This window comes from Leiobunum rupestre, chromosome 5 (genome assembly GCF_980474605.1).
Source record: "Leiobunum rupestre chromosome 5, qqLeiRupe1.1.hap1, whole genome shotgun sequence".
Classification (NCBI taxonomy): Eukaryota; Metazoa; Arthropoda; class Arachnida; order Opiliones; family Sclerosomatidae; genus Leiobunum; species Leiobunum rupestre.
Window position 1 is genome coordinate 20,597,839 of NC_143388.1, and position 144,179 is coordinate 20,742,017.

The 144,179-nt window shown below is 36.5% G+C and overlaps 6 protein-coding genes across 7 annotated transcripts; 3 read left to right on the forward strand and 3 right to left on the reverse strand.

The window, feature by feature from the left end:
- Window positions 1-37,754: 37,754 nt before the first annotated feature.
- LOC149943760 (uncharacterized) lies at window positions 37,755-38,465 on the forward strand. Its single transcript, XM_090176184.1, has one exon. The coding sequence runs from the start codon at window positions 37,755-37,757 to the stop codon at window positions 38,463-38,465; it is 711 nt and encodes a 236-aa protein (XP_090032310.1).
- Window positions 38,466-51,237: 12,772 nt separating this feature from the next.
- LOC149943761 (E3 ubiquitin-protein ligase RNF216-like) lies at window positions 51,238-81,999 on the reverse strand. 2 transcript variants are annotated; one of them, XM_090175016.1, is made up of 11 exons: window positions 81,780-81,999; window positions 54,115-54,477; window positions 53,889-54,038; window positions 53,550-53,598; window positions 53,210-53,309; window positions 53,015-53,093; window positions 52,747-52,844; window positions 52,412-52,547; window positions 52,192-52,321; window positions 51,806-52,132; window positions 51,238-51,391 (listed from the first exon to the last, which is right to left on the reverse strand). In XM_090175016.1, exons 1-10 carry the CDS (start codon window positions 81,861-81,863, stop codon window positions 51,876-51,878), a joined length of 1,446 nt encoding a protein of 481 aa, XP_090031142.1. In that variant the 5' UTR covers window positions 81,864-81,999; the 3' UTR covers window positions 51,238-51,391; window positions 51,806-51,875. The 2 variants fall into 2 exon arrangements, with proteins under 2 accessions (XP_090031142.1, XP_090031140.1); XM_090175014.1 differs by having other exon boundaries at window positions 52,192-52,345.
- A 26,099-nt stretch (window positions 82,000-108,098) lies between these two features.
- On the reverse strand, window positions 108,099-109,393 carry LOC149943762 (uncharacterized protein F54H12.2-like). The gene is made up of 2 exons (XM_090176185.1): window positions 108,341-109,393; window positions 108,099-108,233 (listed from the first exon to the last, which is right to left on the reverse strand). Exons 1-2 carry the CDS (start codon window positions 109,391-109,393, stop codon window positions 108,099-108,101), a joined length of 1,188 nt encoding a protein of 395 aa, XP_090032311.1.
- A 1,511-nt stretch (window positions 109,394-110,904) lies between these two features.
- On the reverse strand, window positions 110,905-111,972 carry LOC149943763 (uncharacterized). Its single transcript, XM_090176186.1, has one exon. The coding sequence runs from the start codon at window positions 111,970-111,972 to the stop codon at window positions 110,905-110,907; it is 1,068 nt and encodes a 355-aa protein (XP_090032312.1).
- A 17,443-nt stretch (window positions 111,973-129,415) lies between these two features.
- Window positions 129,416-130,148, forward strand: LOC149943764 (uncharacterized). Its single transcript, XM_090176187.1, has 2 exons — window positions 129,416-129,608; window positions 129,688-130,148. Exons 1-2 carry the CDS (start codon window positions 129,416-129,418, stop codon window positions 130,146-130,148), a joined length of 654 nt encoding a protein of 217 aa, XP_090032313.1.
- Window positions 130,149-130,186: 38 nt separating this feature from the next.
- On the forward strand, window positions 130,187-130,498 carry LOC149943765 (uncharacterized). The gene has a single exon (XM_090176189.1). The coding sequence runs from the start codon at window positions 130,187-130,189 to the stop codon at window positions 130,496-130,498; it is 312 nt and encodes a 103-aa protein (XP_090032315.1).
- Window positions 130,499-144,179: the final 13,681 nt, after the last annotated feature.

The window sequence follows — 144,179 nt, forward strand, 5'->3', positions numbered from 1 at the left end:
ATCGGAAACAAGCTAACCAATGAATTCCAACTTTTAAACTACATAATTTCGAGCCGCCACCGTATGTTGACCTAATCCTTATCCGAAAATTCGGGCCAAATTGGGTCAAATGCAATCACTAGTAACTTAGTTTTAAATTACAATTGCGGCATGCTGTAAATACTGACTGTCTTTTTAATTTACGAGATTAAAGAAAGTATAAATTAATTAATCTAGATTGAAAATCAACTTTCAGGGTCAGAATATGGTAACGGCCTTGTGTAGGGGTTTGCAAAATATTTGGTCAGACCAAATAATTCGATCGAATACCAAATCGAATATTCGATTCGTCGAATCGAATAGCGCTTGGAAAAGTTCGCGAATAATCGAATTTTTTTATCAAATAGTCGAATATTTGAAAAGATAGGGAAAAAGTATTTGGTGTTTTCAAATAGTTTGCAAACTGGTCGAATAACCGCGGGTCTTTTTCTAATTTGTTGAAGTTCAAGGCCATCCCAGGAGAGCGTAGTGAAATTTCCGAACTAATCCTTATTTCTGGCACCTCTCTTTAGGCCGCAGCGCCAAGGACCATATAAAGAGTAGCTTGCATGTCCGTTATCCATACCGTTTGTATTAAAATTTCTTAGCGAAAGGCAGATTCTGTGTATTCTAGCGCCTATTGGCTAGATTACTCGCGTGTTCTCTTTTGCTATGGAATTTTCTAGAACAGCAAAGTAAAACTAAATTTGAGTCTAAAACGTAAACCAAGTCCAAAACGAAACTAAAAACCGGGAGGAAAGTTGAAGTAAGTAACTTTATGGATGATTTTTCTGTTTAGAATTTTTGAATTAACTAAATTAATAATTATTGATTTAAAATTAATATAAATGCAATATTTTTTAATTTGTAACGAAAGATCTGCTCCCTCGCGTTTTACATATTTAAAAACTTGAAATTTTAATTAAGTGTTTGCCAACTATGAAGTATGTAGCCTGTCCTTTGATTTTAATTGTAGTTAGTAGTTACTAAAGGTTAAAAGTCGCTAGAAGACTTGGTCCGGGAGTGGTACCTAGGGTATCAGCCTAGTTAATTATTATTATTATTATTATTTTGCCATGGTACCCAATTAAAATATGTATGATAATTGATAAGTTGATATGCACTATATTTTTGTAGGTTACGATTAACGCATTTTGATCAAATCGAAAAAATTGTTCGAAGGAAGGTTGGAAATAAAGACATTTTGTACAACAATTAGAATTAATTTGAATGGTAAGTTAGAGTTTACCACAGTGGCGTAATATAAAATTCTGGGCCCGCCTGCAGCCTGAGACAATGGACCTCTTCAGTGTTTTTTATTAAGAGTCTTAGAGAAGGCTAAGTAAAATTAAAAATTTAAAAGACCATCTTTTAGGACGGGCCCGTTTTTATACCACTGATTTACCAAGTTCGCCCAGGGAACTTTGTTTTAGGCTATACAGTATTTGTTTTAATATTTTACTATTTTCAAGTAAAACGAAGTGATTTCAATTACTTTTTTTTGACAAATATGCAAACTATTTGGCTATTTGAAAACCAAATACGTCGAATAATTTGTTATTCGAAATACTATTTGGTATTTGATCAGTTAACTGGTCTAAATTTTTGCCCTAAAAATATTCGACCAAATTATTTGACGTTATAAATATTCGATTTGGTATTTGCCGTGTTTTGAAAAAAATATTTGATATTCGATTCGATCCCCAAAAAATGGTATTTGCACACCTCTAGCCTTGTGTAAAAGACCTCATTCCCTAATTTCTCATCTACAGTTACAATGTTTTCCTCTAAACTAGCAGTGCCGGTCTCGGTCTGAGTATGTAACCTACTTATTTATAGAGTTTGAATGCTCTATCCGAAATGGTGCGCGTCTCAAATTGGCACCTTCAGGCGCGTTTCAGGTTTAACATTCAAATGGAGGTTGCGCAAAAACGATTGCCTTAAATTTATTGTTTTAATAGATTGTCTAACTCGATACGAAAGTAGATATTTGAGGCCAGGTGATATTCGAAACCGGTTTAAGCATTCAAAAATGGAGCTTACTCTTCGAGCATGAGAACCAACGTAAAGCATTTGTCTCGAAATAGTGAGTTTCCCTAGCTATAACTACTACACTTTTAAAAGAACAGTTTTTGAGACTGAGTAGAGTTAGAAGTTGAGACTGAGTAGACCCAACTCCAAGTTATACTTTTTTCAGATTTAACTTAGTTTTATTTATTTTATGTACGGTTCCTTTTTGAATTGTTTTATTTTACTTTGTTACTTTGTTAATTCATATTGTATTAGTTAGACAAAAAATGTATTATCTAATAATGTAAGAGGGCTATAACTCACAAGTTGATTTGGCCCTCTAACGAAAAATACTAAAAACTTAAAAAAATAAAATATATTTGAATTTGAATAATTACGCATATTCTTGATAGTTCCGTAGTGTAAGTAATAACGAAAGTTTGGCACTATCAAATTTGGCCAAATAAATGACTTACATTAAGTTGATAGCTTCTACTGCGTAAGGACAGAGCTTGAGTTTATGACTCATCGGGAAAACGTAGATGATCGTGTGAATCTCCTTTTTACTGAAGTACAGACTAAAATCGAAGCTTCTTTTGTCTTCTTTTACAAGAAAGCCCAACAGGACGTAAATGAAGAAGATCGGCAAAATTAGAGCGTGTTTTCCCTCCGAAGCTTCTCGGTAAAACTGTGTGTCAATTAAATCGTAGGTGTCGCAATAATCAATCCTCGATTTTATCGAGTATGACGGGTTATTCTTGGCTATGGTATCTTCCTTCAAATATCAAGCAAAATATTTTTAAAAATTCTACAACCTAAAATTCAACCCAAAAATAAGCCTAAATTAAAAATAATTTTGAAAATAAGTAAAGGTTTCTGAATTATACCAATAACGCGAATGCTGTAACGGGAACAAAGTGTCAAGTACCTGCAAAATTTATGAATTTTATCATATATAATATTTCATTTTGTCTAATTTTAAATTACACCCACTACCCGATAAAATTGAAATTGTATATGAATTTTTACGAAATCGTAACAAATTGAGAATGAAGCGCAAATCAAATTTATTAATAATTTCAAGCTTAACTGTAGTCACTGTACTATATTATTTCTTGGCGCATTATACGCAAACATCTTCCGATTGCTTTTATTATTATGTAGGTTTTGAGTAGTATGTATCGAAAAATAACTTATATTTTAAATGTAATTAAATTACCCAAAATAAAAGGCACGAATCTCCGCTCGTGTGTTGCAGTAGTTTTATAGGCATAGTACTTTTAGTACTAAATATGTACAAATCATCAAGTTCTATGTAATCCTCCGAACAAACTTCCGAGTTGAAAAAGCTGCCGAGGTATGTTGTGAGAAACACGTTCGCTAGAAGCCAACATCCGACAATCATTCGGCCAGGCGCGGCGTTAGTAATCTCTAGTATCGCTACAAAGATCATTATAAATACATCAATCATACACTTATTATTTAAATGCTACTAATTTAAGAATAATATTATTACGCTCAAAGAAGAAAATGAAGAGGAAATCCCAAACCAGTCGTAAATACGAATGGAAATTATTCTTCATAAATTTAGCGCAAGTTATTTTGTTTTTCCAATCACTGGTATAATATTCCAGGAATTTCAATATAAAAGGCAACACAAATATGAAAAAGGTAAGCCCAAATATCACCTAAAAATAACATTAATATCATTACTTTGTGCTTGTGAGCAATATTCGAACAACAACCCAGATATCGACGATTTTTTAAAGAAACTGTCAGCTCTATTATTGCCACCTGTATTATGATAAGGTCCTTGTTGTTAGAGATGGCAATTAATCTATACGATTCTTAGAAAAACGATTTTACTGGAGAACGTGGGCCATCAATTAATGGCAAAGGAAGCTAAAATTCCAAATGGGTCATTCCACGGAGGTTCGAACACTCATGTTACCATGGGTGAGCCGATCATAATGAAATTTTACACACTACAAATAGTGATCAAGGCAAATACGAAATATAAGCTGAAATTTCCATTTCTAGGTTCCCTATAATTATTTCGGTAAATTTTAATATCAACTTTTGGGCTCCCTTTCAAATTCCAAGGCTGGCAATCCCCCTTCACCACACCCCACGTCAAACGTTAAAAATTAAAATTCTTGATATTTAAGTTTATGTTTAAGGTTATAATTTTGTAAAGAATAATTCATGTACGTACGTGTAATTTGTTTTATAAAATCAATGACATACAGTATAGTTAATGTTGTATTTAAAACGGTTTTTCTTAAAATTTTCACCGTTAAATGAGTAGAGTTTAAATTAAAATTCACTATTTAACCAGAGCAAGTTTGCCAGGTAGTACTTTTCGAGCCTCCCTGGTTGAACAGAAATCTGGCTAAACCCTCGTCCTTTCATACTAAAAAGGGGGAAAGCACTCGCAGACGAATTTATAGAATGGTATATTAAGGTTATGTTTTGGGGTATTTAAACACTTACTCAATTTTAATAAAAGGCGTTTGTAACCTTTTGCCAAATAGCAGCCGAATTGCCTACACGCCTACTTCCTAGCGCCGCCACTGAACATTAAGAAATTATAATGTTTGGGAACCGTTTTTTTCAAGTTTTATCCTCTAGTTTTATATTCTAAATCACGTAATAAATTTTGGATAATTCGCACCAGTAGATATACAGAAAAATGGCGAAATGATCTTTTTAGCTATTAGACCGAACGTTTCGATGATTTGTGAAATGTTCTTTATTTTCTGAATTATTATTCTTTTAAAAATGTGAACATAGAATATATATAACTATATAAAATATTGTGAATTTTGAGGTGTTTTTTTAAACTTGAAAGTTTTTAGTTAAGTCTAAACCCTGCAAAAACGGCTTGGAAATAATCCATTTCAAAATCGATTGAATTAAGGTAGTTGTTTTGTTTTCTGAAACATGCACTAAAATATGGTCCTCAGGTTTCAGAGTAGTCTGACTTTTGTTCAACCAATTAGGTATTATAAAAAAATGCAAAAAAGGTGTGCAGCGCTCAAAAACGACATTTTTGCCAATTTTACGGACAGCTTTGAGAAAACGTTATAAGATAGAAGGATGCGGTTTGTATGTTTTGGAGTGAAAAATTATTAATTTACCTCTGGTTGCACAACTATTTCAGTAGGGTTTCAGTCATGAAGCTAAGGGAAATTTAATTTCCTAATTTAAACGCTGTTTCCATCTAATAATTTTATTCGTTACTAAGTATTTCGTTTAAATTAATTTTTGCATTTCTATCCTCTTCTACACATATAGGTCCGCTCTCTCTCTTTTACACAAAAATAATTTATATTTTGATAATAATGTGTACAAGTAAGTCTTATACTTTTAGGGAAAATAACAATATTGACAAATCATATCAGATTATGTTTTATGATATAGGTTTCATTTTTTATGACGTCATAGGTTGAGAGAAGCGAATACCCACCATTCATTTCGTGAGCTCGTGTAAGAGCATTGCTTAAACACAACGCGACTATTCCAACACAAATTTAATTAACCAGTTGATTAATATCCCTAATATTACAGTTAAGTAAATACATTTTAAGTATTTGTACCACAAACTTTAAATTTAGTAACGGCGTATCTGGCTAGATGACCCCAGGTGGTTCACGGGCTAGATATATTGTAACTAAAGACAAGGCGGTGCTAGCACACAAGTATAAGATTTTCCTTAGAGAAAAATATCTGCGGTAACCCATGACGTTCAACAAAGTTCTAATTTAAATAACGATTATATTCTACGTCAAACCCACTATCCATTGGATCAGGTTCACATAATTTATCAATTCGCCTTTTCTTGATTATTGGTTCACTTATTGGTTCAGTTGGTGTCAAAGAACTTGCTGGACCTTGTAATTTTTCAAACTCAGTCCGCAGAAATGTTCGTCATTGCTCACGTTCATCATATGAGCAGAACCACAATTTCCGAAACCTTGAATTTAAAAGTGTATTAATACTTTCCGATTTAATTAACGAATCCAAACTCCCTTACTTTGGATGCAAAATAGAAGTGGCGTAATGTATTGGAGCAGGTACCATATATTCTATCAGGCATAGATGAAGCTGCTGTTTCAACTATTTTAGTTCTGAAGAGTCCTCCATATTATCCGTCAAGTGTTCCTTCAAAATGTGTCTATATGGAACCACTAATTATATTCTTGGACGTTTATCTGCTGATAAATCATCACTGCATTCCTTAAAAGGCTTAGGTAACTCGATTAGTTGGTCAACTATCGCGTCGCTGATTCCGCGAAGTTTGTCCATTCTCCCGTTCTCAACAAGAATTGAATGCAATTTTCTGAAGCGGCTTTGTATGACTCGGGCATGATTAAGTGACTATTCCATCTTGTAGGAACGTACTGTTTCAGGGTTGTTTGTTGTCAACTTTTTATTGTTACCAGATTTCTTAAAATAGGTCACTATGTCTTGTATAGCACTAAGGGACCCTTTGAATGCTGGGCATTTTTCAGAAAGTAAGAACTGTTTCTTCTTTGACAGAGTTTCGTTTTTAGCTAAGGCTTTGTTTCTTTGGTCAAATTTTTCCTTCTCTTTTTCAAATGTCCACTCCAAAATGAAATTAATACGATGACAAAAGCAAGGATATCGATTTTTAATTTCGCCTGTGACATTTGAACCCCATCGGTCACTGCAATTAAATTAATCGTTACGAAGTCCGCCGCAGTTGGAAAATATTCTTGGATAATTAAATTCTGATTCTGATTCTGAATTAATCGTGACGTTTCACGTAAATTTACTGTAGTATTTGGCAATGACAGCTCTCGTACAGCTAACAGATATCGCTTCAGTTAAAAATTACTGTTTATATAGCTTCTTTGTTTAAAAAGGTCACTCCAAATATCAAAGTTTTCGAAATGATATTTACTTCACTGACAAAATTGTGAGTTCCTTCACTACTAAATTTTTCTTCTCTTTAACTAAGTCTTGGAGATGCTTTTGCTTAAGCGTCGTGCTTGTATGCAAAATATTATTTACACTCTGTTGTCCATATGTAGCCCCAATATTAATCAGTGTTTGACCAATTTAGCGAATCCCCCATTCCTCTACCGTACTGAGAGGTTTAACGTCTTTGGCTAGACCCACAACAATGGTTTTATTCAAACTATCTACTACCTCTTTTGGAATGGTCTTATTGGATGCGGCACTAATCATTTGCTTTTTCAGAGCAATTGATGTCTTGAAAATATCATTCGTACCGGTACTTTTAGATAAACTTGAATTTCCTTTACATTTTGTGGTGTTAAGTTAAAGTTGTGGTTCCACCAGCAAAGGTCCATTGATAAAACAATGAACAATAATTGCACTTTACGTAATTGATTTCTTTTCCCTTGTAGTGCACAAGTTTAAAATTTTCCCAACACTTAGAAGGCCGCCGGCTTCCATTGGCTTGCTTCTGAGTAAATTCAAAATCACTTAATGACTGCGAGAAACGTTTTTCCAGAATATTTTTATTTAATGCGAGTGAATTTTCTGATTGTCTATCCAACATTTCCTCTTCAGGATCTCGCGATTTACTTCCCGTATCCATAGTTGAAAACGGGGACCTCAAAACGAGGAATCTAGATCACAATTTTTTTATCAGGAAGAAATAAAATGTGAATACACGACACACTCAAGTTGTATTTTATTTATGCATCGGTATTTTCAATTTCATATGAGGTATTTTTTAGAGATGTTTCCCCAAGTGTGAAAATCTTTCTAAAAACCAGTGTTTGCATCAATTCTCATTTCAAAGGATGATCGCTTAGTTGCCCCCTTGAGGAAAAGATGTTCTGAAATATTTCCCCATAGTTATACTTAGTGGTATTATGTTACTGATGTAATTACACATCGCAATGACTAATGACCATCACCAATTTAGCAAATAGCAAAAAAAACAATAACAAAAATCGAAAATTTGATCTAAAAAAAGGGTCTACTTCCTAACAATGTGTTTTTTAAGCCCTTAATGTTGATTCTTGCAAAGAATATAGGCATGTAATATCTCATTTAAAAGCATTTTACTACCCCTAAGTCATTAGTTAATATCTGCCACTAGGGGGCGCTGTGATAATTTTCAAGCCCTTAACGCTGATTTTTACAAACAATACTTAGGCTATTAGTATCTTATTTAAATGGAAGCTTCAAAGAAATCGGTAAAAATTGGGGACCGACAACTTTACGATATGGAAAGGATCGGACCACGAATCACAGTTACGGGCTTAAAATTATCGCAGCGCCCCCTAGTGGCAGTTATGAATAATTTATTAATTTAACAGAATCGAAATGACTTAGCGGTCGTGAAATGCTTTTAAATGAGATATTACAAGCCTATATTATTTGCAAAAATCAACCTTAAGGGATTAAAAAAATATCACACTGCCCCTGGTGATAGATATTGGTAATTCATCACGACTATGATATTAAAAAGTCCAATATCTATCAAATGACCCCTTAAACGTAATATTCGGACAAGGCGTTCTGGGGGTAAATCCCGTTTAATGTTATGGTACCGGCGGCTATCTTGATGACGTCATAACTTAAAATGCCCAACATTATCGCTCTGGCACCTGGCAGATTCGTGATCAGCACCCTCGAAAATACCAGAATCATTCAAAATACCTTTGCCGGACCCAATCCGACGGTTCACCCCTCTGTCTCCTGGACCATAATACTACGGAATAGATTTTTTTACAAACTGTATTATATTAATTGTGCGATTAGACGGTTCGGATTAAATTTCTTACGGTTTGAACGCTTACGGATTATATCCGAAGAGAACGGGTCACGGACGGATTGTATCCAAAGTGTACGGATCACAGACGGATTGGGTTTTGAAAATCCGAATCCGTTTAGGATCAGATTAATCGAAGCAAAATCTATTATGTTAAATTTTAAGATGTAAAAATCCATAACCGACCAATTTGTCCATTGTTATGGATTACTAACCCATAACCGTACGGATTGGACGCATCGGATTTTTCATGGAGTATCCGCAATCCGTTCAGGCTCTACCCTACACTAACTATTACCGTTAACCTCGACAAGTTTTTATGGAAGGGGAAACCGAAGAGCTCGAGGTAAGACCCCTTAAACCAGTGGGGAGAGAACTTGAAAACTCAACGCGGAAGGAGTTGTTCCGAGTTTTCCAACAGTGCTACAAGCTGGGATCGAACCCGCCTCCTTTTGCTGCGAGGCGAAAATGCTAACCATTCAGCCACCCCACCTTTAAGTTTCGAGTTTGCCAGCAAAAAAGGAATAAATAACTGTACATATTGGTGGTTAAAAAATTCCCAAACAAAAACGATTTATACTATCCAATGTCAGTGACGTGTATTTACAATTTAAAGAAGCAAATGTTAAAATTGGTTTTTAAAAGTTTTGTTCGTAGCGACTGGATTAGTGCATTCCCGTTACTTGCAGGGGTATGCACAATGTTTGTATTCGCTAAATACATCAGAACCTAATACTTATGTCATTGGTGCTACCATCGAAAAAAGACTATAAAAGAATTATGCAGGAGTTCGTATGCTTGACAGAAAATCGACAATGTATGTTATACTGCTGTGATCAGAGTCCATTAGAATTTAATTTCAAAAATGACGTTAACTCTTAATTTGATGAAATGGCCATTGATCTTGATGATAGCGTTCGATACAAACCATGGATTCATTAGGAAGGTCGAACGAGATTACTTGATGTACACGAATCTGTTTCGGACTTTATGTCGAATTTAGAGAATATAATGGAAATAGTGGTACAACACCATTTCATGGCGAAATCACAAGAGGCATACCTTAGGGAGTTAAAGGAATCCGTATCACCAACCAATTTCATTATTCTTCTGGACTTAGCCGAGAATTACTCCTTCATTGTCCAAGATGCCCTTCTTAATTTATTCGAAAAATTATGAAATTTGGACCCATAGCTACTGAATAGTCCGCGATGAAATGAACCACATTGCCGAACGGTTCACGGTTTTATGAAGTCAATGATTTCGTACGTTAAGGATATATTACCACACGTCACATATTTGCACTACTTTACCGACTGCGCTGCTTCACAATATAAAAATTGTAAAAAAAACTCTTAAATATATGTCATCACAATTTGCACTTTGGTCTGACGGCAGAGTGGAATTTTTTCGCCACTTCGCATGGTAAGAGTAACGTTTGGTTCCTCGACCATATTTTAACTCCTTGGCAATTTTACCTAGCCCAGTAAAATAAAATGTACAAGTCTTTCTCACGACGCACAACTAACATTCTGAAAATTCCCAAAATATGTCTAGACAATACTCAAACAATATTCAAAACCAAATAATTTTTTTTAATTACTTGTTTATGTTGATAAACGACTTTTAACGTAGTTTTTCCCTAAAACCAAAATACTCCAGTTAAACCAAAAATCACTTTTGGTAGTGTGTAAAATTGCCTTATGATCTGTTGACCCATGGTAACATGAGTGTTTGAATCTGCGTGGAATGACCTGTATTAAAATAAGATAAACTAGGCTATGTAAGTAAAGGTGAAATGTTTCAAGCGTGACTTAAAACGCCTATTTTCAATATTTTTCAAAACTTAATTAGGGACCAAAATTTTTATAATGAGTATTGATCTGGGCGAAGTTGAAAATTTCCGTGGAAATGTGCTTATTGAAGATTAGTATTTTTAAAATAATTTAGATTTGATTTAAAAACATGTCCGCTTCGACTAGGATAGATTTTAAAAAAAGTCAACAATGTTACCCTAAACCAAATTTATAGATGCGAAAGGTGTCAAAAATGACAAAAATGTACCCATAATAATTAAGTCGGAAATAAATTCGAAAATAACTTACTTCAGAATCCATATTCAAAAAATTAATGGAATATTTAGTTTCTGTTCTCGGAGGTTCGGTTATCAGTATAATGGCATTTGATTTAAAAATGCTGGTGTAGTACCAATCATTACTCAGCGCGAGTAGTTTCAGTTCAACTGGGTACAATAGACCATTTACATTCTGCAAGAAAGATAATAAGGCAATATTAGAGCTTTTTAACAATGTTCGTATATTAGAAATGATGAAATATGGAATCCAATCTAATAGAATTGATTCCACTAAAACCGTATATTAAGGGAATTCGGATACTGTGTTCGCTAGAAAGAATTTAGTTAAATTATTTTCTTTATCTATCGTCTTGTACATAAATATAACTGAGCTAAAAGATTTTCAAGGTTTGTTCCCAGTACTATTTAATTTTAATATTAAACTGAAATCGGTCCGGGATCGTTTGGGGGTGAGCAAGTCGGCGGAGGCGGACTGAACAACCGTTGCGAGAACACATTATTTCTACTACACTCAACTATAACCCTATTTGGAACTATTTAGGTTTTACTATAACTGGAGTTAAGTGCGTTTAGATTGGAACTGAGAAAGAAATACTTTTCTTTTTATAAAATTTTCCCCTTTTTAGGGGTCAAGATTGGGGGCGCGAGAACCAAGCGAAGAGAGTGGGGTAAGAGCTGAGTTACATATTAATACCCGTGCTGACTACAAAGGAGTGAAAAAATTCCATCACTCTCTCTACGCTGAATTATCGCTCCCTTTACAATGTACAGGAAATTTACCTATATCCAGAAATATATGGCTCTTTAAGCGATTATACGTTTTAGGTTTTAACATTTCTAGAAACTACAGCTAGACAGTTGTTAAGTTTTACAGTCATAGATTAGTTAGTTTGAGCTAGGAGCAACAAACACAAGGAGAACGCAGCTAGCCTTTAAACACGCTAACGCAGAGTTGTGTACAAATTTCATTGGACGAGCCTTTAAGCTGCACGTTTTACGGAAAGGGGGAAGACAATTTCCGAATTTTCCCCTTCCGACGGCAGCAGGTGCTAAAGCCTCTAAACAATGAAAATTGTACACAAGAGAATCCACGACTTTTGACGGGTTGTGTTCTCCTTGTGTGGGGTGGTGTTTATTGCTCCTAGGTTAGAGCGAATTTAACTAAATTTTAACAATACTAAAAAAAATTGATTTACACTTAAATAATACAAAACTCGATAATAATAAAACGTTAAGGTTATAAAAAATAATACTTATACAAATGAAATTTGAAACTACATAAATAATTGTGTTGCGGGCACAATTTGCTCTTGAGATTTTAACAATAAGCTAAGATAAAGGAAGAAATTACTGTATGCGACAAGTAGAACATTTATTATTGACAGGGTATTAGTCCTGAGGAATGTGTATTAATGGCTTTTGCTTTCTTTAGTTCTAGTTCTAGTAGAATACAACAATTCTATTAGTTACACTAGTCAAACTCTTTTTCGTGTACAGAGAACAGTCTGATTGTGTTATCTATACAGGGTGTTTCAATTTGATTTGACCATCTATTTAATCTAAACTTTGGAACTTTTCAGTGATTGTTAATTAGTATAGAAAATCTTATTTCTAAGTTACAGATAAATCGAAAAATAAATATTGGTTTTGGAATTTTTTTTTTAGCTGTAGACAGAAAACCAAAATCTTCTTCAGAGTATACATTTTTATTCCCTAATTCTAACTGAGATGTAAAATAAAAAACACAACAACCCAAGATAACGTTTAAGGGAGTGAGGATAAAAAATATTTAAAAACTACGTCTGTTTTTTTTGAATTTCACTATACATTACTGAGGACCCCCAAAAAATGTTGATGTTCTGATGCACAGTCATGTCCGAACCAAAGACACCTTTAATATCGGACAATATATTCCGGTTTGGAAGAAAGAATGGACCAACAAGACGAGTGAACCTGCTCAGACATTTAGTTTAAATTTATCTTGATGATTTTGGGTAAAAGCGAAGTGCGGGAGTAAAATTGTTTTAATTCAATTGTGTGTCCCTCCACGAAACCAAAGTTCTGGTTTCGAAACTGCCTCATTAGTGTATCAACTAAAAATCAGATTTAGAGTAGTGTTTCAGATAAAAATTGAAAAATAGTTATTGTATGACAGAAAATCTGTCTACTGCAGTATAGTTCTATTAAAACCTGCGATAGGTGCTTCATTGGTTCTTCTTAACTTCGAACAAATTTAGACATGGGTGTTTTCGTCTTCTGGTTCCCACTCTTACCAAATCCAATATTTATCCATAAATATACATTTTTAACTTACGTCTACGCCCATGATAGCACTTCCATTGCCTTTGAGGCTTTCGAAAGGTACCATTTTATAGTGAAATCTGATTTAAAAAAATTTCATTTCATTTGAGTATAAGATACAAGATAAGATATAAGTTACGATACAAAATACGATACAAGATAAGATACGATACAAGATAAGATACGATACAAGTTAAGATACGATACAAGGTAAGATATGATACAAGATAAAATACGGTACAAGAGAAGATACGATACAAGAAAATATACGATACAAGTAAGATGGTTTGAGTCTATTTGATCGATTCCCAAATGATCGAACGGGTCCCATTTGATCGAATTTCCATTTGATCGAATTGCATTTGATCGAATGGCATTTGATCGAACGAAATTTGATCGAAAGCTACTGTAGGGTAAAACTACTAGTTTTTTGGAGTAAATCGAAAAGGCAAAATCTAGTCAGAATGAGATACAGTAGACTCTATGAATAATAATTATTTCTTTAAACTGTACTAAAGAAAAATAATATACAGAAAAAAACCTGAGCGCAGTGACGTAGAAAACAAAATATTCTCTCGGACATAATTAATAGAAAGACCTATTAAAAAAACGAACTCTCTACCTAATTTTTAGCAATAGAAGGGCCGTGAACGTGGTCAGACCCCTCGTATACAACGGTGCATACGCGCCTACGGCGCGCGTACATCAACCTAACCTAACCTAACCTAACCTAACCTGACCCTATTTATATATATCAAAAACAACGGGCCGTTATCGTCGATGTCATAAAAAATTCCATCATATAGTGTATAAAGTAAAAATCTCTTCATCTTTGTGGCTTAATACAGTTAAAGCAATGAATTATTCCATCATTATTCCTTCTGCACTTCATATTGACATTCGGTAAAATAAAAACATACCAACTGGTACTATAAATACTTTTGAATTCGATCAAATAGTATTCGATCATTTGAAGGTTCGATCTTATGAAACAAATGACAAATGGGATTCTTTCAAATGGGATTTCGATCAATTGCAACGTATAATGATCGACTGTCGATCACATATTTTTCGATCAAATGGACCAACACCGATAAGATACGATACAAGTTAAGAGAATATTCGATACAAGGTAAGATACGATACAAGTTAATATACGATACAAGTTACTATACGATACAAGTAAAATACGATACAAGTTAATATAAGATACAAATAAAATACGATACAAGATAAGATACGATACAAGCTAAGATACGATACGAGATAAGATACGATAGAAGTTACGATACGATACAAGATATGATAAGATCAGATAAGATATTTTAAAATATAATTATTTTAATATCATATAAAAATTATATTTTAATATCATATAAAAATTATATTTTAATATCATATAAAATTATATTTTAATATCATATAAAATTATATTTTAATATCATATAAAAATTATATTTTAATATATTAATTTCTTTAATATTAAATATTTTATTTAAAAAATTATATTAAATACTTTATTTAAAAAATTATATTAAATATTTTATTTAAAAAATTATATTAAATATTTTATTTAAAAAATTATATTAAATATTTTATTTAAAAAATTATATTAAATATTTTATTTAAAAAATTATATTAAATATTTTATTTAAAAAATTATATTAAATATTTTATTTAAAAAATTATATTAAATATTTTATTTAAAAAATTATATTAAATATTTTATTTAAAAAATTATATTAAATATTTTATTTAAAAAATTATATTAAATATTTTATTTAAAAAATTATATTAAATATTTTATTTTAATAAATTAGTTTCTATATTATTAAATATTATATTTTAATATATTAATTTCTATAATATTAAATATTATATTTTAATAAACAAATTTTATATCATGTTATACAGGGTGTCTTCATTTGATCGGCCCAGGCATTTTTCTCAAAAACTATACATTCTAGAAATATGAAATTTGTCAGTATGTACTCGGTGGAGCTCGTTGTTATTGTTAATTTCAGAAAAATCGTTAAATTTGTCACGGTTTTATAATTTGCAGTTTTTGAACGCTAGGTGGTAGACGAAAAGTTTCAATGAGTAAGTTGTAGAGCATACTCGAAAACATATAATGGAGTTATTATTATTATTATTATTATTGAGTGGGGGTGGCAAGCCAAACACTTCGACCTGAGGTCCATTGTGCACCCCCAAACTGGGTGACTTAAATAAGTCCTATTGCCGACATAAAGCTTAAAATCTGCCCGGCTGTGATGTTAGAGACGTCATACGTCTCCAACCGATGCATACCCAAATGCTCAAACCTCTGGGCTGCATAGTCATCGCAGCTACAGAGTACATGTGAGGCAGTTTCCTCCTCAACTAGACAAGCTCTGCAAATTGGGTCATCACTGACCCCAATGAGAGTTAAATGTCTGTTCAGATGGCAGTGGCCTGTAAGTAGGCCAATAACAATCCTAATACTAGCCCTAGAGAGCGAGAGTAATTCTCTGGCTCTCTCCCTAGAAGGGCCAAGAGTAAACTCTTTGACCTGCCTTTGACCCTCAATCTCAGACCATTGTCTGAGTTGACGATCTGACATAAACTTGGAGATCAAGCCGCGCATAAGTCCCCGGGAGATGGGGAGAGTAGGTTCTGGTCCAATGAACCCAGCCCTCGGACCCTCCTTGGCCAAGGCGTCGGCCCTTTCGTTCCCAAGATGCCCCTTATGCCCAGGTACCCAACAAAGTTGAACTTTATTGTGCAACCCAAGAGTGCAGAGGAAATCTAAGCAGCTAAAAACCAGTTTAAAAAGAATACTATAATGGCTGAGAGCTCTAAGAGCAGCCTGGCTATCTGAATAAATCTGGATAACCTTCCCATGATACCCCTGATGTAAACAGTAAGCAACACAGGAGCAAATGGCAAAAATTTCAGCCTGGAATACACTAGTGTGCATCCCTAGGCTTTCATAAAAGCCAAAATTATTAGTAAGGCAATACATCCCCGCACCAGTGCCATAGTGGGTCTTAGACACATCAGTGAACCAGACGATCTCTCCTCTGGTACCGAGGGTCAAGTGACTCCACTCCGCACGGCTAGGGAAGTTGACCTCAAAAGGTTTACTAAAGTGGAGTTTAGTAACCATCAGATCAGAACCCATTGTTAAAATCGGCATCTGATTGGAAGTATCTCGGAAGAGCTTGGTGTGGCTATGCTCCCAATTATAAGCCTTCCACCAGCCATTTTGGTTAAGCCTATAGGCACCTAAAAGGGCAGCTTCCTCAATAAAAAGCTGGAGAGGAAGCATATTCAGGAGTATTTCCAGAGAAGCGCTTGGGGCTGTTCTCATGGCACCTGTAATGCCGACACAAGCCAGCCTTTGCAGAGTGCGCAGATCAAACTGCATAGTCCTTACAGTAACCCTTGGCCACCAGACCACAGCTGCATAAGACAGGATAGGTCTGATGATCATGGTGTACAGCCAGTACACAGCCCTGGGGCTTAAGCTCCAGGTCTTGCTAACTGCACTTCTAGTTCTCCAAAATAACATTTTGCCCCTCTTGACTATGTAGTCAAGGTGTGGTTTCCATGTTAGTTTGCTATCCAGGATGACCCCGAGGTACTTCACCTCGGTGCTCTCCACTAGGTCCATTCCAAATAAGGAAATACCCTCAAACATGCCTTTTATCCTTCTACGAGTAAAAGGAACCAAGACAGTTTTACTAGGATTAACCATGAGGTTGACCTCCCTGCACCAGCTCTCAACTGATGCTAGGGCCCTCCTCATTACGTCCTTCACTGTTACCGGGAATTTCCCAGTAATGATGATAGCAATATCATCGGCGTAACCGAAACAGCGGCATCCTCCCCTGTTCAACCTCCGAACGAGTTCATCCACCACCAGGCACCACAGAAGGGGAGAAAGAACGGCCCCATGTGGGCAACCACGACTGGTGGAGACCATAAGGAAGTCACCCAGCAAGGAGGATGTCACTTTCCGGTCAGTTAACATAGATTTGATCCAAAGGCACAATGTGTCATTGATACCAAACCTTTTCGCAGCCTTAAGTATAACTGAAATAAAAGGTCATGAAAAATAACAAGTTGGTACTACCTCATGTTATTGTAATGATTGTCTGTGAAAAATCAACATGTTTTGAGCGAAATCATTGTTTTACTTTTACAAAAATGTTTTAAATAATTTTTTTTTATATAATAATCAGCTAGGCTAATACCCAAGGCACCACCTTAGGCCTAAGTCATCATGCGACTTTTGAAGCCCTTACTTCAGGTGGCCGGGTTACAATGCGTAGGAGGGTGGTGGCAAGCCCTGCATGCCACGAGATCGAGCCAACAGCTCCCTACACTAACTATTACCGTTAACCTAGACAAGGTTTTATGGAAGGGGAAACCGAAGAACTCGGGGGAAAACCCCTTAAACCAGTGGGGAGAGAACTTGCAAACTCAACGCAGAAGGAGTTGTTTCGAGTTTTCACCCAGTGCCACAACGGACCATAACTGGAGTAATTAAATTATTCTCTGGCGCAAGTCGCGTTCGCTAGTGACTGGTGTCTTTTTTACTTCCTCGTTGACGAATCCCTACAGGTAAAAGTCCAGCGGTGTCAAATCTGGGGACCAAGGAGGCCATCGCACTGGACCATTCTTCCCAATCCAACGCTCAGGGAACTCGGTTTTGAGGTTTTGCACCACATGTCGCTCCTGATGAGGAGGTGCACCGTCATGCAACAACCAAAGGCGTGGCAAATTAACAAATTTCTGACTTTCATAAAGTTACACTACTCTCCCAATGGAATTAAATACAAATTATTTTAGCTTGCCCAACTTGTCACTTTTTCAAGTCGTATTTTGTCAGTGAAAAATACTTCTATTTTTTTCGCGCCAACGCTATTTTTACGTTTTCGGTGACGATCTACAATTTTATCATTGACAATTTTCTTATAGCACCTAGCGGTTAAAATTTAAATTTTCAAAAAAAGTGAAAAAAGTTTTCGATTTAGATGCAATTTTGGTAGAAAGTGTCTCCCGGCACGTATAATGTATGTGTTCAACTTTCTAGAAAACGTTTTCGAGCAAAAAAAACACCCTGCATACTAGACTACACTTACTTTAGTGTCTACGGGAATTGTCAACGCATGAATTCCCGAAAGATACCCGGCCAATCTTTCCCAAAGCAAATGAACTATTTTTTTTGACACGAAACAACCTTTTAAAAGAGTCGAGTTCGAAAGCGCGAGATTCACCTCTAATATTTCTTTGGCGCCTCAAATCTCGTCTAATAATTTCATCCGCATCGGCTCTAGCAGATAATCGCAAAATTTCAACCTCAATCAAGGCGGCCATCTTTAAAAATACGGCAAAAAAGGATAATTCTTGATAAGGATCAAGATTGAAGAATTTTCCTTTTTTGCCGTATTAAGGAGAGGGTAAACCATCTCTTTATCTTAAGGACCTTTTCTGCCCTTTAATAAGGACAAATTTTCTTAAGGATCGGAGTAGAATACGAAAAATCGAGTTTAAGGATAATATAAAATTTTAAGGACAATTTTTGATCCTTACGAATCATAAGGAGAGTTGTAGAATCGGACCCCAGGTCTAGTCAAAAGGGGGAAGGCACTTCATACCTTTATCAGTGGATTTATAGCTCATAAAAGTTGCGTTTTCTCCTCCCCCTGCTGGCACGCATGTCCATGTATGCACCAGGCTTTTGTACATTTTGACTCGCTTCCTCTTAAAAATTATTTTTTAATTTAAACAAATTGTTCTTTAAAAATTAAAAAATTAAAATGAATTGGTAAAACGCTTTAGTAATAACGCTTTAATTTGATTTTGAAATTGATTGGGAAAAATAAGATGGTGTTAAAGCGTGATAATAGGCGATTTTAGGGATGTTAATTTTCCGGAAAAATAAAATGTGGAAAATTTTTCAGAAAAGTTTCCGGAAAATATTCTGAATTGCGGAAAATTTTCCGCAAATCGGAAAAATAAAAATTGGAAACATAAATTACCTTTTAAGGGTTTTTAATGTTTTTAACTTTTTATCGATATAAAATGTCTAATATCAGTAAACATACTACAAAACATTAATAGCGTTACATTGTTAATCAGTTTAAACTAGTCTAGAGGTTTAGTTTTACTTTCAGATTCGAAAAAATGAGGCGAAAATACCGCTTTATTTCAATTTGCAAACAATATATTAGACTAATCATGGAATGAAAACTTTTTTTTATTTTTTTCGGAAAAATACGGAAAATGTTCCGGAAAAAAGGACTCGGTCATTTTCCGCGGAATATTTTCCGACTTACAACACTAGGCGATTTTCTATTTGACCTTAACATCCGAGATATTTCAGATATTTGTAGTTGGAGATCACTCGATAAAGAATATACTGGAAATCGCATTTATAGTTTGCCATTATTTCTCGCGTCAGAGGTCCAATTCCATGATTTCATTTCTTTTAATATTGGCTATCGACAGGGCCATGCAGATACATTTTGGTAAGTTGTGTCGCCGCCGCCCGTCCTTACTTAATTTTCCAAGGAGGGGTGCTGGTGAAGGTCAAGGTGATGGCCACCTATCGTAGCGGGCCCTGAAAAAGCATGTTTGTGGGCCTCCCGCCCCCCTATTTTCAAAGGGGCAGAGTGTTATCTATCCCCCCCCCCTGCACGACCATTAGCAAATGTCATGCCAACTGGACGAAGATCAAGTTACGTTCGGGTATTTTTTTAGGAATGCAAGCGCCTATTCAGTTGAGGGGTGTTTACCCGCATTCTTTTAATATTCCTATAAGCAAACAATATAATTTACAAAATTATATTGAAATCCTTACGGTAAAATTAGAAGCCTCATTTGGATTTATCATATTTCACTTTTGATTTATACGATATCCAAATGGATTTATATTTACTATTATTTACTACTTAAAATACAATTTGAATTGCATAAATTAGTAAAAAAGCATGAATTCACCAACCTCGCATTTACCGCGCGAAAAAATATTTCCTTTATCATCTCCATCTGTTGTACTTGGGATTTTTGTATCATTGACTCCTGAAATGGAAGTGACATTTTAAATTAAAGTGACATTTCAAATTAAAGTGGCATTTCAAATTAAAGTGACATTTCAAATTAAAGTGACATTTCAAATTAAAGTGACATTTCAAATTAAAGTGGCATTTCAAATTAAAGTGACATTTCAAATTAAAGTGACATTTCAAATTAAAGTGACATTTCAAATTAAAGTGGTATTTCAAATTATAGTGACATTTCAAATTAAAGTGGCATTTCAAATTAAAGTGGCATTTCAAATTAAAGTGACATTTCAAATTAGAGTGACATTTCGAATTAAATCTAATAACGTTTAATTTGTAAATAATTGCACTTAGTTTAGAGTTTTGTTAATATCATAAGTAACGTAATTAATATATGTATGGCAATTCCTATTTTTTTTATAAAAAAAGGTGGTTAAATTTCGGTATGTACATTTAAATTGGGTAAGTTCATGTAAAATAGGTAAATTTGGAAAAATTCGCGAAATTTTCAGAAATTGACAAAATGTATGTAAATTACATACATTCCGGATAAAATAACTAGGGCAAATTTACTTGAAATATCTTAAATTAAATTTATATTAATTGTCTAAATTAGGGTAGAATTAAAGAATATATAGGCTAAATAATGTAAATTTGGTAATTTTTTGGGAAGATTATATAAATTCAATTTTTTTTGGAAAATGTATGCAGATTTGTGAGTAATTTATAAATTTCTATGAATTTGCTTAAATAACTTGTTTGTAATTTATTAATAAAGCAAAAGTAGTAGACACACGATTTATATTCAATAATATTCTGACGAATAAAAGAAGCTAATATCTTTCTCGGGCTTAGTGTGTGAGAGGGGCGAAGTTGAACTCATGAACAAAAATTATTGGACCCAAAAAACAATAAAATTGATGCATTGAAATAGATACTCGAAAAATATTAATTGAAAATACTACTTATTCTTTCACATACATTTTGTCAATACATTTCAAATTTACTTGCATTTACCCATTTTAGATAAATTTTCCCGATTTATTTATGTATAAATAAATTTAACCACCTTTTGTTTTTTATAAAAAATAGTCTTTAAATATTTGAAATATTTCATAGTTCTAAACTTCAATTTTTCCATCTTAATTTACATAGAGAAATGTTCTTTTTTAGTTATCAGAAAAACCAACACCAAAACCAACACCGGAACAATATTTCCTTTTAAGGTTTTTTAAATTACTTGAAAGTCTACTTAAATTCCGAGTTTAAACAAAATCGCCGAGTTACAACTCGGGTAGTCTTCATGTGAGTATTTTAATATCGTCCTTGGCTTAAGTATATTTTTATTTTCGCCTGTTTAAGACACTATAGGGTCTCTGTGCTGAAAGAAACCGGTATTGTGCAATAACTCTGAAAATCAGCTCGTTGATTATCTAGGGTAATGGTCCTACTTATAGTTATTATGTTAGTTTCGATAATATTCATATATAATAAGTTGGTATTAAATAAAAATTATTTATATACTGCATAGTCTTGTTTAAAAAATCTCTTCGCGATTTTGTACTACAAACCGAAGGCCAACGAACAAAAATAAAAGCATTTTTCCGATTAACAAATAGAATACATTTTCCTTTATTTAAGTTATTGACGCGTACTTGTGGTTCTGTTATCACAAATATATGATCTTTTACTTACTTCTACTACAGCAACGTCAAATCTAGTTTCATTTTCAAACCTGAAAATGAGATATTGTTAAAGGATGCGCATCTGATAAATTATCAGATATTTATGAACCTCATTAGTGTTTAATCGTTTAAAAAGCAAACCGTCGCTTACCTGTATTTGAAAAAGCTTTTATCAGGATAGACCTTCAACTCCGCAGGAAGTTCACACATAATTCTCGCACAAGCCTGTTAGAAATAGTTTATCATTAATTTTATAAAATAAATCAAACTAATATTCATAGTTTTGAAATTTAGAATTAAATACCTGATTATTAAATAATAGAAACAGCAATAAAATAAATTTACAGAAGATGGAAATGCATAAAGGACTGTATGAATGGGCGTTATTTCTATTTCCCTCAAGCGGCGGTGTTTGGAAGCTTGCGTGTGGAACATGGTGAAGCAGACGCTATATTAACAGGGTTGCCATACATTTTTAATTCTAAATTATTTATTTCACATCAAAAATACTTCGCAACCCTGTTAACAAGTAGCTGAAAATCAGGGTTGCCATACCAGACATTCCCGAGAGAAGAAAGCCAAAACCAACGGAACCTATGCCCCTCGACAGCGTGTAACAAGTTAGTCAAGAGAAATAGAATAAAGAGTTATAAGAAGAAGCCCTGGTATCTTGCGTGAACCGAAGACCGTGAAATCCCGTAAGCGGAGAAATGACCACAAAGCGGATTACATCGAAGAGAATCGAGTGATAGGTTGAAATTTTTCTCCGCCCCCCCCCCCCCTCCTCGGTCTTGTAGATGCCGGAGTTTCTGAATAGTGGGACTAATCCCATAGAAAATCGTAAGAAATATTTTGTTTAATGAATCTATGATCGAATAGAATATTATGGTTATGTTTAAAATTCCCCGCTCATAGTATTTGAAAGACTATAAAGAAAGGCAATAATAATTATCTCCCATTATTTGTGTTATGTTTTTATATTGTGTGAAAGGAAGATTTTGTGATTGATTATAGACCAAGGGTTTTCATTCTGAATTCGACTCGCTCCTCTTTCCCTTTCCCTTTTATGAAACCACCGCTCTCTGATTTGATTTACCTCACGAAAGGTCACGACTCGCATTACCAGTAAACATACTACAAAACATTAATAGTGTTACATTGTTAATCAGTTTAAACTAGTCTAGAAGTTTAGTTTTACTTTAAGATTCGGAAAAATTAGGCGAAAATGCCGCTTTATTTAAATTTGCCAACAATATATTAAACTAATCATGGAATGAAAACTTTTTATATTTTTCGGAAAATTTTCCCAAAAAAAAAGGCCTCTGTTATTTTCCGGACAATTTTCCGACTTACAACACTAATCAGTGGCGTAAATAACGCCCCCGCAGACCCCTCTGCGCGGGGGGGGGGCGAGAACTAGGGGGCCCCCAAACGTTTATGATTAAAATCGGTGCTATTTAAAAGGGCCCCGAGTCGTTTTTCGGCGGGGGGCCCCGGAGTTCTTAGTTACGCCACTGACACTAATTATATCGAATATTAAACAGGTTAACCCATCGTTCAAAATGTTTAAAGGGAACTTATAGGAGAGTAGTTTATATACCATCTTAGCTTCACAGAAACAGAAAGGGTGGCCACTAAGAGAAGAGTTTCGGAATTTATTTTCCCACACTCGACGTGTGTCAGTTAACAACAATAGAATACGGCCCTGTTGCTGACCAAGAAATATGTTATCAATAATGGGCTAGTTTGGACCATAATACGTAACCGACTTGATTATGAATAGGCGGAAATTTGTTTTAAAACTAACATTCATCTCAACATTCAATATAAATATTCCAAAACGGGTGCAACTTAAATATTTTTAAACTGTTTTAAAATATCTTAACTAAACTAGTTTGCTCTTTGTATATTAGCGATACAGTCTCTGCAATATCGTACCACGGACTACTGTTTTCATATCCCAATCGACGATTTATCTATAACAGTCTGCAATAAAAATCCAAAGGTGGACCGACTGCGGCCTTTTTTTGCTCATGAATCCTGGGAAGGATTTCTGCCTTTACTAATATTTATAATATAGGGCAATCTATAAATTTTAAAACTTTGAACCATGGTTAATTATGAATTACTATTATTTTTTAAAAAAGCTGCTACTTCATGGCTTTAATAAAACTTTTATTTAAATCGGAGCTTTCGGATCATGGTCCTTCTTCAGCGAACGACTATTAATTGTAATAGTCGTTCACTGAAGTAGGACCACGGTAAAGGTAGACATCCTTTACCAGACTGATGAGCCCCAGTGGCGTAGCTAGCATGGGTGACACCCGGGGCGGACATCATGGTGTGCTTCTCACTAGTCTCTAGTTTGTGTAAGTTTTCATTTTTTTCACGGTCGGGTGTCACCCCAAATCACGCCCAAACGGGTGGCACCCCGGTGAGCCCAAGCTACACCACTGATGAGCCCCAAAAGGGCGAAAGCGGTCTACTCTTTTAAGATTTTAAAATATCTGGATGTTTAAGGTGGATTCTTTTAAGTGCGTTTATCTGGATTGGATAGTTTTCTGCCAATCCTGGCTCAGGCATTCCTTTGATGTGAGAAGTACCTAAAAGTTATTTTTAAAACCAATAGATGGCGGTGCGATTATAAAAACGGACATATTGTGAAAACATTTGTATTTTATTACAGAAATTCAAATTATTCTGTGTTAATTTAATATGGAACTTCCTCTTCGATGAATTTGGTGAAATTTGCTCTTTTCCTAGTTAAAATTAGTTTCGGAAAATTTCGATTTCGGTCTCAACTTATTTTTTAAAACTTTAAAAAAGTTAATTTCACAATTGCTAAGACAAATTGTTCGTCGTTAGAAAAAACCTACTTTCCGAATATACTTTTCAATTTACTTGTAAAGCGAAAGGAACTTATCAATATAAAAGTTCAGTCAGTAACTTACCTATTCAAGGCCTATTATATTAATGATTTTACGTCTTTTCTTTTCAAATGTCGAAAGAAAAGTCAGCGAATTCCTGCGCTTAAACATTCATTGACAATGATTGAATGAGTGCGCACGGGCGACCGTCCTTACCGTAGTTGAGGGACCCTGAAAAAACCACAGCTCATATAAAACGTGTGTCTGGTATTGATAAAAAGCGCGCTCTATCGAAAAATGGAGAGAAATCAACAATTCTCCAGTTTAATTACAAGTCATTATTTTACGAAATAACTATGTGCCCCAATTTTACTCTGGGAAAATATTAGTAAGAATCATAAGTTTGTTGTATAACTCATATTATCAATGGCATTATTACGTTTTTTCATAATTTTGTATTTAATCGCGTAGTTAGTATGGTGTTAAATCAGCCGAACAAAGATCGCGTGAGAAAATAACTCCTACGATGTTTATAGTTCGGAGCATCGTAGATAGCGCCAGAATTATACTCTGATAAAGGAATAAATTTATTTTTGGTTGACAAAGTAGAGCCGCCTGGCTCTCGGGTATTGAGGGAAAGTATATACAGGGCTTTCTGGTTCACTTGGTCGCTGTCTGCTTTGGGAACAAGAAGCCCTCTATATAGTGGGTCTGGTGTTTAAGCACACAAGTTAGTTCCTAGAAACTATTGAGATTATTTTTTGAAAATATGAAGATTATTCTTAGAAATTATTAAGATAATTCATAGAAATTATTAAGAGAATTCATAGAAATTATTAAGATAATTCATAGAAATTATTAAGATAATTCATAGAAATTATTTAGATTATTCATAGAAATATATTATGTGTATTCTTTTTTTTTATTCTTTTTTTATTATTAAACCCTATATAGAATTCAATAATATTTCATAAATAATCTTCATAATTGTTTGTAAGGGTTCGTTTAACAACTATTAAAATAAATTGATATTAGATCAAAAAGAAAGATGTAAGTTAAAATTAAAATAAATGAATATTCAAATATAACGGCTGTACACTTATCTCCTAATGGTCGTTTTCCCGAGCGTAGATGACGACTTAAGCGCCGAACTGTATTTTTCCATTTGTAAATTTGTTATGCCCAATAGCAAACAAAGCAAGTTTCTAATTTTATTTCGTGCACCTTGACTATTACCATTAAGAGGGTTCAGTGAAATATTCGAGAAAAGGGTACAACTATGTTTTATTTCGTTTGTTTATTCAAAATAGACGCGTTCAGACTCCAGAGCTAGTACGATATATAATTATGCTTAAAGACCGAAACCAGAGAGAATCACAAATATAACCAAGGCTTATCCACATTTTAATTATCTTTAAATTTAAATGTTGCTTGGTTTATCGATATGTTTTCTAAAATTTCATTATAATAGTCAGTGGTGGACTAGGTCTAATATTTTTTGGTTGCTAGGAGAGGAGACTAAGGGTCCCAGCTTTAACAACTATACGGTACCATGTTTACGGTGGCCCACTTCATGAACGATCCATGGGATCCACGCCATCGGGCAGGTTACCTCTATGGCCAATCCGAGACTGATAATAATTTTTTACTTTAAATTCAATAAATGAAGCATTTGATATACTGCATTTTAGACGTCCAATACTTTTATAAAATCACATCATATAATAATACCTTAAATTATATCTAAATGGAAAATAACATATCACAATAGCAATATGCATGTTCACCGTGCGATGATAACCTTCGGCAGAAAAAATGATATTATTCGTAACTCGGATTTATTTCTGATTGGAAGGCTCAGAGCGTCAGTGGCGTAGAAAGTTAATACTAAGAGGGGTGTCGAGAAGGGGGTGTCAATTTAGTATAGTCAAGGTAGGCCCAGGGGGTTGACATTGAACCCGCCTGGTCTACGCCACTGCAGAGCGTTATCGTGGAGCACGACCAAAAAAAATAAAAAGCCAATATCGAGCCTTCAACCGAATTTCGACCCGGCATAACTGCGAATAATTTAGGTTGTCGTTTGACGTCAGGCCACTGGCGAACCTCGGAAGGACCATGGACTAATTAATGTACTTCGCACATTAAAACATTAAAACAAACGTTTTACAAATTGAGCCAGTCCCACGTGTTTTTCAGATGCTGAGCTACATTCGTATTATCCCTCCCCTCACCAGAGCGCACATTTAACAATCACCCGAAGCAAATATTCGGGAACGGGGCGTCCCTGTGCGAAGTACATTAATTAGTCCATGGAAGGACTAGTACGAGTTGGTATTTGCCCTTGCCCTTCTGGTCGCGTGTTTTTTAAACCGTCGCTACAAGAAATAGCTCTAGATAAAGTTTATACAAATGCCGGCGTACGCCGCCGCCGCCGGTCATTTTGGCCACGCCGAAGACGCCGCCGCCGTAGGCCTAAACGCCGGCGTAAGCCGCCGCCGCCGGTATATTTTGGGTCAAACGCCGCCGCCGACCCATATCAGATCGACGCAGGCCTCTAGGTCTAAATTCGCGCAAGATAAAATGGACTCAATTTCAGCGGTTTTGTAATTTTTGAGATAACTTTTAAGTTTAATTATTTTCAAAGGTGAGCGAAACAGGAAATAACAGAAGCGCCAATTTCTTTACTCAAATAAGTAAAAAAGAGGAGTGGCAATCTCGTTTATCAAATGAGCAATAAAAGACAGGAGACCTAATTTCGTTACTCAAATTTATGAAAAAGAAAGGAGGGGCAATTAATCTCGTTTCTCAACTGAGCGTCCAAAGAAAAGGGAGCAAATTTCGTTACTCAAATTAGTGAAAAAAGAGAGGAGTTGCAATCTCATTTCTCAAATGAGCATCAAAAGAGAGGAAAACTAAATTCGTAACTCAAATTACACAGATTCACGCTTCGCAATTTTTATCCACTTAGGCTTCAGGTCAGTGACGTAGCTAGCATGGGTGACACCCGGGGCGGATATCATGGTGTGCTACTAACAAGTCTCTAGTTTCGGTAAGTTTTTATTTTTTTCACGGTCGGGTATCACCTCCCAATCACGCCCAAACGGGTGGCACCCGGGGCGGACCGCCCCCCCCCCCTAGCTACGCCACTGCTTCAGGTTAAATAGTCAACGTGTCACGTGTAGGCTAGCTCAGTAGTATAAGCAGTGACATGTCGTCCTGAGAGTATAAGCGAGGAACCACTCATGTGACGTTTCTCAAACTTTCCTGAGGATTGCAACATTTTCTATTAAGGGGAGTTTGAACTTCCATGTTTATGGTTGATCAACAAATTTCACATTTCTAGCTTACACTTTGTTATTTGCTCTAACAAAAAATGTGATGGTAAATTTGGTAAGAAGTTACTTTCTTCGCTACTAAAAATTATATTGCTAAATAATTTAGCAATTTAAATCACAGATCGGTAAACCAGGGCCGAATTTTGCTATTCGTAGTACCTAGGAACATTTTCCTGGTCTTTTTGTGAAAATGTGCTGATATTTAATTTAATTTTAATACTTGGTTAACTGCATATAATGTTAATTCACACATACTAAAATTTCGATAAATTTAGCGGAATAATCACTCGTACGTTTTCTACATGTATGAAACCTTTTTTTAACTCGAAAGGAAATGAAAGTCATATTCATTGTGGTTCCTTTTCTTAATCAAAATACTGATAGAAAATCGAAATCACATTGTTTAATTCAAACTGCAAACGGATTTTTTAAATATTCCTTATGTTATTGAAAATATGACAATAGAAACAGACTAGATGTCATAAAGGATGACCTTTTTAGGAATTGGCAAAAACTAGTTAAGTTGTTGAAGACGAAATTTAAACCACCTTTCTGAAATTGGGTAATGTTCCTCCATACTCTATGAAACATGGTCCCAATTTTCTCACATACCACAATTTTCGCTCTAAGGTTTCCTTTAGTCTCTCCTAAGATTAATTATCTCTTAATTGATGTAATAGTAAGTTCATACCTACTAGGAACATTTTTTGTCCTTTTTAAATGATCATTAGAAATTGCAGAAGTCTAAACTATAACTGATAAAATCAGCCAATGATTAATTTCTTTGTAACGGTCGTTTTGGAAATGTCTCATCAAATATAGTTTTATCGGAAATATGTAGATTTTTTATTATACTGGTATATTTCTCACTTCTGTACAAATATTTAAAGTTTGTTCAGTGAAACGCGAGTCCAGTGTTGTTCATAATATGAGTACAAAGTACATTATTTTACACGACACTGAATTCCTAAAAATCGGCTATAGGGATTTATTTGAATTGTAATGTGGCTGAAGTGGAGCAATCAACAATCTCTTATATGTAATGTTTTATTTAAAAAATGTTTGCTTGCAAACACCATTACGATAACTTATTATTAGAAAATATTTATTTAAAAATAATTATGTAAAAACCCGAAACTATAGGTGGTCTCTGATTTCAAAAATAAATAAATATTCTGCAGAGTAAATACCGTTGGTTTTATAAAAAAAAATTATTATAATTTATGAAATATAACAAAAAAATTATTATACTTATTTTTTAACGGTTTACATTATTTGATGTAGGCTGGAATCAAATGCAGTTAAATAAAATCACTTTAAATACATTTGGAAACAAAATGATTGGGATCAAATTGCATGTTTTTAAAAAACCGGAGTCGGCTGTTGTTGAAAACATTCATCCAATTATAATATATGTAATTTAGTTTTATTCAATCCAACCTGGTAGTGCCTTGATTAAAAATTTAATGTTTTGTTCTTATTTGAGTTCAGATCGTTTTTAATTGATTACTTACTTTAGGCAAATTACCCATCGTTGACAACTGTTTTTTTTAATTGGAATAACCTTAATTAGGCCATACGTTAATTGTAGTTTATCTGTTCAATATATCTTTCCTTTAAATGCATTCATATCTCTATATAAACTGTGATAAAAATGCATTTCCAGATGGAGCATTGATCTATCGCGTCAAATGCATCTCTAGTGTGAACCAGACTTCCACGAGCTATGAAGCATTTTCTACGTTTCAGAACATTTTCAGATATACGCGATCCAGGTCTACAGGCGTTGTTTCTGAAACTACGGGTGGCTGGCTAAAGACGAATTTGATACTGCCATGTATTTATTCTAGTCCATAAGAGAAGCGCCACAAGTGCGTACGTGGCTTCCTCACCTTGTAGACGCAAAAATATACAGACACGTAGTTTCGTTGTTTATTTAGGTAATGTCAGTCAGCTTAAAAAAAGGATTCGTAAACTGCGTGTTTAGTTGAAATTATGGAATGTTACATTAGAAACTAAAGTTACCAGCCAAGGTTACTCAAATACTATAAAAGTAGGGGAAACTTATAGACACTTAGTACAAGTTTCCCCTATTACCTTTGCGAGGAGTCTTAACCTGTTTATTTTGCATTCTCGTTTTAACCACGCCCTGGTAATTTAGATCCAGATCAATTTAAAAAAATACGTCCCATACATAAACTGCACACTTTTCAAATATTGGTGGGGTAACTAAAATCAAGAAGACTTAATTACAAATAAAACTACATTTTATGAAGAGATCGAATGCTAATAGACATTTTTAAACACGCTTATGTTTATAAAGCGATGTTTTAAAAGTTAAAAACTAATAGCAGGGTTCTTATGAAATTTTCGGGTTTCAAATCCTTGACTTATCCTGGTTATCCCTGACCATTTTTTTTGGCAATATCCCTGACCCTTTTGGTAATATTCCTGGTAATTTTCATGTTTTCATAGGTAAAAGTACAAAATGAATTTTCTTTTTAAATATCACAAACTGAATTATATTTTATAACAACATACTGAGAGCGTCTATATCCTCTCTTGGGAAAAGGTGCCAGACATGAGCGCCCAAGAGAAGATACCTAATTTTTCTTTGCGATGCAAAGTTTGTTGATTAATAAAATCCCTTACTTATCCCTGACTTTTTTTTTACAATATTATTTAAATAACTGACGTTTTCCCCAATTTGAAAATTTCAGACTTCTCCAGGTTATCCAGTTTCCGTACGAACCCCGAATATAGTACCTCTTCTCGTACGAATGCGAGTTCATCAAACGGAAAATTATCTCGGGCTCCATTTAAGTACACGCATCATCTACTAGATTCGGTTTTATGTGAGCTTTTTCTAAAACATCTGCAAGTTTATTTTCACTTATATTTAATTCGTTCTAATGCCAATAAATTTCTTAATATGAAGCGAGGTGGCGCTGGCTCTGTTGTCATACACTTGCATATCAATGGAAAGACCCAGGAACGCTTCTCAGCCGACTCATTGCGATGTTCTTTTTTATGCGATTGTAAAGTGTGGGACAGTTCAGTCCGCTTGTCCATCTGATTAATCAGGGCGACATATGTTTAACGGCCATGACAACGAGGGGATACGTGGGGACAGGGATAGGGACAACCGCCGCGGAAGTATTCCGACCACCCGTTGGGGGATTGGTGGTCGTCCTCACACGGCCATTCACAAACTCTGCCTCCCAGACGCTTGGGATTACAGGAGTACGCCACTATTGCCAGTCCATTGCGGTCTAATATAAAAAATTTGAATTTATTTTTCGACTATACTACATGCGCTCCTATTCGTGAAATTATTGTACAATGGCGAAGCGTCGGTGGCTCAGTCGTAAAATAGTTTAATAAAATCGGGTTCAATTGCAGACCGAAACGGATGTTGTCTTTTCCACCCAATACTAAATTCGGTGATTTTGTGGAAGGGCTAGTGTACTAACAAGAGGAAGTATGTCCATATAAAAAAGTTTGTCATAATTCTAATTCGGTGATTTTGTAGAAGGGCTAGTGTACTAACAAGAGGAAGTATGTCCATATAAAAAAGTTTGTCATAATTCTAATTCGGTGATTTTGTAGAAGGGCTAGTGTACTAACAAGAGGAAGTATGTCCATATAAAAAAGTTTGTCATAATTTTAATTCGGTGATTTTGTAGAAGGGCTAGTGTACTAACAAGAGGAAGTATGTCCATATAAAAAAGTTTGTCATAATTCTAATTCGGTGATTTTGTAGAAGGGCTAGTGTACTAACAAGAGGAAGTATGTCCATATAAAAAAGTTTGTCATAATTCTAATGTACACAACAAAGTTAATAATAATAATAAAAAATGGTTGAACACGTGCCTACTATGCAGCTGACCCGGGTTCAAATCCTAACCAAAGCTATTGGCTTGATACTAAGACGTTTACCTTAAACAATTGGTGGAAGCCCTGCCATTTGGATATAGAAACGTTTTTCGTAACCCTCAGCACTCTTTAACGTCAAAAAAAAGAAACTATCAAAAGCACAAAACAAACACAACACACGAATACACCCAAGGGGACTGCGACACCACTTCTCGTGTCTAAGATAAAGTAATTGGTGTGGTAATAAAAGTTGCATTTTCTACGTCTCTGGAAACTGAGAACACAATGATAACAATTTGCCTAAGGTTGCCTCCTGCTAACACTTTGCCCCGTGACGTCAACTGCGAACAACGTGGCACACCCACACACACATAGCGAAGTCAATACCGTTATCCCGAAGAGGTAAAAGCTAGACCGGTGGAGAGATTACACAGGATTTAATTTTTACCTCTCCAAGGGGACTATGTTCCCTAGGAAAGGTTTTACAATCACCATGTCTGTTTGGGGGTGAGTGGGTGTGTGTGTGTGTGTGTGTGAGCTAGTAACGGAGTGACGTCATCACAAGAAGAAAATCTCCCCCTATCGAGGCGCTAGAAGCATTAGCAAGCGGACGAAAAACGGCGACGAAGCCCATAATGCAGTCTGCAAAAGTAAAACTTACGCGTGTGAAGAATAGGAAGTGTCACACTTATGTAACAATATTATACATTTATGGTTAAACGTCTTAGCATTCAATTAGCCATGTTTCCACCAAATGTTCATGGTATATGGCATATTATCAATTTGCGTAAGCGTCGGGTGGGCCATCCTACTTGGCAGACGAGTGTTCTACCACAGAAACACCGAAAAATATTAATCATAATTGAAAATTAGAAATTCAGCTGAAGCAGACGCGTATATAAATAGTTAAAAGAATTTTACATTTCGGTTTTTATTTAAATATAACGGGATTTCGTCTCCGATTTAAATTATTTCGTAGATGATTTCAAATGTTGCCACTTGTCTATTGAATAAAAACAAATACGGCTACCGAGATTTGAACTCGGGCCCTTCTGCTTATCAAGCGAGTGCTCTACCCCCGTTGTATAACAACGCTATACTGTTTTGAATTGATCTGACTGTGCATTTTTTTCAGGAACGGCAAGAGATAGAGTTGCGAAATTTTCAGATTATTATTTTTAGTGTGGGGTCGCTTTAAATCCTAAATTGCAGAAAAATCAGAAATAATTTCGGGTTTTTGTAAAAAATATTTTTACTGGTAGGTGCTAGAAAAAACGTTTCAATGAAAAAGTTGTAGAGTGCTGTCGAAAATACATGTAGTTGTTTATTCTAGGCCTACAGTTAGTCATATTCGCAACCTATTTTATAGTTTTATTTTAAATTAAAATGCTTAAGGTGACAAAGGTCTAAGGTACCGTACATACTTAGCGCTCATGGGATAATGGCCAATTTTAATAAATGTTGTAGAAATGGAAAATTATCGAGGAAAAAAAATACCATAGTGCAATTACAACAAAAATAATAAAAAATAAAGAAATAAACATTTTGCTAGCCCAACTGGTCACTTTTTCAAGTCGTGTTTTTCAGTGAAAAATTTGTTTAATTTTTTCGAACCAACGATATTCTTTTGTTTTGGGTGACGCTCTACAAATTTCCCTTTGACAAATTAATTCCAGCACCTTGCGGTGAAAAATTAAGTTTTGGAAATACGTGAAAATAAATTCTGAATTCGATGAAATTTTGTCCGCGATTGTCCCCCGGCATGTATATAGTCCCATAAAAATTTCAACTTTCTATAAAACATAGTTTAAAAAAAAACTTGTTGGAGCAAAAAAACCCTGTATATATAATTAGAGCTTCAAAAGACTTATGTTTTGTACAATGTCTCTTTCTTGTTAATAGGTCCAGCAATCACTAAACCAGCAACAATTCAGTTATAATTCACCGTAATTCACCACGGTCCGCCGAGATTGGCAGTAGTCAACTCTGCAAGATGTAATTCCTCAACATTTTAATCCGTCGAGCTGGATTTTAAGCACATTGATAGGGAAGCGAGACTCTAGAAAGAGAGGGTTTACAATAGACCCCGACGCCGCCGAAGTACGCGCCGGCGCGCCGCCGCCGCCGCCGCCGCCGATTATTTCCCGGCGCGACGCCTATTAACTGTGTAAAAAGTGCTGCCACATGGTTTTTGTCGTTTTCAACGAAAATCTTGTGCTTTCTCTAACCCATTTGTGTGTCTTTCGCGCGCTTGTCTCGCAGCCTCCTAGCTATTCGTCAAAGGTCGGCCTGCGAGTCTGCGACCTTGGTATTTTAGTGCGTTCAGAGATAATGTGCACTATTTAGTTAGGGTCAAGGCTTAATATTTGAATCCACGTGGTGAGATAGTTCTTAAACGTTAGATTTTTTTAACTTCATTAAAAGGTTAATGAGTCATATAATTAGAGATGATGATTTGGAGCGTGGCAAGTGTAAAGTTAACTTGCATTAAAAAAGTTCTGCAATCAGCAGTAGTGAAGCGTGGAATTATTTTGGGCAGTTGCAACGTTATGGAGATGGGATATGGCAAACGATTGATTCAAAATTTGTAATTACAATTTAAATATTTTTTAGGTTAAAAAGTAGAATGGAGTACTTGTATCCATCAGATTTCATGTACAGAGCCTGTTGATAGGTTAACTAGAGATGGCGCTAGTGGAGCGCAGAGGTGAGGGGGCGTGTGAGCTTTGGGAAGTTAGGCACTTTTTTGTAGACACGGCTCTGAGAGCAGCCACGATTAGTTATGTCATTAAAATACTTGTTTTTAATTGTATACTGAAGTCTTTATTGAACTTACAACATGGTGTCAGACAGTAAAGGTACCCAAGTTTAACCGTCCCGTAGCTTATATTGCTCGTTGAACATTTTCGCACCCAGGATTGGTCCTATTGACGGAATTTAACCCTTGGCAATCAAGATGGCGTCGTACAGTGTGCCGATCCCTAAGCCTATGTGCTGTTCCGGCGATACCGAAGAACATTTTGCCATATTTAGGGATGCATTCGAAGATTATTACCTCGCAACTAAAATGGATAAAACCGAAAACGTCCGGCAGTGTGCCTCGCTACGCAGCATTATGGGTGATGAATGTAAACGAATATGGAGGAATCTGCTACAACCGCCACTGGGTGAGAATGAAGAATTAAATACAAAATTAATATTAGACACCCTCCAAGAGCATTTTAAATCAAGGAATAACGTCCTATTTGAAAGAGACAGGTTCCATAAAGCAAAGCAGCAGCCTAATGAAACCGTCGACCAATTTTACGTGCGTCTGCGAGAACTAATCAAACCGTGCAAATACCCCAAGTTACAAGGCCTGGAAGATGAGCTGATCAGAGATAGGTTGGTACTTACCACCACGGATACGGAGGCCAGGGCAGCACTATTTAATGCCACTGACATTTCACTGACTCACGTGATCCAGACACTGAAGGTGAGCGCCACTTCACGGGCTCAGTTGAAGACTATTAATGAAACTACAGATAGCGCGCAGACTATACTACATACGGAAGATTCATTGGCAACGGACACGAGTGATATCGACTATTTAGGAGTAACTAGGCAGCGATCCGGTTTCCGGAATAACCTTGAGAACAGAATAAGCAGGAGAAACGACCGGTTGAACAGTAGACCGATGAGAAGCCGTAGACTATATGGGCGGACACGAAGTAGTGAGACCGTGGACTGTCATTTCTGTGGTCGCAGGTATGCGCGGAGTAGGGAAGAATGCCCAGCATATGGGCGAGCGTGCACGAACTGTAATAGACTAAACCATTTTGCTGCCTGCTGTCCAGATGACAATCAATTTCGAAATCAGCAGGGCCGATTACGTCATACACGAATCCAGGGACCACCAAGAGAACAGCATAACAACCGCAGAGGTCGAAACGCACATATACATCAATTGGATGACGAGTATCGTGACATCACAGAGGATGAGCATAATGACTTCTTCTTTGTGGAAGATGTCGCAGCGCTCAATGCAAGGAATAGGAAGAAAATTTATAAACTATTAACAGTATACGATAACCACGGACCAGCAACCAAGATTAAATGCCAGCTGGACACCGGGGCCACCTGCAACGTTATTTCCATTTTTGACTTGGAAGCACTAAGATTGGCGGAAGGTGTTCACTTACAGCCGACAGATACCCAGTTGAGACTGTATGGCGGACATATACTCGACCCAGTTGGTCAGACAACGTTGGAGTGCTCCTACGGAAAGCGACGGGTAACTCTAACCTTCATCGTGGTAGAGGGCGCGCATATGAACTTGCTGTCAGCCGAAACATGTATGGAACTAGGACTAATCACCGTAAACGAGGAGGATGAAATCAATCAGGTTGCCACCGGTATAAAGAGCGACAAAATAGAAGTAGCGCTGACTGGCAGCACTAAGGCCGAGCGAACAAGGCCTATACCAGCACACTTCAAGGATACAGCAATCAAAATTCTAAATAAATACCCGGAGGTCTTTAAAGGAGTAAGGGGGCTACCAGGCGAATACCACATCGACGTCGACCCATCTTTTCCTCCAGTACAACACACACCGAGAAGGGTGCCGGTGGCGATGATGGACACTCTTAAAAAGAAACTGGGGGAGCTAGCGGACATGGGTATCATCAAAAAAGTGACAAAACGACTGACTGGATAAGTAGTCTCATGATATTGGACCAAAAGGGCAAGTTACGACTGTGTATTGATCCAAAGGATCTAAACAAAGCAATACGGAGACCTCGATACCCATTGCCAGTCTTAGACAGTATTCTTCACAAACTCAGTAAGGCTAAAGTATTTACGGTACTGGACGCAAAGCAGGGTTTTTACCAAATTAAATTATCAGATAAAAGCTCTTACCTCACTACATTTTGGACACCCTTTGGACGGTACAGGTATTGTCAGATGCCGTTTGGAATATAGTCGGCCCCGGAGGAATTTCAAAGAAGGCTCTTGGAGGTGTTGGATGGGCTCGAAGGAATAGTAGACATAGCAGACGATATACTTGTATTCGGCTGCGGCGATACGATAGAGGAAGCAATGAAGACCACAACCGAAACCTGGAAGCACTGCTAAAAAGAGCTAAAGGTATAAATTTGAAGTTCAATAGAGAGAAGGTGCGAGTTGCGCAGTCAGAAGTTTCGTACATGGGTCATATCATCTTAGCGGATGGCCTTCGCCCAGACCCAGATAAGGTAAAAGCCATATTGGAGATGTCGGAACCCCAGGACAAGAAGGGGGTGCAAAGTTTTCTAGGAACTGTAAACTATTTAGCAAAATTCATACCTGACATGTCAACGATCACTGCCCCCTTGAGGAGTCTTATGGAGAAAGAAAGTCTTTTCACATGGCAGTCAGCACAAAATCAGGCGTTCAAGCAACTGAAAGTAGCTCTTTCAAAGACACCGGTACTGGTATACTTCAATCCAAAAGAGGACATTGTAGTCCAGTGTGACGCATCGGAAGGAGGACTGGGAGCGGTGCTTCTGCAAGGAGGACAACCAGTTGCTTACGCTTCTCGAGCACTAACATCGACCGAACGTTACTACGCTCAAATCGAAAAGGAATGTCTAGCAATAGTGTTCGGTTGACAGAAATTCGAACAATATCTAGTGGGTCACTCCGAAGTCCTAATAATCACAAACCCCTTATACCCATCTTTGGAAAGTCACTGCGATCAGCCCCAAAGCGTCTCCAAAGAATGTTACTCCGTCTGCAGGCATTTGACCTCAAAATCCAAAACCAGCCAGGATCTTTACTTCACGTCGCGGACATGCTCAGTAGAGCCTACGTACAAAATACACCACCGAACTATGACGCAGCAAGCATGGAGGTAGAACAAGTACACCAAGTAGAAGAGACGCTGTACGCAGAAATAGCGGAAATAGTAGAAGAGAGATACCTTCCAGTGAGCTCGAAAACGCTTGAGATAATTAAAGAAAAATCAAAGAGCGATCTCTTCAGTCAAAATCTCATAAAGACTATAAATAATGGCTGGCCGAACATGAAAAAGGATCTCCCCTACGAACTACGACAATATCACAATGAAGCCCACTCATTTACAACAGAAAATGATTTAATCATTAAGGATCAGCGTCTGTATATTCCGACCACATGCCGCCAAGAAATGCTCTCGAAGTTGCACTACTCACACTTAGGACCGGATGCCACCGTAAGGAAGGCAAGAGACACTATATTTTGGCCAGGAATCAAGAAAGAAATCAGGGATTATATAGCCAAAAGCGATGCTTGCAACGCATTTTTGACAAAACACAAAAGAGAAACCCTGATGTCATTTGAAATACCGACTAGACCTTGGCAAATGATAGCGCAAGACGTGTTTACCCTCAAAGGAGAAGACTTTGTAGTCACCGTTGATTACTACAGCCACTACTGGGAAATGGATAAGTAACCAAACCTAACATCGAATGCCATTATATCATGTGCGAAAGCGCATTTTGCTCGACACGGAATACCACAAATACTGGTGACAGACAATGCTAGAAACTTCGTGAGTGAAGAGTTCGCCAAGTTTGCCGATCAATGGGGGTTTGTACACATCACGTCGTCACCATATTATAGCCAAGCTAACGGCAAATCCGAATCCGCTGTAAAGGTGGTGGAAAAACTAATAAACAAAGCAATATATTCGAAACAAGATATCCAGTTGGCAATCCTGGACTGGAGAAACACTCCTCAATGCGATGGCTCGAGTCCAGCCCAAAAGCTGTTTTCAAGGAGAACACGAACACTGTTACCACTACCTGGAGATAAGTTAAAGCCTGAAGTAATAAAAGGGGTCCCACAGGGGATAGCAAGGAGGAACAGAGTTGTGTGCAAATACTACAATAGAGGAGCACAAGACCTCCCCGAACTCTACACAGGTCAAGTCCTCAGGATGGACCCTCGGAAATCACATACACCATGGATCCCAGTAACGTGTTCTAAGAAAGTTGGTATACGGTCATACCTGGTAAAGGCAGAGAATGGTCGTACCTATAGAAGGAATCAGTGGCATCTCCGCCCCGTTAACAACAGAGAGACAACTACTATCAAACGCGAAATATGGGACCAAGCCAAGCCAACAGACAGGAGAAACCGAGCACCAAATTGTTCAGACAGGGGTAGGACGAAATGGAAACAGCCGGATCTTGTAACACATGACGCTCCCAGTTTATATGCACGAGTACATCACGAAGAGGGCGACGAAGATCACCTACACGAAACAACAAATAACAACGAGAGGGATAAAGAGCACCAGTCGGAGTGGCCTCATCAGAATGTTGAGAGGGAAGAAGAGTCAATGAGTGATAATAGACCTATACAAGGAAAGAGTAAAGCCAGATAAAAACAATTCGTCAGGATTCGTATCCAAAGTCCCACAAGGAGCGCCAACAATTCCCAGGTGGCCCAGAATATCACAGCTCTACCAGGCTGGAATATCCACAGGCAGCAGCGAATGGACGACCCAGCAGAACTTCTACGACGCAGAAGGTCACTACATGGAACAGACGGAAGCACTCCAGCAAAGGGATTGTCAAAGCGAACCTAGTCAGGGTCAACCCCTAGAACAATTGGACCCTCACCACCACCAGCTACAGGACCGTTCCAAAATAGCCCAGCCAAGTCGTTATACATAAATGTAGACTATATATGCAATGTAACTAAATATTTAATCTCTGTACAAGTTCAACTTATGAAGAGGGGGAGATGTTGATAGGTTAACTAGAGATGTCGCTAGTGGAGCGCAGAGGTGAGGGGCCGTGTGAGCTTTGGGAAGTTAGGCACTTTTTTGTAGACACAGCTCTGAGAGCAGCCACGATTAGTTATGTCATTAAAATACTGGTTTTTAATTGTATACTGAAGTCTTTATTGAACTTACAACAGAGCCAGTGAAGTGTTATTAAGGAATCTGGATAAGCGTATACCTTATAATGATGAAAACTTATGTGCATCTTTACTTGACCCTGGAACTATAAACTTGCCCCTAATTCAGAAAGTTTTAGTAGATAAATTTGAGACCAAAGACTCTTTTCTAAAACGCTTGCTGGAAAAATACTCGATAAATATTTCCACAGATGAAATTGACTTAACTTCAGAAACAAATGTGAGGAAAAGCCTAAAAAGTAATGGAAACTGGGAATATTAATCTTAATTGTTTTTTTTCCTTTTCAGAATCTGGATAAAAGTAATTTACATGTAGAAAAGGAACCTTCGTGGAAGCGAACCAGAAGTGGATTATTAAAAAAGCACATAAGAACGATTGAACCAACGAATATTGAAAATGAAATAAGGAAGTACTTGGAAACGAAAGACGAAGTAGAAGATCCAGTTCTGTGGTGGAAAATTCATGGAAAAATGTATCCTAATTTAGCTAAACTAGCTTCTTTCATATTAAGTGTTCCTGCAACAAGTTCTCCTTCGGAAAGGGCTTTTTCAGCAGCAGGAATTTTAGTCAGTGCAAAGCGATCTAGTCTGAACCCCTCAAAAGTTCATAAAACGTTATTTATACACAGTAACTTTCATATTGTAAAGGCCTTTCTTATCAGTTGAGACTGTGATATATTTTGTATAATATACGTGATGTACCTGATATTTTGTATTAACTACTAAGATAGTAGTATTTAGTTACACGATGTTTCAGATATGGTATATTTATTGAAATAATTTCAATAAATATTTGTTTTAATCATAATTTGCTGTTAATTTTATTTCAAACTAGCGCAATCAAAATATGCTAGGAATAAATTAAACGAGGAGCAGTAGGTTGTTTTTTAGTATTAAAAAAATGTATATATATAAACGCCGGGTCACGCCGCCGCCGCCGATGTATTTGAAGTAAACGCCGCCGCCGCCAAAAAAATCGGCGTACGCCGTTCGCGCCGCCGCCGACGCCGAAAATAACGCGGCGTCGGGGTCTAGTTTACAAGAATACAATCGTCACCAGCTGAACCTCATCCGCATACGAAAAAGTTTTTTTTTATCGAGGGCGAGTGTTGAAGTTAGTAGATTACGATCAAATACTTTTATATGTATACAGGGTGGTACGGATAAACATGTCAAAAATTATGTAATTGGTTCTCTAAAATCAGCCTCCAAACATCGAAAAACGGGCAAATGTGCAGTTTCTATTATTCCTTGCACCCAATTGTTTCGTTATACGAAACATTTGTTTTTTTTTATCGAAAAAGATAAGAAAACGATCACTAGTATTACAAGTGCGATATTACATTAGAATAAGTAGGATAAATGCGTAAATTACATTTAACGTAAAACGAAGGTGTTTCAAAGGGTCACCGTTTATTATTGCCACCCCAAAAAGTTATGCAATTTTTTGGTACTCGATAATCGACGAGTATTTTCCAATTACTTATTTGAGGTCGAGTTCGAGTACTCGACCTCAATCAATTCCGAGTAATCCATGATGTTCGAGTACTCGCACAGCCCTATCTCCCTATCTTACGACTTTTATCTTTGGGGACACATTAAAGACTTGGTTTACAAGACTAAAGTTCGCGACATTGATGACCTACGACAACGAATAATTGATGACTGTGAAATTATCCGTAACACGCCTGGAATCTTCCAACGGGTTCAAGAATCCTTTGTACGACGGGTGCATGCGTGTCATTTTGAAAATAAAATGTAATTAAATTAAAAATGAATAAAAAGATCCCAATTCAATTAGAAACGTTCATTTGAACAACGGCGACACTTTGAAACACCTTCGTTTTACGTAAAATGTAATATACACACTAATCCTACTTATCCTAATTTAATATCGCACTTTTGATAATAGTTATAATTTTCTTATCTTTTTCGACAAAAAAACAAATGCTTAGTAAAAGAAAACAATTGGTCCAAGGAATAATAGAAACTGCACATTTGCCCGTTTTCCGACGTTTTAGAAGCCGAATTTTGAGGGCCAATTACTCGGAAGCAATGCATTTTGGGACCCATGTTCATTAGACATTTTCGACTAAATATGACCCAAAGAACACGTCACTTAATTTTTGACATGCTTATCCGTAACAAACTGTATATATATTGAATTGATTAGTGTTTATTGAGACATAAAACAGTTTAGAAATTTCTGATTAAAAAAGGTGGTACAGATAATGTTGAAAAATCGATACAAAACATAATTTAAATTAAATTGAAGTGTTTTGTAGCATCGTTATTAGAAAAAGAAAAATTAAAAGCCAATACATAAAAAATTGTAAATTTCCACATTAGCGATCTCGATACTTTTTTAGGTTATTTTTCAAAAGTTAAATAACTCAATGGATTCGCCGAAAGAATTACAGTTTTTCATCATACGCGTCATTGAGATGGGACAATCAGGCAGAGGATAAAAAGTATTTATTTTTTGTGGTTTTTCTCAGAACAGTTTAAAGCTAGAAAATTAATATTTCCGGGCAAATAATTCGTGAAGTTATAACTCGATGAACAAATTTGATGTCAGTTTTTATAAAAGTGCAACTTATGCTATTGAGATTGATATATTGCAACGCTTCTAGGTAATTTCGAGTGAGGTATGGTTTAAAATATGTTCTCATTAAATAAATAAATTTCATTAGTATTGTTTCTAGTTCCATTAAATTAGATGAACATGTATATATTTTAAAGCTACCTCTGACACTATGAAAAGCCTACAACCGACCGCTAACTCTGACCATAAAATATTATCAATTTAATATGGAAGACAGACTTAATATTTTTTCATCAATTTGATATTCGGATAGAACATTTGGAAATCTATTAATGTCTATAATTTCTAAGGGACCCTCTGGGACCTGAACCAAGGCATGTAGATTCTTAGCTTGATTTTCTTACTTGGAACATTCTCCTTTTCTAATTGAAATTAAATGGTTTTGGTTAATAATAGCGCCTCGCACTAAATTTTCAAATAATGATAATCTATCAACACTTTCCCTACGACGTGACGAGTGCTCTTGAAAAACATAATTGATACGTATTTCTGACGACGATGAATGTATAACCTTGATTTATAAACTTATCTAACACTCGATACGCATTTAAGGTTGGCATCCAGATAAATAGTTTTAACCAATTACCCTACCTTTTCGATTCCTGTTAAAATTATCTCAGCGGTTAGTGCGTTATTGTTCATAAATTGGAAATTAATGGGTTCGTTTAGATTGTTGGAAGATACGACAATAATAATAATAATAATCAGGTAGGCTAACAACTCGCACGCGACTGTACCTTAAATTTTCTGCCGTTAGTCTATCCAATAACGATTGAAAAATCAGCGTCCACTGATTTGATATATCCGCGTGTTTTAAAACATATAATTTTTTAAATTGGCACTCGAATAACATTGTTTTGCATTTATATTTTCTGGAAGAACGGCACGCGATTTTATAAATATAGGTTTATTGGGCGAAAGCGCGTGCTAAGATCGAGAGGCTCTTGTTGTGACATTTTAATTATACGTCAGACAATTACACGCAACGTTTCTATATTGTTTCTACAGTAACCCCTTTTTTACGTCTCCGAGGAGACTATAGCCTCGGAGGGGTATTACAATCACCGTGTCTATCTGTCTGTCTGGGCGTTCGCAGTTTATGGGCAAAGTGCACTCACCGCGTTAGCAGTTTCTGGGATTTGGTGAAACGTTTTTATTTCCAAAACCACGTAGTTTTTTTGCGATTTGTGTACATAGTTGTGCGATTACGTGGTTTTGGCAATATGGAAGCCCTTTTTACCTCTCCGAGGGAACAAAGTCCCCTAGGAGGGGTTATACAATCACCGTGTCTGTGTGTGGGTGTGTGGGTGTGTCTGTCGTGCGAACGCGTACGCATTTGTGTAGCAAAGTGTAATCATTGCGTACGCAGTTTCTCGAAATCTCTGCGTTCGCAGTTTCTCGAAGGGTTGGCAAAACCACCGTGTGACGGTGAGCGCTAACGGATTCATTTGCGGTTTGGTTTGGATGGTGTTTTTTCGCTCACCGTCGTGACGGTTCGGAGTTTTACGTAGTTGTAATGTTTATGCGTAGGTTACGAATGTTGTGTTCGTGTTATGATGGTTGTGAGTGTTGAGTTTGTTGTGTTTGTGTTTTGATGGATGTGCATGTTGAGTTCGGGTTATGTCGGTTGTGGGTGTAGATATTGTGGTGCGTCTGTGTTATGATGGTGGTAAATGTTGAGTATGTTGTGTTTGTACGGGCGTTTTCTCTCCAGCTTCTACTTAATGACTTTAGGCCGGACCGAATGCTGAGTGTTATGCAACCTCTTAACGCCCAATGGCAGGGTTTCCACCAATTGCTCACGGTATTCGTCTTAGTAACAATTTGCGATTTATTGGCGCCGGCCGGGAATCGAACCCGGGTCTGCCTCGTGCAAGAGATTTGCTCTAACCACTCAGCCACCAACGCTTGTTAAGTTACGGTGTTTTTCTAAAAAACAGCTTTGGCGAATGTCATTTACAAAGCTATAATTTTAGGTACTATAATTTATTTTACATCATTTTAAATATTTATAAATTATATTAATCTTATATTTAATTAAATATTTATAAATTATATTAATCTTATATTTAATTAAATATTTATAAATTATATTAATCTTATATTTAATAAAATATTTATAAATTATATTAATCTTATATTTAATTCAATATTAATAAATTTTATTAATCTTATATTTAATTCAATATTTATAAATTATATTAATATTATATTTAATTAAATATCTGAGTATTTTAATTTATTTGATCGCGTTCAAGAATTGAACTCGGGTCTCATCGTTACAATGCAGATAGTTTACCGCCGAGCCATTGCCTTCCTTTAGGAATATAAAAAGTAAAGAAACCATTATGATAAGGCGGGTTTTTTACCTTTTAATAACGCTTAGAAAAAGGATAATTATTCAAAACTCCCGCGGAAACTATATAAAAGTAATAATATAGCGCCACCGCGTGGAGAACTATCAATCAAACCGGGTAAAAATATAATCTCTTCAATTTTTCTAACTTAAGTCAAATCTCGAGGGGTCAAAAAATAACACGAAATAAAGGTATATAAGATTTAGTCTTTCTTAGTTCTTGGCTGTCAGACGAACTACTACAGGACGCGGTCCTGGTGTCGGTCAAAAGTTATGAGGTAACTTTGCGGTTTTAATTAGTATGTTCGGTCTTCAGTCTTCGGTCAAGAAAAGAGTTAAATTGTGTTTCGCGTTTGGAACGTGAGTGAATGGACTTAAGTGTATGAACAGTGCGTGCTTAAGACTGAAAGTGTTAAAGTAATTGTGAACTAACTCAAGTCAGCTGTAAGATAAAATTGATTGTTATTTTTTTTTAATTGGAATAACCTAATTATACCCTTGAAATTGTCAACTCAACCTGTGAGGCTAATTAAGAAGATTGGAAGTAATTAGTAGCGAACAGCTCTCAGCTGTTAATTAAGACGGAGTTTATAGTTAGGTAGTTTGAATTTAGTTAAAATTACTCAGTATAATTTATAATATTTACTTAAGTGTAAGTGTGTTTTGGTTTATGTTTCAATCACGATGAACAAAGACAAATCTAGTCTTAGACACTTAAGTACCAGTTCTGTACAATTACGTAGAAGGGATATATATTGTTGGGTTATTGATGAAAGTTAAATCTAGAACGTTCCATAGACTGTTCTGAATAAAAATAAACATTTATAATTTTGTTTAATTCTGGTTGCCGTTTTATTTTCTAATCACTCGCCCACAACATTACAGTTCTGGCAATCCCGAATCCAATAAATTTTCGATATAACGGCGACGGGAAATTATTCTCGTAAATTTATCGCGCGGCCTTAGGGAATATTATTTGAACAAAATGTCGATAAACTATCGTTTAATTAAAATCAGCCCGATTCCGTTAAAATTATAAACCAAAAAGCGAACGGTCATTATAACTAGGAATATGAATGACCAGTATCCTGGAATGGAAAACTGTATTCCCCCAATTCGGGCTCCCCGTCGCACCTACGGTAACGTAGCTCGAGCTAAAACTTTAACCTAAGCCTATAGCGCCATCTTACGGCAGGCAGCGTTACTAGATTAAAATATCTGCGAGTACATATAATTTCGTCTGCTAGACGTATGAAATAAGAAAGAGTAACGGGTTTTTCTTTGGTTTAATAGTGGAAACTGATTTTAATTAGTGGAGGAAGCTAAATGTTTGGTTTTTGTGGCAAAATATTGTGATATCTAATTAAACAATATATATTTACCAATATTTGTCTCTTTTTTTACTTTGGTAAAAACAGTATAGTTGTGTTTTTGGAAAATTAAATTGAACGTTTTTCCTTGTTTCATTGTAAAAACTATAAAAACACGTGGCGTGCCAACAACTAGCAGAGTATAATATTTTCTTAAGTTCAAAGTATTTCCACTAGATGTCTATATTCTATTCAGTTCAATGGTTTAACGTTGCTCAGCCTACCTACCCAGTCTACCTCATAATTTCCTCTCCATAATTTACATCCTCCTAGATTATAATACCCTCTGTAGATATTTATTTCATTAAAATTTGCTTCGTATTATACATGTATTCAACTTATAAACTTGTACTGTAAAAAAGGGTTAAATTCAATTGTGCAGTGTTATAGTACGTCTAACTCACTGTTGTAACAACTAACTTATGATATTCTGAATAAATTAAAATTGGTCATTTCGTCTCAATTATTTTAATTATAATTCAAATTTTATACCGGGCGGGATAGAACTGGGATAACATTTTTAACAAATAACTCTAAATTGCGGAGATATACCTTAAAGTGTTATTTCAAGAAATTAGTACCACTAGGGACTATTCTTCCGAGGAGAGGTATATTTTGGCTTGCCAACTTGTTTCATTGTGTACGATATCCATTCGTGTGTATTGTGTCGTGTGTTAGCTCGTGTAGTGGTTTTGTTCGTATCGTGTTGTTGAATGATATGTGTGTTTGCGTATTGTATGTACTGCGTAACTTATCTCCAACTTCTACTGGTAATTGACTTTTGGGACGGACCGAGTGCTGAGGGTGACGGTAAACGTCTCAACGTCCAAATGGCCGGATTTCCACCAAATATTTACGGTATACGTCTTGCTATAGTTTAGCGATAGTATCAAGCGGGATTCGAACCTGAGCTCTCCTGCATGACAAGTGAGCGTTCTACCACAGAATCATCGATACATGTTACGCTATACTGAAAATTAGAAACTCAGCTTAAGAGTTTATTGTTGCCTCTTGGGAGAGCTGGTAGTTTTAATAATTGGAACGAAATTTTAACTAACGACAACTTTATTTAACAAATGATAATTTTAACGCTTTCGCGGGAGATCCTTTTGGATCAGCGGGCTATCATATCATCAATGGTACAAGTACTATCATATCATCAATGGTACAAGTACTATCATATCATCAATGGTACAAGTACTATCATATCATCAATGGTACAAGTACTATCATATCATCAATGGTACAAGTACTATCATATCATCAATGGTACAAGTACTATCATATCATCAACGTTACAAGTATTATCATATCATCAACGTTACCAGTACTATATAGCTGTCTCATTGGCTCGTCGTTGTAGGAAGGTATTTTATGATATGATACCTAAATTAATAAATTAGAATGCATTTAATTTATAAACACAGAAAATGAGAACAAGTTATTGTCTTTACATTGGCTGATACTCCTTTCTCCTTGCAATTCAGGACACAACATTTTGCCATAGTTTTGTTACTGCATAAAAATAAGTTATTAAAGACTATACTAGGTAAAAAAGGCACCCTTTAAGAAGATACTCATATATATATATATATGGAAAAAGGTTATTAAACTTTATATTTAGTAATCTTTGAAATAAAAATATAAAGTTAAACTCTCAACTGAAATAAATTTGGCAGTGTCAAACACTACCGTTACACCAAAGTTTTTTTCGCGATTTTTAGCCAATAAAAAGACTTTTAAATTTTCGACTGGTAGTGCCATCTAGTAACGCTTGGCGTATTTACTAAATCGGCCAAACATGTCCGTTACCCCTGTAAAAGCGTCTTTCCTGTTTTATATGTGTATCGGTCTATTCGATATTATAAATTACACTATATTATTTATATATACTTTTCTTATCATGACGAGGCTCGAACATTCAATACGCAGGCTGCAAACTTCACAGACAACGACCGTAACCCCTCGGCCACACTAGCCTACCTCGCTGGTGCTGATTATTTATTTTACCATAACTATACATTTGTCCAAGGCTTAACTGAATACGAGCTTGTGCATCAATAACGGCCATTTTATTTTTCGCGATGGCGCAAAGACACCGTATAATAATCGGTGTGTTCAATACTGATAACTTTTTTGGACATAGTAGCGCTATCGCCATCTGGTTCTAATAATACGCAATAACTTTCTTTAAAATTAATTTAAAATATCTTAAATTCATTTAAAATTAAAAAAAATTAAAAATGTCCTTAGACAATTCAATAAAGAACGTTGGTTTAAAATTTGAACCTTAACGGACCAACCGTTTTTCCTCTAGCCCTGGCTAAATAATTTAACGTTAAGTGACGTCACAGAGCTCTTAACTCTCCAAAATCTCGCCCCAAAAATTTTAATTTTCTCCCATAGCGTGAAGGTTTCGATCTAATGTTAAAAATCTTGTTAGCTATATATATAAATTATTCAATGACGTTGTTAAACTCTTTAATTGCCAGTAGGTTTATTTTTTCGGATACGCTTTTTTTTAATATAACATGTATCTGGGTTTTAGGCAAAGGAAGGGTCGTATGTTTTTTTTACTGATCGAGATGTTTGATTTTGGCTATTCTTTGATCTTATATTTTTATCTAAATATTTTTAGTTTTTTTTCACGAAAACGTCCAGTTTTGGAGGACATTTTATAATGTGCCGGGAGTAGTGGCGTACTCCTGTAATCCCAAGCGTCTGGGAGGCAGAGTTTGTTTATGGCCGTGTGAGCACGACCACCAATCCCCCAACGGGTGGTCGGAATACTTCCGACACGGGTATCCCCACCCGTATCACCCCGTTGGCGTGGCCGTTACACATATCTCGCCCTGATTAATCAACTGGACGAGAGGACTGAATTGTCCCACACGTCACAATCGACTAAAAAAAAACTTTATAGTGTGCACGTCGTATGCTTTAGCTTATCCGGTTTCATTATAGTAACGTTGAAAATTCCTGTTTGTTAATGGTAAGGTGTCGCACTTCTTGCTATAATTACATTTTCTATTGTTTGGATATTTGGATATCTACGATTCCTAATGCAGTCATTGATTTCCTGGGTGTGCGAGTCATTATATGATATTGGAAATTGGACGGCATTGGTCTTTTTCATGCGGTATGTGTCACAACGTCAACAGGAAGTCTACGAGTCGTCCACTATCAGATGTCGAATTTAGCTATTCTACGGTATCTTCATGAAGGGCGAGTGTTGAAATAAAATGAGCGTTAATGATGCGGCAAGTATTTCGTAAGCGAGAAAAATAGAAATAGCCCCTGTAGATATTTCTTTCATTAAAATTTGCTTCGTATTATATTTAACTGATAAACTTGTTCCGTAAATAGGGTTAAATTCAATTGTGCATTGTTTTAGTACGTCTAACTCGCTGTTGTAACTACTTAATTTATATTATTCTGAATAAATTAAACTCGGTTGTTTCGTCTCAATTATTTTAATTATAATTAAAATTTTATACCGGGCGGGATTGAACCGGGATTACGTTTTTAGTAAATAAATCTGAATTGCGGATATATCTTTAAGGGTCATCTCGAGAGATTAATACCACTAGGAACAATTCTTCCGAGGATAGGTATATTTTGGCTTGCCAACTTGTTATGAAATTCATTCGTTGAATATTTATTACAGTTGTAACATACAAGATCAAAAATATAGCAAAATATAATTTTTTTGGATTTGTCGTATACAAATTTAATGATGCGTTTACTTTTTTTAAGTACTGTACAATTTCCATACACCAATTTACGTTGGTATAAATATAATGTCGCTTTTTTCAAAAGAAAAGAACTAAGGAAACACGCTAATACATTAGCCAAGGGCATATACATATTTTTTAATCGATGAAATGGAAGCGATAATTCGTTAATTTTATTAAAGTTAATATTGTTTTCGTTTAGAAATTTTAAAAGGTTGGCAAAAAATCAGATTTTTTCGGGAAAAAAATCCCGATTTAAATTATCGGATTTTTTAAAAATTATCCGATCATTTGATAATTATCCGATTATTTGGATAATTATCGGATTATTTGGATTAATATCGGATTTTTTTGATAATTATGAATATTTGGAATTTAAGTTGTAAAATTTAACGATGATTCCGATGATTTAACAACATTGCCTTTTCAAGTTTGAAAACAATTTCAAATTTTAAAGTTTAAAATTCGATAAAATTCATTTTGGATAGTTGTAAACATTACATAAATGCGAGCATAAATGTCATAAATACTTAATACTGCTGTATATTGCTTTCAAAATTATTTAAACCACTCGCATACATAGAGTGGAAGGATATCAGCGAAACTTGTTAACACTTTTCGTACGTAACGTCTTGTTTTCGAGGCGCGAAATAAACAAGTTGGCCTAAAGGTCATGTACAATATCTGGATAAAAAAGCAAGTTTATAATCTAAAAAATGGGAAAACAACACCATCGCTCCTCGGACTATATTTATTCACGCCTCGAAAACAAGTTGGCTCGTTAGGATAAATGTTTCATCTTTGCAAAACGTAAAACTATCAGTCAAAGCAAATAAGACCAATACCGAAGAACAATCGTTGTAGCCTGTTTTCGTAATGAGCGTCAGACGCGTTAATTAAACTCAAGTTTAGGATTAAAGGCCCTTTAAAAGAGCAAACGGAACATAAAATCGTGCTAATCAAAATTGGTTAAATCCATTGGTTAACTATTTGTAAACTACTAGATTTTATACAAATCCGAGTATATCGGCCCCCCTTGCACTAAATTTGGCGTTGATGACCGCTTCGAGTAAATGAATGTGTCAGATGACCCTTATTCCTTAACGTTGCCCACGTTACGAATACCAATCAAAGTACCCCCGATTTATTTATCATTATTTTTGTATTTAACTTTAAATTATCAAAACTGTAACTCTATTAAAATATCAATACACTTTTTATTAGAACTTTTTATCATTGTACGTAATACAAAAATTAAGATAAATGAATTTTTCTAAAAATATTGGACGCATTAAGAGAAAAATATTAAAACATTTGCTAAGTTCAAACAAAAGATAGTTAAAATTCAAATAAAATAAGGTTCTGCCACTTTGTAGAAATAAGATGCTGAAAAAAAAAGATTTACATATTGAATTCTTCATAAAATTATCATAAGTTGCTTGTAAAAATAAAGTAAGCGATAACATAAATTGAAAGTTATACTGGGTAAAATATCTTTCGGGGAAACATTTAAGCGCCATCAAACGATAAAAACTTTTAACAAATTAGTTAAGACCAAAATAATTTATGCTATCGCCTTTTTCAGTTACACGAGAGTTCAAAACCTACAAATCAACTATCTAAATAGTTTTTAACCTATTGGTGTAAAGGGGTTTATCACAAAAACGATTGTCAAGAACCGCGCCTGAATCGCGTTGGAACTTGCTTTGATATTAGGCTCGAATAAGATACAGTGTGTCTTTTCGAAATTCTTCTCTTTAACTATTTTGCAATATGAAAAAAATAAACTTTGATACTTACAGAACGAACACTTATTATTTTGAATGCGAGGAGCTACAACTTGCTGTGGTCCAGGATAAAGGGCTCTAGGTTAAATGTGAGGAAAATTGTGACCTACACCCGGATAATGTGGCGGATTAAGAGCGTTAAAGGCGAAAGGGGCTGGATATAGAACTCTCGCTTGAAGATAAGCCGGATTCGGAGCTCCAATCCCATGATGTTGTTGTGGAAAAATCCAATTCCCAACTTCCTGTACTTGGGGAAGTGCAATGTTTATCGCCGGGAGTTGCAGAAGGTGCTCGTTCATTCGGTCTTTCGGAGCTCCGATTGACTTACTTTCATTAAAACCTGAAATGAAAACAGTGCTATAAAAAGGATCCGTAACAAGCCAAAAGTTAAAAATTTACCTTTATCGGTTCTCGCTTTTAGAGCTTCATTCTTGATCTCGTTGATGGCCAACTCGTCGTCTTCGTCGGCTTGTGACCATAAAAAGCACTTGTTGCATTTCCTGCACGGTAAGCCGGGATCTCTTAGATCCTGGCAAAAATGTTGGTAATCGATCTGGAAAGAATACAGCCAAACGGAAATCAGATGTGTTGAAATACGGGAACACCTAAAAATACTCACATCTGGTGTTCGACACATGTAACACATAGTACGTTGACATCTGCAAGTGATCTTATTGCACGTGTTCGGTTCTTTGGTGTATTTGGACTTACAAGCGTGGCAAGTTCGGATCTTGGCCTCCGACATCTTCTCCTCGCTGATAAGATAAAAACCGTTATTCCGTTATTCAGTTATTTCGCAACCTACTACGATCGTGAGAATTTTAAAAACCGTATGGTAAACTCAATGTTTAGAAACAAGCACGTAGAAATCTCATAGAAGATTTAAAAATACCATTTTAACTAGAAATTAAATTGTTTGTAGGAAAATCTGAAGGAAATGTAATTTTAACTCACAAGTTTTTCCTGATATCGGTTTCCTCTTCTTTCTCAATTTCATTGCACGCAAGTTGAAGATGGTCTTTGTAATCCACCTCGCACAACTTACAGAAGATCTGCGAGTGAATCGAATAACAAATTATGAAATACGAAAACATTGATTACTTTCAGACCAAGTACGCTATCGAAGCGGCAATAATTTTTCAACAATACGATTTTGAATCAGAATGGAAGGCATTATAGGAATCTACTCCGGTGGAGGTGAAATAGACTTCGAAGAACGTACCTTTTGACACTCTGTATTTGGGCAATGGAAGTACTTCACTTCGGGGTCTAATGTCGCTCCTGTGTGGCATTCTTTGCACCTAAACAAACAAAAACCCATAATTCAAACTAGCCCTTAGCCCTTTCATTATAAAGCATTGTTTGGAAAAACCGAATGCGCTTCTGTTATCACAGAATTCCATTTAATTTTATTAACTTGTAAAAATCAGTCAGTCCGGCCATATTGATAGCCTCTTCTTGAACTCTTTCGTCAAATTTAGCAATTAGATCGTCTGGCAAAGCATGCTCAATCTGACCTTAAAATTAAAACAGTGTGACACTTTTTTAAATTAATTTAACATCATCTTAGGCATGGGTAAAACGTTTTGTAGAAGTTGTTCGCGAATCTTTTTCAAATTAGAAATTACCCACAGACTTAATGGCTTACTAGTTTCAATACCTCTATCGTTCTTAATTATGGTAAAGACCTACTCAAGTATAAGTAGAACCAAATAATCGGTTCTTATGAAATATGTCACCATAATGAAGGAAATTACTTCTTAAAAACGTAGCACCGCAGTTGGAAGTCATGCAAACAAGATCCACCTACAAGAAAAAGATTAAAATTAATTAAAAAAACTCAATGCAACGATACAGTTCAGTAGCGTAGCCAGGATTTTGTTTCGGGGGGGGGGCACACCATAGAAAAAAAAGTAAAAAAATAAAAATATTTGTACGTACGACCATACGTTTCGGGGGGGCATGTGCCCCCTGTGCCCCCCTAGCTACGCCACTGATACAGTTTCAATATCTTTTGATGCAGTGATCAAGATAAGCACTGCTTACGCGTGTATATTTATAATATTAAGAATATTTTCGATAATTTTCAACGAGACCTTTCCTTGACCATAGACCGATTCCTTGGCGTATCTCTCGAGGCAATGGCAGCAAAACAGATGCCCACTCAGACACTGAACCATGTACTCGAAATCATAAGGGCAGAAGCAGCACTCGCATTCTAAAGCACAATCCAGCGTCGTCTCACCCTTACAAGACAGCGATTTCGTTTAGTGAACTTTTCTAGAAACAATTTGGCAAGACCAAGAGGTTAAATCAACTTACCACAGTAGGCGAAGTAAGCTCTTTAGAGGTTGAAGCTACATCTGCGTTATCTAACTTGGCACGGTCAACCACAGATTGATTTTTAGGTTTGTGGTTAACTACCTTTTTAGGTTTCGCCTTTGTAGAAAAATCCATTTTCGCGGAATCAAGTCCGTTTGTATCTCTCACTGCTCTTTCGCCGGTTGCAAACGCAAGGACATTTTTCTTACTTTTCCTAGGTCGTCCTTTCGGCTTCAAATTAGTTTCGTCATCAGGAGCTTGTGTTTCGACCATTTTGGCTTTCCTACGAGAACGCCTTACCGTTTTGTCAACCTGCGCAGCATTGGTCGCTTCTTCTACCTTCTGCCTTTTGGCTCTTCCAACCTGTTAAATTATAAAGCTAAATAAATAGAACCAAGTGAGCTTTATTCAGAAAAGCCATATCGGACACACAATTTGAAAATGTAGCCTTTGCAGAAAACATCTATAGATTTCAATGAAATCTTAACTTATCAAGAGCACATACAATCGTAGGTCGTGCCGTACTCTTAATTTTAGATGAAAGTCAAGGTTGTAAAAATATATTTTTATGAAATTAAAAGATTATATAAAAGATTATAACCGCATATTTTTAGCTGTATCTGGATTTTTGTATATCAAGCCTATTTGATTATGTAACGCCAGCGGACACCACTAAATTGTCCAGTATTTGTCTCAGTAGAGTGTCACCCGCTGCTTTTAGTATTAATGGCGGCTATGAAAGAAAGTCGAAATATTGTCGTGCTAAATGCAAGTTTTTTATTATTGCTACCAAAAAGGAAAATTGCTAATTTTAAAAAAGATAAATTAAATAAAAAAGGCGAGAAATCCACGAAGGTCATAGAAAGGGTTGCCTTATTATTGGTTAAATACGACCACGTGATTTCAAAGGAGAGCCGAGACCCCAGAAAAACACGCCAGAATATCAAACGGAGTTTGATCATTTGATGCCGCACGCGTCGGAATTCGGCGTAAGCTGTCTGCTATAGCAAGTAGGAAATCGGCTCTCGCTTCTTTGTAAACGCTTACGCGAGAGCCGACGCCGACGAAAAAGTTTGTTTCTACAAAAAGCTTCGGCTTTTCGCTCGCTTATAAACCTGCCTTAGAAAAAAAAAACCTTGTTCAAATTGTATCTCTCGAGATAATAATCATCAGCTAAGCTAATACTCAAGGCACCACCGTAAGCCCAAGTCATCTTGTGACTTTTATTGCCTTTAATTCAAGTGGCCTGGTTAGATTGAGTAGGAAGATGGTGGCAAGCCTTTCATGCCATAAGAGTCCAGAGCTCCCCACAATTACTATTACCGTTAACCTCTACAAGCTTTTATGGAGGAGAGAACTTGCAAACTCTACGCAGAAGCAGTTGCTCCGAGCTTTCGCCCAGTGCCACAAGCTGGGATCAAACGCGGCTCCTTTTGCTGAGAGGCGGAAGTGCTAACCACTCCGCCACTCCATTTCACACCTTTTCGTACAAGTAAAAAAAATGGCTTAGGTGGTTCACCGAACTTCGTCTATGAGAATTTTGTACCGCACATCCGACAAACTTCGACAGCCAACAGTCTTTTTCGTTTTGGAAATGTAGCTCTATGGTGCAAATATTTATTAAGCGGGGGAAATCTTTGTAATATTGTAAGTGCCGCACAGGGTCCAGAACCCAAGGTGGCTCATTTTAGAGTTTAAAAATAAAAATCATTTTATATTTTGCCACAGCGATCAACTCTGCGGCTGAGACGATGCAACCACAACTATTTTATCGATATACACTATGAAATTGTAAAAAATTTAATATTTTAAAATCAACTCTTAAGGATTTCCAATTTAATATTCGTCATCACACATATTAAATTTCAGTCCCATTTCTTTCCCCCGGGATATTTTACATACACAGATTCATCCTTGAATATTTTATGACTGCGCTACTGATGCATATTGGGTGCCTACTGCCGAGCTACTTTAAAGTTGAAATTTCCAAAGGGCGGGCCAGCCTTGCATTACCCGTCCGTTTTGAAAAACATGGTAAAACGTAATCTGTATGGTGCATATTTTAAAAAAGGTGGTGCGTAACGGTGCCTAATGGATGCTTATTGATAGGATACTTTTTGATAATGGTGGCCCGCCCATTTTGAAAATAAGTCTCTTTAAAACGACAATGGTACAAATTTTGAAAATGGTGGTGCATAATATTTAGTGCGTATTGACTGCCTTATTATGGGATATGCAATTTAAGTTTGGGTGAATTGGGCTGGTTAGGTTAACTGAGCCCCACGCGGTTCGCTTGCTCGTGCACGTACTTGGTTTTTGAAACGACGCCAAATGGCTTGAGAGCTTCATGTGTGCATCCGGCTTTAGTGGTTATTGATCGAAGCGGGGTGATCTTCCGTATATTACGGCGACGAGCACTCTGTCCACGAAGGTGGCGGTCGACCCAGGTGCAAAGGAAAATTCCACTGTCAACACTGTGAAGCGGTACCCCCGGGGGAGAGAGAGGCTAAAGAGTTGGCGTCGAAGTCCAAAACTTCGCGGGGTTGGAGAGGGCCGAGTTAAACTGGCCGGGTGGATACGGATAATTTACAGGAGAGCGAATGACGCCGAAGGGAGGGGAAGAGGAATTCGCTGGGCCGGGAAATTGCACGAGAGCGGAAGAGAGGTCGTCGGTTGAGTCACATTCAGACTGGTTTGAAGGGGTATGATTTTTGCTTTTAGCGAGAGTCGCATGGTTGGCCGGTGACGTGAGCAAACATCTTAAGCCAGAAAAAACGTCGTCGAATAGATCCTAGGTACGTTGGAGGCCAAAGTGATCGGAGGTGACGTCGTCATGGAGAGCGAATAGGGGCAACAAGGACCAGATTAATTTCATAGCTCTTTCTGACCTTACGCTACAGCAGACCGTCTATTACTCGAAGCAATGGGTAACGTGGAGAAGTTCCACACCGTCAGACTCAATAACAAATTTTTGGTTTTCAGGCTAGATTTGACGTGGCTGTAGTAGAAAAATGAAAGGGAATATAACCTAAGGTATTTGGTGGGGAACACTAACGTTTGCAGCTCTGGCCTTTGGCTAATTGGCTTTAGAAATTTTTGGCGCCACTGTACAGGGTAATATGAAAAATTGAAGGGTCTTCCATAAAAATTGCCTTGCAGGTTAAATTCCCTTTAATATGTTTATGTAATGAAAGATAATACTATTATATTTGTAATTTTGGGGCTGTCTCCGAGAGGGTTTCCAAGGAGTCGATTGTGTCTGCCGAGTATTGGTCCTTGCGCTGTAGTGCAGGAATGTAAAACTTGCTGAGTTTCAAATCATCGCTGGTCGTTGCAGAGCCGGTTAGAAAGGCGTCGTGAATGTGTGGAGCTGGCTAGAACGGCGCTCGCGATAGGGCGTCAGCATCGAGATGCTTTCACCCGTCTTTGTATTTGATGAAGGGATTAAATTCCTCTAGCGTGAGCGACCAGCGGGACTAGGGGTCATTCGGGTTTTTTGAGAGAAGTAAGCCAACAAAGCCCGTGGTAAACAGAAACGAAGAAAAGTGAACGCCCATAAACGTACGGGCGGAAATTTTGAGCCTCAAAGACAATTTGCATGACATTCTTTCTCGGTTAAACTGTAATTTCGCTCAGAGGAGTTAAGAAGACGGCTGGCGTAGGCAATGACCCTTTCGTGTCCTTGTATCCGTGGTTTAAGGATGGCAGAAGCCCCATAGCCTGAGGCATCAGTGTGGATTTCAAAAGGTTTCCCAGCAAGGGTGTTTTAAAGAAGACCAGTTGATCACGGAGCTGTTTGAAGACGTTGTTTTCAGCGGTACCCCACGTGAAAGGAGTTTTTTTTTAAGTTCAGTGAGTAGTCTAGTGATCCGGGCAGAGTTCTTGATGATATGAGTAGGAGTGTCCACAATCTTTGCCAGTTTTCCATGTAGAGGTAGAAAGGGGGTCGGCACCGGAAATCCCCGCTTCCTTCCCCCCCTCCCTAAACTAGGTCACAGGTGGCGCGGGGGGGTCGGCATTTCCCCATCGAGGTCATTGACCTCCGCAGAGTGGCGCGCGCTGATTGGCTGGCGCGGGGAGCACGTGGTTACCTGCGCGCTGATTGGCCGGCGCGTAACTACGCGGCGCGGGAACCATGTGGTTACCACGCGCGTGTACTGCGCGCTAATTGGCTGGCGCGAAATTGTTCAAAATGGCGCCGATTGGTTGGTATTTTGGCGCGAAAAGGGGTCAGTACTCCTTTAAAGGAATTCCCAGGCTCGCTATACTCGGGCATTGTTAAAGTGGTGACAGGTTTGATTGATTACGAGCAGGTGTTTATCGAGGAATGCGCCGTTGCGAGGTTACTCCGCGCGCTGTTAGAGACTCGGGGAATGTGTGACCTTGTAGCTATATAATAAAAACATTTTTTTGGCGGGAATTTAGACAAAGGGTTAACATAAGTTTGTAACTCTCTATTAACGGTTATTATATGAACTCTTAGTAATTTGGAAAATTCACGTGATTTGGCCGCCATCTTTAATGTCGCATATTCAAACGGGTAGGGTGGCCATCTTTATTTTTTTAGGAAATTTACCATATTTACGTCAATTTTTTAACGCTTTTTAAACAAGTTGTTCCTAACGGATTTTTATATCGTTACGTACCTAGATGGCTTGAACTTGATTATTATGACATATGTATCATATATTACCGTCACTTAACTTTTAATAACGACGCGCGGGAAGAAATAAGGGAGTGGATATTTCAAGTTTTTTTAAACATAGTCAGTACGCGAATAACGGGGTAAAGATTGTATATCCTGCCATCCGTTGGGGTCATCTCGCGTAAACATGTGTTAAAAAGGGGAATTACATATCTAGGCATTACAAGAACTCGCGTTTCGGCGTGTGTAACACGTTTTCCCTAGATGGTTCGATAAAAAAGCCGGGTCACGTGATCATCTGATTTACGATTATGGAAAGGGGTCTTCCATAAAGATTACATTATAACATTTGTCAATCATGCATTTTTTAGGTCGCTATCAAGTTTCAATATTTTGTTCGCGTATTGAATATACATAATAGTATTAAGAACTTTTTAATTTATATTGAATACATTGCCACTATACGAAATATTTACATAAATCAAAAAAGGTCGGTTCGCGCTCATGAAATTTAAATAAACGTTAATAATGCGGTAAAAAGCTAAGCCTAACAAATTTAAGAAATACTTTGTCGTCAAAACTACTGTTACACTTTTTGTTATAATCTCCCGCGTATTGACTTAATAATAATGGTATTTTATAGCGTTATATGAAATAACGGGCGGAAATAACTTACTTACGAGTTTAAGGTGAATCCTACGAAGCAAGAATTACATTTGTATAATAACCAACAAAACATTTACTAATAAAAAAATTATAAACTGAAAATGTTTTTGAAATATATTACGTCATTTAAACAATGACCAATCGAATCCCTTACGTCAAATGGACAATGTAATAGTATTATGTAAATTTATAACGCTACCAAGTAAAAACGGTTTTAAATGTGCGGTAGATGGCCAAGTCAAACAGCGATTTATAGTCCTCCTGTATTAATCCATATTATAAATATAACTCTTAAAATATAACTTAACATTTTTAAATACAAAAGTAAATTAATTAAAAAAACGCAGCCGATACATTTAAGCGATCATACAAAATAGTAAGAAATCAATTTCATTACACGAAACATTTGTTTGATTTATAATACATTTTTAACGGTCTGCTACGTTTTACATTCTGTGATGTTAATATGTTTGGGTTTTAGTTCTTTAACAATTAAACTACTTTACATCTAAAAAACCAATGTGTTGCTTATTTGAATAAAATTGATAATAAAACTTTTTTACAAAACTCAAAAATGAATAATACAATGTTATAAAATAATTTTCAACTCTGAACCTGAAATTAAATATGTTTGTCAAATTGTTATCACTTTTTTTTAAATTATCTTACATCCTTCTATGTTTAAAATAAAAAACTCTGATTTAAATTTAAGACTTTATTTTACAACATTTGTTGTTGACACAAAGGAACTATCCTTAATAACATTTAACACGCTATCAATAAAAACCACTAACTCGTCTATCGCCTTTAAGAATCCAGTTGTTGCGGCTCGTTCCAAAAGAATTTCGTGAGAATTATGCTCTTTTTGAAAATATCTCATTCTTTGTGCATTCAAATCCATTTCAAGTTGACGATTCATTTTTTTCAATTCTTTATTTATATGTTTAATCAGTTCATAGTCCTTGTTTTCTTTATAAGTCATTATTCCACAACAAAAACAAAGCGAAACTAGTTTGTATAAAACGCGATGTGGTTAGTTCAGTACAGGTCGAACACAAAGGAATCTGATTACCGCTAACTATCTCTCCACGCCGTTAGCGCTCCTCTGATTACCGCGAACTATATCTCTCTCCACCGCGTTAGCTTTCCTTTAAAGGAATGCTTTTCTCCGCGTTTATCTCCATTTTTAACGCTGTGATTTATTTAGAACAGGTGTTGAGCGGAGAATCCCCCGTTGCTATGGTGACCTCGGCGCGACGTTTATTTGAGTATCAACAAACTTAGCAAATACCTTTAGATTGTTTCAATGTTCAATTCGTTAACCTCGCATGGTTTAAAAGTTCTCCACTTAAATATACGAAGTTTGAGAAAAAAACTTTGACCAATTTTGTGTTTATTTAGAATCAATTAACATATCAAATTATGGAAAATAATGAGTTCAAAACAAATGGTTATAATTACTGTTTTACAAAAATGTGTTAAAACCGAAACGGTGGCATAGTTATTTCCGTAATAAATGATTTAAGTTTAGTTGAGAGTGTATTTACGATAGCCGAAGCAACTATCAAAAGTATCGACGTCAAATTACCTAATAATAAAATTTACAGGATTATAGGATGTTACCGAGTAACAGTGCTCTAGAATTTATTAGTGATATGAATTCCAAATTGCCTTATTATACGAATATTGAAAATGTAATTTGGGCTGGAGATATAGATATAGATCTTTTATTGCCACGCGAGAAAATAGTTACTGAGTACCTAAACGTACTACACGAAAACGGCTTTTTTCCATGTATAAATAACCCTACTCGAGTAACTTCCACTACTAAAACGAGTATTGACCACTTTTCATTAAGCAAAACGTAAAAAATTAAGAGTTATCCACTACTCATATAGTTAATATTACAGACGACTACCCAATTTATATTAGTGTCCCTAACATACGCGAAACAAATAAACTGAATAATTCAAAAGAAGTTATCGAAATTGATTATGAAATTTTTACCAAAAATATCGGAAAAGAAACGTGGAACTCAGTTTTTGAAGAAAACGACCCTAATGAAGCCTCGAAACTATTTGTTGATGTATTAAAAAACCTATTGATCTAACGTCATATTTCTTTCTCTCATAAAAATAAATAAAACCTTGGATAACAAATTCAATAATTGTATCGATAAGGAAAAGAGATGCATTAGCTAAGCGTATTAAAAAAGAACCATTTAACGTTGCATTAAAAAATTATTATATAATTGCCCTTCTTAGTAACATTTCTAAAATATTTGAAAAAGTTATAAAAAATCAGTTAATTAACTTCCTGCAGAGCTCAAAATATTTATCGAAAAATCAATACGGTTTTAGAAAAGGTCTATTTTTGAGCTAACAGAAATGCTATATAAAACTATTGATCAAAATGTAAAATCTATTGGCGTGTTTTTGGACTTAAAAAAGACATTCGATACTGTCTCCCACCCTATATTAATACAGAAATTAGAAAAATCTGGTATACGTGGAATTGTATTAGATTGGTTTAGAAGTTATTTACTCGAGAGATATACAATAGTTAAAATAAATAATACCATAAGTAACTCACTATTAATTAAATTTGGTATACCTCAAGGTACAATGATTGGCCCGATATTGTTTTTAATATACATAAATAATTTATGTAACATCGAAATTGATGAGAAACTCGCATCGTTTGCGGATGATACTGCAGTTGGGCAAAAGTTTTTTCCAAGACACAAAGGGCTCTAAATATAGTTTATATGAAACTTAAGGAAAATTTATTAACATTCAACATAAATAAAACTAATTACATTTGTTTCTCCTCGAGAACGACTATAGATTTGTTACATGAATTTAAAATTCACGAAAATAATAATTGTAGAGAAAATGTTTAAAGTTAGAAAGAGTAAATAAACTAAAATATCTGGGGGTAATAATAGACAGTAATCTAAAGTGGAATGTACATGTGATCTATATCACTAATAAAATTCGACTATGTATAAATTCCGTGAAATTAAAAACTTTCTAGAAATACCGTGGTTAAAAACAGTATATTACGCCCTAATTCAATCAATTATATCATACGGAATAATCGGCTGGGGTGGTACTTATGATACTACAATCGTACCATTAGAAATATTACAAAGAAAAATTCTACGCATATGTACGAAATTATTATTACCCAAATCAATTACTATATGATGAATTGAAAGTTTTTCTGCTAAAGAAATTTTATTATACCCTTTCAAACACAAACAACTTATCGACTTGACTAAAACTTACGACAACAGATATGTAGAAGTAGCCAAGATCCTATAAAACGATCGGTCAAAAACATGCTCGCTATCTAGGCCCTAAAATATATAAGGCAAAAAGTTTTGATAAAGTGTAACAAAAGATGATAAATTTGACTATTGAATAAACGGGCTGTATTCAATTGATTGCTATTTCCACATTTTTATATTTTCATGGTTACCTTCTCTGGTTTTATTTAAGAAAATAAGATGTTAAATGGTTGCAGATTGTTAAAATGTTCAGGTGTTGGTTGCACGAAAAATCTTTAGCGATAAAAACGAATGAATGCCCTGGACGTTCTCTTTAAAAAAATGTCATTGTCGAAACAAAAGATGATAAATTTGACTATTGAATAAACGGGCTGTATTCAATTGATTGCTATTTCCACATTTTTATATTTTCATGGTTACCTTCTCTGGTTTTATTTAAGAAAATAAGATGTTAAATGGTTGCAGATTGTTAAAATGTTCAGGTGTTGGTTGCACGAAAAATCTTTAGCGATAAAAACGAATGAATGCCCTGGACGTTCTCTTTAAAAAAATGTCATTGTCGAAACAAATTTCAAGTCTAAGTGTACTAGTAAGTGTCACACCTATTTGTTATTTCAGGTCATACGTTGTAAGCATCGCGTATTACTCCGATAAGGTGTAAAGTTAATCTAACAATGCCTCACGTACATAAATCGGTTACGTATACATTAAACTATTATAACGGAAATGTAATGTTTTGCCCTTTGGGGATTTTCATGTACACTGTTTGAAAATGTATTAAAAAACATTTATTAGTTTTTGAATAAATCTTGGGGTTTTTTCATGTCATTACATTTATTAGTTTGAATAAATCTTGGTAATATTTTAAACAATTTTATATCCCTATTACAAATTGCATATCAAATAATTGTTATCAATTTTTTTTATTTTCATGTAATAACATTTTCTTGCCATTACACATCACATGGGATAATATTTTTTCACAGAAATCAACACCTAAAAATGTGTTATTAATGATTGTAGAAGTGATATCGGAATAACTTAAATTATTAGCTGCATTTAGGAAATTAAGTTCCACTCGTTCATCCCACGATAACATTAAACAATCGTGTTGGATTTGGGATGGATGATCAATTTCGCAACCGTTACACTTTTTTCGTATATAGCCCTCAATTTGACTAATTGCGGCAAGTTTTATTTCACCGTAAACACGTTTAACCTCATTGAGGCACGCTATAACCTCATCGTACTTGTTGACAAACGCTTTCCATGTATAAACGGAGATGGCGAACCCAACCTTGGTGGGGAAAAACGTTCCGTTATTCACCCCCACCCCGCGTACCATTTCTCGGATGTTCAATATTCTTCGACCTTGATAAATACTTAAGTCAATTTTCCTTGTATTCGACCCCTCTAAAAACCACGAGGACGGTGGTGTGGATTCGCTTTCGAAAAATGTTGTAATTCGCTCTCGATCCATCCACACTTGTTTAAGTTCAAATTCCGATAGTGTAATACCAGAATCACCGTCAACCCGCCCGAGACGTATCGAGCAATCGGGGGTAACAGCGACCGCCTTTATCGGGGAAATTAGGAAAACTTTCATCCCTTCCCTGAAAACAAACACCAAGATATAAACACATTTAATTTATATTAGCTTAACCATACTCGCATTTTTAGTTGTGTTGCACCACCGTTCGTGAAGTCGCAAATAGATTTTATAGTTCGCGTCTGGGGTTTTAATCATTTTCTTTGAAGGTTCTTTGTGACTTTTATACCCGGAATGTGTCGACCTTTGAGTCTTTCAGATTTACTTCGATCTAATGAAAGTCACATGTCGAAATGTTGGACTGACGTTTGATACGGGTCTTTCAGATTTACTTATCATTGTGCTATTAAAATAGTTTAGGTAACGTTACTGCAATCGCAATAATGTGGTAGTCGTACACCTTCTCAGAGGGTATACATTTTCAAACAGGGTACATGAAAATCCCCAAAGGGCAAAACATTACATTTCCGTTATAATAGTTTAATGTATACGTAACCGATTTATGTACGTGAGGCATTGTTAGATTAACTTTACACCTTATCGGAGTAATACGCGATGCTTACAACGTATGACCTGAAATAACAAATAGGTGTGACACTTACTAGTACACTTAGACTTGAAATTTGTTTCGACAATGACATTTTTTTAAAGAGAACGTCCAGGGCATTCATTCGTTTTTATCGCTAAAGATTTTTCGTGCAACCAACACCTGAACATTTTAACAATCTGCAACCATTTAACATCTTATTTTCTTAAATAAAACCAGAGAAGGTAACCATGAAAATATAAAAATGTGGAAATAGCAATCAATTGAATACAGCCCGTTTATTCAATAGTCAAATTTATCATCTTTTGTTTCGACAATGACATTTTTTTAAAGAGAACGTCCAGGGCATTCATTCGTTTTTATCGCTAAAGATTTTTCGTGCAACCAACACCTGAACATTTTAACAATCTGCAACCATTTAACATCTTATTTTCTTAAATAAAACCAGAGAAGGTAACCATGAAAATATAAAAATGTGGAAATAGCAATCAATTGAATACAGCCCGTTTATTCAATAGTCAAATTTATCATCTTTTGTTACACTTTATCAAAACTTTTTGCCTTATATATTTTAGGGCCTAGATAGCGAGCATGTTTTTGACCGATCGTTTTATAGGATCTTGGCTACTTCTACATATCTGTTGTCGTAAGTTTTAGTCAAGTCGATAAGTTGTTTGTGTTTGAAAGGGTATAATAAAATTTCTTTAGCAGAAAAACTTTCAATTCATCATATAGTAATTGATTTGGGTAATAATAATTTCGTACATATGCGTAGAATTTTTCTTTGTAATATTTCTAATGGTACGATTGTAGTATCATAAGTACCACCCCAGCCGATTATTCCGTATGATATAATTGATTGAATTAGGGCGTAATATACTGTTTTTAACCACGGTATTTCTAGAAAGTTTTTAATTTCACGGAATTTATACATAGTCGAATTTTATTAGTGATATAGATCACATGTACATTCCACTTTAGATTACTGTCTATTATTACCCCCAGATATTTTAGTTTATTTACTCTTTCTAACTTTAAACATTTTCTCTACAATTATTATTTTCGTGAATTTTAAATTCATGTAACAAATCTATAGTCGTTCTCGAGGAGAAACAAATGTAATTAGTTTTATTTATGTTGAATGTTAATAAATTTTCCTTAAGTTTCATATAAACTATATTTAGAGCCCTTTGTGTCTTGGAAAAAACTTTTGCCCAACTGCAGTATCATCCGCAAACGATGCGAGTTTCTCATCAATTTCGATGTTACATAAATTATTTATGTATATTAAAAACAATATCGGGCCAATCATTGTACCTTGAGGTATACCAAATTTAATTAATAGTGAGTTACTTATGGTATTATTTATTTTAACTATTGTATATCTCTCGAGTAAATAACTTCTAAACCAATCTAATACAATTCCACGTATACCAGATTTTTCTAATTTCTGTATTAATATAGGGTGGGAGACAGTATCGAATGTCTTTTTTAAGTCCAAAAACACGCCAATAGATTTTACATTTTGATCAATAGTTTTATATAGCATTTCTGTTAGCTCAAAAATAGACCTTTTCTAAAACCGTATTGATTTTTCGATAAATATTTTGAGCTCTGCAGGAAGTTAATTAACTGATTTTTTATAACTTTTTCAAATATTTTAGAAATGTTACTAAGAAGGGCAATTATATAATAATTTTTTAATGCAACGTTAAATGGTTCTTTTTTAATACGCTTAGCTAATGCATCTCTTTTCCTTATCGATACAATTATTGAATTTGTTATCCAAGGTTTTATTTATTTTTATGAGAGAAAGAAATATGACGTTAGATCAATAGGTTTTTTAATACATCAACAAATAGTTTCGAGGCTTCATTAGGGTCGTTTTCTTCAAAAACTGAGTTCCACGTTTCTTTTCCGATATTTTTGGTAAAAATTTCATAATCAATTTCGATAACTTCTTTTGAATTATTCAGTTTATTTGTTTCGCGTATGTTAGGGACACTAATATAAATTGGGTAGTCGTCTGTAATATTAACTATATGAGTAGTGGATAACTCTTAATTTTTTACGTTTTGCTTAATGAAAAGTGGTCAATACTCGTTTTAGTAGTGGAAGTTACTCGAGTAGGGTTATTTATACATGGAAAAAAGCCGTTTTCGTGTAGTACGTTTAGGTACTCAGTAACTATTTTCTCGCGTGGCAATAAAAGATCTATATCTATATCTCCAGCCCAAATTACATTTTCAATATTCGTATAATAAGGCAATTTGGAATTCATATCACTAATAAATTCTAGAGCACTGTTACTCGGTAACATCCTATAATCCTGTAAATTTTATTATTAGGTAATTTGACGTCGATACTTTTGATAGTTGCTTCGGCTATCGTAAATACACTCTCAACTAAACTTAAATCATTTATTACGGAAATAACTATGCCACCGTTTCGGTTTTAACACATTTTTGTAAAACAGTAATTATAACCATTTGTTTTGAACTCATTATTTTCCATAATTTGATATGTTAATTGATTCTAAATAAACACAAAATTGGTCAAAGTTTTTTTCTCAAACTTCGTATATTTAAGTGGAGAACTTTTAAACCATGCGAGGTTAACGAATTGAACATTGAAACAATCTAAAGGTATTTGCTAAGTTTGTTGATACTCAAATAAACGTCGCGCCGAGGTCACCATAGCAACGGGGGATTCTCCGCTCAACACCTGTTCTAAATAAATCACAGCGTTAAAAATGGAGATAAACGCGGAGAAAAGCATTCCTTTAAAGGAAAGCTAACGCGGTGGAGAGAGATATAGTTCGCGGTAATCAGAGGAGCGCTAACGGCGTGGAGAGATAGTTAGCGGTAATCAGATTCCTTTGTGTTCGACCTGTACTGAACTAACCACATCGCGTTTTATACAAACTAGTTTCGCTTTGTTTTTGTTGTGGAATAATGACTTATAAAGAAAACAAGGACTATGAACTGATTAAACATATAAATAAAGAATTGAAAAAAATGAATCGTCAACTTGAAATGGATTTGAATGCACAAAGAATGAGATATTTTCAAAAAGAGCATAATTCTCACGAAATTCTTTTGGAACGAGCCGCAACAACTGGATTCTTAAAGGCGATAGACGAGTTAGTGGTTTTTATTGATAGCGTGTTAAATGTTATTAAGGATAGTTCCTTTGTGTCAACAACAAATGTTGTAAAATAAAGTCTTAAATTTAAATCAGAGTTTTTTATTTTAAACATAGAAGGATGTAAGATAATTTAAAAAAAAGTGATAACAATTTGACAAACATATTTAATTTCAGGTTCAGAGTTGAAAATTATTTTATAACATTGTATTATTCATTTTTGAGTTTTGTAAAAAAGTTTTATTATCAATTTTATTCAAATAAGCAACACATTGGTTTTTTAGATGTAAAGTAGTTTAATTGTTAAAGAACTAAAACCCAAACATATTAACATCACAGAATGTAAAACGTAGCAGACCGTTAAAAATGTATTATAAATCAAACAAATGTTTCGTGTAATGAAATTGATTTCTTACTATTTTGTATGATCGCTTAAATGTATCGGCTGCGTTTTTTTAATTAATTTACTTTTGTATTTAAAAATGTTAAGTTATATTTTAAGAGTTATATTTATAATATGGATTAATACAGGAGGACTATAAATCGCTGTTTGACTTGGCCATCTACCGCACATTTAAAACCGTTTTTACTTGGTAGCGTTATAAATTTACATAATACTATTACATTGTCCATTTGACGTAAGGGATTCGATTGGTCATTGTTTAAATGACGTAATATATTTCAAAAACATTTTCAGTTTATAATTTTTTTATTAGTAAATGTTTTGTTGGTTATTATACAAATGTAATTCTTGCTTCGTAGGATTCACCTTAAACTCGTAAGTAAGTTATTTCCGCCCGTTATTTCATATAACGCTATAAAATACCATTATTATTAAGTCAATACGCGGGAGATTATAACAAAAAGTGTAACAGTAGTTTTGACGACAAAGTATTTCTTAAATTTGTTAGGCTTAGCTTTTTACCGCATTATTAACGTTTATTTAAATTTCATGAGCGCGAACCGACCTTTTTTGATTTATGTAAATATTTCGTATAGTGGCAATGTATTCAATATAAATTAAAAAGTTCTTAATACTATTATGTATATTCAATACGCGAACAAAATATTGAAACTTGATAGCGACCTAAAAAATGCATGATTGACAAATGTTATAATGTAATCTTTATGGAAGACCCCTTTCCATAATCGTAAATCAGATGATCACGTGACCCGGCTTTTTTATCGAACCATCTAGGGAAAACGTGTTACACACGCCGAAACGCGAGTTCTTGTAATGCCTAGATATGTAATTCCCCTTTTTAACACATGTTTACGCGAGATGACCCCAACGGATGGCAGGATATACAATCTTTACCCCGTTATTCGCGTACTGACTATGTTTAAAAAAACTTGAAATATCCACTCCCTTATTTCTTCCCGCGCGTCGTTATTAAAAGTTAAGTGACGGTAATATATGATACATATGTCATAATAATCAAGTTCAAGCCATCTAGGTACGTAACGATATAAAAATCCGTTAGGAACAACTTGTTTAAAAAGCGTTAAAAAATTGACGTAAATATGGTAAATTTCCTAAAAAAATAAAGATGGCCACCCTACCCGTTTGAATATGCGACATTAAAGATGGCGGCCAAATCACGTTAATTTTCCAAATTACTAAGAGTTCATATAATAACCGTTAATAGAGAGTTACAAACTTATGTTAACCCTTTGTCTAAATTCCCGCCAAAAAAATGTTTTTATTATATAGCTACAAGGTCACACATTCCCCGAGTCTCTAACAGCGCGCGGAGTAACCTCGCAACGGCGCATTCCTCGATAAACACCTGCTCGTAATCAATCAAACCTGTCACCACTTTAACAATGCCCGAGTATAGCGAGCCTGGGAATTCCTTTAAAGGAGTACTGACCCCTTTTCGCGCCAAAATACCAACCAATCGGCGCCATTTTGAACAATTTCGCGCCAGCCAATTAGCGCGCAGTACACGCGCGTGGTAACCACGTGGTTCCCGCGCCGCGTAGTTACGCGCCGGCCAATCAGCGCGCAGGTAACCACGTGCTCCCCGCGCCAGCCAATCAGCGCGCGCCACTCTGCGGAGGTCAATGACCTTCTGTGACTTACCCCGAGGAAAATGCCGACCCCCCCGCGCCACCTGTGACCTAGTTTAGGGAGGGGGGGGGGAGGAAGCGGGGATTTCCGTTGCCGACCCCCTTTCTACCTCTACATGGAAAATTGGCAAAGATTGTGGACACTCCTACTGATATGCCCAGGAAGAGGCAGACTTGAAAATGCTTCTACATGCTAAGCATGCTGCAGAGCGCGGCTTCAAGTCAATTACCATTGTGGCAGAAGACACTGACGTATTAATTCTACGCGTAACATTTTCATAACGGCTTAAATGAATATAAAATGTGGAACCACAAAAAAGAGTCGCTTAGTAAATAGCAGCGTCACTAGGATTTAAATTAAGTCAAGCTTTACCAGGACTGCGTTCCTTTATCGGATGCGACACTGTTAGCGCATTATCAGGCCAATGCCAAATTTAAGGGCTCAAACTACTTAGGTTACAGAAAGCTTTCGGACTGTTAGGGAAGAAGTTCGATTTAGAAGACGAAAATGAGTTATTCAGTGATTAACGGGAGTTAACTTGCTACGGTACGATGAGTGATCTGCTTAAATGGGAACCGTGGAATCAGGCCAGCTACCTCTTTGCGCAGACGCTCTTCACCCTCGCAGGGATTTGTAGACGCTCCAAAAATACCTTGATGGATGGAAACCAAAAAAGATGGTTTGATTGACATCAAATTGATGTTAGGGCTCCCAGCACCCCCAGCTATACTTGAATTTATACACTCTTTTTCGCGGTATTTTCCTGGGCGCGTCCATGTTAGGTTTTCCCCCTTTCAGCCCCATCCTCCATTACAGGAGCCCAAACAGTGGATGCTAGACTCCCCGCTGAGGGCAGAGGCAATGGCCGACGAGCGGGAGGCAAGTAAGAGGGGTCAAATAAAGGCGCGAAAAAGAGTGTATGGCTTGCAACTGAGCAAAGTCAAGTAAAGATTCCAACCAAATGTCAATGACTATCAAATGGCTTAAGATGTACATACGCCTGGAAATTACAAGACTGTTCGAATATGGCTTTATCCGGTGGAAACAGCAGAAAGGGAAATAAATGAGGCTGATAGTGAAGACGAAATATAAATAATAATTCAAGTTTGTACAATTTTTGGTTTTATGTTTAAAAACAAAAAATTATTTTAGCGTTAAATAGCTTTTTCATTTATAATAATTATTATTATTAAGTTATGATAATAGTTAATATTTACCTAACATTTTTAGTACGAATTAAATCGTCTAGCGACTGAACATCCCCACTTCAAAGTCTCATATTGAAAACTAATTATAGAAATATACTGGCTAAGGAACCGAAGGCCATTTTCCAAAATGGCGGCGAGAGTACAAAGAACGCTAATATGACAGTTAAGTAATGTAGATTTACTTCACTTTGTTCCTACAAAAATTTTGGAAGTTTTATTTCCATTAAACTTGCTTATTTCCGTTTTGTAGGACTTGACCAACTTGTTTTAATTAAAATTCGCAATAATTAAGATATATTCGTTTCTATTGGGGCGATTTCTCTGAATGTTACGTTACAGAGTTTGGTAATTTTATTGTTCAATTGGTTTTGAATAGTCACCGGAAATCTGCATCCGGAAAAAAGGGCGCGTGTCTTCAAAACCACTACACATAGCGAATACATACGTAAATATGAAATGAAGTGCACACAGAGCTTTTAATTTAGTTTAGAAAGTTCAGTTCGGACAAGGCGAAACTGAGATATTGTGCATTTAAAGGGTTGCGTGGCCTCCATCTTGAAATTGCATAATTGAATTCGGCTCTTCCATGGTACAGCGCCCCCACTCAAATCTTCAATTTTTGTATAGGAAAAATAAGATTATTTCTAAAAATATAGGATTATTTTATCAAAATTATATTTATATATATTTAGTGAAATAAATCTTTGATTTTCACTTAAAAATAATAACTATTTAACCATTTAAATAAATACTAGTAGCTAACTATATTAACAATAATAAACGTATATAACTTGATACTCCAAACTAGTGTATATGATATTAAATTAAATTCACAAAAAATAAAATGTGTTTTTATGGCTCTATGACGAACGGTGAGCGGGTGCTCGATGTCATTCGATATTGTACGCGTTTGAAAACGGCGGCGTAATTCGCCAATGCCGAAACATGTCACGCGCCTCTTTTAAGGCAAATTAAAGAGTTTTATAGTGTACGAAAAAACGTTGTTTTTGAGTAATTTTTATTAATAAACGTATAAACTGTATAGGAATTTATCCTATAGCAATTTCACTGACAATGTGAGTGGCAGGATTTGAAATGGGCAGAACATCACAATTATATGATGTTATAGAACTTTTTGGGTAGTTTCATAAGTGGTAGTTTGGTTTAATATTTTTAGAGGAATCATACGACCTCTGGGAGCAAGATTTTACAGATGATACGTAACGTTTGTTAAGATTCCTAACCCAAAATGCGAAATCTGGGTAAAAGCACGAGGAAGGAATATCAGGGTTGGCAAGAGCCAGCCAGACAAGATTAAACCACCCTGGTTTAAACCGGATTTAACCACCAAATAAAATCCATGGTTAAAACCACTTTTTTTTATAAAAAAATTGAGAAATTAATTAGAAACATTGACAAAACGGCTATTTTGAACAATAGCCCCGCCACCTAGTTTCCACTTTTTAGTTACACCATACCAACGTACTTATTAAGGGGAATCTAATGGTGCAAAAATTATAAGCCGCAAATAATTAATTTTAAAGATATTCTAATTTAAAGATGTACGAACCGGACGGTTCGGGGCGTAGAATTCACTCCGCGGCGAAGAGCGCTCGCCGTCGCGCCGTTTTTTCCCGGTCGAAAATCAGCCTTTCTTTATTTATTGGGAGTGGTAATGGAGCCAGTAGGACTGCAATATTCGCGATATATGCTGATGGCGCCAGTAGGACCACAATATTAATCCAAATATGCTGCTGTAGTAAACGTGGTGTCTAAGGATTAAAATGACGGTGCCCGAAACAAAGCTTTTGTTAAAGGATTAAAATGACGGCGGGCTACTATATAGGTAGGAAAGAAACATTTCCCAAACCGTATTCAACGATTCTTTAAATTCCTAGATTTTAATGCGTTTTGGATAACGTGGGGCTGATGACGAAAAAGAAAAATGTAGACATGCAAAACATTACTAACTTACTATTTTCGGTATTTTCGCGGTATTTAAACGAATTTTAGGGGTTTTGGTGGGGAAAATAGGTTAGGTTATTTATATTATTAGGTTAGTTGTATTAATATCGGGTTGACGATACTTGATGCGTCAGGCTTGGTGCTGTCCTCTAGGTTGCGTTATAGATGGCCCATAGCTTTGTTTAGTATGGGGTTGGGGAGGCACCGCGCGCCCCCAGCGCTCGAGCGAAGCAAGTGCGCGGCGCCGTCAGGCGCCATTACTTAGAATGCATTCGACGTTGTAAAAGTCAACATCACACAGAATACATATAATATGGCATAGTATGATTAAAAAAGCCTTAAATGCGTTGAAATACGGGGAAAAATCCCAACCCTTAAAAGTTAGTACTGTTTTGCATTTCAGCCTTCTTTTTCGTCATCAGTCCTACGTTATCCAAAAAGTATTAAAATCTAGGAATTTAAAGAATCGTCCACGTCATCCTACCTCATCCAACCTCATCCAACATGAGTGCGCGGCGCCGTCAGCCGCCAAGGTATAGTCTTTGGGCATTTTTTAATTAACTTTTTAAATAATGCTTTGCGGGGAATAATTTTCGCACCATTGGAATCTCCTTAAAAAGTACTTTAAGGAGGGTCGAGAAAGGGGGGCAAAGGGGGTGGCGGGGCTATTGTTCCATTTTACCTTAATTTTGCGCGTGAAAATACGCTGCCATGTTAGGGTATAACAGCGGGTAAATAAGTCTCCTATACCTCACAATGTAAAGGTACTGTCACGCGCAAAAACTTAATTTTGAAATCGGGCAATATGAGCAATGAGGGCTTAATATAAGCAATTTGATCATTTTTTATTAATGGTTTTAACCGGTTTAAACCACCGGTTACAACCGGATTTAACCATGCTGGATTTTTCAATTTATAAAAAAGCCGGTTTTTTGCCAACCCTGATCTTAATAAGCTTAAAATATCTACCACGAAAGTGATATGCGTAAAATAAATAAAGCCTTTTCATAGCGCAAAAGATATTACATTCTATTCTCAGGCGAAAGGCCGAGAACTGGTAACAAACGATTTTATAATTTATTTCTATGCTGAAAACGTCAAACCAAATTGAAGTATATTACGAAATATTTTCTGTAAATTTAATTCTGGAACTTGGGAAATTACATTTCCGAACGAATTTCGTCTCCCTTGCCAATCAAATAAAAATATATTTAAAAAAAACCGGTGCGCGTCCTATAAATTCGGACCTTTCACAACCCTGTTTCGTTTTCCACTTCGTTAGGACACGGATGTTATTTATATCGTTATTTGTGTGAATTTTCTTTTCAAATAAATTTCAATAGGTGTAGTAGTTTCTGAGAAACAGCGTTACAGACCTAACGCCATTTGAGTCACTAGAGAAGGAGCTACGCTCCAACAATGAAATTGAATCTTCGTTAAATTTCCAATCACACTGTACATACAACTACAAAAACCACTTCATTACAACATGTTCTAACTCACCCAGTAAATAAATTACTACGAGTAATAGTTTAATCAACCAGTACACTAACTTAAAACAACATAATAATGTACGAAAAGAATACCTATAACAAAGCGCACTCTAAACCACTCATTTATTACTTTATGGATGTTATACTTGTTTGTTACTTTTGGCCATACGAAGTTTTCCGCAAAATAGTGTCATACTTATTTGTTACTTTTGGCCTTACGACGTTTTCCGCAAAATAGTGTCACACTTATTTGTTACTTTTGGTCATACGTTGAAAGTGTCAAGCTTATATGTTAGTACATGTACATGAAACCAATACAAAGAAATATATATAGGATTGTGTGTAAAACCTGTTCTAAGGGGAATGATCAACTATAGTGAGAGCGCATGGTAACAAAATAAACCCGAATTGTTCGAAATTGGTATACAGCTCTGAAAATTAATATACACGTGCCTTGAACTATACTCTCGACTACCTAAATTTTATTTTTCAAAGAAACCGACTGGAAAAACATTTATAAGCAAAAAACGCCCTTGTTGCCGAGGACGCGCGCATCTTAGGTTATGCGTGTTGTTAAAATTCATGGTCTAAGATGCACCGCAGCTCCGCAACTTAAGGAATAAAAAATTGTAAATCGCGTGTAGCTCGCGTGGTAAAGGTGGTAAAGTTATTTTTTTATGGTAATACGTGTCACAGTGCTACTTAAAACCTGATATGGAACCACATCGAGGTATTTATTTCACTTGACGTTTTTTACCATTTTTCATTTTTTTCCATAGGGAAAAATGGCATATCAGGTTTTAAGTAGTACTATGCCACGTATCACCATAAAAAATTTCATAACTTTTCCACCTTTACCACCCGAGATACACGCGATTTACCATTTTTCCCTATGGAAAAAAATTAAAAATGGTAAAAAACTAGCTTTTAAATAAACCTTGAAACTTATTTCAAGTCATATTTATAATTCACTAAAATCTCATTTTGCTTTCTAATACGCGCGTTGACAACGCAAACTTTACCTAAATGAGCGGATGTTCGATTATCTATATGGCGCGTTAAAAATATTACTTTTGAACGTTATAAAGCAATAAAGGATTTTTCAAGACTATTTTATATTACATTTAAGTTCATATAAACGGAAAAAATTGTCAGTGGAATATTTCGTATACCATTTGGTAGGTTAATTAACGTTTAATTATCACCAACTTTACACTAATTTCAATGGGGGCGTGTAAAAACTTTTAACCAAGTTACGCGTGATCTCACCACTAGAGGCGCTGCGTGTCATTTTCGTTTGAAACCGACAAAGCGTATACAGAGTTGCCAGATGTACTATCTGGATCGTATTTGTACGATATTTAGACGCTCGGTACGATAAACGATCCGAAGGCGGGATCGTACGTCTATAATACGATCCTGAGATAAAATACGATCCGAAGTGCGATCCGAGATTCAGGGCCGTATTTCCGCCTAGGCATATATAGTCGACGCTTGTTAAGAGCTTTTATTTAGTAATATATCCGCAGAGCTCCGATTTCTACGCTGAATTAGGGAAATTCAGGCACAGCCTAGTTCCAGGGATCAGAGTAAGTGCAGCTCGTGAAAGGTAGCCCTGTAGTCGTCGCTAATTTAAACGGAAGCCTGTCTTCACTTCTCGATTTAGAGGCAAAGAATGACAGAATACCGGCCGATTAGAAACGTAGGTTTGGCTTTAGTAAAACTTGGCGGAATTCGTTCGTGGCGGCCTCTCCCGCTAATTTAACTAAAAAGCTTTCGGAATCTGGCAACGCTGAGCGTATATGCAACGCGTTTTGAAATTTTAATGTTTAGGCTTAGTTTATCTTTTAGATTTGACAGTCGCCAGCCAGATTTCCCGCACGGTACTGATGAGTTCCAAATAGAACGAAACCGGTCTACCGTTGGAATTTCTGGCTATTTTATTTATTTTTAATTTAGTTTATTACTCGAAGATCTATTTGATCCGAGTTTCGCGTTTTTTGTTTGCTCGAAGACCTATTGGTACGAGTTATTAGTAAGTTTTTTAATTTCTTCAAATTTGTTTAGGATTTAGCTATATTATCCCTTTTAATTATGAACTTATCTACTTTTTCCCGTTTTTTATCATAAATAAACAACACATATTGGGCTTAAGATTGAACAACCGAGATTTAAGTTGGTTGCATATTGGGGGGCCAAAACTATACAAATTAAGTTGAAAATAGCCAACCCATTTTAGGAGTGTAATAGCGATGAGCAATCAAATCGCGAAAACAAGCAGTTAAGTTCTTGCCACCCGGACTCACTCACCCCACGAGGGCCACGACCGAGGACCATGACTTTCATCATCCAACCTTTTTTGTCCCCATTCCCACAACCCTTGGTGAAAAATATCGTTAAGTAAAGAATCGTTACTAATGACTAAGTCGGTTTTGGGAAAAAAAATCTATTTTTGGGTAAAAAAAATCTGTTTTTGGGTAAAAAAAATCTGTTTTTGGGTAAAAAAAATCTGTTTTTGGGTAAAAAAAATCTGTTTTTGGGTAAAAAAAATCTATTTTTGGGTAAAAAAAATCTAATTTTGGGTAAAAAAAATCTAATTTTGGGTAAAAATCTAATTTTGGGTAAAAATCTAATTTTGGGTAAAAATCTAATTTTGGGTAAAAATCTAATTTTGGGTAAAAATCTAATTTTGGGTAAAAATCTAATTTTGGGTAAAAATCTAATTTTGGGTAAAAATCTAATTTTGGGTAAAAATCTAATTTTGGGTAAAAATCTAATTTTGGGTAAAAATCTAATTTTGGGTAAAAATCTAATTTTGGGTAAAAATCTAATTTTGGGTAAAAATCTAATTTTGGGTAAAAATCTAATTTTGGGTAAAAATCTAATTTTGGGTAAAAATCTAATTTTGGGTAAAAATCTAATTTTGGGTAAAAATCTAATTTTGGGTAAAAATCTAATTTTGGGTAAAAATCTAATTTTGGGTAAAAATCTAATTTTGGGTAAAAATCTAATTTTGGGTAAAAATCTAATTTTGGGTAAAAATCTAATTTTGGGTAAAAATCTAATTTTGGGTAAAAATCTAATTTTGGGTAAAAATCTAATTTTGGGTAAAAATCTAATTTTGGGTAAAAATCTAATTTTGGGTAAATATCTAATTTTGGGTAAATATCTAATTTTGGGTAAATATCTAATTTTGGGTAAATATCTAATTTTGGGTAAAAATCTAATTTTGGGTAAATATCTAATTTTGGGTAAATATCTAATTTTGGGTAAATATCTAATTTTGGGTAAATATCTAATTTTGGGTAAATATCTAATTTTGGGTAAATATCTAATTTTGGGTAAATATCTAATTTTGGGTAAATATCTAATTTTGGGTAAATATCTAATTTTGGGTAAATATCTAATTTTGGGTAAATATCTAATTTTGGGTAAATATCTAATTTTGGGTAAATATCTAATTTTGGGTAAATATCTAATTTTGGGTAAATATCTAATTTTGGGTAAATATCTAATTTTGGGTAAATATCTAATTTTGGGTAAATATCTAATTTTGGGTAAATATCTAATTTTGGGTAAATATCTAATTTTGGGTAAATATCTAATTTTGGGTAAATATCTAATTTTGGGTAAATATCTAATTTTGGGTAAATATCTAATTTTGGGTAAATATCTAATTTTGGGTAAATATCTAATTTTGGGTAAATATCTAATTTTGGGTAAATATCTAATTTTGGGTAAATATCTAATTTTGGGTAAATATCTAATTTTGGGTAAATATCTAATTTTGGGTAAATATCTAATTTTGGGTAAATATCTAATTTTGGGTAAATATCTAATTTTGGGTAAATATCTAATTTTGGGTAAATATCTAATTTTGGGTAAATATCTAATTTTGGGTAAATATCTAATTTTGGGTAAATATCTAATTTTGGGTAAATATCTAATTTTGGGTAAATATCTAATTTTGGGTAAATATCTAATTTTGGGTAAATATCTAATTTTGGGTAAATATCTAATTTTGGGTAAATATCTAATTTTGGGTAAATATCTAATTTTGGGTAAATATCTAATTTTGGGTAAATATCTAATTTTGGGTAAATATCTAATTTTGGGTAAATATCTAATTTTGGGTAAATATCTAATTTTGGGTAAATATCTAATTTTGGGTAAATATCTAATTTTGGGTAAATATCCAATTTTGGCTAAATATCCAATTTTGGCTAAATATCCAATTTTGGCTAAATATCCAATTTTGGGTAAATGTGTAATTTTGGGTAAATGTGTAATTTTGGGTAAATGTGTAATTTTGGGTAAATGTGTAATTTTGGGTAAATGTGTAATTTTGGGTAAATGTGTAATTTTGGGCAAATGTGTAATTTTGGGTAAATGTGTAATTTTGGGTAAATGTGTAATTAATATTTTTCGATTTAAACCACGAAAAAGTGGTGGGGTTTCAGTAAAACATTAATTTTTAATAGTACAATTCATACGTCAACTTAGATCAAGATTCATTAAATACCCTGTTGGTTTCTCTACTTTTCAAAGGTTCAACCATAGTTATCTGACAAGCCGTATTTTAATTATTATGACAAATAGAAAGTTACGTTTATTCATTTGTATTTAATTAAATTTTAGTATTAGCTTTACGAAATGCACTCATTAACTACTTCCAACCTTTTACTTCAAAGCGCCGCAAACCGTTTATTTTTATCAGTATTAGTTATTCTGTAACTAGTTCAAGAAAAAACTATGTTTTTCTGAACTTACCTCAGACTTCCCCCTTAAACGAGACAGAACTTAAATTACCGGGATAAAACTAAGGCTATTTTTAACAATAGGTACTCTGGTTTTTTTTGGGTTTTGTTTATTTTTTTAGATGTATTATTTGTCAAGGATTACAATAATGCAAAAAGTTTTAACCGCAATTTATTATTTAGAAAGTTATGATAAATTTAAAAATGTTACTTGCCAGCAATTTTTACCTAGGAAAATACGACATATTTCGAGATTTTTGTACGTGTTGGATGAGGTAGGACTGATGACGAATTAGATTTAACGACAAGATATTACTAAATTTATAAAACGTGTGCAAACCGAAAAGGTGTTTACGGCTTTTTTGGTTTTGTTATTGTTTTTTGTTTATTATTTGTCAAGGATTACAGTAATGCGAAAAGTTTTAACCGCAATTTATTATTTAGAAAGATATGATAAATATAAAATTGTTATTTGCCAGCAATTTTGGGTTAAGTGTAGAATAGCTGCCCCCACCCAATTTTTTTAAATATTTTTTTGGATAGAGGGCAAGATGGGGATTACTTTAATTTTCATTTTTTTTTGGCGAAAATGAATATTAACAAAGATATGCATTTTTAAACATTGCCCTTTTGCAGTGAATTTTCCCTAGGACGATTCTTTAAATTCCTAGATTTTAATGCGTTGTGGATAACGTGGCGCTGATGACGAAAAAGAAAATGTGGAAATGCAAAACATACTAACTTACTTTTTTTTGGCGGGTATAATAGGTTAGGTTATTTATATTATTAGGTTGGATTAATATCGGGTTGACGATACTTGATGCGTCAGGCTTGGTGCTGTCCTCTAGGTTGCGTTATAGATGGCCCATAGCTTCTTTTAGTATGGGGTTGGGGAGGCGCCGCGCGCCCCCAGCGTTCGAGCGAAGTGAGTGCGCGGCGCCGTCAGGCGCCAATACTTAGAATACATTCGACGTTGTATAAGTCAACATCACACAGACGACATATGATATGACATAGTATGGTTAAAAAACGGCTAAAATGCGTTGAAATGCGGGAAAAATTCCCAACCCTTAAAAGTTAGTACTGTTTTGCATTTCAGACTTTTTCTTTTTCGTCATCAGTCCTACTTTATCCAAAAAGTATTAAAATCTAGTAATTTAAAGAATCGTCCTCGTCATCAGTCCTACCTCATCCAACACATACAGAAATCTCGAAATATGTCGTATTTTTCGTTGTAAAAATTGCTAGCAAGTAGCAATTTTACATTGATCATATCTTTTTAAATAATAACTTGCGGTTAAAACTTTTTGCATTACTGTAATCCTTGACAAATAAAAAACCAAAAAAACAAAAAAAAAACACAATAAAAACAAAAGTACCTATTGTTAAAAAATCCCATTTACCCAAAATTAGATATTTACTCGTATTTTTTAATAACATTGTACACAACACGAAGGCTTGAATTTCATCGATGGATAGCTGATATGAAATTTTCAAATGATACTGGGTCCTATGACGTTAGCGAGACGAGCAAAATCCCCTGTTTTCCCAAATATTTATAATTCTGCACTTTTTAGCCCCCCCCCCCCCCCCCCCATTATACCCAGAGTAATTTTTGACTCGCCCTTTGCCCTTTCTTTGTTTATCCACCCCTTTCCTACCGTACGGACATTTTTCTACCTGCTACCGGCGGGTGGTTCGGTGGCCCGCGAGACTCCCTGTTGTGACTACCGAAAGATAGCGCGTACTCCTCCAATTGTCGTAATTCGTGGAAATGGGATTTTCTTTTGTCGCTTAAGTGATTGACACACTGTCTTCGAAAGACCTATATATTCCAAATATCTCACAGTAGCGACATCTCTGATTTTTCGATTTAAACCACGAAAAAGTGGTGGGGTTTCAGTAAAACATTAGTTTTTAATAGTACAATTCATACGTCAACTTAGATCAAGATTCATTAAATACCCTGTTGGTTTCTCTACTTTTCAAAGGTTCAACCATAGTTATCTGACAAGCCGTATTTTAATTATTATGACAAATAGAAAGTTACGTTTATTCATTTGTATTTAATTAAATTTTAGTATTAGCTTTACGAAATGCACTCATTAACTACTTCCAACCTTTTACTTCAAAGCGCCGCAAACCGTTTATTTTTATCAGTATTAGTTATTCTGTAACTTACCTCAGACTTCCCCCTTAAACGAGACAGAACTTAAATTACCGGGATAAAACTAAAAAGGACTAACTTTAGGGGGAACTACATATTTTTAGAAGAAACGGCAACTTCAGAGTTGAGACTCAAATTTAATTTAAATTCAGACGTACCTTTCTCATAGGTGTTTTTGATAGTGGTATGCCAATAATTTCATCGTCAGAAGAAATTACTATCACATTTCTTGCAGCTGCCATTTTAACTTGTAAATAAACTTTAAAATTAAGACAGTAAGGATAATAATCACGAAATCCAGGATAAATCGCACTTATATTATTTAGATATTTCTAATCTGCACGGATTTTTAATGAGCTTCGGCAACGGAAAGTTCGGCGTAAAGTAACTGGTTACTGGTCCAACTTCAAATTGTGGCATGGTTTCAGTGATGCCAGATCGCGGAATTGAAATTTCCATTTCATGAAATTCCTGGTGTTAAAATATCTCTTTTCGGACCAATAATTCCCTAGTTTTTCAAAGCCTAAGAAACATTGCGTATTTACCTAAAAAATAACATTATACCAGGGAGTGTATAGTATAGAGAGGCGCCTCTCTTTAAAAAATCCGTCGTATGATTTTTTTCGCTAAAATGTCCACTAGTATTGGACGTTTGAGGGCGCTACTATCACCATTCGCCTCGAGAGACGCGCCATTTAATATTAGGCGTAGAACGACGCAAAACATTTTCTATTTGTTGGATAATTTAAAGTGTTGGTTGTACGAAAAAGCGATAGCAATAAAAACGAATGAATGTGGGCTTGTTTTGAAGCCCTGGACGTTCTCTTTCCAAAAATTTCATTGTCGAAACAAATTTCTAAGCCTAAGTGTACTAATTTTGAGTTCGAAACTGACCTTTTTCGCTCCCCAAAATCTTGAAATTTTCCGCGAATTTTTCTCCTCCGTAGCACGAGCAATTTGTGGCAAATCGAAGCTGTAGTTTTATTCCTAAAATAGAAGGAACTGAAGTGGAGTGATTCTGTTTACTTCTAGAAGTTTTCCAACCAGAGATTTTTAATCGTAATATTAGGCTTATTATCGAAATAAAAAATAAAAGCCTAGAAATTATCTTTACAAATCACGCGGCGCGGCGCGAGGAGCCTTCGGTTTCATATCGTTTTTCTATTACGTGGCCTTTTCCAGACCTATTTCAATAGCTCTTTCTATAAAATAATATATACGCATACATGTATAAAATTGTTATTTTTTGGAGCGCGCGCTTCCTAATTTTCCGTGTAGAGGGTTTCGTTCGTTTTCGTGCGAGCTCAACAACATCAAAAATATGCGCGTGCTCTCTAACTTTAACTGCACGATGAATCAAATTGCTTGACTCTACGGCGCACCATGCGCCGCGCACGGAGCACGAGCACCGTATTCGCCACCGAAAACTACAGCTGCGCCATCTAGTCACACTGCCTAGAACTATATTTGGGTGATACGGGTAATGGCGTTATGTTATAACATCAATTAAAACATTTTACTAACGATTTTAGCATATTTTTTAAAGCGTGTTCGAATGTTTTGTATTAACAAAGGTGTATATACGACATTTATTTATTAATTTTGAACTGTATTGAATTCGTAAATATAAGTATAAATATTCGAGTTTAATAACACTATGAGTAGGCCTTGGAGAATTCATACACGGGATCAGTTTGAAAGTTTTAAAGGTATGTAGGAAATTTATTATTATCTTCACATTAGAACAAGCCCAGATTGTTCTAATTTCATAGACTAGTAGCTTCAGCATTTTGTATAATGTATAATGTATTTTAAATAATTTTATTTGGTATATTAGTGAATCGCTCCATGCTTGAAATTTTTAAGTATATTGGAGAGTAGTCTACTCTTGATCCATAGAATAAGGTGTGCGGATGCTTAAAACAAAAGTAAAAATTTGAAGTTAGTGATGGAAAACACAGCATTGAAAGTGTCCATTGTTCATGCAATTGTGGGTAAATATATTTTTTATTAAAACCCAATTCTTTAATGTAACCTGTTTTACTTATTATTCTAGAAATTCAGGCTTTTGCAAACATGCAGTAAATTGCTGGTCTATTTAATATATAAAGATACTGAGAGCTATCCCAACTTTCTGACTTTAGAAGTGGGGTAAATTGAAGGAAAAGAACTAACTGTGCCTTCGGTATTGTACGGTAATAAAATGGTTAGAGTTGCGAGGGTTAAATTTGGCTGGCTCAAAAAGGTTTATGTACTCTTATTTGGTCACTTAGTTAGTCTCAAAAATTTATTTCTAGCTATTAGTCGGGATGAAATATTTGTGGAGAGTCCATTTGTAGCGAAGATAATATCAATTGAAGAGGCAGTGGCATAAAATAACTAAGTTGGAAAGGAAGGAATCTACTGGCTAACGACTGTAGAGGCTACTATGTAAAAATTCAGCTAGGCCTTTTCATTTTTTTGTCTATTCTCTCAAGGGCTATTTTTAATTGATATTAAGAGAGACTGACAATATTTGAAGAAAAACGTTGTCCAAATATATAATTTTTATTTTAGATTTTAGTTAAAGAAAAGTTATAATTAAATTTACACTTCTAGTCATTGGCCACGAGTTATCTCAATGGTCGCTTTACCCAACATAGAGTCTAGGCTTGCATACAAATTCTTGATGCCACTATGATGCTACTAATTCCGTGGACGAAAACAAAAAAAAACCCCTATTGAACCATGGGATTCTACTAACAGAATTTGTATTCGCTAGCGAAACGGGTATAGGCGGCGCCACAATCGCTACCCCTGCAGCTTGGTTTGTCTGCGTACTTTGTTGATCAAAACAAACGATTAATATGGCGGATTGTAGGCGCAGAGGTGGCATAAATTGCCTTTTTGTAGTAATACTGCCTTTACAAATATTACAATTCGAGTAAATGGTGAGAAAAGAACGTTGGAGCAAAAATAAATAGACATAAACAGAAAGTCTCGCATTGGAGGCAAAGTTCGCGCCATGTAATCTGAGAAACTACTTTAACCCCTTTCGGCGGTGCCGACCCCCTTCGCGGACCGTTACAAATTTAGGGCATTGCACGAGGTACATGCGAAAACTGGTTTTAAAAACGTCGCTCTCCGCGAAATAGCTAGCAGCTAAGTTCGTAGTCTCCGGGCGCACGTGCACGTGTGTACCAAAATCAAAACTTAATGTTTTAGTTTTGTGTTATAATGATGGAAAATTCTCGGAGAGTTATGGATGTTATTATTAAGAATTATGCTGAAGACGTAAACGTATTTATTTCATCCCATTTACTTAAAGGAATTATAAATCCGAATATTTCAGTGTTCGTTTCTTTCTCTTCCACAGATTTTGGATATTCAGTTACTAAGCCTAGGTCTACCTTATCTACGTCTTCTAACGCTTTGCTTTTTTTAAAAATATCTTCATTGTTTTCAATTTCAACGAGTTCAGTTTGAACTCCAGTCGTATGCAACTCTTTTATGTATAAATTACATTGACTTGCCTGGTTTTTAGAATTTTCTGGCATTAATGCTGGGGTTTTTTTCCGAGCCATTTAGAACTGAAAATTAAGCGGACGATCGAAAGAGCTTATAGGAAATCCCGCCAGGATGTTTAGCATCGCGAAACACTACTTTTACAAATTTCCGACCAAAATTTTCCAATGCTTTACAGGCGATCTGATTGCGTGGCACTCAAAGGATGGGAAGCATTGGGGGTTTGCACCTTAGATTTCATGGAAACCAAAGGGAAAGGTACAGAATACCGCAAATGCGAGACTTTCTGTTTGTCTATTTATTTTTGCTATTATTGGCAATAATGAATATCAAATTTCAGTTTCCCCTACGCGTATTAAAAGAAGAAAAACATCTTCCAGGAGAACTTGCTTCTTAATATTTATTAATAATTAATTATTCCAATAAGCATATGTAACATAATTACTCAAAACTATACCACTAGCTCTATTTCTTCACTAACGGTTTGTTTCACAGATATCGCGTCATCTGTACCCTACGTAATATTTGACGTCATATTTGATGTCATATTTGACGTCATCGAATCTCAAATGCCAATTATGCCGTCGAACAATTAGCTCTGCGTCTGAAAAACCGACGGCCATTTTTACCTCTCCGAGGGGACTTTGTACCCTGGAGGGGTATTACAATCACCGTGTCTGTCTGTGGGTCTGTCTGTCCGTGGGTCTGTCTGTCCTGCGAACGCGTTCGCATTTTCCGTGCAAAGGTTAATCATTGCGTACGCAGTTTCTCGAAATCTCTGCGTTCGCAGTTTCTCGAAGGGTTGGCAAAACCACCGTGTGACGGTGAGCGTTAACGGATTCATTTGGATGGTGTTTTTTCGCTCACTGTCATGACGGTTTGGTGTATTACCATGGATAAAGTAACTAGGATGGTCCACTCAGCCTTTGAGGTATATGGCCTGGTTTTTTTTGGTTTGAGCGACTCCTAGTTGTCGTAGTCTGAAATACACATCACGTGCGGTCTCATTTTAACCTTTTGCAATAGGTCAGCATGAGATGGCGCCCGTCTCATTTTAACCTTTTGAAATAGGTCACCATGAGATGGCGTCCGTCTCATTTTAACCTTTTGAAATAGGTCACCATGAGATGGCGTCCGTCTCATTTTAACCTTTTGAAATAGGTCACCATGAGATGGCGTCCGTCTCATTTTAACCTTTTGAAATAGGTCACAATGAGATGGCGCCCGTCTTATAATTAAGGACATTATGATCCTTTTTTTTTAACACCAATATCATAAGTAACAAAATATCCTTAAGTATGACATTGGGAAAAATGTTACTTATTCCAATATATTTTAAGGTTTCCTAAATTCATAGCAAATAATGAAGCCTAAATAAATGATGCACCATTTTGAATTTAATAATACAACTTTTATGTAAAAATATCTTTCCAAAATAATATTTGTACACTATTTATGTAAAAATTTAGATAACTTATTTCTCTTCGAATCTAATCTTTCTGGCTTTTCTGTTTCCAATTCACGTTTTAATGCTCTTTTCTCTGCATTTTCTTTTCGCTTCACTGCTCTATCTTGGGCAATTTTTCCGTTCAATAATTTGATTTCATGATGAACTCTAATCTTAAGGAATAGTTTGTGTATTTTTATTTCAATGTTCTTGCATAAACCTTGTACATGAATTTCTGAAAATTTGCTGATCATATGGTTAAAAATTTCATGTTTATACATTATATCGGGAAAATATTGCTGAAAAATTATTTCGTACTGACAAATGGCATTTGCGAAATTTTGAGTCGGGAAAGAAAGACCCCCACAATCACTTCCTTCAATGGAGCAATACCAATTCAATACAGTGAAATGTTCAGTTGATAGCGTCAATCTTTTGTGTGGTTTCAGCAAAATGGATTTGCATATGTCACATTCTTTATGAAATTTTAGAACTTTAACTCCGATAAAACCAGCAATATATGTAACAACATTCATGTCGATTTTATCATTACAGTTTGTTGCAGGAACTTCAGTTACCTCCGAATCACCATATATTTGGATTCCCATTTCTTGGGCTATTGCGTATAGTTCTAGATCAATCACAGGCTCGTTGGTCATCACAGATTCTTTAGTTACAACGGATTCTTCGCATAGGCCTATTTCAGAAACTAATTTCTGTAGAATATCATTTCCAACAGGTAGTTCTTGTTCAATTGGTTGTTGATTTAAACCAGTAGCTCCCTCTGCTATTTTTGTTTCAGTATCCTCGAATATGTTTCCCTTATTACTAAACAATGTTGAAAGAAACATATCATGATCTTCCTCACAATTCGATGATTCTGGAACCTTGAAAAGAGAGGAGCTCATTACCTTGCGTAGTGCAAATCGAAAATGTTGGGGAGTGGGATTGTCCGAACAGCCTCCAATTGAACGTATCTTTGCAAACATATTTTCGAGTACATCTTGATTAATTCTATTGGTACATAAATATTTCAGTCCGCTTTTGAATAGATCCTCACTAAGACCAATTAGTCCAGAAATAGTTACTCTCCATCCAAGCAAACACGGAGGTTGTTTGGCCGAACTAAACCTCAAAGTTGAAAACCAGTCTAATTTTTCTTTTAGAAATTGTAAATGCTTTGATTTAGGCATCATTGCTCTCCTTAATTCCTTTATGTCTGAAAGACCCTTCGAATTTAAACAGTCAAATAAATCATCAATTGCTTGAATGAAATTGGCAGTTTCTAATGCTTTTTTGTTTTCTGTGGGGTCTCCATTAAATTTTCCAGCCAGTGCAAAAGACATTATCCCCACTGTCACACTATGACTGAAAATCTGCGATGCCAATTTTACTTTCATTTTTGAAAATCCAGATAGCTCAATATGGTTCAGAGTTTAGGAGCGTACTTCAATTTCTTTTCCTGGTCTAAGTAAAAAAACTTAACGACCATTGACCACCATGCAGTGGAACCATCCCCATAAACCAGCAGATACTTAACGAGATTGTTACGAAGATTTTTTGGCAAATGTGGAGTATCATGCAGGAAATAAATTTTCCTCTGTTCATACAAAATAAGTGGTGTAATATTCAACCTCTTGTAAACACTTTGATTAGTTGCACATTGATCACAGACAACTCCTTTCACATCAAAGCCATTTTTTAAAACATTTGAAAGTACTTCAAAAATTGTGTTGTGCAGATTATTCTTATCCATTGCACTTTTGGTAAGATAATAAGCTATTGGTTGTTTCCACTTATATTTGATTCCAGAAATCATGAACACCAAAGCATGATTTGCCAGGTCCTTCTGCCTTTCTTTGCCTAAATCAACGAACCCCTCGATTGTGTCAATTTTTTCGTTGTACTTAACACCTTCTTTTAAGGAGAGTTCATCGAAGGTCAGTATGCAGAGTTTCTCTTCATTACTCATGTTTTCTACCTTTTTAGCTAACACCTTCATAAGCTGTTGTTGAATTCCAGGTTGGCAATGAACATATCGTAGCCATCTCTTTAGTGTACTTGGAGCAGGTAAATGGAACATGCTTCGGAACATACGATAGGCTTTTGGTCCTTGATAATGTATTGCTAAACATAACTCTTTCTCCTGGTTATTCCAACCGTGTCCTCTGTTATTTTTCTTAGATACATTAATCTGCATTTTCCAAAATTGAATACCCTTTTTGGGGAGAAACTTTTCAAATTTCGATATTAACTGCTCTTCACTTATTTTGACTTTCTGTTTAAGTTTCTTATGCAACTTGCTGTTCACATTATATTGTCTTTTTAGAAGCACTCGCAGTTTTCTTTTTCTTGGAAATCCAATGCCTGTGGCAATAGAATATTTTTGGGTGTTCTTGATACTAGTTATTTTTGGAAATAGTGATTTTATTTTAGGCAGAGTTCTTTGGGACTTCCTTGGTGTTTTCGTATTTATATTTGGAGATTTGGTTGCATTCATTCTTCGTGGTGTCTTTGGAGGTTTGGTTTTAGACATTCTTTGTGGTGTTTTAGTTGATATTCTTCTAGGTGAACTATGAGATGTAGATGCAGATAATTGTGTGATATTAAACGTCGATGTTTCAGGAAAATTGCATTGCAGATGTGCGGAATGTTTGCATGGTGTCTTCATCAATGATAGTTCCAGTGATGTGGCCATGCATTTGGGCAAATTTGTAGTTACTTCTAAATGGTAAGCTTCCAATGTTGACTCTGACTGACTTATACGAGCAACCTCATGTACTTCAGATGTATCTTTAGTTAGAGATAGCTTGGTGAGATTTTTTAATGGGACCAGTTGAGTTACTTCTTTGGTTATCTGTGATTCATATATGTTTTCTTGGTTTGTAATGTTTTTTGGAGTACTATTGTTAATAAGCAGTGAGCTATTTTCATTATAAGAGAAACAAACATGAGAAACCATTTATAACAATCAATAACGTCTTATTACACCTACCGTGGTTTCCTGCTTAGAATTTGATTTCTTTCGAAGTGACGTTCGCACAAGTGAAATCCTTTATCTCTCAGATGGTTTACTTCATCAATTAAATCTAATCTTCCACTATTTTGGAGCCATACCAAACACCTACAGAGCAGTAGCAACCCAAGGCTTAGCAACAAAAAGTTTTCTAATATGCAAAAAGGTATTATTACCTTTATTTAACTTTTGGAAAAGCGAAAAACGAAAGATCTTTATTTTGGCTTCTTTTATTGCCACACTTTACAGCAGCACAACTTGCCCAACCAGTCAAAGATTTCCCTGATTTACCGGCCATTTCAACACATCCCTACGAGCTCATAGCAACCAGTATAATATACCGGTCAATACCGGGGCATAGGCCATGTGAGTATTAAAAAAAAAACATACATAGTTCCGACTATGACGGACACGTGGCGCTGTCGTCGATCCAGTCTGGCCCAAAACCCGAAGTCGGCCATCCTAGTTACTTTATCTATGGTATTACGTTTTTGTAATGTTTATGCGTAGGTTGTGAATGTTGAGTTCGTATTATGACGGTTGTGAGTGTTGAGTTTGTTGTGTTTGTTGTGTTTGTGTTTTGATGGTTGTGCATGTTGAGTTCGTGTTATGTCGGTTGTGGGTGTAGAGATTGTGGTGTGTCTGTGTTATGATGGTTGTAGATGTTGAGTATGTTGTGTTTGTACGGGCGTTTTCTCTCCAGCTTCTACTTAATGACTTTGGGACGGACCGAATGCTGAGTGTTATGCAACCTCTCAACGTCCAATGGCAGGGTTTCCACCAATTGCTCACGGTATTCGTCGTAGTAACAATTTGCGATTTATTGGCGCCGGCCGGGAATCGAACCCGGGTCTGCCTCGTTCAAGAGATTTACTCTAACCACTCAGCCACCAACGCTTGTTAAATTACGGTGTTTTTCTAAAAAACAGCTTTGGCGAATGTCATTTACAAAGTTATAACGTTAGGTACTATAATTTATTCTACATCATTTTAAATATTTATAAATTATATTAATCTTATATTTAATGAAATATTTATAAATTATATTAATCTTATATTTAATTAAATATTTATAAATTATATTAATCTTATATTTAATTAAATATTAATAAATTATATTAATCTTATATTTAATTAAATATTAATAAATTATATTAATCTTATATTTAATGAAATATTTATAAATTATATTAATATTATATTTAATTAAATATCTGAGTATTTTAATTTATTTGATCGCGAAAACAAGCAGTTAAGTTCTTGCCACCCGGACTCACTCACCCCACGAGGGCCACGACCGAGGACCATGACTTTCATCATCCAACCTTTTTTGTCCCCATTCTCCCAAGCCTTGGTGAAAAAATATCGTTTAGTAAAGTTTTTTTTTGTTTTCGTCCACGGAATTAGTAGCATCATAGTGGCATCAAGAATTTGTATGCAAGCCTAGACTCTATGTTGGGTAAAGCGACCATTGAGATAACTCGTGGCCAATGACGTCAATGACCACGGCAAAATTCAAATACATTTCCCGTTCTTTTAATTATTTCTAATTATCTACGAAACGTAAAGCAACGAAACTTTATATTCGGGTATTTTAAACTTAATTTCTTCGTTTAAAAGTAATATTAAGGTGGTAACGAATAATTTGCAACTTACTCTTTAACATCAATAAATCTAGTATTTCTCGACGAGAAATTGTCCATCAACTAAAAAAATGAAGTCTCATTTATATTTTTTTCAAGTTTCCAAGGAATAAAGAACGGTGAATACCCATTTTATTAGATAAGCCTATATATTAACTTTCAAATTTTAGTGGCTGCAAAAGGCAACAAAGACAAACTATTATATAAAATAAATGAATATTTGTACACAAACCATACACTTTGTTATCTCTATTTTATTGACGATTGTTTCGTTTCATGAATTTTAAAACCAGAAATAGACTAATAACTATTATTAGCAATAATGAATATCAAATTTAAGTTTCCCCTACTCGTATTAAAAGAAGAAAAACATCTTCCAGGAGAACTTGCTTCTTAATATTTATTAATAATTAATTATTCCAATAAGCTTATGTAACATAATTACTCAAAACTATACCACTAGCTCTATTTCTTCACTAACGGTTTGTTTCACAGATATCGCGTCATCTGTACCCTACGAAATATTTGACGTCATATTTGATGTCATATTTGACGTCATCGAATCTCAAATGCCAATTATGCCGTCGAACAATTAGCTCTGCGTCTGATAAACCGACGGCCATTTTTACCTCTCCGAGGGGACTTTGTACCCTGGAGGGGTATTACAATCACCGTGTCTGTCTGTGGCTCTGTCTGTCTGTCTGTCTGTGGGTCTGTTTCGTTTGCCATGGCAAATCGAATGGGTAGTGCAACGTCTCCTTTTGGGAAATTTCATATCTCATAGAGGTCCACATTACGGCCGACTTTGAACTAAATCGGCAATAAACACCTCGGGTACTCTCCTAGTAAGACAAATCTAGTCTTAGACACTTGAGTACCAGTCCTGTACAATTACGTAGGAGGGATATATATTGTTGGGTTATTGATGAAAGTTAAATCTAGAACGTTCCATAGACTGTTCTGAATAAAAATAAAAATTTATAATTTTGCATAATTCTGGTTGCCATTTTATCTTCTAATCACTCGCCCACAACATTAAAGTTCTGGCAATCCCGAATCAACTAAATTTTTGGTATAACGGCGACGGGAAATTATTCTCGTAAATTTATCGCGAGGCCTTAGGGAATATTCTTTTAACAAAATTTCGATAAACTATCCTTTAATTAAAATCGGCGCGATTCCGTTAAAATTATAAACCAAAAAGCGAACGGTCGTTATAATACCCTCTGTAGATATTTCTTTCATTAAAATTTGCTTTGTATTATATTCAACTGAAAAACTTGTACTGTAAAAAGGGTTTAATTCAATTGTGCATTGTTATACTACGTCTAACTCACTGTTGTAACTACTTAACTTATGATATTCTGAATAAATTAAAATTGGTCGTTTCGTCTCAATTATTTTAATTATAATTAAAATTTTATACCGGGCTGGATAGAACTGGGATAATATTTTTAACAAATAACTCTAAATTGCGGAGATATATCTTTAAGGGTTATCTCGAGAAATTAATACCACTAGGGACAATTCTTCCGAGGAGAGGTATATTTTTGTTTGCCAACTTGTTTTTGTAAACAAATCGGTTTGAGCAACCAAGGCTTAGGAGCTAAAATGAACTACAATATAGTGTCAAGTTCTGTTTATGTAATTAATTGGCAAATTAATGAAGTTCTCGGAGACTCACGTTCTAAAATAAATTTGCATTGTCAAATAAAAGAAGCAGCTGGTTTATTGGAAGCTTTTCTGGCGCATCTAAAGATTGGTTTGCAGATTCTTTTGATCCTAGGCCTAACTCTTCTAGGCTTGATATGGGTTTTAATAACGCTGGTGGAATATCCCACTTCAACGACTTGTTCCATTTTCGGAAAGCGATCACTTATTGGTCATTTTCCCCAACCTTTTATTGAGTTTATAAATTTCAATAAAGCTACATTGGGCTGACCAAAATTCCGACTCAAAAAATTCCTTCTCAATTTAGAGGTTTTCCATTGGCTTAAATAAATATGTTAGTAGCCAATAGTGTGACTCCCAAAATTACTAGGATTAATTAAAAGGTTAAAATCTAACGTAGTCCACCTTTTTACTGGTTCGTGGTGAAACAAACCGTTAGTGAAGATTTTTGAATGGAATAAGGGTACAGTGGCATACTTATGAGTAATTATGTTACATATGCAATAAGTAGTAAATGGAAACAGGGCTAATGAACATGGGTTAGAAGATATCTCAAAAGAAAACAAATTATCCAAATACACAATCATGCTTTCCCTAATGAATCAAATTGTAAAGATGGTAATTTATATTTGAAGTTGTAAGGCAGATAAACACTAGATATAAATTGATAAAACATTTCAATGGATAAACTTAATGGCAATGGGAAAATAATTTTGGATTTAAACCCAGAATTGATATTCTCAACTAAACGCATTCCAATAGAAGACAATTATAAGCATCCAAACGAAAGCTACGCTTCAAATAATTACCATGTTATATTGGACTCATTGCCAAACTGTGGTTTGTGATCAACGGACGGGAAACCAAACTTTGTTCAGAAGTATGGGAATATCAGTTGAAAAGCCATACATTGAAATTGATGAAGAGAAAATTAATTTCTTCTTTGATCCACCCCTTCTCTTGAAAAGTGTGAGGAACAATTTCAAACGATATCCAATTATGGTGGAGGGCCAAGTAGTTTCTTGGATAGATCTTGAATTAGATAAAAAAAATTAAAAGTCTTGAAGCGCTCATAAGCTGACACACAAACACATTAATTTACCTGCATTTTCCAATATGAAAGTCAGTTTAGCAGCTCAAATTTTCAGCCGGAGTGTCGCCAATTGCATTCAAACAGCATGCTCTTTGAGATTAGGAGACATAACATTAAACAGCACTTTCACGGCCGAGTTCCTTCTACACATGTAAGACCTTTTTGAATTGTTCAATAGTAGGGCTTCGAACCCTCTGTAAGAGAGGAATGAGTGATAAGTCAATCCATATTCAAATGTTGAATGACAAATTGGAATGGTTTAACACATGGAAGCCTCAAAACTGCAGGTATAAAACCCTTCCTTGTATCGAAGGGTGGAAACTCTCAATTCAGTCTTTGCTATTCCCGTGGAAAGATCTAAAGGATAATTTCAGTTTTGAGTTCTTATTAACGGGTAGGGTTAGTCAAAAAAATACTTTGGTTATATTCGTCAAAAAGGAGGCAATATAGATCATCTGAATTCTCAACAATTTCGGGCAGCATCAGTCAATAATCTCTTAAAACCTGCAGATTCAAATTGCATCGATGATTTGGATAACTTCATTTAAAACATAGATTCCTTTGTGAAATCAGCTCCAGGACCAGAAGAGGATTCATCTAATTTTGATAAATATGGAGTTTTACAAGTTCAGTGAAAGTCCCAACCTGCTTAAAGAAAATGTCCACTCCTTAGTTACATATTAGGATACCTAATCCATCGCTGCTTTTCAAATCACCAATGTTGTTCTTGCATCAGTCAACTAAGGTAGGACTATCCAATTCTTGATCCAACTAATGTGCTTGTTTATTTTAAGGCATTCAAATGCACCAAAAACTCTTCTTTTGGTAGCATCATTGTACCAACTGACAATTTCTTCGAATTTGTAACAAAGGTAAATGAGATATTTGACACCAGTTTCAAACTATTATCACACATGACAAATGTGAAACGACGCTTACAAAGATTCATAGCATGGAGAATTGACAAGAAATGGTCCCCTTCTCCTGAAGATTCAAAATGCGCCACTGTGTTTCAAAACATGGTACCTTTTTTGTGGAGTTTTGCATAAACAGTACCCTTAAAAAAACCAGATCTTGATCACCAATATACAAAAGCACAGAAAAGATTTGACAGAAAACTATTAAAAATACAACACTGAACGTTATTTATTCATCGAAAGATATTCGTATACATTACTTATGAAAATTATTTATTTCATTTTTAATTACATTATTATTATAATTTATTCCACTCCACCGTAATTTATAAACTTGTTAGTTTTTCTGTTTCTGTTCATTTAAGACTTGGCTTCCCGTACAATTTCTCGTTATTTTTTTTAATTATTAAAAATTTTGGAGTTTTTATTATTGAAATATTGTAATTAGTAAATTTTTTGGAACTTAATGATATCCACCATTGATTTTTAAAGAATTCAAAATAACAATTGAAGAAAAATTTATTGCAGCTGTTTTGATTTTTTTTATAATTGATTTTTACTGTGGCGCCATCGAACGTCTAAGACTATCACAACGGGTCGTCTGCTTATTCTAGGGGCTCGCGCTTCAAAAACGTACGACAAAATTATAACATTACGGGAATAGATAGAGGCGCCTCTCTATACTATACACTCTCTGATTATACACTCTTTTCCGCACCTTAATTTGACCCCTCTTACTTGCCTCCCGCTCGTCGGCCATTGCCTCTGCCCTCCGCGGAGAGTCTAGCATCCACTCTTTGGGTATCCGTAATGGTGGATGGGGCTGAAAGGTGGAAAACCAAACATCGACGCGCCCATAAAATACCGCGAAAAGAGTGTATTACCAAGAGACATAGAAGAAAAAGAGTCTGCCTCGAGAGCCCTCCCCTAACTTCTACCATAGGTTTCCTGAAAACTTCGAACTTTGCCTATCTCCCTTGTACCCCCTATACCAGAGAGCCAATCATATTGTTCAAATTCAAATCGTTTTTTTTAATAGTACTAGTGACCCTAGTAGGAATTCTGGTGAACTCAAGAATACCGCATTTTCAAATGTAATGATGCGCAAGGGGTGATGAAAACAACGGAGAAGTTGTAAATTTTCATGGCAGCGTCGAGGCAGATTCTTTTTCTTCTATGTCTCTTGGTATAAATATGGGAATAGTGGTTTTCATTGTTTTCAAAATAGTTATCCCTGTAGTTCCCTAATATTGATTTTTCAGTTTAGTTTTTATCGAAAATAAAATTAAAATAAAATATAATAAAATAAGATTTCAGGGTTGCTAACTTTGCTTATTTTATTGTATTTATTTTTGCAAATTTAATCAGTGTTGTCAAATATCGGTATTTCTAGTAGCTTCGCTTTAAAATCATCCCCACCTCGAATTTCCCTACATTGCTCGAATTCTCGATCCCTTTGCCCCATAGAAATCTCATAGGTACCTAGAATGCTGCCGTGTATGGTGGGACCTGTCGCCTCTTCGCCAGGGGTCATTCAGCCTATGAGAGGCGATAGAGTGAGAGACGATGCTTTCGATAGCCAAGCTCAGGAAATTCCCATAGGATTATGCTGGGTTTTTTCGATTTTGAGATATTAATCGTTTTGGTAAAAATGCAATTATAACGGTAAATATACCAAGTGTATTATTTTTTTTTAAATATGTATAAATAAGGAACATTTGGAAGAATATATCTCCGTTTCAACGGTTTCTTTCGTTGGTGCACTTCAATCTGCCTGGCAAAAAGTGGCGAGCCAAGGCTTTTAAAAACTGCGTATGATGAGGCTGTGAAGTGATTTGGTATAAGAAAACATTTAATTTTAAATGTACTGTATAAAACCTTAGGCTTGTGTCTAGCTTGCCCAAAACAATAATCCCTATATTCTAATAGTCATATCACTCTAGCTCTGACTATTAAACTTTAATTTTATTCATTCATACTCCTGTCTTAATATCAAATCCAACCAATTTTCCAAATTAATTTAAAATTCCAAATGTTTTGATAGAATAAATACAAAATCTAACCACAAATTTCATATGCCACAATCACTGTCTTTGGTATAATCTGTGATACAGTCCAGTTTATGAGAAAATTTGGGGCTGCTTTGCTTATAACCACACTATGTTTTACAAAGATAAGGAAGTTTCTCAAAATGTATTTATGGTTTAACAATACCCATCTGCTTGCCAGAGACACAGCCTTAAATTTCATTACAATCAAATTCTAAAGACATTTATGGAATCCATTCCAGTTGGGTTTACTGAGTCTTATCTCCAAAGCAACAAAATCACAACGATTATAATTAACTTTATAAGGATAATTTTCATTTCCGCAATACACCAGCATTAGGCATATATTTTGTAATTAAACTAAATAATATTTAAATTGTTCTGTGTTACTAAATAAAGTTATAAACACACATTTCAAATCACCCGCCGTTTCCAAACCGAGCCTCGTCGGAACAATTTGATCACCCGCCATATTTAAAAACATCGACAGTAAAATTAAAAATAAAAGAGATATCAGGCAATCAATTGCTGGTTCTATAGTGACGTAATGTATAAAGTAATTTATTATTATTAAGAACTCAAGCTAGATGTCACACTTTACTGGCGGTAGTCGCTCTTTGAGTGCTGATTGGTTGATATTGGTCGATCGTCTGCCTCGGCTGTTGGCTATTTCTCAGTTACGCGGCAGCATTCTAGGTACCTATGGGATTTCTACGCATTGCCCTTTCCGTAAATTTTTCAGATTTGTGCGAAATTTCTCTCGATCTGTCACCGCTGCAACATCGCTCCATTGGAATTGAAATTAGAGTATATGAAAAAGGAGTAGCGATGCATTTATTATTTTCCTTTGTCATAGTCACCTAGTGTCTAACGCAAGAAACCCACTTATTTGCTGCATAATTATTCCCAAAAGACGCACCAAAATAATTGTCAGATATATGTATAAATAAGGTTAATTTGCGCAGCTGTGGCGAAGGAAAATTAACAATACTAACGAAAAGAACTAACGGAATGTTTTGTAGTAAACAATAGTGCGTAGTTTAAATTTTGGTCATAATTATCGCCGCCTACCGACTGAGTTTTAAATTGAATATATGAAAGCTGTCTGCTCGTTCAAAATTATATCTGCGCAACAGCTGAAAGTTCAAACGAAAAAGTCGTCTGCTATTTCTTCACATATTTAGTTGATGGTTATTAAATCAGATGGCGCTATATTTCCTAAGCTCGAAGCATATACGGAATTCCAGTTGCTTGTTTTGAAAAAAAACACATACAGTATCAACCTGTTCAAAATTATATTTTTGGACCATAAAACTACTTGTAGGTAGTGTATGAGGTTACTTACGATTAGGAGCGTGGCAACATTTTCAAGATAGCGGGGGAAATACAAATCTGCTTGAAACTCAATAGTGACATCTACACCTTCAAATCTCCACTCTAAACGGCGACGAAGCCGGTAATGCAGTCCGTCTTGTGAATAGCTTTCAGTAATTTCTTTGCATGTAAAGAATAGAGAAAGTCACACTTATGTATAATATTATACACTTATAGTATCACGTATTGAAAGTCCGGACTGTTACGGTAAAATCTAAAAAACAAAAAAATAAAACCACAGTTGATAAATGCGCATCACGCATCGATAAGCTATGCTTCCAGGAGCCACCGTACAGAGCTTGTAAAGTGAAAAATACCAGATTAACACCAAATGCTCGATATGCCAGAGGCACTATATGAATAAGAGAGCCTAAATGAGCCACCTAACTTGTAATATCAATTCTCTAGATGGTACAGATTTGAATAGAGATCAAGAACTATTGAAATATATCAATTACTGGGAAAACATGTGTAAAGAAGAAAAAAAATTCCATGTGAAATCAGGCAATTGAAGAAATTTGCCCCACGGCACCATAACCAATTTTTATGAAAGTTTACACAGTTAAACTTTAGACATATTTAGTGGTAGATTAAAAATTTTAAGTCATTAATTCGATATAATTTCTGAGATATTAAATTTTTAAAAAGGCCTTAGAGATGGTAAGGAGATTTCACTTTCCAAATCAAGTGAACTGTTTAACTGGGTGGTAGAGACCATAAATTGATCAAAACGGTTCCGTTTTTTCATCGCAAATTTCAGCTAAACAAATAAATAGGCACATAAAAAAAATCGATATTTTTCGAATTTCGGATCAGAAATTCTAATAAACGTTTCTGGTAGTGTTTGCAACGTAGAATTCGAAAATGATAGTCATTTTGCACTGCGACCAAAAGTTCATTAGATAAAGAACACCAAAAATGATAAAATATTAAAAATAACAAAAACACGATAAGTGTGGCACTTTCTTATCGAAACCGTGTATGGTCAGAAGTAATAAATTAGTGTGGCACTTTCTTATCGAAACCATGTATGGTCAGAAGTAATAAATAAGTGTGGCACTTTCTTACCGAAACCGTGTATGGTCAGAAGTAATAAATTAGTGTGGCACTTTCTTATCGAAACCGTGTGTGGTCAGAAGTAATAAATAAGTGTGGCACTTTCTTATCGAAACCGTGTATGGTCAGAAGTAATAAATAAGTGTTGCACTTTCTTATCGGAACCGTGTATGGTCAGAAGTAATAAATAAGTGTGGCACTTTCTTATTAAAGGGAGAGTGACCGAAAAAAAAGTTGGACTCATTCGATAGAACTCTTTGACGCGCACGCAGTGCCGTTAATTTCCGCCCCCTCTGACCAACCCCCTTAAAGGGAGAGTGACCGGAAAAAAAAGTTGGTCTCATATGACTCTCATTCGATAGAACAATAAAAGTAAGATTGGAATCGTCTACGCTCGCGTCTACGTGAAAGAGTGAGACCAAAAAATACAAAGCAGTCAAACTTAGGGCCTGTTGCAAAAGTCTGCTTTGCTAGAATCGCACATGTTAAATTCAATGGTCTAGCACTTTGGCTAGGGCTTTTGCAACAGGCCCTTAAGCTGCAAAGTATGCGACCATGGGGACAGAATCTCCGTCTCGCCATATTCTTAGTACATAAATACATTCTTGCAATAATTTGATTTATGCAGTTGTTAATAATCCATATTAAATATCTGCTCTAAGAAAATATCAATTTAATCACCGAGATAATATAAAATTCGAGAATGACATATTCTATTAATTTCGGTTCTGCAAAATTACATTCATGGGTATTTTTTTTTATGAATTTGCGAATTTACATGACTTTTGGTACCTAAACTACCCAAATGTTTGATATAAATTTCCTAAAATAAACACATTTGAATCCCAGTTGAAGAATTTCTTTAAATCATATTTCCACTAATTTCAATAATTTAAAAGAATTATGTTCGTCGTGTTTTGCTTACCTATTTCACCTTTGATACTTTCCATCTATTTAACGATAGGAAATCACATGGCCTCAACAGCTTTTGTATTGGTTTGCCCACCCGGGTATCCTGAGGGTGGGCGGTGGCCACTCTTTAACATACACTGTTAAAAAAATTCGGTCAGAAGACGTTCTACTTAGAACAGTCTGTTCAAAAATGAACGATAGCGTTCTAAAGGTATGTACATGTAACAGAGAACGGTGTGTTCAAGATATTTTATTTCGTTCAAATAAGAACGAATGCTCTTTCGCCCTCTGGAGGAAGGCTTGTAAACTACACAATAGAATAGATTCGTTCCAATAGCTAGGAGATCGTTCCCCTTAGAACATGTTTTACACACAATCCTATATGGATTTCTTTGTATTGGTTTCATGTACATGTACTAACATATAAGCTTGACACTTTCAACGTATGACCAAAAGTAACAAATAAGTGTGACACTATTTTGCGAAAAACTTCATATGACCAAAAGTAACAAACAAGTATAACATCCATAAAGTAATAAATGAGTGGTTTAGAGTGCGCTTTGTTATAGGTAGTTTTTTCGTACATTATTATGTTGTTTTAAGTTAGTGTACTGGTTGATTAAACTATTACTCGTAGTAATTTATTTACAAGATTTCATTGTTGGAGCGTAGCTCCTTCACTAGCGACTCAAATAGCATTAGGTCTGTAACGCTGTTTCTCAGAAACTATTGAAAAGAAACTTCACACAAATAGCGATATAAATAACCTCCGTGTCTTAACGAAGTGGAAAACGAAAAAGGGGTGTGAAAGGTCCGAATTTATAGGACACGCACCTTTTTTTTTAAGTATATTTTTATTTGATTGGCTAGGTAGACGAAATTCGTTCGGAAATGTAATTGCCCAAGTTCCAGAATTAAAATTTACAGAAAATATTTCATAATATACTGCAATTTGGTTTGACGTTTTCAGCATAGAAATAAATTATAAAATCGTTGGTTACCAGCTCTAATATCCTATATGTAATATCTTTTGCGCTATGAAATGGTTTTATTTATTTATTTTACGCATATCAGTAGGGTCAGAATACCGATTCAAAAAGGTCCTGCCTCCGGGGGAAGGAAATGCAGAGCCAAAGGCAGGGGAGGCTGGGGGATGCAGGGAGGCAGGGGGAAGGAAATGCAGAGCCAAAGGCAGGGGAGGCTGGGGGATGCAGGGAGGCAGAGGGAAGGAAATGCAGAGCCAAAGGCATGGGAGGCTGGGGGATGCAGGGAGGCCGGGAGGCAGAGGGAAAGAAATGCAGAGCCAAAGGCAGGGGATGCAGAGAGGCAGGGAGGCAGGGGGAAGGAAATGCAGAGGCAAAGGCAGGGGAGGCTGGGGAAAGCGAAGAGGCAGGTTGATAAAATAGAGGTTTTGTATAGTGAAAATTATTATGACGTGTTAGTATATATAGACGGACACCAGGGTAAAAATTAATTCACACTCAACGGATCAACAAAATACGAAACTATCAAACGCAATGTAGGTATACGGCTTATTGAAGATATCCTCTAAATATTCTCTAATCACATTTCTTATACAAAAGGCCATGGCAAAAATGTCAGATGAATCGTCTTACACTGTAAAGAATAAAAAATCCATAGTTATAGATTTCGAATTCCTCGATGGGAAGATGGGTTCTGTGAAAATAGTAAAGGAACTATCTGCCACATCGGCTACGGCTTCCCCGCGAGTGGCTTCATGGGTGGTTCTACCTCCGTATGAAGAATTGGAAATTCCATTACGTAGTCGACAGCAAAACGGGTGGGTTATCCGACGTATTCACGGACTACCTTGGGACTATGGTTTCACACCATACAGCAAGTTAAATGACTGTATATCAATGGCAGTGCAAGGTTACGATCGTGTCTTTTGCAAAGGACTTGAAAAATGTTTATTTCTGTTGAAAATAATCAACCGTGAAGTCATTGATTTAAACAGTGTGGGGTGTCCAAAAGTGTCAGAACTGGGTGGCGAAGGGACAATGTTTTCTTGTTTATATGAACATAGAACTAATTGTGTAAATAAAAATTATTCATGTTCGTTAGAAAAATCTATACAGTTCTCTGAGTGGATATATAAAAATTTGTATTACGTAAATTCACAACTAGAAAATGTATAAAAAGCAAATTTAAAAATAAAAATGAACTTGAAACACTGTAAATTATTCTTTGAAAGAAGAAAGTTTAATAAAATCTAAAGTGGTATTTATTCTTGTATTATTCATGATTTTAGGGTAAAACCAAAGAGTGGAATTATTTGTCAAGTGTATTCTTGAGATAATCCATTTGAAAATCTTAAATATATGAGAGACAACTAGAGAGTCTTTTGATATTGTCTATTTTTAATTAATCAATACGAAATATTTTCCCAAACATTAAGTATAAGAAGGGTGCGATTGATTTTTATGGTCACATTTGCTCTCGAAATGTTTCCCTGTTCAAATTGTTCGACTGTCTACACCCACAAAGAAAGCCTTGTCCGCCACATAAATACTAAACACGGTAATATAAATTTAGCTTGCCCCGTTTGCGGAAAATCTTTTTCCCGGAACGATAATTTAGTCCGCCATCAACGGAACAGTCATACCGTTTGTATTGAACACTCGGAACCCGCGATTCGGTCAGTCTTTCCGCAAGCCGGACCGTCACACCGAGTATCCTCGCCAAACCCCCCGGTAAAAAGGGCTGCCTCATCGGATACTCATTCTCGAAAAAATATAAGAGTTGAAAATGGTAAATATTACTTTATTAAATTTATTTTATTGAAATGTACTTCATTAAACTAAATTTATATGTTTAGACTTGGTTTCAACCCCGAAACCAGTCGTGGTTCCCAGACTCGAAGCCGCCGTCGTATCACATCCAGAACCGGCCGCTATATCGTTATCCATGCCAGTTTCGTCGCAACCACTGACACCCGTTTCCCCGCACCTCGTACGGGTCCCCGCCGGAGAAATTTCTTTAAACGAAATTATTGACGCCGCGGTCAACGAGGGTCAAAATGCCGGGGATGATTCTATTATGGATTTCTCAATGGAATTTCCCGAACCAGCGCTTGAATATCCACCGGTTATCAGACCATTAGATAATCTTCAACCTAGTCAACCAAAAAACGATGACGACTTATTCTTCTCGCAAGGTGACGTGGGGAGAAATGAGTCTATGGAAAATTTAAATCATCAACAACAAGGTGTTGTAGATATTCCAGCGGGAAATCACACCGTAGTTAACCCAGTTATCAACCAAATAGAGGAAATAAACGCGCTTGGTGACGCCATATTTTCTGCGCGAATTACCGCCCTAGATGGAGTAACAGACCCAGTGCTGTACATAAATGAACACTGCGATACCCTAGGGAACTATTTAAAAAACAAACTAACAACTAAAAAGGGTATAAAATGGTATCTTACCATTCGGGCAAGATTCACCCGTGAACTCGCAAATACAGACGCGGAGGTCGAAGTTATGCCGTATTTTCGTGGGTACACCCACACGACTTTAACACCGGAGACAATCCCTGGTCAAATCAATTCCAGTCGAGACAAAATTGCCGAAAGCATGCAACAATTCGAGGCAATGGGGAGTGGTTGGGTGCTAGATCGTATTTTATACCTACAAATGAATATTATACAATATTTACCACTTGTTGGTGGAACGTATTTTGATTTACCACCGGTATTAAAAATGAAACGCGCGCTAGTAAATGTCAAATCAGATGACAACAAGTGTTTTATATGGGCGATTTTAGCGAAACTACATCCCGCTCCTAACAATCCTCAGTTTTTATATCACTACAAGCGGTATGAAAATGAACTGAACTTATCCGGTATTACATTTCCCTTTGAACTGGACGCGTTCAAACTTAAAAAATTTGAAGAAATAAATAATATTTCCATAAACATTTTTGCTTATGAAAAGGGAGTGTTTCCACGATACGTGAGTGAAAATGACGTACCAGAAGAGAGACAAATTGATCTCCTTCTTTTATCAAATGGAAAAACAAAACATTATTGTTTAATTCGCCATTTAAGTCGCTTACTCTGTGATTTCACCACAAATGACCATACGAACTATTATTGCCGACGGTGTCTGAAGAGAAGCTCGGGTGTACGAGCGAGGGAGAATCACGAGGAACATATCAGAGATTGCAATATTCACGATCCGCAACGTGTGGTGATGCCGCTCAAGGAGCCCATACTGAAATTTAAAAATTTCAGTTGGCATCAAATGGTATATTTATATTTGTTTGAATTTAATCGTGAATGAAATAACATTTAAATTTTAAATATAGGTTCCGTATGTCATCATTGCGGACTTTGAGTCATTGCAATCTCATTTTTCTACATGTCTGCCAGATTCATCACTCTCTTCAACGACTACGTTAGCCTTACACGTAACGTGTGGGTTTTCGTACGCAATAATAGGAACGGACGGTGAGATCATATCAATTTTTTTTTTACGTATAATATGTTACTTAATTATTTTTGTCTATAGGAAACCTTGTTAACCACATAACATATCGAGGGGTTGATGGAGCTTTAAAGTTTTTAAAGCTTCTTTTGAATGAAGCGGATGCTATTTCCGAAAAGCTTAAGAGTAACACCCCTATGGCTCTGACGGGTGCCGAGGAAGCCGCGTTCCACTCGGCCACTCATTGTTACGTATGCGAGGAGAAATTTACTGCCTTATCGATAAAAACTAGAGACCACGATCACTACACGGGTGCATACAGGGGTAGTGCTTGTCAAAGATGCAATCTCCAGTTAAAAGCCCCAAGCTTCATACCTGTTATACTACATAATCTTTCACGGTTAGTTTTTTTTTAGTTTATTAATATGCAAACGATATATTTATCATATTATTCACCCGTAGATACGACGCCCACCTCATTATGCAACAAATCGATAAAATTAAAAATAATAACATTGATTGTATTCCGACTAACAGTGAAACGTATATTTCATTCACCCTGGGAAAGTTACGATTTATCGATAGTCTACGATTTCTACCAGCATCGTTGGAAACACTTGTTGGAAATTTAGCTAAAGGGGGTCCGGAAAAATTTACCATCATGAACTCGGTTTTTAAACCCGAAGAAATCGAGTTACTTTTAAGGAAGGGAGTGTACCCATATGACTATATGGACAGTGTAGAACGTTTTGATGAAACGCAGCTGCCACCTATTGGGTGTTTTTACAACTCTCTCAGTGAAGAACCTTTAAGCCAAGTTGATTACGATCACGCGCAACGCGTTTGGCAATTTTTCAATATTAGAAATCTCGGTAAGAGTTTATTATTAACTAGTTCAAGGATAAACTTTAATTTTATTTTCCTTTTTAAAAGGGGAATATCACGACTTATATGTCTTGTCAGACACGCTTCTTCTGGCCGATGTTTTCCAGAATTGTAGAAAAATTTGTATGAATTACTACCGACTAGACCCTGCTCACGCATACACCGGTCCAGGTAAAAATAAATTAGAAATAATAATAATAATAAAAATACCAACTAGGCTAATACTCGAGTTACTACCAAAGGTTTTGCATGGCAAGCGGCCCTTTGTATGACCAAGGTACACCTGAATCTTCTTCTCGATGAAAACATGCACCTTTTTATCGAGAAGGGAATCCGTGGGGGAGTGTCCATGATTAGTCATCGTTTCGCCGAAGCAAACAATAAGTACCTAGAGACGTACGACCCGACCAAACCAGATAGTCATATCTGCTATCTCGGTAAGGTATTTTTAAATAAAATAAAATAAATTAAGTTTAATTTTAATGTTAATGTTAATGTTAATGTTAATGTTAATGTTAATGTTAATGTTAATGTTAATGTTAATGTTAATGTTAATGTTAATAGACTGTAACAACCTCTATGGTGCCGTTATGTGCGATGTACTGCCAATGAAAGGGTTTAGATGGCTCGAACCAGGGGTAAATAGTCAAAACGAAATCCTGAACTGTCCAGACAATGACCCCGAAGGATTTATTGTCGAAGTCGATTTGACGTACCACGACGCTCATAACTGCTACCCACTAGCACCAGAGTCAACTACCATAAAACCGAAGGAACTTTCGCGGTATTCAAAGGACCAAATGACGGAACTAAATATCCCAATTAAAGAAAGCCTGCCGAAACTAGTCCCAAACCTAAACAACAAAGAACGATACGTAGTACACTATCGTAATCTTAAGTACTACGTGTCGAAAGGGCTCAGAATCACAAAAATTCATCGAATTTTGACGTTTCAACAAGGCGCTTGGCTGAAACCATACATAGAATTTAATACAGAAAAAAGAAAGATGGCCACCAATGAGTTTGAAAAAGACTATTTCAAATTAATGAACAATGCAGTCTTTGGTAATTAAATTAATTAATTAAAATTAATTAATTAAAATTAAATTTTTTTTTTTGTTTAGGAAAAACTATGGAAAACCTAAGAAATCGTATTGATTTCAAACTGGTTACGACAGCTGAAAAGGCTATCAAAAAAGCTAGTTCACCCACATTCCAAAAATTTACGTTGTTCCAAAATGATTTGGTTGGAATCCATTCCGTGAAAAAGAAGTTGGTTTTAAACCGACCCATATATACAGGATTCACCATTTTAGACCTCTCAAAATTGCTAATGTACGAATTCCATTACGATGTGATAAGGCGTCAGTATGGAGAAAAAGTTAAACTTTTATTCACTGATACTGGTTAGTATACCTTTATCCATATCCTATGTTTTTTTTTTCTAACGTGTTTCCACATTACAGACAGTCTGACATATCACATCGAAACACAGGATTTGTACAAGGACTTCGCTGAAAAGAGTGACAAATATGACTTTTCAGGGTACCCCAAAGAACACTTTTTGTATGATGAAACAAACAAAAAGAAACTAGGAAAGTTTAAAGATGAACTTGACGGAACTCCAATTCAAGAGTTTTGTGGGCTTCGGCCGAAAATGTATTCCATCTTATCGTCAAAGGGTGAAAAGAAAACTTGCAAAGGAATCTGCAAGCGCGTGGTGAAAAAACGCGTTCGGCATGCTGAATATCGCGACTGTCTATTAAACCGCAAAGTGACTGTTGCGGAAATGAAAAGAATCGTCAGCAACAAACACGTTGTTACGACAATACGCCAAAACAAACTCTGTCTCAACCCGTGCGACGATAAAAGATACATTTTAGACGATGGTGTTTCTACTTTTGCCCATGGTCACTATAGAATCAATGACAAATAAAATGTTTTACGACAAATTTATTGAATATTTTTTATACATAAATTCTTCAATCATACGATCATTTTTATTTCTGTTTACAGAAAATCTTTCCAATATTTCAAACATTTTTATTCCCCGACACATATTAATAGCAAAGTATATACAATATCCACCACAAGTCTTACTAGAATTTCCTTGCAATTGATAAGAATTGAACGTAACAGTTAAGCTGTTTCTTTCTATAAAATAGTTAAATTTGAACAAGTCCGGTGAATTTCCGAAGCTTTCGAAAAAGGTTGTATTGTGCTTCCTTGAAATGTATATTACACACCTAAATTAATTAGTTTAGTTAATTTACATTTATTTTAACATGATATTAACACGCACCAATGGACTCCTTCTCCTTTAGAAGTATCAGTGTTCACGATGAATAGAGACGGGAACGTTTTGGCAATGTTTGGTAATTTGTCCGCGGGATAGACCCCTCTGAACAGATATTTAGTGAAGGGATCATTCTTGAGTATTTTTTCGATTTGTCGAGAGTCCATTATGAACTATGCTCAAATACAACCGCCCTGTGTTTATCAATTTCAATCAAGGATTGGTATTCGGAGTAGTAAATGACGCTAACTGTTGTTGGTAATGATTCACCGAATATTAATTCGAGTCTAACGTTTCCGTTCTTTATAAGGTTGAAACATTCGGTGGTACTTCCGTTAAGATCCGGTGTTAAGTCAAATACGAAAAGAGCGTTTCCGTTGGCGAATTCGTCACGACTAATGAAATTACCCTCGTCGATATTCCATTGTACATGTTATCTTTGAAGTTTGGATTTAACGGCTTATACGGTACGCTGCTTCCGTCGACATACAAGGCAATTTGATTTAGCGAGAAGTTTTTAAAGTTGAACGGCGACATCTTGTAATCACCCAAAAAGGCATTCTGGTCAGCAAGTCCAATAACCACTTTACTAGGTAGTTGCCCGCTAAATAAATTGTCTTTTACGCATATCTTGTTTCCTTGAGATATGGAAAATGAATTGCATTGCGTACGAGTAATTGGATATTTCATCGTGGCCAATTCCAAGGTTTTGGCATGCGATATCATAATTTCCGGCGTTAATTTAATCTTCCTAACGAACATTGATACGTGGGAGAATACCACTTTACATTTCATTCCATCCGTATGTAAACAAAATTCGTTGGAGCTTTTGATAAACTTGAAATTCACGTCGATCAGGTTAGGGATAAACCGTGATTGTTGACAGATATCAGCGCGTACAACGCCAATCATGTCGATAACCCCTTCTTGGGCAAATTTAGCTCGTTTCTTGAAACCATCGTTGTCAAAGAAATCGTCGAATTTTCCAGCTTGGTCTTTATAGAAAAGCGATGATGTTAGGAAACTCTCTTTAGCGGGACCACCAAACGTCAAGAGAGTTTGTATCATGCTTTTGTAGGGGTATTGTTGAGGACATGACGTAACCGATTTATCACCCAATGATACGTGAACCTCCCCGAAAAGACTGTTTAAAAATAGGTTTTCCGGTGCGACCTTATCCGCGGGTGTTGTTACCGCGTTGGCCGTAGTCGCGGCTTTAGGTAAAGTCCCATCGGGTTTTACTATCTTCACTTGAACTTGTAGTAGAGTATTCTTCAAATCAATGTACGTTTCCGAGTTACCAGCGATGGAGAATATAATCGCTTGATTTTCATTAACGTTCGATGTCGGGTTATATTCAACCCATTGACTTCCTATTATTCCAGTTTGCGTATAAGGTACGTGAAATAAATCAAGTTCCGAACTAATACTATTTTGAGAGTTGGGATGTGCGAGGGACATTATGAAAAAATATCGGAGCGCTGAGGGATCGAACTTCTCTTCTTCTTGGTTCGAACCGAACTGATGATGGGTGACGTTTTACGTCGTCTTTTACGTCCGTTTCCAGTTAGTTTAGTCACTTTTTCGGCTGCACTTCTCAAAGCTTCTTTCCCCGCCTCTGTACCTCTGGTTTTTAACGCTTCTCTAAGAGATACACCACTCGAGACATCTGATGCAATTTTAGCTCCGGCGTTTAAAAATTTTCGTCCTAGGAACGAAGCACCCCTTTTAAACATGGGCATGGCCGATCGAAATGCGGAAGCCAATATATTTCCAAATCCATAACCTGGTAATAATAATTATTAGGTAACAATTCAAAGATATATACCGTATTTCTCTGTATTACCTCTTTGTACGGAAATTCCTCTATACACAGGAATGGATCCGTGTCCAATTTGATTCAAGTAATAGTTTTGATAGTCGCTAACGGAAACACGGTCTAAACTATGTGGAGACATGTTGCGCCTTTGACACTCTCGTCGTAAATGAAGTGGGATTTGATCCTCCCACTATGTTTTATAGTGGAGTCCAAGTTCTTCGAGGTCTAAAGTGGAGTGTGACGTGCGCTTTTCCTCTTTCAAAATGTACCGGATGTCCCATTTCACTCATGATATTAATTTCAATAGTTTGGAAGTTGTTGTTCGCGACAGGCATATAATGAGGTCTCGAAAACTCTTTTTCAACAGTATCTCCGTCTTTTCCATGAATACTTATAATTCTTAAAAGCGGAACATCCGAGTCTCCAACCGACCGGCTCTGTATTATATCCGAGTATATGAAGAGGGAATGTAATCCGGCATCCATATCACAGCTAAACGGAGCTGTCATTGAAGTAACCACTGTAATGTCCCTTCCCGGTGTTCTCGTAAAACCTAATATTATGGCAATTTCGTGCGGGATATAAAGTTGGTTTCCACCTTTCATTTCAACTACCACACGACGATTAGGTTTGTTATAATAAAGAACAACTCTAGAATCAAAATTTTGCCCGTCATCATCGATTGACATTATTTGGATTAAATCTTCCGCAGATCCATAGTATCCAGGAGGTATAATTATGTTAATATCATGATTGCTATCGCTCAAGTCTCTTTTATCAATGTTCTTTCCCCGTTCACTGATGGGTGTGGCGCGAGGAACAATTATAGAAATATCTCGCTCTTGATCTTTGTGATCTATCTTAACCAAGTTTTCGGGTTTTTCCTCATGTTTTTTGATTTTATCCGTAATTTTCGGCTTCTTTTTCTTGGGTCTAGGATCTGTCTCAGTTACAAATGTAGTGTCCCAAATTCGTACAATACATTCTTCTTTAATATTATTCCAAGTCCTTGGATAACTGATTTCAGCGAGGCCAACTTCATAAGCCCCATGAAGTTTTATAGGTTCCGGTAAATACGTTCGGAACTTGCTTATGGTATTGTTTTTGAAGTATCTCATAGATGAGTCCGACGGTAAAGTAATGTAGAAACTCATTATAAATCGATTTCTTGTACCCAAGAATCAAAGTCTGAACTGTATCCTTTCCAACGAACTAGTAGCTCTTTACTTCCGTTAGGTTTCGTTCTCTTTTTTAACACTTTTTCGATTTTAAATTTACAATTTTCAAGGTCCTTCCCGACTTTCTGTATTTCCTCTTTGTAGAACACACCCAAAATGGGCTCCGAGCTCAAATCCTCGAGTTTATATACCGGCGGGTCTCTCGGTATTTGCTGAACGACTTTGAATAACTCCTCGGTGTAGTTGGCTTTGTACCCCTTTTCAAAGGTTAATTTATTCTTACTCATTCGAACCAAGTCACCTATCTCAAAGGGGAATGAAACTGGGGGTGAAAAATTCACTTTCCCGTATAAATTATTCCATATTTCTTTAGAATTTTCGTTCGTGACTTCAGTGGGTTTGCATTTAATAGATCTGTGATAATTGTTGTTATATGAATCTAATAAATCTGGTAATACGTCGATATATCTATGCGTATCAGATTGTGTAAAATAGCGAAACATCCGTGATTTTAGAGAGCGGTTAAACCTTTCAATGATACTGCTTTTCACTTCCGAATGCGTCGCGAAAAACTTGATTCCACTTCGTTTCAATTCTCTTTGAAACTCTGTGCATAAAAACTCTTTCCCGTGATCTGTTTGTATAATCTTCGGCTTTCGACCAGATTCGAGAATAGATTTAAACGCCGTAACCATCGTTGGTCCTTTCTTGTCCTTGGTAGCCACAGCGAAAGCGTATTTGCTAAATAAGTCGATGCAACATAGGAGATATCGAAAACCGTCATTGTGACGTTTTAAGTCCTGCAGATCTGCCAGATCAAGCTGCCATTGTTCATCTTTTCCATAAACTATAGTCTTGTTCCTTTGGAAATTGCGTGTCACTGGTTTGTGAAGTGTATACGTATCTTGACGATTTAGAAATTCTTGAACGTCTTTTAAGGATACCTTAACTCCCTTTGCTTTGGCCGCCCGATAAAGTCCTCGTACACCTCCGAAACTTCCGGGGTCCTTTACATTGAAATATATTCCTTCCAGTTTATCCATTTCTCGTACAGTTCATATTTCGTTCCCGATACCAGTGCGCGAAATCAAATAGTTCAATAACGATAATAATAAATAATAAAAAAAATGCCGTGATAACTTTGGGTGACTTCATATATGACACGGTTAATGTGGTTAACAACCCAGTGGGGGTAGGGTCGTTGCAACCTTCCATAGTGAAGTTTGAAACGTAAATGAAATAAAATGACTCGTGTTATTAGTTTTTATTCTTTATTTCAACGAAAGCCAACTCATTACCCCGCGTCCATCATTGATAGATTCGGGACTTGGTGGAAAATAATCTAATTGTTTGGGGATCACATTTGGTGATTCATTTGGTATATCAGTATGGGTTACAGTGTCAATATTGTGTTCAAAAGGGAATTTATTTTTTATGAGAGACTTGGGAACATTTTCTTTGGTAAGCAATTCGTAAAAGAGATCTATACCGACAGCATTTTGTTTTGGTTTCTTTTTATAGTCTTTAACAGTATCATGTAAAATGTCCATAATATTAGAACCGACAACTGGACGTTCTTTATACATCAGTTCACCATTTGATGACCATTCAATCTTGCTATTATTTTGAATCCACTTATACAATGCGATGGCGGGTTTAAGATGCGAATTTGGTACAGCAATTGCTATTTCAGAATACCAGTCCTTTTTCGGTTGAATTGCAGTTTCATTCTTTTTAGTTCGTTTATTAATAGTACGTTGCAATAAGTGGTTATATAAATCCACTTTTTGAGAGGGATTAAGCTTCTGGTTATTCAAAACTGTGTAGGTATTCAAGTTCTCATCAACTTTTGTTGGCGAGTTCATCCGGCGGTAAACTTCTTCGGAGACCAAGATCATCTTTCTAGCCATTTTTATTGATCGCTCTACTAATAGCCGCGCCTGCGGCACTACTCACAATAGATAGAAGAGGCGCTAAGAGTAAAGGGAGAAATCCACCCTTTTGAATTAGAATCTTTTTTCGTTTTGCTAGGGTATTGGTTTTAGATAGCTTCCGTAAGCTTTGACGGTGTTTCTTCAGTCGTTTCTTCTGATCATCTGACAGTTTCACATTCCCACGTAGAACATTTATACAACATTCTACAATTGCCTTGATCGCGTCACCCTTAGCATATTTGATAGCCGCATTTCTCTGACACGAATTACACTTAGTCAGATACTTTAAAAACTCTTTATGGTTGTGAACTCTTTTCATTTTGGCACAAAAACCGCAGCTTCTTCCCCTGGTATAAGTCCGGTTCGTAGTCTGTGATCATCTGACGTGGTTGGTTTTAAATCCACCCATAAATACCCAAAATCTCTAGCGATAGCTTGATGGAAGGCATCAATGACGTATTTACTATTGGTGGGAGAAATCTGTCTAGCCAAATGAAATATCGCGGATTTGTCACGAGGTGATTTGAATATAATCAAATAATGCGCGTTTAAATTTAATGTCCTAATTTCTTTCCCAGGATAATACAAATTTTGCATGAGAATAAAGACAGACGTGTTTTTATGATGGGATCCGCGTATAAACAAATTCGTTATGTCCTTGTTATTTGATATTTCGCAAAGTAGATCGTCTAATATGACAAAGTTCTTGACGTTAGGGTCCAATATTTTCACGTCTATTAAACCTTCATGAAATTCAACTGTGGGAGTATGATCCAATACCGAATTAAATAGATTGTTTTGGTACTCGGTATAGCACCATATTATTCTATCTGGTGGGGGTGAAATACATATATCTTTATATTTGATGAGATTAGCCACCCAGTAACTTTTACCAGACTGCGTAGCGCCCGCGACTAAACCATTAAAAGGGTGTTGTAAGCTGAACTCCATTTTACAGAATGACACATTTTATTCAAATCACGGTGCATTTATATACAAATATTGTTTAGCGTTGCAAACGACGCGTGCAACTAAGCACTTACAAAATTCATCACTTAAAAATGTTTTTAATGTAAAAATTTTATAAATCTCGATATAATCTAAATTTCTTATCGCGGTATCATAGTTCATGTCAACACGCATTTCCCAGTCTGCCAGACAGTTGTGTTGGGTCTGCGAGGGATGGGCTACACTACATCCGTAACAACATTTACGTATACCATCGGTCAATTGTCCAATAATACCGTCTTTTATCAGAGTGTGTACCCGTCTCGCTTCATTAAGATACGTTTCAACGTCATCATGCAAATCCATCAGAGTTTTGGAGAGATTGTATCCAATGGCGATACCCTTTTTAGTGGGTAAGAGCTTTCCATACATCTCCCCATAGCCAGGTATCATTTCCCGGATGTCTAAAATCTTACAGTTCTGATACGTTCGCAGTTCAATACGTTGCGTCTCGGAGCCCGTGAAAAACCACGATGAACCTGGGGTGTCGTCTTTCTCGAAGAACGCTAAAATGTCGTGCCTCTTTCGGTATAGCTCGTGGAAGTTAGCTTCGGATAAAATAATCCCCGTAGTAACGTCTCTGTGACCCAGTCGTACATCTAGCTTCGGAGTAATTTCGACGAATTTCTCCGACGAAATAGCAAACAATAGATCGGCAGTCATTCTGTATAAGAAATGTGATTAGAGAATATTTAGAGGATATCTTCAATAAGCCGTATACCTACATTGCGTTTGATGGTTTCTTATTTTTACTTGTTGATCCGTTGAGTTTGAATTAATTTGTACCCTGGTGTCCGTCTATATATACTAACAGAATTCTACGTCATTAAAATTTTCACTATACAAAACCTCTATTTTATCAACCTGCCTCTTCGCTTTCCCCAGCCTCCCCTGCCTTTGCCTCTGCATTTCCTTCCCCCTGCCTCCCTGCATCCCCCAGCCTCCCCTGCCTTTGGCTCTGCATTTTTTTCCCTCTGCCTCCCGGCCTCCCTGCATCCCCCAGCCTCCCATGCCTTTGGCTCTGCATTTCCTTCCCTCTGCCTCCCTGCATCCCCCAGCCTCCCCTGCCTTTGGCTCTGCATTTCCTTCCCCCTGCCTCCCTGCATCCCCCAGCCTCCCCTGCCTTTGGCTCTGCATTTCCTTCCCCCGGAGGCAGGACCTTTTTGAATCGGTATTCTGACCCTACTCATATCACTTTCGTGGTAGATAATTTAAGCTTATTAATATGGTTGGGGTTGGAAGTAAATTCAAATAATCTAGTTTTAGGCCTGGTTTTCCTTTTCGGTGGGCAATGGGTTAGATTAGGTTACTTTAATTAATTTAGCATGAGGAGCCGCCGGCAGGAGACCTGAGCTCTGGGCCGGACTGGCTAGTAGTTGGCCCCTCCGGCTATGCAAACGTGTTGGCCGCATTTCCCATTGATGCCAAATTCTTGAGTTGGCCCCGATCTGACCGGCGATCGCCGGTTAGCCACCTGGGCCAGTCCGGGCCTGCCTGAGCTATAATTTTGAAAGCAATAACTTTATGTACTTTTTGTATTGAATAACGATGAAGCATTCCAAGTCGAACGAAAAAACGTTCTAATTTGAACAAAGAAGGTTTGTTCAATATAGAACATCTAAGTTCAAAATTGAACCATCAACCATCGTTCTTTATCGAACGAATATTTTTGTTCATATTAGAACAAAATGGCGTTCTGTTACAGGGACAACCTTCTGAACGGCGATTTGTTCAAATTAGAACAATTTTTTTTAACAGTGTAGGATGGTAAATTGTATATCCAACTATAGGAAATCACATGACCTCAACAGCTTTTGTATTGGTTTGCCCACCCACGTATCCTGAGGGTGGGCGGTGCCCACTCTTTAACATAGGATGGTGAATTATATATCAAACAATAGGAAATCACATGGGCTCCACAGCTTTTATATCAGTTTGCCCACCCGGGTCTACTGATGGTGGGCGGCATCCACTCTTAAACTTAGGGTGGCAATTTATACTATATCAAACGATAAGAAATCACGTAGCCTCAACAGCTTTTTTACTAGTTTGCCTACCTGTGCCTTCTAAGGGTGTTTAGGTTTGCCCACTCTAATACACTGATGTGGAACTAATATTACGGCCTGGGCCGACTTGTTAAACTTATTTCGGCATTTTCGGTGGTTTTTGCGTCTGGGTGAGCCTAAAATTTTCTTTCCCGGGGTTCTGCATCGGTTATGAAGTGAAGTACAGTGCACTATGTTCCAAAACGCCCAAAAAACGGCAAAAATTCCCCATCGAATATCATAAAAATATTTTTGCATATTATGAATCAGTGTAAAATCAGATTGCACCCAAATAAAGTTTGATTCTCAGCGACCCCTAGCGACGAAACTAGCCCCCCTGCTGGAATATCGCAACAACACTAATCGCAATCTGTAATTTGCCATCGAACTAGTAAATTTTAAAATTTTCAGAATTTTCCCACGGACCATTTGGTTTCCGCCACCGACAGAAAAGTGAAAAATCCCATTTTCGACCATGTTGGCAGAGGTGTTTCTCAAAAAGCCGCAGGTACCAATTCAAACTTTTAACGGCAACTACTAGTACAAAACCCCAAAATTATCTTCTAATTAATTTAACGCGTTGATCTCCGCGCAATTTAAAGAAAAAATAGTTTTAAATTTAAAAATAATTTTCCTAAAATAGCCCAAAATCCGCCAAAGTTTTGGGCTAGCTTTGGCTGAAAAAAATATTTTAGTTTTTGTGCTAAAAGGTTTTCTTCTACTACCTGGCTTTATTCAGTATTGTAATTTTTTTGGGCGTTTTGGAACATAGTGCAGTGTAGTTAGATTGACTAATAAACTAATAAATTAAAATTGCGAGACAGGCCCGTCTTAAGACCTTTTGGGGCCCTGGGATAAATTATTTCTTAAGACCTTTGGGATGCACAACGGTCAGCCTTTGGGGATTTTTTAATTATAGGTCCATGAGCCCAATTTTTATTTTTCCATTTTAAATAAGTTAAGACGCTAGGGATTTAATGGTGCAAAACATTTTTGTCAGAAACAAATATTCGTGGAGTTATGGAAATTCAAAGTTAAGCGTTTGTTCCCTATGTTTCTGTGCATTGCACCGAGTATCCAAGTGTTACCCGTATTGGCGCCGCGAGTGCGCGGCGCCACCCCAACCGCATTCTTGCTATCACGATGGGCCTTCTATAACGCAACCTAGAGGACAGTACCAAGTCTTACGCATCAAGAATTGTCCAACCCGATATTAACCGAACCAAACACTAACAATTTCGCTCTAAACCTCCTAAAATAAAACCCGCGTTAACGAAACATTTATAAGAAATATTTTCGTGATTGCAGAATTAATTTCGCCTAAATCAACGCAAATTTCCAAGCAATCTATATTATAAGGAGCGCTTGGTACGTTGGTCCATAGACAGTATATATCCCTAAGGATATATACTGTCTATGGTTGGTCGTCGTCGTCCGAGCTTTCAGGAATGTTTACTTAGTCTGTCACGAAGCCAAAGGCGGGGCGGCGAGGAAAAAGCGACCCGCGGAACAGAGGGAAACCGAGACTGCCTTTCGCTTCGTTACTGAGTGAGATAGTTCGAATATCTATTTTCTCAAAATCTGTCGCCCCTGAGAGTTGGGCCGTGTTTGTCCCTACACGCAATACACCCGAAATTTTCCATCTTTCCGCCGCGAATAAAATTTCGGAGGGGGGGGGGGGATCCTTTGGGTTATTTTCAGAAGGCCTGCGTCGGGGGCTGCGAGTTTCGGAAACGAGGAGGTGCGGGGGGTTTCGGGGTTGTTCCAATTTGAAAGTCCCGTGGCTCTCTCGGCGTACGTTAGTCCCGTGGCTTTTATGCATTAGCCATTAGATACAGGGGGTTTAAAGGGGTACAGGGGGGTTTGGTACGACTGCGAGGTTGAGTTATTTTTGCGGGGAAAGGGTACCACGGAAATTCTCGCATTGGAAAGGGGGAGGGGAGTACTACGGAAATTATTACATGGAGGAAAGGGGGAGAGGGTACCACGGTAATTATCACATGGGAAAAGCGGAGTGGGGGTACCACGGTAATTATCACATAGGCAAATGGGGGAGGGGTACCCCGGTAATTATCACATGGGAAAAGGGGGAAGAAGGGCCTTACTGGGGTGGTTCTACTATGGGGAAAAGTGTACCACGGTAATTATGACATGGGAAAAAGGGTTAGGTGGGTACCACGGTAATTATAACTTGGGAAAAATGGGGAGTACACCTTTAATTATCACATGGGGAAAAGGGGGAGGAATGGCCTTACTGGGATACCCCGGTAATAATCACATGGGGAAAAAGGGGAGGTAGGGCCTTACTGGGATGGTTCTACTTTGGGGAAAAGGGTACCATGAAAATTATCTCATGGAAAAAAAGGGGAGGAAGGGCCTTACTGGGGTGGTTCTACTTTGGGGAAAAGCGTACCATGGAAATTATCGCATGGGAAAAGGGGGAAGGAGCCTTACGGGGGGAGGTCGACTATGGGGTCAAGGGTACCATGGAAATTATCGCATGGAAAAAGGAGGAAGCCTTACTGCGGTGGTTCGACTATGGGGAAAAGGGTGCCACGGAAATTCTCGCATTGGTAAAAGGGGGAGGATGCCTTACTGCGGTGGTTCGACACGAACCTAATTCTTTTGGTCGACTACTTCTCCAAGTTTGTAGAAGCAACAGAATTGACATCCACCAATGCCTCCGCAGTGATCAAGTTCCTTTCGCCACACTTCGCCCGACATGGGGTACCTCAACGTCTCATTTCGTATGGGGGCCCTCCTTTCCAGTCCCATGAATTTTGCAACTTTCTCCAGCAATGGGGTGTCAGACATATTGTGTCAAGCCCTCACTACCCTCAGTCCAATGGGATGACTGAGCGCACGATCCAAACCGTGAAGAACATGATCATGAAAGCCAAATCGAGTGGTCACGACCTACAATACCTCCTAATGGAATATCGTTCAACGCCAATTGGCAACCTCCCATTCACGCCGAATTGGAGCCAAGGTGGTTGAGGCCCACAGAACATGGCTTCCTGCCACGATAACCGACTTGGCTCACGAACCACACTCTTATGTAATTCGCACAGCTAAAGGTACCATGCTTCGTAGATCACGCAGTCATCTACGCTTACACCCACCAATAATATCGCATTCCAGCGATTTTGAACAAATTCCGCATACAACGCTGTCTCCAAGCCTCCCAGTCATGGTCGCACCCATTCCCTTGATTTCACCCGGACAATCATTGAACGTCCAATATGCCACAAACCAACCTAGACAACCCACAATCCCCATATCGCCATTTCCTTTGGCTACACAAACCACCTCTTCTACCACAACAACCTTGTGGACGTCAACCGCACGATCACTAGTTATGGTCTCCGCAGGCCCTCTCACACCTTCTACTCGACAACTTCCGCGTTTACACTACACTGTTACTCCTGGCAACTCACCATATCCCACCAGGCCACCAAAGCCATTACAATTGGATCCCGTGGTACCTGGAAACTCCCCCAGACCATTTCCCATGCCGACGCCTTTCACCATCTCTCCATCCCGATTCCCAGAATATCATCCACCATTCTCGCCTCCAATCGCTTCTCGACCAATTCTAATGAAGACACTACTTCTACCGCCATCGAAACCTACCCCTACTATACGGAGCACTCGCGACCGTCCCATCAAACCACCTCTTCGCTTTGGACACTAAAACAAAAGTTATTGTAACATCCAACCTTGAACACTATTACCCTTTGAACTTGACGACCTTGACTGTATACACAGATAGAGGACGCTGGGAGGAACACAACCTATTACCGATATATATGTCAAGGGTCTCAACCATGTAACAATAAATGATCTCAGTAAATATATTTCATATCAATCAGTATTATTTAATCAGTACAATTAAACATCACAACACTTAGCAGCAATTGGTGAGTCACCTGTTAAAAGAGTTAGTGCGAGGGACAAATTATCAAAATCCTACGAAGATGCGATGGTGAAATTACTAAGTGAAAGCAAGAATGTATTTATTTATACCTAGGGAGAATGTCTATGTCGAGACGGTTTTTAGCCTTTCTCTCAATCCACCCGTTGGTCCCCCCAGTACGCTCCTCCACTTAAAATAAAACGAATAGTCCCGGTATTTCATTGGCTGCTTAAAATTTACGTCACCTAACGCGATGGTAATCAAACGCCGGTGACGATTTGTCTTTCACCCCGCGCGAGACGGGGGAAAGGCGTTCAACCTGCCCGGCGATTGTCGCAACATAATCATTCTTCCTAAATATAAATGAAAATCCAATTTTGAAAATAAACCCGTGTAAAAATTGCGAAGGACTCGCTTTTCTAATGAAGGAGCTTAAACAAAAATTTAATAACTCAACAGGCCGTGAGAAGATCAATTTGCTTTGTCCCAGATAGCTATTGCAAACAAGAAATACTTAATGAATTTCAGGTTTTCAAAAACATGGTGGAAACTAGTCGAAAGTTGAGACGGGAAAGGGGTATTCTTCCAGGATCCACAACTAATCAAGGGAAAAACCTTAAATCTAATTTGAAGGACAAAATTGTTATTTTTACAACAGTGATGAGTATTCTAGAATGTGCCCTTTAAAGAAAGACTGCGTTTCAGTTAAATTTGCTTGTTTTAGGCAATTGGTTCAAAAGAGGCTTTTGTATACCTTTAGCATATCTTAAAGAGCCACACCAGGTTTTTAAAAAATCTGGTTGAAAATCTATTAACAGATACGGTCAACCATATTCTGGGAATCTTTTAGCCTTAATTCTGGGGCTCGCACAGGGATACAATAGGTAAATTCTGAAAATTGGTGGATGAAATGTTTTATACCCCTATGAAATGAAAGCTCACTTATCCTATGTCGTAACGAGGAAAGACAACGAAACAGAAATCCACGACATAGGATAAGCGAGTCTTCACTTCATGTGGGTGCGAAACGTTTCATTCGCTGACTTTGGAATTGACTATTTTCAATATAAGGATTTTTTCCTTTTACGCGTGTTTAATTGGTGCTGATAATAATATCTAGAGTGAACACATTCTTTCTTTGCATCATCATACAGAGCGCAATTAATTCTGACGTAGGCGCAACACCAACAATTTTTCAAAATTGTAATTTATTTACACAAAAACAGTGTGTAGGAGTGTAGATCATATAATATATATATATATATATAAAAGCATTACACTCCAGCAAGTTTTCCATAAATATTTTCTGGAATTGGCTTAAACTGTTTATTTAGGGCAGGGAAAAGCTGAAGATTATTGGTTTTGAGGTGTTAAATAGGATGGCAAAAAATGTTTTTGGGGGGCAGGCTGAGGTCAGTACTTATATTTGAAAAACTATACTTACAAATTGGGCATCTGATAATTGTGGAAAAGTTTCCAAAATTTAAGTATATGGACGACTGCTTTCCATTATCCATTTTCTTCTTTGCCGGTAAGTAGTTCTGTGAATACGAAGCAATTTTGGAATGTCCCTTGTTTCTTTCTGGAACTCAGTTTTAAGTTCGAGTAAAGCTGCCTCGTGAAATCCATTTCTACCATATTCTTCAAATATTCAAAATATAAAATCTCAAAAAGCATTTGCAAATCGCGTAAAATAACCCTCTTGGATGCGATTAGAGTAAAATCTGAAGAGGTAGGGCTGACGCGACGTGTTTTACTGCTCAAAAAAGAGCGAAAAGAGAGGAGCGAAAATTTTACCGCTCAATAAGACGTGAGCGTGAGTGGCTCTTTGACGAAAATGCCCAACACTGTGTTGGCGTTCTTGAAATCACAAGTTGAAGTGAAATAAAAAATACATCCTATTAATCTTTACTTTAAATAATAATGGATCCCTTTATCAAACAAGATATCAAACATTCAATTTAATACGTTATTTGAAAATTTCATAAAATGAATGTTAAAGTTTCTCTTTTCCATTATGTTTTTTTACTTAAAATCAAGGGCACAATGATATACCGCGTTGATTTGATATACAAGGAAGAATTCGCACGTTATGAATATTTTTTTGCTCGTCGGAATTGGAAAGGAATGAAAGTTAAAAAAATTAAATAAATAGTTTTTTTATCTTACCGCCTCGTCGGAACAATTTGATCACCCGCCATATTTAAAAAATCGATAGCGTTATTTAAAATAAAAGTGATATCGGCCAATCAATTGCTGGTTCTATAGTGACGTAATGTAACATGTAATTTATTATTATAAAGAAATCAAGCTAGATGTCCCACGTTACCGGCGGTAGTCGCTCTTTGAGTTCTGATTGGTTGATATTGATCGATCGTCTGTCACGGGTGTTTGGCTCTTTCTCAGTTACGCGGCAGCATTCTAGGTACCTATGAGATTTCTATGGTCTATTATCCTGAATTATGCAATAACTATTTCGATTTAAAATCCGAAAAATATTAAAATTGACGCGTTTTTGCGCTATAAAAAAACTGGTTTTCCCAAACCCCGGACATTCAAGCTCTGCCCCTTCCCGAAAAATCCTGAAATGACGTCCCTGGTCAGCTCTTCATCTCGTATTTGATGTGTTTTATGAAATGTCTATCTTTAATTAACATTGTTATAAAATGTGAGCGACTTCATGTTGAATTAAATTTGAAATAAATCCTTAGAAAGCCATTTCCCACAGAAGAACTGCGATGTCCCGTAAAACCTATTTCGGGCGTTAAAAAAATTCAAGAATTGCAATTAAATATAGCTAAAATTTAACTTTACTTGTTAGTACCTGCTAACTTTGATATTGAATAGGCGCTTAAATAAAACATCTTCCCAGAAATTGCCAAGAAGTAATATTTCCGACAGCCAGGACTCATAAGTTACTATTTATATAATGCTTGTTGAAATATTAGAAAGATAGAAACTTTTCTCGAACATAACATCGGTTTTTTGCTAAGCCTTAACATGCCAAAAAAGTTACCTGGTTAAAAGGAAACACTTGTTGCATACTGTACTGCAAAAGTAAAACGTTTAGTTCTAAAGGAATTAGTTTTCATCTTTTTCCGAAAGATAATTTTATACGAAATGAATTAACTCTGTCTCCATGAGAAGCCTTAAAATTGCCTGGTAATATCATATGTAACATAATCACTCATAAGTATTCCATAAAAGCATTTTCGATAATGTAGCCTTGTTCACGGGATATGACGAAATACGCGTCATCAACTTTACTGATGGGAAACGGAAGTTAGTGAGAAATCCTCGCGCGTTTCTGGCTTTGCCCATGTCAAGTTTAGCTCGTGCCTCGCGATCACGTGATTTAATTTCCATGGTAACCTTTTCTATAGCGCAAGGATTATAAGCATTTTTGCATTTTTGGGTCCGCTTAATGTATGTTCCGCGTGAAACAATCTCTCATTGAATTTTTTTCAATGGAAATGTTATACAGAGGCATACTTATGAGTAATTATGTTACATATGGTAATATATATGAGTAATTATGTTACATATGGTAATATATATGAGTAATTATGTTACATATGGTAATATATATGAGTAATTATGTTACATATGGTAATATATATGAGTAATTATGTTACATATGGTAAGATATATGAGTAATTATGTTACATATGGTAAGATATATGAGTAATTATGTTACATATGGTAATATATATGAGTAATTATGTTACATATGGTAATATATATGAGTAATTATGTTACATATGGTAATATATATGAGTAATTATGTTACATATGGTAATATATATGAGTAATTATGTTACATATGGTAATATATATGAGTAATTATGTTACATATGGTAATATATATGAGTAATTATGTTACATATGGTAATATATGAGTAATTATGTTACATATGGTAATATATATGAGTAATTATGTTACATATGGTAATATATATGAGTAATTATGTTACATATGGTAATATATATGAGTAATTATGTTACATATGGTAATATATATGAGTAATTATGTTACATATGGTAATATATATGAGTAATTATGTTACATATGGTAATATATATGAGTAATTATGTTACATATGGTAATATATATGAGTAATTATGTTACATATGGTAATATATATGAGTAATTATGTTACATATGGTAATATATATGAGTAATTATGTTACATATGGTAATATATATGAGTAATTATGTTACATATGGTAATATATATGAGTAATTATGTTACATATGGTAATATATATGAGTAATTATGTTACATATGGTAATATATATGAGTAATTATGTTACATATGGTAATATATATGAGTAATTATGTTACATATGGTAATATATATGAGTAATTATGTTACATATGGTAATATATATGAGTAATTATGTTACATATGGTAATATATATGAGTAATTATGTTACATATGGTAATATATATGAGTAATTATGTTACATATGGTAATATATATGAGTAATTATGTTACATATGGTAATATATATGAGTAATTATGTTACATATGGTAATATATATGAGTAATTATGTTACATATGCTGGTAATATAAAAATATTCTGTATAATTTTAATTATTTATACCATAAGATTAAGATGATAATAATAATAATATTATCTTCTTATACTTAGTTTTAGTAACAATATATATTTTACTTTTAAATATATTATCGAAAATTAACATTAGTATGTTCCTTATACACGTGAGCCGATGCGTTTCTTATCTGACGCAAAATTCTCATGAGGGCAAAAACGCTTCTCCTATTGGCTTAAATATGACTTTTTGGCTATCCATTCTAACCGTTTAACCGACCGACCGGAAATAGCTCCTTCCCAGATGAATTTGGAGAGGGGAGTAAAAACAGAGTATCTTTTATTGAAGCGGCCATTAACAAATCAATAATTTCAATTAAATCAACCATTAAGACAGCGTGAAGCTTTACAAGATTCGATCCGATATGGTCTAGTGGCTAGGATATCTGGCTTTCACCCAGAAGGCCCGGGTTTGATTCCCGGTATCGGAGCTATTTTCGGACATTTCTCCTATACTCCTATGTTTTTGAAAAGTTCATTAATCGTTTAAAATGAAATTACAAGTAAATGAGCGCTTAATTCCGATTTTTTTAAAAGGAATTAGCTTACACTTAGAGCGTGTGGGCTATCGTTAGCAACGCTAAAATCCACTCAAGCAAGGCATCCTCCCCAAGTATAAATAAATACAATATTGTTTATATATTTAGAAAACTGCAACTATCAAAATTTGAGCTAATATGAGAGCGAACAACTTTATTTACTTTTTGTGGTACACGTCAAAATTTAACAAGTTGGCAAGCCAAAATATACCTATCCTCGGAAGAATTTGCCCTTGGGTGTATTAACTACTGGACATATTGATGATATTTCGCTATCAGAAGCATCCTCAAAAAATGTTATCCCGGTGCTATCCCAACCAGTAGATTTTTTTTTAATTATAAATATTACAAATGTTATTGCCTTAAACAAATTTCAATATCAATAGAACAAAAAAACCAACTTTAGACCCAAAACGTTATTAAATTACCAAAGCAACAAAATGAGAAATAGAACATACAAAATTTAAAATTATTAGAACGCTCACGAAAAGTAAAATATACGTGCAAGCAACTATTTTATAGAGAAAAACCAACCCTTTGTATTATAGGACTTGTCACGTTGAAATTATCTACGGATCCAATTAGTTTCATTCCGACTTTCCTCAAAGTGATCCGTTTCCCAGAAAAGGTGAATTAGGTCCCTAGATCCCAGAGGATGGGAAGCGGGCTTCCCTAAGTGGTTTCTCCTCTATAGCGGAGGTCATGTCGGGGCTCCTCTACCTTATTGTATTTTACCCTTTTGAGTTCTTATCTAAAAAATACCGTGCCGATGGTCGTAAAAAGACCCCGATTGCTATTTATAGAATTGATGACCAGTTACACGGAGGTTTGAAGCAGTGGCGTAGCTGAGAACTCAGAGGCCCCCCCCCGCAAAAATCCCTATGAGGCCCCCCTATATAATTTTTTTTATTGTTAGCTGGGCAACCCCGAAGCTCGAGGCCCCCCTTGAAGCTCGAGGCCCCCCCCCGCACCGCAGGCCCTGCGGACCATCAGCTACGTCACTGGTTTGAAGAGCTCGTTTCCTAACTTTCCTTAAAATCGGTTTTGGTGAAAAGCGCTTTTAAAAAGGTGCGGGAGGTACATGCGTGCTCTTCGTTGTTTCTGGTTTTCTTTCCGATTCTCACACCTTCAATTTCTGGATGGGCTTTTTTCTTTACCAGTTGCTCCTATCGTCAGTCAGTAGACCTGTTTTGTATCAAGAACTTAGGATTTAGTTTCTTCTCGTAAATGGACGAAAAAATTGAGGTTTACGTGCAGATGTCATATTTTCTTTTCAATTTCCATTATAAATTAGAAATCAGTTTTTTTTAAATAAAATTTTTAAGCAAAGAAGAGCCATTTTGCAGATAATTTTAAAGTTTTTAAATTCCCAGGACACTGCTGAAAACGCCACTATTTTATTTCGCGGAAAGAAAAAGAAGACATTTTGGATGAAGATTCGATGTTCAATAGTCCAGGTCGCTGCTTTATTTAATACTTTGTAGTTTTTTTATCATTGTAAATATTACATAACGTGTTTTTTTCATTGAACTATATAAACCCGTTTCCTAAACTAAATCGGCAGTCACGGTTTGAACCTGCTCGTACTCTGTATTGGTCACAGTGTTTCCACATTGCGGGGAAAACTGACTAAGAGCGCTACAAAATATTCGAAACCGGGAAAAAGGGATAAAAGCGGGGAAATTCACTCAGAACGGAAAATTTCGCGGGAAAAGTTAACGATAGAGAAAACTATAGTGCAGGCTTATTTCTAGACCTTTTCGTTTATCGTACTTATTTCTAGACCTTTTCTGAACTCGCTAGATTCACGGCGCAAAGTTGATCACTGCTTCCTCGGATCAGCTCTTGATCTAATAGTTGATTTCATAAAATAAAAAGTGGTCTTGCCCAACTTGTTAAAATGTTGCTCTTACGTCACAAGACCCAGCTTTATTAGTATTATTTTTCGCACGAGCGATTTGCACGCGGACTAGAATAAGCTATATTCCTCGCGAGTGTAGCGCGCGCTCGTAGGCTTGTCAAAGTAAGAGACTGTGACGTAAGAGCCACGTTTAAACAAGAAGGCCACGTTACTTTATAAAAAGATCTATTAGAATCGTCTGCTTCGGCCCGGCTTGCCGTTACGAACTTACGGGCCATATCATGTATTCATTTCGAAGAATGGCTGTCAGTCGGGTGGTTTTCCAGCCCAATTGGGCTACTTTTGAAAAAATACAATGAACCAATGTTCACTCAGCTTCCAAAACTAGTGAGATTCTTTTTGTGCTTGCCTAGTAGTTTAAAATCTATTAAAACTGAAAAAAAAGGAACCGATTAGGGAATTATACCATTTGTGGCATCCTTAAACTTAAATATGGAATGAAAAGATCAGGAACCAAAGCAGAAAACTTTGAACTAAACGAAAACATGGTTAGGCGGTTAAAAAAAAGTACAAGCTAATGCTCAAATTGTTAGAGAAAATTTTTAAGATTTGTTTCTGATATAATTTTAAAGTTCCTAGTAAGTTGTTAACAATATTGTTGTTAAAATACTGACAACAATAAGTGATAATTTAAAAATCACCATATGTTTTGTTGGTTTTGCAATAAATGCAGTCATTTTTATTAGATTTTTAAAGTTCCTAGTAAGTTGTTAACAATATTATTGTTAAAATACTGACAACAATAAGTGATAATTTAAAAATCACCATATGTTTTGTTGGTTTTGCAATAAATGCAGTCATTTTTATTAGATTTTGTCATAATTTAGTCCACATTTGGGAAAAAATAAGTGCCGTCGGTTAGAATTTAGCGGGAAAAATTGCGGGAAAAACGGTTTTCGAAAACGGGAAAAATTCATTTATCCGCTCCAAAAAAAGGGGAAAATTAAGTCGCCCGTGTGGAAACACTGATTGGTCATCACGTAATAAAATATTTGTTTGTACTAGAATTGAGTAATAGCTGAGTACCTTAGACTTTATAATCAAGTACACGTTCATTTATTGGTCCGTCGAGCCGGATTATTCACATCGAATAGCGTCACAACGTTACCTCGTCGAGTCCAGCTATTAATTACGTGAGATAATTTGTCTTCAAGGTTCCAGTGCCACAACAAAGGGGTTAACACTTCATAATGGGTGCCCTGTTAACGAAACGGAAGGCCATCAAAGGTCAAGTCACCAGAATCGAGAACAACGTTCTTCAATCATCAAAGGTCGAGCTACTACCATTATCTGATGGAGCGGCTACCCTGTACATTGACAGGGTTCAGAAACTCATTCTAGATCTGGATTCGCTACGAGAAATCATCAACATTAAATGCAGTAATGAGTTTGAAATACACGAAGCTGAATTCAACGGTATAGCAACAAGACTCGAGAAACTTGACATCCTGCTTCGAAACGCACACAGCAAGATTCTAGCGGCAACTGCTAACGTATTGCCGGCTGCCAAACCATCATCGGTTACCGCCATTTGACCTTCCGAAGTTTGGTGGAGAATACACAGAGACGCTTCCCTTTCACGATTTGATTCTGGCTACGGTCCATAACAACACCTCTCTATCCGGTGCCCAAAAATAACATTATTTGAAGAATTTCACGTACGCCGTTGCCGCCCGCCTGATACAGCCCCTCCAGTTAACAGACGGAAACTACGCTGAAGCATGGGACATTCTCAACAACCGATTTAATAATACAAGATAAGTTGTGGATGCACATGTCAAAAGCCTCTTCAGCCAGGCGTCAATGAAGGAAGAGATTGCAACGGCTCTACGCTGTCTCATCAATACCACGTCAGAATTTATCAGATCATTGAAGGTCCTTCAGGAGCCGGTCCAGCACTGGGATGTGATTCTTCTCTACATCGTCAAAGAAAAACTCGACACGGAGTCTAGATGCCAATGGGAACTATCGTACACTGGGTCCAAACGTCCGAAGTTTGAAGAACTCACTACATTTCTCGAACAACGCGCCAGAGCTTTGGCTAATTCTGCCCAAGGAATATCACGAACCAAAGACGTCTCGTATCAGAAGAAAACATGTGTCATCACAACATGGGGCCGTCAAATCCAAATGCAGCATCTGTAATGACGACCATTGAATTTTCAAATGCTCAACATTGATCAAGGCTTCTTTAGACGAGATATGGACACTGGTAAAAAAAGGAACTCTCTTTGCTTTAATTGTCTTCGTCAAGACCACCAGATCAACGATTGCAAAGCGGGAGCCTGTAAGCGTTGCAATTTGAAACACAATACGCTACTACACCGAGACACCGAAGACTTAGCCCTACAACACATTTAACCTTAAAAGATATATTTAATAAAATAATTGAATTGAATTGAGTTCAACGATCAAGACTCATGTGTCACGGAAACAAACCCGGATGACATCAATTATCTCAAGGGAGTTTCAAGTCATCTTGCCAACAGCTAAAATTGAGATCATGGGACAGACGGGGCAGTTCAAGTCACTACGAGCACTGTTGGACTCCGCCTCTCAAGCAACGTTCATCACAGAACAAAGCGTACGGCAATTGCATCTCAAACGAAGTCGATATAACGTTTCAATCGGTGGTATTGGTGCCTCTGGTATCGGAACGGCTCGTGGCAGCGTCCAACTGCAGATCAAAACTGGAAGTGACACCACGATATCCGTCGAAGCGCTCATTCTCTACAAGATAACCGAAGATTTACCGAGTCTACCATTCAACCCAAGTCACTGGTATCACGGTCACCTACAAGGGTTTACTACTGGCCAATTACACCGGTCATATTCCTGGTTTCGTGGACGTACTGCTGGGAGCTGATGTGTACTTCGAGGTCGTCCAAGACGGCAAACGGAAGGGCAAGGGGAAAATCCCGGTGGCATTAAAGACGACCTTTCGTTGGGCTATTGGCGCTGAAGTACGGCCTAACCACTCAAGCACGTGGTCTTCATCAACAAACGTTCACTCCTTGACCTTGGATGAACAGTTGTCTAAATTTTGGGAATTGGAAGAGCTAATCCCAAGGAAAATGCTAACGTCCGAAGAAAGACTATGCGAACGTAACACACGTGTTGCCGAGATCAGACTGGAAGGTTTACAGTTCGGTTGCCGTTTAAAACAGCGCCCACGGAGTTGGGAGACTCTAGGAAAACAGCCATCCGAAGACTGTCGAGTATTGAACGACGCTTAATGGCAGATTCGTCTCTTCACGATTAATATCATAAATTCATGGAGGAGTATCTCGACATGATACACATGGAGCTCGTACCTCAGAGCGAATTAGGTAAGCCAGCGTTCTACTTACCTCATCACGCTTTCATTAAGGAATCAAGCAGTACAACGAAACTGCGAGTCGTCTTCGATGCATCGCCCAAGACATCCACCGGCCTATCCCTCAACGACATTCTATTTGTAGGACCTAGACTGCAAGTCGATCTGGTCACTTTGCTAATGCGCTTTCTATCGTACCCCATCGTTATAACGGCAAATATCGCCAAAATGTTCCGTCAGATTCTAATGCATCCAGAGGACACCGACTGACAACGAATTCTCTGCACGCCAGATCATACGAGTCCAATCCAAGAGTATCGTATATTGCGTGTCACCTAAGGGAAAGCATCAGCACCGTACTTGGCGACCAAGACACTTCAACAGCTGTCTCGGGACACAGAACAAGTCTACCCGTTGGCATCAGAAGCTCTCTCTGAAGATTTTTATATGGATGACTGAGTGACTGGCGCATTCACGACATCCGAAGGTTTGGAACTCCAAAAACAACTGATCAAAGCGACAACTGAAGCTGGATTCGAACTAAGAAAATGGGCCTCAAATGATTCTGTATTATTGGAATCAATTTATTCAGAGCTAATTGAAATTCATTGACCCCTTCGAATCAACAACGACGAAACCATCAAGACCCTAGGACTTCATTGGACACCAGCAGCTGATTACTTCTCTTACTCTGTAGCAGATTCGGAAACCAGAACCATAACCACGAAGCGAACAATTCTTTCCGTCAGGGCGAAGGTGTTTGATGCGCTTGGTCTTCTGGCGCCCGTCATAGTCATTTCAAAATTACTGCTTCAAAATATGTGGCAACTAAAAATCGACTGGGATGAACAGTTACCACCAGCCCTGATCTGCAGATGGCGACACTTCAAGGAAATCTTGTCCGAGATGGAAAATCTAAAAATACGACGCTACATCTCGCAATCCAACGTTCGAGAAGCAAGTTATCATGGGTTTTCTGACGCTTCAGAAAAGGCATTTGCAGCAGTCGCCTATCTAAAGACTATCTCAACCAGTGGAGAAGTTCATGTCCAACTTGTCGCGGCCAAGACGAGGGTCGCTTCATTGAGAAAAACTATCCTACCCAGGTAGCAACAGCACGTGTAGATTTGGTGGATACTAGGTTATTATTGTAGAACATAAATCATAAAAAAATCATAATCAGCTAGGCTAATACCCAAGGCACCACCTTAGGCCTAAGTCATCATGCGACTTTTGAAGCCCTTAATTCAGGTGGCCGGGTTACAATGCGTAGGAGGGTGGTGGCAAGCCCTGCATGCCACGAGATCGAGCCAACAGCTCCCTACACTAACTATTACCGTTAACCTAGACGTGTGGAGAAATATAACAGGTGGTCCACACGTGTTTCTATGGTTTTTTTGTACACCAAATGAAGTTCGTGCACAAATACTCGGGGCGTACACGTGTTGGTTTCGGTTACCATCCACGAAAAGAAATTCGTGCACAAATACTCGTGGTCTACACGTGTAGGTTTCGGTTACCGTCCACGTAACGAAATTCGTGCACAAATACTCGTGGCCTACACGTGTTGGTTTTGGTTATCATCCACGTAAAGGTATTCAAATACAATTAATTAACTGGCAGCTCAACCCTCCGGTGGCACCACATTTTAGGGCCGGAGATAAATCCGTAAAGTTTCATCTCAAGAGAGTCATTGGAACAACAACATTGAACGTTGCCTCAACTCTCGGCCATTGACTCCTATGAGCTCCGATCCGAATGATCTGTCCGCCTTATCTCCGGGACACTTCCTGATTGGAGAACCGTTGACGATGATTCCCGAACCAGATCGAACGTCCGAAAAGGTCAACTGCCTATCCCGATGGCAGTTGGGCCAAAAAATACTTCAACACTTTTGGAAACGTTGGAGTATTGAATATCGATCTCGGCTTCAACAACGCCCAAAATGAGCCACTCCAAAACCGAACATGGATGTCGGCGCTTTGATACTCCCTCCAACGAAATGGAAACTGAGCCGCGTCAAAACTCTTCATCCGGGCGATGACCAGCTCGTTCGAGTTGTAACAGTGAAAACTGAGGACAAGGAACTTGAACGACCTGTTGTAAAATTATGCCAACTACCGTTGGACTAATCACTGAAACGAGTTTTTCAAGGCGGCCGAATGTTCAATAGTCCAGGTCGCTGCTTGATTTTGTGGTTTTTTATCATTGTAAATATTACATAACGTTTTTTATTAATTGTAATTGTTTTTTAAATGAAATATATAAACCCGTTTCCTAAACTAAATCGGCAGTCACGGTTTGAACCTGCTCATACTCTACTCTGTAATGGTCATCAAGTAATAAAATATGTGTTTTTACTAGAATTATTGTACAACTAAACATTTAGTACCAAAAATTACGGAAAATACCAGATAAGGGACACCTTGTTCTTTCTTGGAACGCGCTTTTGTAGTTACATGAATAGGGGAAAGTGATTTTAAGATCGCTTTATCGCGAAAACTAGTTGTCCGAGGTAGTTTGCGATAATGCGGTTTTCCTCCTTGAAACGCGCTCTAGCAGGTGTTACATGAAGAGGGGTTAAAAGCGCGTTCCGATAAAGCGCTCTTCGAGCCTCCATGTAACCGCGCTCGTTTCAAAACATTTTGGCGGGAAATATTTTGGGGGTATTATTGTATTTTGGTGGGTTAGATAACAATTAAGGGATAGTTGCCAAGCCAAGTGTCAGGCCATGAAATATAAGCCATAAAAGCATTGCCGTGAAAAACTTTCAAAATATTCGTAGCGTCCATCATAAATCTCAACTAATTGTCACATAGATTCGTGTTTGCCGAAATATTTTGATTGGGTATGGATAACTCCAACCAGGATCAGCGATTAGGCCTCTCCCAAGGTACCTACAGGTGACCCCGAAGATCCCGGATGTCCTGAGACATCAAAACCCGGGAACTCTATTCAAAAAAGCTGAGTTGTGATACGGAAGGGGTCCGAGGGTGAGAGTTCAAATAAAAGAAAAAAACGGGGTTTCCCGATTTTAAATACGTTAATGCCGGGAGTAGTGGCATACTCCTGTAATCCCAAGCGTCTGGGAGGCAGAGTTTGTGGATGGCCGTGTGAGGGCGACCACCAATCCCCCAACGGGTGGTCGGAATACATCCGCCACGAGTGTCCCCACCCCTGTCCCCACGTATCCCCCCGATGGCGTGGCCATTACACATATCTCGCCCTGATTAATCCGCTGGACGGGCGGACCGCATTTGTCCCCCCTCCCCGTCCCGCTCATGCCTCAAAAATCTTCGCCGGTCCCGCGGTCTTCTCAGACCCACTCAGCCCTTGTATCTTCCTTCCTTGAATAAAAAAAAAACTCTTCGTTAATAAAATAAAGTTAGCGCGCTATCGTTCAACGCGGTTCAAGCTATATGTGTGAGCTACATGTGTGAATCCAAGTTGTCTCGAGGTTGGAATCGTCTTACGACACTGTCATCTCCAAACTCCTAGTCTTCTTCTGTGGCCAACTTCGCTAAATCTTCAAATTCCGTTTCCGGATGTGACATCTCAGCAACACTTGGGATAAGTACAATTCAACAAATTACATGGCTTTGGCTTGGCGTTTAGTTTTAATATTTTGGGATTTGTAAATAAATGTTTACAGATTTGTATATCGTAAGAGTGTAAGATTTGGGGAAAGACGTTGCTACTTTGACGTGGGACGGGATTGTCGGTGAATTAATAGAATTGTTTAGTATGTGGAATCACTAGGTCGTTTATGTTTTTACTATATATTAAAAGGACCATTGGCACGGTATCTGTTTCGATCATTTAAAATCATACCCCTAGTTTTTAAGTTTTCTGGAGCTCCGAGACCCACCTTTTTGTACATGCGAGAGGGAAACCCAAAGGTTAGTATTTATTAGTGAAAGCACTAATAAAAACTGCGTGGGCTAATGACGACAACCCAACGAAGCCGGTAAAAATCAAAGCAAATAAAAATCGTAGACATGAATTCTCCCCCACATTGTTAACAAACAAGAAAAATAACCAATAGAAAAATATATAACAATAATCAATCAATCAACAAGGTAATTAAAATACTTAGAAATCCAGAAAATTTCAATCCATATACCCACAGTAATGAAAATTGTAATAGAAAAAAACCAAAAACACCTTACCGTTAACAATTTCCGGCTTATAACGCACACAAAAAACCTTAACTGAATAGTGAAGGCTAGACAACAGCACTTATCTCAAAATATAAAACCAACGTAACCACATTTATGAAAATGTATCACACATTTAAAGCCGATAAAGGTGGGGTGGCGGAGTGGTTAGCACTTTCGCCTCGCAGCAAGAGGAGCCGGGTTCGATCCCAACTTGTGGCACTGGGTGAAAACTCAGAACTATATCCATCCAAGCATGGCAGGCTACTATCAATGGTTCTTTGCACCGTGACAGAAAAGCCACTTGCTGAGCATCCCAAACGCTGCACTGAAAAAAATCAGTACGTTAAATAAGTAGGAAACGTAATTCGTGACCCAGGGGACGTTCAGTAAATAGAAAAATGAGCCAATGCCCAATGGTGTGTTAGCGTTGAAAGTAGTTAAACAGAGCGTTCAGAAAGTATTTGGTCGGAAAAGGTCTTTGGCTGCATTTCCTAGTTACCATGTACCCAGGCTATTTAAAAAAAGGAATAAGAAAAATTTACATAGTGGTATGGAAACTTTCATCCACATAATCGTTAATAAGTGAATGGCCTTTCCTATAGAATTGAAAGGAATCTCTATTGGTTACGGTTATACCTCTCGGAGAACATGTTATTAGATGCAACCCTGTCTGCGTATTCAATTCCTTAATTCACTCACAACAGATAATCCACAATCTAGTCATATTGGATCACTGCAACTATTAAAAGAAATTAAAGGCAATAAATTTAACGTACCAGAAAAATGAAAATTGTAATAGTTTTAAGATATTCTATACGTACGTGGTTATCTCCTGTTCAATTATCCTCCTTTTAAAAATCCTAGGTTAATCACTAGTGCTAGATTTATGAAGTGCATTCCGGAAATGGCTACGAAATATATCTAGTTTCGGTGTATTTTGAAACCTAAAATTATGAAATACATTAGAAATATTTATTTCGAAAAAACAATTACTTTGTTGCTTACAGAGCTTTAGGGCTAAAAGTTGAAATCCTCATTTCTTCAATATCGAGGATGAAATACATCAGTTAACAACCCGCTTGTTAAAAAATTTTAAATAAAAATCTTCATTTTCCATGACACCTTCCACCTCTAATGACATATTATATATATATGGGATTCAAATCAAGGGACTCATTGGCGGTCAAGCAGGGTAACACCTGTTTGGTATTAACCAAAGCTGTAGATGTATGGTCATAACCAAAGGCCTGATTAGAAAAATATATACCCCATTGACTGCCCTGATCTGAAACATTAACTTCAAATTGAGTATCTTGATCACAAAGTTCTACGCATGTCTGTGTAACTTGATGGCAAACATCTACGGAACACTGTATTGCTTGATCTTGAGTAGTAATGGAGCACTGCTGACTTGATGGTTGCACATCACTTAAGGAATACTGAGTTTCCTGGTCATAAGTTTTACAACTGTTATTCTCTGGCACAGATGAATTATCGGTCAATTTATAACAGAAAATGAAAGAAACTTCATGAACGTTTAAAAGATGCTGACAGAAGAGTTCATTGCTTCTGAAATCACGCATTCCGGCAGAATGACTGACCCGAATATAATTAATATGTAACAGCGTTTTGGGCCTAATCTTAGAAGTTGCGTTTTTGTTCGAACACTGCTTTACCCATTGGGATTTTAATTGTTGAAAAGTATCAAAAGCATTGAGAAGGCTTACTCTAGTTCTGACACTCTCAATAGGTTGGCGTTTGGAATTATCGGAATCAGGCTTATTTATTTCCATAACTAAAATAGAAAATATGTACCACGTACTCGCCATACGTAACCCTAAATGGCTAACAAAGCGAAAAAAATCGCGGATGAATACGTTTGACGCTTTTAGAGAAACGAAAAATCCAAAGGAAACGCGCAGCGCTTTCCGACTCCAGCGGCATAAACTGTAAATATTCCGAGCATATTCGTTCTGCCCTCCCAAAAAACATCCCCCGAATCCGCGTCAACGATGACGTTTTTTGAATTTTCTTCCCCCCCCCCCCCCCCAATAAAGCTCCCCTTGACAGTTCCTTTAAGGAGAGTTATTGAAGTTATATGATCTCTATTCATTTTTTGATTTAATAATTTGAATGAACTAGAAATAATTGAAAATGTTGACAGATCGAGCGCTTTTAATGTCAGTAATCAGTCGATGGTGTTCGAATTTTTTTACGCTAGGTAAATCTTTTGTAAAATGTCGTCAATCCCTTAATTCCAATATAAAGATCGAATGTACTATTCTAAGCTAGTCTCATTCTGCGAGTCCAAAAATTCCGAGCGAACCAGCCGGACTATAATTAATAGCTACATTATTCTTAATGAGATCGAAAATGAATTTTTGTCGTACGAATAGTGTTGCTATATAAAAAGTGCTATAGGCTTTTCCATAAAGTAAGCGATGTTTGCTGATCTTGTTTTTTGTAGCTCATTCGTCTCGAAATACGTAGAAGTTCAGCAGCAACATCAAACAAGAAAGCCAATGTTACTTTATAGAAAGGCCTATTGAACAGAGAGTCGGTTATTTTCGGGCCTCATTTACTTTAATGAGTTACTAACTAAAATTAACAGCAATAACTTTAAATTGTATGATTGAATGTTGTACATCAGAAGTTTATGTACAAAAATCCACGCATTTGGTAGTGTTAACTTTGCTATTTCATTGTTTCATTTACACTTAAACGGCCACAGTTTCGTTCAAAATTTCAGGTGATAGCAGTTCCAACGAATGATAATTTGGCATTTTTCAAGTGTATTTCCGAAATTCAAACGATTATATGGGGCCTATTAAAACACGTTTAAGCATGAATCTTTTTAAGCCATGAATATTCAACTTTATCATTATCCACGGTATACTCCGAGAGAGCGTGGGGCGAAGCCTATTTTCGCTCCGCACTAGTGATTTCCTTTTTTAAATAATGAGGTAGGATAAATAGAGATCCAAACTAATCTGGGATTCACGGGACAAGTTCTAATTGAGTAGGAGAAATAGGCTTAATTAAGTTTCAACTTTATCCAATCGTGTTGGCGCCATCTGTTTCTATAAGCAGACACTTTTGTAAAATATATTAAGGTTTAGTTTTCCAATAACACGATTTGATTAAGTTCATTTACTAGGCGGCATGCCTAACTCTCCAACTCAACAAATACTGTCCGGCGAAACGGCAGGTCCTGGAAGGCGGATTTGGATCTCTATTTATTCTACCTCATTGTTTTTAAACGATAAGAACGAATTCGGAAATGATGTAATTTTAGCGCAAGATAGTTTACGAGAGCAGAATAACCGCAAAATGACTTGTCACGGACTTTTCGCGTTATTTTATCGAGTGTCTGCGACGTTTTTAACAGTTCAAACATACAATCTTTCTCTGAAAACCTAAGCCTCGGTGATATTTTATTCAAAGCTATTAGACCTTTTTCAAAATAGATATCGCACATTCGCACTCATCTTTATATTTTTAGGTTTTTAAGGAACATTTTGATAAAAGTACTGACAGATAACTGACTAAAGGAAGGGGATTTTTTAACAATAGGTACTTTTGTTTTTTTATTTTGTTTTTTTGGTTTGTTATTTGTCAAGGATTACAGTAATGCAAAAAGTTTTAACCGCAAGTTATTATTTAAAAAGATATGATCAATGTAAAATTGCTACTTGCAAGCAATTTTTACAACGGAAAATACGACATATTTCGAGATTTCTGTATGTGTTGGATGAGGTAGGACTGATGACGAGGACGATTCTTTAAATTACTAGATTGTAATACTTTTTGGATAAAGTAGGACTGATGACGAAAAAGAAATAGGCTGATATGCAAAACAGTACTAACTTTTAATGGTTGGGAATTTTCCCCGTATTTCAACGCATTTTAGCCTTTTTTTAACCATACTATGTCATATTATATGTCATCTGTGTGATGTTGACTTAAACAACGTCGAATGTATTCTAAGTATTGGCGCCTAACGGCGCCGCGCACTCACTTCGCTCGAGCGCTGGGGGCGCGCGGCGCCTCCCCAACCCCATACTAAAAAAAGCTATGGGCCATCTATAACGCAACCTAGAGGACAGCACCAAGCCTGACGCATCAAGTATCGTCAACCCGATATTAATCCAACCTAATAATATAAATAACCTAACCTATTATCCCCGCCAAAACCCCTAAAATGCATTGAAATACGGCGAAAATACCTGAAATATAAAAGTAAGTTATTATGTTTTGCATTTCCACATTTTCTTTTTCGTCATCAGCGCCACGTTATCCACGACGCATTAAAATCTAATAATTTAAAGAATCGTCCTAGGGAAAATTCACTGCAAAAGGCCAATGTTTAAAAATGCATATCTTTGTTAATATTCATTTTCGCCAAAAAAAATGAAAATTAAAGTAATCCCCATCTTGCCCTCTATCCAAAAAAAATATATAAAAAAATCGGGTGGGGGGCAGCTATTCTACACTTAACCCAAAATTGCTGGCAAATAACAATTTTATATTTATCATATCTTTCTAAATAATAAATTGCGGTTAAAACTTTTCGCATTACTGTATTCCTTGACAAATAATAAACAAAAAACAATAACAAAATCAAAAAAGCCGTAAACACATTTTCGGTTTGCACACGTTTTAAAAATTTAGTAATATCTTGTCGTTAAATCTAATTCGTCATCAGTCCTACCTCATCCAACACGTACAAAAATCTCGAAATATGTCGTATTTTCCTAGCCTCCTAGGTAAAAATTGCTGGCAAGTAACAATTTTAAATTTATCATAACTTTCTAAATAATAAATTGCGGTTAAAACTTTTTGCATTATTGTAATCCTTGACAAATAATACATCTAAAAAAATAAACAAACCCAAAAAAACAAAAGTACCTATTGTTAAAAATAGCCAAAGGGAGCTTTAAGAACTTAAAGAGGAAGGTCGAATTGTTATTTGTAAATTGCAGTAAAATCGCGACTTTTCCACGGTTTAGGAATTTGTATTTTTTTAACGCTAGGTGGTGGACGAAATCTGTCAATGAACAAGTTGTAGAACATACTCGAAAACCTAAAATGAAATTGGTTTGATCGCAATAGGTCATTGTATTATACCTGTCTATAACTAATCATAACTGTTTAACTACTAATGATTAATCATATTATACTTTATATTTAAATCTTTATTAACTGTCATTCATGTTCCTTACTCAGTCGCTCTCTCTGCTCTGATAACTGGCTTGACTATTATAGCGACATCTGAGAACGTAGGCTGTTGAGAGCGTGAGCCAGTAATAACATACATTACATGTCTCTTTTTTTTTACAAACAACAATATATTTTTTTATACAATGAAAAAATAATATTTTTAGTCTAATAGTTTTTTTGGACGTATAATTGATCGACCCGATCTGGATCTGAGAGAGTTTCCGTGTTAGTGGAACATCCGACGTTTTCCGGGGGACGAGGCGCTCGGACCCGAGAATCAATACGACGAGTCTGTGAATGTAATGGCGTCGAATGGGTTGCACTCATTATACTTCTGGATTGTGTGGTGTGCACTGGAACAATAAAACGTCTGGTCTGAGTGAGCCGCAGTGGAGTGGTCTGTTGAAGATCTTCTCCGTATAATGTTGTGGAGCGTGATGTTCGGGAATGACCAGTGGATTGCAGGGAAGCAGGAGTATGTATTGCGATGGAAGTGCTCCTAGTTAATGTATTGGACGGGGTCGACTCATGTGCGAGAGGTGCGCCTGGCAGTTGAGGAATCGGTTCTGGTGGAGGTCCTGGATTGTAAGGAGCCTCCATAGGGTGATGAGCAATCGAGGCCGGAACACAAATACTTTCATCCATGCTGTGACGTTTGGGTATCGTCTCGTCTTCAAGGTAGACTATAATCATAGGTTGTTGTGTGGCGGTATTTTCAATACTGGCAAAGAGTTGTCACTCAGAAGAAACAGATACAGCCACTCTAGGCCGTAAATGCCAAAGATTTCGCCTGTATCGTACAGCTTCAGGTGTTGCTATTTCGTAGGATCTTGGTTCCGCTAGTTTGTTAAGAATTATTGCTGGAAACCATCCGGAGGTTGTTTTATGCCAGACAGGTTGGCTTTTCTGTAAATCCGATAATTGTTCGGTATGGTTGTCAAAATAGAACTTTTGATTATCCTTGTTGTTTGCCATGCGAGCTCGGGCTTCCAATAAGAGCGGATTGTGTGGGACAAGTTCAGAGTTCAACAACGGAATGGCTGTACGTAATTTTCGGCCCATTAGTAGTTCTGATGGCGATGATAAACCGTCATGCGGAGTAGATCGTAGCTCGAGGAATACGCGATTAAGTCTTGTCCAGAATCTATACCCTTTTTCAATGCCTTTTTCACAGTTTGGACGGCGCGTTCGGCCTGCCCATTTGTCTGTGCGAAATAGGGATTTGTAGTGATATGTGAGATGTTCCAATATTTGTTGTATTTTGCAACTTCATTAGAATTAAATAAAGGGCCATTATCTGTCACTTTTTCGTCCGGATAACCGTGGCATGAGAAACTTCTGTTGCATATAGCAATTAATTGTGTGGCTGATGTTGAAGTTGTTTGGACCGCTTCAGGGTATTTACTGAAGTAATCAATCATCAAAAGGTATGTTTTGTTATTTAAATGATAAAAATCTATAGCTAGCACTTGCCATGGATGATCCGGAATGGGATGTGGCAGAAGCGGTTCCTTTGCATTGGAATTTTGATAGCGCAGGCAAATGGAGCCTGTTTGAATCATGAGGGTTATATCTTTCATTATACCAGGCCAATATATAGCGGCACGGGCTTTTGCTTTGGTAGCCACTATACCCTGATGGATGACGTGTAATGTGGATAACAATTGTTGACGTTCCTTTGATGGGAAGATAATGCGATTACCCCTGCACAGCAATCCATTTACAATATGAAGTTCGTCAGAGAAACTGGCATAAGGGCGTACTGTGACAGGGATACTTTTGTATTGTGCAGGCCAACCATGTGTAATATATGACCAAAGGAGGTTTAAAACATCATCGTTCTTAGTAGCTTGTTGTAATTGGGATAGTTGATCCGGTGTGGCTGTCGCCGCAATAGCCATTATGCACGGCGTAGCGTCCATATCCTCGGTGTTGACGATGTCGGACGTAGTGACATCCCTACTCAGGAGATCTGGAATTAGTAGATCTTTTCCCGGGACGTAGATGAGAGTGAACGTGTATCTTTGTAATTTAATTATCATCCGTTGAAGCCGCGGCGTGACTGTGTCCAGAGGCTTTTGCATTAAGCCAATTAATGGCTTGTGATCGGTATCGATGGTAAACTCTCTGCCATAAACATAGTAGTGATAGCGGTCACAGCCGTATACAACAGCCAACATCTCTTTTTCAATTTGGGCGTACTTAGAGGTCGGCGGAACAAATAAATTAACCTCAATAATTTCAATTAATCATTAAAATTAGTATTATTTGATTTATACGAATAAATTATACGATTAAACAACGATTTAACATGCAAAATTAATAATTTTTTTCGAATATTTCTGAATAATTATCGGTTATGGATAAATATAAACAATCGTATAATTTCTTATTCAAACGCCGACCTCTAGCGCGTACTGCGCTTGTGTGGACGTAAGGGCTGCCGAGGCGTATTGGACTGGTAAGTTATGCTGCAGTAACACAGCACCTACAGCGCTTTGGCTTGCATCAACAGCGAGCACTACTGGAATGGAGGCCAAAAACTGTTGGAGAACTGGGGCCTCGGAGACTAATCGTTTAATTTCCTGGATGTGGGACTCCGCTAAGTCATAATAATAATAATAATCAGCTAGGCTAATACCCAAGGCACCACCTTAGGCCTAAGTCATCATCAGATTATAGTATTTATATACCCCCAGTTTCGCTAGGCACTACTGGCGGTACCACAAGATATACAAACTAGTTTGTATCTTTTCACGCATGTTCATCATCACGCATCCCGCAATTTATTTTATTTTTTAAAAAGTAAAACCACAGCACAAGGAACATGTATAAAAACACTGTAAAAAGGGGTAAAGGAATAAAACCTCTAAAACGGCGTGTAAAAATAAAAACAATAAAAATAACTAGCATCAACCTGGACAAATGTGCCCGAAGTTGCTAGTTATGAAACGCATAACATTATCGAAAACAACCATCTTTTATGTGAGCTTCATATCTCCGAGGTTGCCCCTAGGGACCAGATGGAGAGTGAGAGGACAATTAACTAAGTAGTGCTCAGAATTGCCTGTATCTGACCCACAAACACAGGCAGGACTGAGCACATGTCCTAAACCATGCAAGTAGCTAGGAAACTTGCCGTAACCACTAAGAATCTGCGTTGAGAAGTGGTTGGGGTTGATCGCATTGTCGCCCACGTTAGGAATAAAATTCCTTGTAACATTGCCTTATCACTGGCGCTCCAACTCCTCTGCCAATGCCTCTTGGTAATGCCCCTCAAAATACTTTTAATACTACCCTTGTCGGGTTTAATAGAATGGATCACCTGATTTGTTAATGCACTCTTGGCCAACGCATCCGCTCTCTCGTTACCTAGAATACCACTGTGTGCCTTAACCCAATAAAGGGTGATTCTAGCACCGTGATTATTAATCAACTCCCTAATGATAACACACATTCCATTAAGGTTGCAAGGATTTCCAATGGCTCGTAGAGAAGATAAACTATCACTAAAGATAGTTACCTCTTCATCGTGGGGTCGCTCCCTAGCGAACCACTTAATGCTCTCCAATATGGAGTAAAGCTCAATATAATAAATACTAGGATTATAACTCATGTCTAGACGAAATGTATCTGACACGAGTTCCAATCCATAAGAGAAGACCACAAATTCCGCAGAAGCGGCATTCTCCGATAGCGAACCATCGGAGAAGATCTCTAAACCTGCATTAGTGGGAAGAGCGTCTCCACTTGAAATCTCTACACGAGAGGCTGGGTGCCTTGCCCAAGGGTCGCCCGGGTAAAGAAAATTTCCACCTATTACATTGTAATCACAGTGTTTAGCGCACATCTGTTGGTAAAAAGACCTAAAGATGGTTGCTTCCTCACTTACAACGCTTTATATCGGGGTTAAGTTGGTAATTACCAATAACGCATCGGTAGATATTGTACGATATGCACAGCAAATTTGAAGTGCCGCAATCCGTTGGATTGACCTGAGCTTTCGAACCATCAAAGAGTTCTCAGTCTCGCGCCACCATGCGCCAGTGCCGTAGGTGACAATACGCTCAATGCATCCTTTGTATACCACTCTCAAGGCTCTATAATCCAAACCCCACTCGACCTTGGCAAAACAAGCAATGGACTGAACGAGACGAGTAACCTTATTCTTTACCTCCTCTAAGTGAGGCAAGAAGCATAAAGTTTGATCCAAGGTAACGCCCAAAACCTTGACGGTCTTGACATTAAGGATTCTCTCATTACTAAGAGAAAAAATAGGAAGCCGATTCATCACCTTTGTTTTCGCAAAGGTGATTGCAACAGTCTTCCTAGCGCAGAACTTCAAATTATAAATTGAACTCCACTGTTTGAGAGTATCCAGAACTTCGTTACCAAGAACCTTAAGGCCCCGCCTCGAGGAAGTCCAAACCATCACCTGCAGGTCATCTGCAAAGGCCTGAATAGCACTCGCAGCCGGGTAAACCCGACTCAGAGCGCCATCCATGACTAAATTGAAGAGAAGAGGTCCGTTACAAGAACCCTGTGGACACCCCTTGGTAAGTGACTTACTA

Coding starts and splice junctions, on each gene's coding strand:
- LOC149943760 (XM_090176184.1), top strand. CDS start 37,755: ATGTTACTCCGTCTGCAGGCATTTGACCTCAAAATCCAAAACCAGCCA.
- LOC149943765 (XM_090176189.1), top strand. CDS start 130,187: ATGGAGGAGTATCTCGACATGATACACATGGAGCTCGTACCTCAGAGC.
- LOC149943761 (XM_090175014.1), bottom strand. CDS start 81,863: ATGGCAGCTGCAAGAAATGTGATAGTAATTTCTTCTGACGATGAAATT. Junction 54,039..54,114: donor AGCTTACTTCGCCTACTGTG/GTAAGTTGATTT, acceptor CTGTCTTGTAAG/GGTGAGACGACGCTGGATTG. Junction 52,548..52,746: donor ACCGATATCAGGAAAAACTT/GTGAGTTAAAAT, acceptor TTATCTTATCAG/CGAGGAGAAGATGTCGGAGG.
- LOC149943762 (XM_090176185.1), bottom strand. CDS start 109,393: ATGTCCCTCGCACATCCCAACTCTCAAAATAGTATTAGTTCGGAACTT. Junction 108,234..108,340: donor ACAATGGAATATCGACGAGG/GTAATTTCATTA, acceptor AACCTTATAAAG/AACGGAAACGTTAGACTCGA.
- LOC149943763 (XM_090176186.1), bottom strand. CDS start 111,972: ATGGATAAACTGGAAGGAATATATTTCAATGTAAAGGACCCCGGAAGT.
- LOC149943764 (XM_090176187.1), top strand. CDS start 129,416: ATGGGACAGACGGGGCAGTTCAAGTCACTACGAGCACTGTTGGACTCC. Junction 129,609..129,687: donor ACTGCAGATCAAAACTGGAA/GTGACACCACGA, acceptor ATTCAACCCAAG/TCACTGGTATCACGGTCACC.